Below are 144,179 nucleotides of genomic sequence, written 5' to 3' on the forward strand. Positions count from 1 at the left end.
GCGCAAGAGAAAAACGAGCTGTAGGGTGAAATATGTCCACTTGATGTTGCCAAAGCCAGGTGCCTCTCACAAAGACGGTGGACTTGTATTTCTCTCTCTCTCTCTCTCTTTTTTTCCCTTCCCTTTTTCTCTCTCTCGCTGTCTCTCTCTTTCACTTTCTGTGTCTCTCTTTGTCTCTTTCTTTGTTTCTCTTTGTCTCCTTCTCTCTCTCTCTTTGTCTTTTTACCTTATTTTGCTCTCTCTTCCATTCTTCCTTCTCTCTCTCTCTTGTCTCTCTTTCTCTCTCTCTTGCTTTCCCATTCTCTCCTTCTCCCATTCTCTCTTTCTCTCCTTCTTTTTTCTCTCCTCTCTTTCTATTTCTCTTTGGATATTTTTATTTCTCTCTCTTTCTTTCCCCCTCTCTCATTATTTGTCTTTATCTCTTGTTTCTCACGTTTCACGTTCTCTCTCTCTCTTTTTTCTTTTTTTCTCTCTCTCTCTCCCTTTCTCTCTTTCTTTGTCCCACCCTATTTTTCTCTCTTTCGCTTTGTCTTATTTCTTTCTCTCTTTCTTTCTCTCTAATCTACTAGTCCGGCCCCCGAGGGAATGTTTGTTCTATCCTGTGGCTCCCGAGGTAAATTGAGTTTGACACCCCTGCCTTAAAGGGAAACTGTGTAATATTTGAACGCTGACTCTTTTTCTTTCTGTCGTTTCACTTCTCTTATTCTTTTTATCTTTCTCTTTTTGCACTTTCCCTCCCTCCTTTTCTGTCTTTTTCTCCCTCTCTCTTTCTCTTAAACTTACTAGTCCGGCCCCCGTGAGATGTTCTCATAGCATTTGTGGCCCCCAGCTAAAACGAGTTTGACACCCCTGTTCTAAGGGATGGGCAGGGCACCTGTATGCTGCGGCAGGGGTAAACCAGTGAAAGCTTTCAGGCCCTGCTGTTGAGGGATATGACCAAGGTAGATAGATAGTTCAAAGGCTATGGAGGCAAAATGTGTCAGGACGTTGCTATGTTCATGTGGAAGCACTTTGAAGACCTTTTTTTTTAATGTTTTTGTTCCTCAAAAGCTTACGGTACCTCTTAAGATGTGACGTCTCGGCAAAAACTAGAACCTCACACAGTGACTCGAATAAATGCTGAATGTCTGTCAATGCTGTAGAAAGGGCCCCATGACAGAGCTACTCAGTAGCTACTCAAGGGCCCCATGAGTTACTCCTCTGTTTTCTTACTCACGTTGAATGTAGTCAATGCAGTCGACGGGCTCGCCCGGGAAGAAGCCTTCTTAAAGGGATAGTGACGATAATCAACTTTTTGGCTGACTGCTAGTACCTCGACTTGGCAAATACCGTATTTTCTGCACCATAAGGCGCACCTAAAAGTCTTAATTTTTTTTAAAAGCTGACCATGCGCCTTATAATACAGTGCGCCTAATATATGGATCAATATTAAGTCGCAAAGTCTTGCAACTAAGGCAAGCAGCCGCCGACTCGATTTTCCCCCAAAGGGGAAGTCGTCCGCGGTGTATGCTGGGATTTATTTACCGGCGTTTCATTGGCTAACCAATGTGTCAATCATCATTTTAAACGATCACTATTGGCTAAAGTTATTCGGAGGTCAAGGTGCGGATCCTTTTTATCATTTACAGGCTGGCATTGGCTGAAGCGGCAAAACAAAGCCTGCAATTGGCCGAAAAAGATGAATGCGTATAGCACACGTTTGACGGCATACAGAAAGCATTTTTTTTACTATTCTGTATTTGTAAATATTTTATTCTCCTGGATTTACTACACTCACGGATATAAGAGGACCATGGTTGCACATTATTATTGAACACAACGACTTCGGTGAGCTACTCCGGCTATATATTTTCCCTGTATCTTGTTTCAGACTGAACTCGATGTTTCTGTGATAAGCGGTGCAGATAATGGATGGAATGGAGTGTCTATTTTTAAATTCAACTCAATTCCAAGTGTTTATTGTCATATGCACAGTAAAGTTGCGAGCGAAAAAGAAAATAGAAACTAAGGAATGGTTGGCATTTCTTGAATCCCAAGACTTTAACCTTCCGAATGATGGAACGATGCATTTGAGTGACATCGTACGGACACCGCATCCGCACGTGTCTACGACACGTATTTGCTTCCTTGCAAGCTTTCGGAATGTTAAGGGGGTAATAAGTTGGACTGAACTATCTGACTGTTTTGTCCACGTTCCCACTGTAGCGCCTTATAATCCGGTGCGTCTTATGTATGTCAAAAATAGGACCAAAAACTATTTTTTCGGGGTGCGCCCTATAACCCGGTGCGCCTTATAGTGCGGAAAATACGGTACTGTGTCTGAAAACACTAATTGTTCAATGATGACCCAGTTAACTCTGTAACCTGCTTCTACGTCCAATAAAACGGGTTCCATTAAACTGTTTTTGTCTCGTGTTGGAGTCTAAGCAAAGTGGAACAGTTATGAAAGCTAAATAAGGCTTTGGCAGCCGGTTTTGGGGTGGAATGTGGATTGTTTTAATTGCTATCGAGATGGTTGCAAGTCAAGTCATGTTTATTTATAATAGCCCTTAATTACAAAGAGTCTCCAACACTTTTTAAGCGCAATTTGCGTTACTAGTCTCCTGGATTCTGTTCCGCCCGTAGTCGTTTTTGCCGTATTATCAAGTGACAGATCACTAAATCGGGAAAAAAATCCTTGGACGGCTACCATGTTGCGCATCTATACATTTCAGCCCTTTAATATGTGATGTACAGTGGAACCTGGGTTCTCGACCATAATCCGTTCCAGAACCCTGTTCGAAAACCGATTTGTTCGATTACTGAAATCATTTTTCCCATTAAAAATAATGTAAATCGTTTTAATCCGTTCCAACACCCCGAATGTTTACCTTGAATGTTTAACATAAACATAAAGCTAACCCAGGCTAATCGTACGTCTGCGTTATGGTAATCTTCCGTACGAAAGATGACGCTAACATGAACGTGTAAAAATAAAAAAATTAGGTCGTTTACAAGTCATTTAGCACCCGGGTCTCCACAACAAGTGGTGAGCGGTTCATTGGAAAGGGGGCTCCGTTCCAACACCCTGAAAGTTGGGCGCCGTTCCAACACCCACATAAAGCTAACCCAGGCTAATCGTACGTCCGCGTTAGCGTAATCTTCCCTACGAAAGATTACGCTAACATGAACGTGTAAGAATTAAAAAAAAGGATAAAGAAAAGAATTATGGATAGGATTTCTTACCTTTGTGGTGGTCAGCAGAAGGCGCAGGTGGACGGCCGTTGCTTGATTATAGCACTCACTCTCTTAGCCACATCACTAGATTTCACAGCCTCCTTATTCTTTAGTATCGTACTGATTGTAGAGCTAGCCTTGCTGTATTCCCTAGCAAGATCAGACACTCGCACACCTCCTTCATATTTTGCTATTATTTCTTCCTTAAATGCAATAGTTGTACACACTACTTTTCTTTTTTCACCTGTAGCAACTTTGCTGCTTGCACTGACTTTCTTCGGAGGCATAATAAGAGGCTAAAACACCCGTACGCCGCTCAGCATCGCACCCTAGCGTACGCACTCACGCATTACCGGCGTTCGAAATCCGATTTTTTGACCGAACAGCGAAGCAAGAATTTCTCAATTTTTGGTCGCACTCCGATTTGTTCGAACTGAGAGGCGTTCGAAAACCGAGGTTCCACTGTATTAACAATGCCTTTAGAAATTTCTTCCCGCATGCGTTGAATCTTGGAAGTCATGGGCCGAATGGGTAGAACTATCTGGGATAATCTGTTACTTTGTTAGCATTGCTACAGTGTCAAAAAGGATTTTGGGGTTATTCTTTTGTGCCGCAATCACCTTCGAAAAATAGGCTGATTTTGCAGATTCTTTCAGATTTCCTGCAGTCTTGTTTAAGCGATCTAGATTCATCAGTAAACCAAGGCGTGCGTCTTTCAGGTCCTGATTTAAGGCGTAGGGGCGCTACGGAATCCAGAACACTAGTCAAAAAAAAGCAAAGTTTTGGTTGTTTTGTGAAATATTAATGCCTGACCCACCATCCAGCCCATTCCTTTGCACTTTTTTCCAGAGTTTGCGAGGACGGAATCAGGTATCAGACTTCTATATCTTCACCTCTGCTGGTTTCCTGACTACTTGAGCCAGCTAAAAGTCAAAAATACGAAATAATTGCTAAAGTTCTATGAAGTTTCATAGTGAAAAGCATAAATACCAGCACAAATACATAAAAAAGGAGTAATGGTCCTATGATAAATAATTTTGTATCAGAGACACTGAACGCCTAAAAAATACAAATGTTTTTGTTTGATAATGATTCAAATGCACCATCAATGCTTTATTTAAAGAGTTATTTAAGGATTAATCGTTTCCTAAATTTGTCAATATTAGATGTATGGTGTAAAAAAATGATCCAAAATGCTTTTTTTTAAAGAATACAAGTGTTTTTTTCAACCCTGTAAAAAAAAATGTAGGAGTTAAGTTTGTCACAGTTATAATATAAAAAATAGAAGCGATACATATGATCTATCAAACGAAATACCAAATTAGTCGACAATGTTCTTTATGAATATTATTGTAGATTGTTTGCATAACTTTTGTGTTAGACCCTGTCTGAATTCACAGAATTTCAGTTGAACTGTAAATTTCAGTCAATTTTGATTTAAAAAAAACATGGATCGGAAGCAAGTCGGGTGGCCGGGACAGGAGAACGAAGCGTGGTCGTGGATCGGAAGCAAGTCAGGTAAGCCGGGGACAGAGGATCGATACAGGAAACAGGGGACGGAAACAGGTAGGATGCAGGAACAGGTTGGAATCAAAACGGGAGCCAGAGTCAAAAAGTGCTTGCCTTGCATGTGCGGAGGTTCGCTGACGGACTGACAAAGAGTGACAGAGAATGAAGTGCTTAAATAGGGAGAGGGATAATTAGGAAACGAGTGGCAGCTGGGGCTGAAAGAGTGAGTGCAGGTGAGGCCAATTACTGGGCAGATGACAGAATCGTGACAACCAGTTTGGTAAATTCATTTTTAGCTGTATTTGTCGGACCCAATTTTTTTTTTTTTTCCCCACGAATTACAAACTGCTCAGTTTTTCTTCATGTATTTGGAAAATAATGATCAACATTTTTTCTATTATGTATAAAAAAGGGAAATCAGATTCTGTCAATTTTATTTTAGCTGTTAAATCGAGAGCTTACATTTTAAAATGATACAAACTATTTAGGGTTTTTCTTTGCATGCATTTTGGAAAATAATCAACATTCTTGTCCATTATTTATAAGCAAGCCAAATCAGTCTCCGACTATTTTATTCTAATAAATATTTGGGTTTTTTGCATTTGTTATAGAAAGAAATGTACAAAAAATTGATTACTAATTATTTATTAGCAAACTAAATCCGTTTTCTGCAATGTTATCCTGATTAATCAATAAATTAATCACCCCATCTAAAAGGATCAGTTGTAAGACATCACATTTTTTTAAATGACACAAAATTACAACAGTTTAGTTTTTTTTGCATGTATTTTCTGCAATTTTATTCTGATTCATCACTTTCTCAAAGGATCAATTTTCGGATCACGCATTTTTAAAAACTACAAACTATTTTTTTTTACATGTATTTCGGAAAATAATGATGAACCTTATTGTATATTCAACTCAAGTCCTCTTTATTTGTGTGGACCTTATTCACAAGGAGTCTCAAAGGGCTGCACAGACTGATGTTTATTAAACCAACCCCTGATCTAAAACCTACATGAGGGCAAGGAAAAACTCAAAAACCTTAAGATGAGGAAAATGTAGAAACCCTGAGAAGGGACCGCACATGAGGTTATCCCCTTTACAGGATGACCAGGTTGCAATAGATTTTGTAATAACAAATAATACACAGATATTGTCAACAGGAATTGTGTATCGGCAAGCCAAAATCAGTTTTTTTTGCAATTATATTCTTTTTTTTCTTACAAATTACAAACTGTTTTTTTGGCGGCAGTGGCTCAGGAGGTAGATCGCCCGTCTTGGGATCAAGAGATCGTAGTTCGAATCCCGGCTCCTCCGTGTTACATGTCGAAGTGTCCTTGGGTAAGACACTGAACCCCTAATACCCCCAATAAGCAGGTTAGCGCTGGCTGCACGGCCGCTATTGGGAAATGTGAAGCACAATGTAAATCATTTCATTGTATGTATTTTGTGTCATGGTCCCCGTGGCGACCGGTCTGCCCCGCCCCCTGGGCACCAGCTGAAGCAGATCAGCTAATTGCGTGGCTGCTATTTAAGGTTGGGTGGTGGGTATTGCGGGTGTTGGCTCATTACACCTTTTCTGTTCTGTTATGCCTTGTCCTGTTTAGTTTAAGTCGGAGGAAACCTGTACCTGACCATTCTGAGTGTAAGAATGTTTTCGTTCTGTTTTATCCCGGAGTTTTTGGACAACTTTTATTTTGTTAAATAAAAGCTTTGATCGTACGCAATTGAGTTCTCCCTTCCTGCCTCCTGCCTCCGTTCTGGTCCGGTCACCCCTTCCATCCCGTGACATTTTGGAGAATAAATATCACTATTTTTTGTCTTATATTTTAAAGACGTATCAGTTTTCTTTATTGTTATTTTATCTGATTAATCGACAGATTAATAACATTTTTAAAGTACCAATAGTTGCAGCTCTGATAATTTTTTAAAATTCCTTTTTGGGTGATTTAGAGTTAGGAAAAAATCTGAAGCTTTACCCCTATCACAGTGGGATCTCCCACTTAAGCCCTCTAATCTTTTTAAGAATCTGTATCTGGCGCTGTGAAATGTGAGCTCACTTAATGCAGTAAATCATTTCCAATGCAAGGAGAAAGCGGAACAAAAGCTTTAAGACCATTTGTTCTTTACATAAACATAAAGGTGTTACGATCAAAAAAGACAAAGAACCTCCTGTAGATTACACCAGTTCTTTTGCCTATACAACTGAAGAAATTGTGCTGCACCTGCGGGTGCTAAACTTACAAATGAAATTAGAGGAACAAAAACAACTTGGCAGCAGACACACTACTGGCATGTAATCTCCTCCCATTTACCGACATGCTTTGGAGAACAGTTACGCGAAAATTGCGGGACTTTCTTGGGGAAAAAATGTGACGAGCGGGGTGTGTGAATGGATCACAACAAGGCCCGTTGGATATTTTATTTCCGGGTATGTTAAAAAGAGGAAGTTTCTTGCTCGTTTATATCAAAAGTTGGGATTTTTGTTAATAAATACAAACCAAATGCTCCTCCCACCACTAGAGGGCAGGAATGGTAGAAAGGCGCCGACTTCTAGTCTGGTTTTATGTTGAAGACAAATAATAGTGTGTAGTTTTTTTCTCAGCTTCAGTGGGCCCAGCCTAGTACCGTATTTTCCACACTACAAGGCGCACCGGATTATAAGGCGCTACAATGGGAACGTCGACAAAACAGTCAGATGGTTCAGTCCAACTTATTACCCCCTTAACATTCCCAAAGCTTGCAAAGAAGCAAATACGTGTCGTAGACACGTGCGGATGCGGTGTCCGTACGATGTCACTCAAATGCATCGTTCCATCATTCGGAAGGTTCAAGTATTGGGATTCAAGAAATGCCAACCATTCCTTAGTTTCTATTTTCTTTTTCGCTTGCAACTTTACTGCGCATATGACAATAAACACTTGGAATTGAGTTGAATTTAAAAATAGACACTCCATTCCATCCATTATCTGCACCGCTTATCACAGAAACATCGAGTTCAGTCTGAAACAAGATACAGGGAAAATATATAGCCGGAGTAGCTCACCGAAGTCGTTGTGTTCAATAATAATGTGCAGCCATGGTCCTCTTATATCCGTGAGTGTAGTAAATCCAGGAGAATAAAGTATTTACAAATACACAATAGTAAAAAATGCTTTTTCTATGCCGTCAACCCAACGTGTGATTCACATTCATCTTTTTCGGCCAATTGCAGGCTTTGTTTTGCCACTTCAGCCTATGCCAGCCTGTAAATGATAAAAAGGATCCGCCCCTTTACCTCCGAATAACTTTAGCCAATAGTGATCGTTTCAAATGATGATTGACACATTGGTTAGCCAATGAAACGCCGGTAAATAAATCCCAGCATACACCGCGGACTACCTTGCCTTCGGGGGAAAATCTAGTCGGCGGCTGCTTGCCTTAGTTGCAAGACTTTGCAATATTGATCCATATATAAGGCGCACTGTATTATAAGGCGCATGGTCAGCTTTTGAAAAAAATAATGGCTTTTAGGTGCGCCTTATAGTGCGGAAAATACGGTAATACAAATCAAATGCTCCTTCCCACCACTAGAGGGCAGGAATGGTATAGAGGCGCCGACTTCTAGTTTGGTTTTGTGTTGAAGACAAATAATATTGTGTAGTTTTTTCTCAGCTTCAGTGGGCCCAACCTAGTCGTTTGATCGGAGGCCAGCAGCAATGAAATAATCTGAAATTTATATAGCGCTTTTCAAGTCAATAACTTCCCAAAGCGCTTTACAGTGTGCTTCACATTTCCCAATAGCAACCTTGTATTGCAGCCATGTAAGACGCTAACCTGCTTATTGGGGGTATTAGGGGTTCAGTGTCTTACCCAGGGACACTTCGACATGTAACACGGACGAGCCGGGATTCGAACTGGGATCCCTTGATCCCAAGACGAGCGCTCTACCTCCTGAGCTACTGCCGCCCCGCAGCTTCCTATGCTTAGGTTTTTCCTTTTGCGGACTGTCAGGAACTTTAAGGCAGTGTACTTGGGTGGCAGTAGCTAGTCGTGGGATCAAAAGGTGGCAGGTTCGATTCCTGGCTCCATCCATTATCTGCACCGCTTACCTTCAGTAGGGCCCCGAGGGTGCTGAAGCCCATCCCAGCTATCTTCAGGCAGTGGGCAGGGGAGACCCTGAATTGGGTGCCAGCCAGTTGCAGGGCAAGCAGGGACAGACAATTGACTCGCTCATTCACACCTAGGGACAATTTGGACCGGCCAATTAACCTGACATTCATGTTTTTGGAATGCCCGGAGGAAACCAACGCACACTGGTTGAAAAACACTGCCTTGGTTCTGTGAATCAATTTTCTTAATTTTCTTATTAATTCATATCAGAACTCAAAGAACTCAAAGTAATAATGTAATCTTATTTCTTTACCAGTGTAGGAAATTCTAGCATCCTTCAGAGAGAAAAACAAGATTTATGGTGGAGCACATGCAACACCTGGAGACAAATTTGTTTACTGATTGCAGTAAAGAATAATTTGATTCAATCTTAACAATTGTCATAATTAGAGCTAGAAAAATAGTAGTTTTTTAACATGATATACTTATACATTTACTAGTTTCCTTTGGTGGTCGTAGTTTGCCCATACCCGCCCTAGTGGGTTGTTAGTCATATAATAAAAGTACTAATGTATTAGCACTTGGTATCTGTGAGTACTGACAAAGTATTCATATTGTTATAAGTCTACATAATGCTGCGAAGGAATCACAAACTCAAGTTAAATTCAAACGTTCCCATGTGTGACTGCCAGGAAAGATCAAATGTACTGAATGTTAATTGCGGCACCTCCCCGTGAGAGTGTTGAGTTGTGAGAAAGCCAATACCGTTAACATTTTCACCTGTCGCTTTTGTATGGCAGACGATCTTGTGGTTTTTATTCAGTGGCGTGTATTTAGGCCGTGCCTCACCTGTCATCTTCGAAATAACAAATTGGAAATCTATCAAATGCTGAGTTTTTCTTTGCCCTTATATAGGTTTCAAATCACAAGATCCTCAAGTCAGGCCCGAATGTTTCAGAAAGTGGGCCAGATATTTTAAACTCATTGCCTGTGAGGGCCAATGTCGTGTCCAGCATGGTCGCCGTGGCAACCGGCCGGCCCCGCCCCCTGGGCAACAGCTGAAGCAGATCGCCTAATTTGCGCGTTTGCTTCTTAAGGGGGGTTTTGCGGGGGCGGGCTCATTGCATTTTCTGCTTGCATTTTCTGTCTGCATCTCCCGTTCTGTTTTGCTCTGTCCTGTTTTGTTTGAGTCGGAAAAAACCTGTTTGTACGTTTTTAGTTAAAGCCTGTTTGTTCTGTCTTGTCCCTGAGTTTTGGATGACTTTTATTTTGGTAAATAAAAGTTTTGATCGTCAACGCAATTGAGTTCCCCATTCCTGCCTCCGTTCTGGTCCGATCTCCCTCGTGACAGCCGACGATTCAACCTGGGATTCTTTGAACAGTCTTAAATAAATCGCTAGGACCTCGTAGCTCGCCTTTGTAGCATTTTCATTTGACTCGCAGGGTCTCGTATTAGCAAGCTAACAGCAAATAAGCACAGCTACCAGTTGCTTCACCTTTTCACAGTGCTCGTTTCCAGTTAGCTTGTCGTAGTCAGCACGTTTCGTCTGGCAGTGCCTCTGGATATTATAAAGTTTGAAAACAGCCACAGTAAATTGGAAAATTAGGTAGACCGGTTGTTTCGGATTTCGGTGAAAAAATGCTCCAATTTCCACTTGTACTGAAATTGGCGGCCCTCACAGTCAACTTTCCTTTTTTATTTACAGTCGCCATGTCGGAAATGGGGTGGACATTTTGTTATTAATGTGACCTGACTTAAATGCGTCTACTTATAGAGTGTAAAAGGTCTTCTTTCTCAAAATTGCTGAATTTCCGCATTATAAGTCTGATTAATGCAATTAGTTTGTAAAGTGCTGAGCGTCAGCAATGAGGCATGCAATTCTTTCGCCTCATGGCAGAGGGCGATAGTAAAACCAAGGATTCTGATTCGATAAACATCTTAGCCCCATACAATAGAATTAATCATAGTATAAGTAAGCTAACAGCATGTCAAGCTATACAGTACATGTTGTCATTGCATGAACTTTTTTATGATAATTTAGGAGTACCTATCGATGCTTTTATACAAATGAGGCGTGCAATTCTCTTGCCTCATGGTAGAGGGCGAGAGTGAGACAAAGGATTCTGAATTGGCGCCCAACTCAGCCCCAAACTATAGAATAAGAAAAAGTATTAGCAAGCTAACAGCAAATAAATCAATCAATTATTTTCTTAGCAAATTTTTTGCATAATGGAGAATCTATTAATGCTGTTATTCAAAAGGAGAGGCGCATATACTTCTATATAAGTTAGGCTAAGACAGTAAAAAGATGTAGGTCCATTTACAGTGGAAGCTCGGTTTTCGAACGCTTCTCAGTTCGAACAAATCGGAGTCCGACCAAAAATTTCCAGAAATTCTTCTGCTTCGCTGTTCGGTCAAAAAATCGGAGTTCGATCGCCGGTAATGCGTGAGTGCGTACGCTAGGGTGCGATGCTGAGCGGCGTACGGGTGGAGATCGCTCTTTTCCTGACTGTTATCGCGTGCGGACGTGCTTCCTTTTGCTTTCGCTTTTAATATAGGTGTAGGAAGTCTTTTAGCCCCTAATTATGCCTCCGAAGAAAGTCAGTGCAAGCAGCAAAGTTGCTACAGGTGAAAAAAAGAAAAGTAGTGCGTACAACTATTGCATTTAAGAAAGAAAAAATAGCACCACCGTCCACCTGCGCCTTCTGCTGACCACCACAAAGGTAAGAAATCCTATTCATAATTCTTTTCTTTATCCTTTTTTTTATTTTTACACGTTCATGTTAGTGTAATCTTTCGTACGTAAGATTGCGATAACGCGAACGTACGATTAGCCTGGGTTAGCTTTATGTTAACGTAAAACATTCAAGGTAAACATTCAGGGTGTTGGAACGGAGCCCAACATTTAGGGTGTTGGAACAGAGCCCCCTTTCCAATGAACCGCTCACCACTTGTTGTGGAGACCCGGGTGCTAAATGACTTGTAAACGACCTGATTTTTTTATTTTTACACGTTCATGTTAGCGTCATCTTTCGTACGGAAGATTACGATAACGCGGACGTACGATTGGCCTGGGTTAACTTTATGTTAACGTTAAACATTCAAGGTAAACATTCAGGGTGTTGGAACGGATTAAAACGATTGACATTATTTTTAATGGGAAAAATGATTTCAGCGATCGAACAAATCGGTTTTCGAACAGGGTTCTGGAACGGATTATGGTCGAAAACCGAGGTTCCACTGTATTTGGAAACGTGACTATGCTACACCAGACACAAACCTCACCGGAGTCATTATAGAATCCGAGTCTGACTTAGTAAAGTTCAAATCTCTTGCTCCATAAATTTCATTCAACGGTCAAGTCGAGAAATCTGACCACTGCTTCAGAAAAAAATGGCATTACAGAAAAGCTCTTACTAAAATACAAGCTGTGCCAAAAGAAACAGCCGCACCCACATGATGTCAGGTTTGTTGTCTCTAGGGTAACTATTTGGTGAAAAAACAATCACAGTCTCGGGGTGCAAAGTGCATTAACAGCTTACACACATTTCTGGACCGGTTATGATTTTATAACCTATTACGTAATAGGTTTACGTAAACCTCAAGTACTAACATGGCAGGACTACGTCTATACGGTAAAATAAACCTCGAGAAGGAATAATCGTCGCACTGAAACGATTGGACACTGAAGACCTTATTCAAATACAAGTCCAAAAAATATTGCATTTATTTACAAAACACATAAGACTTTTAATTGCTAATGTGCAAATATTTAGTCTGGACAAATAATATCCTGTTCTGTATAAAGCATTTTATAATATACACAAAGGACAATTCCTTTACCCAAAACACAGTTAAGAAAATAAACATTTCAAAATGGAATATTAAACATTCTTCTTCAACAGTGAAGTTATAGCTTAGCAGCAGAAAAACACGTAGACTTAAAAGGCCCTGCATGGCAAAATGAAAATCCTATTCCACTAAGTTGCGTGTTTACAGTTCCAGACATAAAAATATGAACATGTAGAACAGGGGTCGGGAACCTGTGGCTGGCGAGCCGTATATGGCTCTTTCTGTGAGTACCTTTGGCTCAGAGACATATTTGATTGCGAGCAAATTTTCTCCATCTCGTTCAAAACCCAACCAAAGCTGAATTAAAATGCAGTACTTCGCAGAATATATCGGGCACGTTTTGCACTACAATCAAGGTGTCACACCCAAAAACAAAAAAAAACACAAAAAAAACCTAGTTTTGGCTGTACAACGCTAAAAAATCCTTTATATAAAACTCACTAATTAAATTTGGGTTCAGTGTTCATATACCTTATGATGAAATCCACAGAACAAACTGTAAATACCCAGCACGGCGGCGCAGTGATTAGCGTGTGTGCGGCACAGTTCTAAGGTCTTGGGAACCTCCTGTGTGGGTTCAAATCCGGCTACCGGACTTCCTGTGCGGAGTTTGTATGTTCTCCCCGTGCTTGCGTGGGTTTCCTCCGGGCACTCTGGTTTCCTCCCACATTTCAAAGACATGCATTTCAAGTGGATTGGCCGGTCCAAATTGTCCCTAGGTGTAAATGAGCGAGCGAGTTGTCTGTCCCTGTGTGCCCTGCGATTGGCTGGCAACCAGTTCAGGGTGTCCCCTGCCCACTGCCCGATGATTGCTGGGATGGGCTCCAGCACCCCCGCGACCGTACTGAGGATAATAATGAGATGAGATGATTGGGTGAGTGGGAGGGATGGGTGGAGCTATGCAAAAGGCGCAAGCACTCCCTTCCATCTCTCGCCCTACGCCGTCTGCGCCAAAGGTAAGCACATCAGGCTCCTTGTTTGCAGAATGTTGTGACGTTTTCACAAAATAACTGCTTGCATCTGCTTTTGAAACCAATATGTTTAAAAAAAAAGGGTCGAGCGATCTTGAGTCATTGCAAGAAAGAGACAAGTTTAAAGTGGTATGTTTGTTGATTTTGGGCTCTGGCACTATTCTCTTTTCATCTTTTTGATCAAATCATTCAAAATAAATGTGCTGAAGTCTAAGCTTTTGTCTGGGGCGCGGGTTTAGCAATTTGTCTCATAATATATGGTGTGGCTCTTTCCCAAAATAAAATTAATATATTTTGTTTGATGGCTCTTTGAATCAAAAAGGTTCCCGACCCCTGATTTAGAACAATAGTTTGATCTTAAGAACCTGACTGATAACTGTCAGGTTTTCAATGTAAATCGCTTGAGTTTCTGTCTCAAGGTAATTAGCTTGTTTTTATATTACTAAATATAAAAACAATGTTTCTCACACACACACACACATAAAGTAACGTTTCAACAATAAGTATATTATATCTCTTGTACGTTTATCAATCTTGTATTCTTTTATTTTGAAGTCGTGTTCTTGTCTGTACTGATTTCTCTGACGCAAAATAAACCACGCCCTCTCTGTTTGGGACCTCAGCCAGGAAGGACGTAAGTTCTTTGCTTCCACCATCATGTAGAATGAAACTATATACATGTATTTAACGTCAATTTCGAGGATTAATTCGACTGTAAGTCCGTAAAGCCATGCAATTTGGCAAAATGTGTGCTAAGCGTATGTTAATCATATTTAGCATACGTACATTCAAACATCGCTTTACAGTGTATACCCTCATTTTCTCGCAGTAGTCAATACCCAGGACCTCGATGCCAGTACTGATCTCTTTTTTCAAAGATATTTTTAATATATAATAGAAGAAGAAAGAAGACATGTTTGTGGGGTCCCTCATTGGACCCATTGCGAGTATGTCTGGTACATATCCACCATAAAAACGGGCTTTTACCTTAAATAGTTTTCAATACCTTGCTCCCACACTCAACATCATTGTGACCAATGTTCCCTCTAATTTTTTTCGGGTCTGAGCGTTCACACAAAGTCGGTGAGCAACGCTTGAAACAACAGTGAGCAACGGCAATCCCAAGTGTGGCAACTCAATCATTATCAAGCATGTCCAAAACTTGACATCACGTTATATTTTGCTGAGTTTCCGGCAATGCAAAAAAAGTTTTCACTTTTGAATGAATTGACTCATGTACTATTGCAAAGGTTTTACGGCCTACAAATCTTTTTCTTTCACAAGATTTCCATTTTTTTTTCCTGGTATCTTTTGACACATAATACTAACATTTTTGGGGGATTATTTAGTTGGTTGCAAGATACAGAACTGTACTTAATCACATTTTTTTAGTGGAAGTACAATGTTGGCAACGAGATTGACTTGGTATAATTGGAAATGATTTGAATGCAACACTAACATTTTCTTCTTTTTTTCTATTTTTTAAATTCCTTTAAAAAAATCTCATCGTGTTTATTTTTTCTTTTTGTTCTCTGTTTACTTTTTTTCCTTTGTTTCTTTCTTTTCTTTTTTTCTGGCTTTTTTTCTGAATTTTTTTCTTCTTTTTTCTCTTCCTTTTGTTTCTTTTTTTCTCAGCTTTTCACTACTTTTTCATTTTGGTATTTTTTTCTTTTTTATTCTAATTCACCCCCTTCCTTTAAGTCATTTTGTGCACAATTTTAGATAATATTTGGTCGTGTAGGGATTAAAGAAGCAAAAACAACCTGAAGAGCCGTTTGGGACCCGAAAGAGCCGGTTCTCTTTAGTGAGCCGAGCCGAAGAAGCCGGTTCTCGAAAAACTCTACTGACCTTACTCAACTTCGCTCTCCTTCGACATTGACTTCAAAATACCGCATTTAGAACACAGCGTCAGGGGAACCCTTGTATTTTGACCTTCATGCACTGTAACTTTGACTTAATTGGCTTCTTAATTAGCAATTTTGAGCCCTGATTTTTGTGAGCTGGCTAGATTTTCTTGTGCGCTGAGAATGTGCAGCCAGTGCACGCGCGCAGCTTAGAGGGAACATTGATTGTGACACCACACTCACGCCATGACTTTCGGCCTACGTACTCATCTTTCTTTTCACTGTTCTATCGCATGTCACTCCGGAAGTTCTGGGTCATAAAACTGTAAGAGAAACTACTTTTACAGTTCCGTCTCCTTTTCTTCATCGTCACTTTCCTCTAAATAATATTCATCATCTGTCGTTGTATCCGAGCTGCTGCCCGAGGACTCTTCGAACGTGCTAAGGCTGGAGATGTAACCTCGAGAGGGTAGATGACCCCTGGGGGACTGGTTCTCTGGTGGTTCTCCGGTCGCGCTGGGAAAATTCGGCGACGGAAGGCTAGGAGGTTTGGACATACGCCTGGGTTGAGGGGACATAGGAGGCGTGGGAGGAGGGGTCGGGGGGCTCACTGTATCCCAGTCGAAACGACAAGTGTTCATCTTGGTGTTCCAAAGATGGGGTGACGTTGACTCGGTGGTGTCTGACGGGGGACAGACGGGGACACCGGAGCTCCACTGGGCCAGACAACGAGTCAGCGAACGAGGGAGGGATCTTGATCTTACTTTTCCGGCGTCACTGGGGAAGAGCGCCTGCATCTGGCTGATGGGTCTATTATTACTATTGGTCTCCAACCACTGATTAAAACCATCTCTGTCAGTTGGAACCGATTCTGAGAGGTCGTCCACACTCATGAATTTAGGGCCAGTGGAGATCCTCCCTGGTCCAGACGGCCGACTGGAGAGTACAGAGCTCACAGAAACAGACCTCCCTGGCTCGATGCCATACTTTAAATCGGCATAGCTTGATGCTTCTTTCTGTACTGGACCTGTACTTGGTGGACCCGCGGATGCCCGGCTTCTCCGTGAGCTTCCTGAGCTGATCCCTTCCGCCGGATCGCAAGGGGATGAGCTCTTCTTTCTGTTCTGCAACTTCGGGCTGTAGAAGACACTATCGTCAACCGCGTCCGGAGAAGAAAACGGGGTGTTGGTGGAAAGAGAGGAAAAGGGGGAGAATGGACTTTTGGAACTTGAGGTAGATTTCCTGAGCTTAGTACAATGACCTGCGTGTTCAGGGCTTCTACTAAGATTGGGATCTACACAAAGAAGATGCTGTTTCTCTGATCTATTATCAGATGGTTCTGACGGAATGAAGCTTATTTTGTCTCGGTCTTTGGGAATGGACCTGTCAGGCCAAATGAAAAACGTATTTTCTGTCATGGGTTTTTGTACAGACAAGGTTGGTATGAGGGGGTATGGGTTTTGTGTTCTCTGTTCACCGTGTTTTGCCCTTTTGTCATCCTTTGGCGCAGGGTCTTGTTCTTCACGCTCTGCAGTCTTGGTGCTCTCAACCGTGGCATCGCTCAGTTCACTGAAAGAAGGTGTTTCGGAGGCTCGCCTCTGTTGAAGTTGCTCGTCGTCTGCACGTTTACTGCTGAATGTTTGTCTCAGTTTGTTGAAAACCTGATCCATTTTATTCGAGGTCTTATTGACCTTCTCGGTTTCCGGGTTTGGCACGCTCACGCTTTTTTTCATCACGAACCGACGTTTCTTCGGGCTTTGCTCGTTGCTTTCTACAGAGAAAAGTTTGAATTTACCCATCAGGCTCTCTTTCATACTTTTCCCGCTGACTTCTTCACCTACGGAGCGACTCTCGGTTGAGCTGCTGCCACTTGAGCTTTGATTTGAGTGACTCAGAAGTGCGTTCTCTGTTGCCACAGGAGAGAGTGTTGTAAAAAGCTGTGATGATTCAGGTTTTGTGTTCTCTGAAGCAGAAGTCCTTTCGTCCACTTTGGAATTTTGTGAAGTATGCGGGATGATATTACCTCTACTCTCGACGGTAAGTATGCGGCCAGTTTGTTGGTTCCGGTAAATACTCTTGTCGTTGTTGTTGATGTCGTCTGCTTGTGTCAGATTACGCAAAACATTTTCGTGTGACAATATTTTGTTTTGCAAAGGAGAGGGCGATTTGGTTGAATTTATAAATAACGATTGTGAGTTTGGTGACGTTGTATCAGCGTGAGAATGTAAAGGATGATTTGGTGTGTAGTTGGAGTTAAAATTTGGAATGAGGGGTCTCCTAGGTGTTACCTTTTTGGGTTCACCACGGTTGGAGATGAGAGTGGTGTAGGGTGGGGGGCTATAACGGATCTTGTATCCACTTGAAAAGTCCGGAAGAGCGGTTGTATGATACAGGAATTCATCGGCCTGCAATGACCGAGACCTCTGAAGTCTGTACGGGGTGCGTTCTCTTCCCTCTTGGTCAAAGTTTATTGCTTCCTTAGGCTTTTGTTGGGATTTTTCTACCTCTTCTATAGGCGGATCAGTACAGTCAGAGGACAACGATCGATATTTCTCTCCTTTCCCTACCCCCAAGTTGGTGATCTTGCGTTGTGTAGTGCAAAGGGGCGTGTTTTTATTGTTTTGACTGCTTAATCTCAGAAAAGAGAAGATGGACGGGGCTTTGATGAGTCGCTGGGACCTTGAGCGAGATAGTGGACTCGGTACTTCAGATGGCTCCGGACTATTAGTAGGTTCAAAATTCTCAGAGTCTTCCCACATGACATGTTTCACTCTTTTGCAATGTCCCTGGGACGATTTTTTACCGTCCTTTTCGGCTTGGTTGGTTAATATTCCTGCTTTTCGGTTGGGACTGGTAGCACGTGGTGGATGGACGGGCGAGGTTACGGCAGGAGCGCTTGTCCAAATAACCTGGGAAGGAGTTGTTGTGGGTTTAGATGCGAAGCTTAGGTTTTGCTTGGAAGTCTGATTTGATACATGACAGGATACATCCTTTGGTTTTGAGGCGGGGGCATAACTTCCAATAAAATCAATAGATGTGGTGGTAGTGGTTGTTGTACTCGGGACTTTTGACGACTGGGATGTAGAATCAAACGATGCGGACGTGTTAACTTTGGTCAGAGACGAATCTGATGTGGAGTGAAATGGAGAAATGGCATTTGGATTCTGTGAGAACCCAGGGACATGTTTAGAAGGTACAGCTGCAGACCTGAGAGTATTGGTAGCTGCAGACTTGAGAGTATTGGTGCTATCAAGCGGTGCAAGATGTTCCATTGTCTTGCTTTTTTGAAGGGTATTTGTCGTCAGTGGACTCTGATAATTTCTGTATTTGTTGTCAGGAGGCACAGAGCTTTTAGGATTTAACAAAGAGGGTGCCGTATCACTCGTCTGCGCTTTAAATGAGACATTTCTTGGTTGACTCAGAGTAGGACGTGCATCAGACACACTTTGAGACTTAAGCGTGTCTAGTTTTTTTAAACTGGACTCGTGGAGTTGTTTGGCAAACCTTATTCTGTCAAGTGAATAGGCGGAATGATTTTCTTTGACTTCCCCAGCATTTCCTTTCTGTGGCTTCGTCGTAGGACTGGTGCTTCTGTTGCAAACCAGCTCCGTTTTGGCAGCATAGGAGCTTTGGTAGTTAATGATTTTGTTTTTAGTAAGACTTGGAGCTTGCGTGTCACAATTATTGTTACATAGAGGTATTAAGGGTGCGTTCGGCTTGTTTATGATGTTGGGTGTGTCGGTGTGAACTCGAGTCGGGCTGCCAGTCTGACTGTTTTGTTGCCACCTGGAAGAAGATGATCCTAGTGTGTTTCTGGAAGGAACACCAGTTCCTGCCAGCACACCATAGTCATAGTGTGAGTGTTTAAAGTTGGATACAGTGGGGTCGGAAAGTAAGGTCGAGCCTCCGATTGAATCTCTCAAATTCTGTATATTTTCCGTTTGGGACTGACTGAGAAAGGATTGTCTGGAGCTTGAAAGTCTCGGCTGTCCTCTTGTCATTGTTTGTGGTTGTTTGGGTGTGTCAGTTGTGTCTTTGTTTACAGGTGGAGAGAATAACAAACTTGTTTTCAAGGTGCTTATTTGACTGTGATTGTTCACAGAGGGAGAACTAACTGGTCGAGTCTCTGGCGTCACAGTAGGAATGGACAAAGGAGAAGGGAGTGGTTTAAACTTTTCCCTTTCAAGTGTTTTGGTGAACGACTGATGCACCTGGGTTGGGAAAGGTTTTGCATCATGACCATTATTCAAAGACATTTGATTGACCTCAGATGGAGAAGGATGATTTGTGTTTATGGATTGACTGTTTATTTTTCTTAGTGACAGAAGAAGACTGCTTGTTGTTGGTTTTGAACTAAAAGAAGAGCGTCTCACTTGGTGGCCATCTTGTGGAGTCCTTTTTTGTCCATATACGTCCCAGGTAGCGCTTGGATGCGATTTCTTGACTTCTGTCACCTTAGAGCTTCCATCCAATGAGACGGCTTGAGCTACCTTACTCTTTAATTCATAGCCCAAGTTTTGGGGAACACTTTTATTGGACCAACCCGTTGTGTTCTGCCTAGTGCTCAGAAATGGCGCTCTTGGTTGGGCGTGCAGACTGTCAAACATTCTCCCCTCGTTTTGAGAGCAATTCTGTGGACGACTTGCCTTGAAGTTGCCCACCCCTGGACCATACTCCAAAGTTTCCACACCCCCTTCCGCCTCAAACCTTTTGGACCGTCGAAGTCGGCCACTCCACGAAGGGGCAAGAACTGTCACCATAGCAGAAGACAACATGACTTTGCCCGGATCGTGCAACACCTCAACATCAGTTTGTTGCCCAACTAGTACACCGTCGTTAGTGTGTTCTAATTTTGTAGGTACACAATCAGTTGTTCTTGGTTTTAATCCAGGCCAAAGTCTACTTCTGGAGTTGGGACTATTACAGATAAATGTGATGATTTCTGTGTCGTTCTCAGCAAAAAAGGGTATCTTCTGCGGTAGCGGAGACTCGCTGGTTACTCTGGAAGTGTCTGGTAGTGAAGTTGGTTTAGTCACCTGTCAAAACAAGCATAACTCAATGGTTACAAAGAGTTATTTCTGCAAAGAAATATCAAACATTTTAAAATAATACAGTTTTCCGGCGTTTTCAGGTGAATTGGACGGTCCAAATTGTCCCTAGGTGCGAATGAGCGAGCGAGTTGTCTGTCCCCGTGTGCCCTGCGATTGGCTGGCAACCAGTTCAGGGTGTCCCCTGCCCACTGCCCGATGATTGCTGGGATGGGCTCCAACACCCCCGCGACCCTACTGAGGATAAGCGGTGTAGCTAATGAGATGAGATGAGATAATGAGACAGTTTTCCGGTAAGATTGGTTGCAACACTTAGGAAATATTAGCTTCCCGTATAAAACATATGAAATGTTTGAATGAACTCGAGATTACTATTAAACCCCCCCCCTCAGTTTTGCATTTATATATAATATCTGTATGACAGATGCATTAAACAGATGACAATATCCTATTTTGGCGCTGTGAGTTTTTTAAATTGGGATGAAATTGTTGCTAAAGATAAACTACTTGTCACGATTACTGATACGAGGCACCTGAGTCAGCTCCTTTGGCGCGGCCTGCTTCGGACGCTGATTGGCTGCTCATCTCCTTTTTAACCCCCATCTTCCTATCACCCGTTGTCAGTCCGTCTGCGAACCTCTGACCACGCTAGGCAAGCCCTTTCGACCCTGACTCTATCCTGTCCCGATTCCTGTTTGATTCCCGGCACCGACCCCTTTTCTGAACTCGATTTCGTTTCTGATCCACCGCCCCGGCCATCGACCCGTTCTTCCCCCGCTCTACACACTGCCTTCGCTCGCCACCGAAGTCCCAGTTCCGCGTTCCGAGCGACCTGCTACGCGTGACCGCCGATCACCGGATCGTGGGTGCAAGCCCTTTCCTCCTTCTAAATAAAGTTGTGAAAAATGAACGCAAGAGTCTCTGACACTCCTATGGATATGGGTAATAATAAATACAAATTCACTATATACATATATAAATACAAATGGTAGATGTTTATCAAAAAAGGCGTAATAATAAATACAAATACACTAGGTACATAAAAATGGCAAATATCTATCAAAAATGTGAAGAGAACAATAACATAAAACATAAAATGGAAATATTATGACATTTACTTATATTATTATACAGCAAATCACACAATCACACACGTAGAGAAAATGTAGTTGTATAATGAAAAGACAACACTAACTAAAACCAGACCTTTCTGGGTACAAAAACTGAGTGGCTTTATGAAAACTAGAAAAAATATATGAATTGAAAGAAAAATCAATCAAACAAAGCTGCATACTGTCATGACTACAGATGTGAATCGCTGCCTCGGACTCTGATTGGCTCCCTGTCCCTATTTAAACTCACTCCTATCTGTCGCCTTTTGTCAGTCCGTCTGCTAACCTCAGTGTAAGGCAAGCTTTTTCCACCCTGACTCCCACCTGTTTTTGCTCCCGTCTGTTTCCCGGCTTCGGCTCATTTTGTTTATCCTGACCACGTCTTCTCTACTCTCCTCGCCTGGCTTTCGACTTGTTTCCGATCTCGATCACGTTTTTTGCTCTCCTGTCCCGGCTACTGACCCGTTTTTTTCCCCTTCCCGTCACCGCCATCGCTCGCCATGGAAGTCCCACTTCCGCGTTCAGAGCGACCTGCTTCCCGCGTACAGCTATCACCAGATGGTGGGCGCAACCCTTTCCTTTCTTCCAATAAAACTGAGAGAAACGTAACGCAAGTGGGTCCTGTCTCCGTTCTGGTTCTCACACATACAAAGCTGAAGCTCCACTATATTTGTTTTTTCCACCATAATAATAAAGTGTGGTACGTCTATTCCCAAGGTTTAGTGAAGTAAAATATTAAAGCTTAGACAATAGGGCTAATTAAAAATACAATACATACACACACTGTCCTTTCTTGTTTTAATCTGATCATTTGAAGAATACAGCGTTACTATATGTGTTACAGTCAGATGGTAAAAAAAGTAACTTCGGAATTGAAATATTTTGGAGTTGTTTGAACATAGCTACTTTCATGTCTGTCTGGAACTAAATAACATCTTATTTTATTAAAGTAACTGACCCTTACCTTGGAGCTGCTGCAGACAATTTCAGTTGAACTAGAGGGGGAAAGAAAACATTTGATTTACTATCGGACTCATATAACAAAATGTCAGCCATTGAATTTCATCACGGCACATTTTTTGTCATCCGGTGACAAACCCAACGTTTCAGAAGACATCGGTGCAAAAACTGCCTGTGTTTTAGTCCGACCCGTCGGAAAACGGTAAGCCAGGGATGTTAAACTCAATCACACTTAAACTGAATGTTTTTGGAACATAAATATGAATAAAAACAGAAAAGAATATTCAATTAAAACCTTAAATCACTTATACAGTATTCATTATTTTGCTGTAAATAAAAAGATCTTAAATTATACAACTTAGAACTTGACTTAAACAACTTAACATTAAAATAACATTCAAATTCCTTTGCTCCTATGTCAATGTATATATTTAAAAAAACTTAAATATCCCAAAAGATTTTGCTCTCCTGACGTGCTTACCTTTGGCGCAGACGGAGTAGGGCGAGAGATGGGAGGGAGTGCTTGCACTTTTTGCATAGCTCCACCCATCCCTCACACTCACCTAATCAAATAACTTAAAGTTCTCTTCCGGTGTTTTGACGTATTTACAGTTTGTTCTGTGGATTTCATCGTAAGGTATCTGAACACTGATTATATAGTGAGCTTTTATATAGAGGATTCTTCATGCAATTAAATTTGTCTCTGAGCCATAGGTACTCATAGAAAGAGCCATATCTGGCTCGCGAACCATAGGTTCCCGACCCCTGGTATATAGTATAGCACATGTGTCAAACAGGCGGCCCGCGGGCCAAATCAGGCCCCTAAGGGATTGAATCCGGCCCGCGAGACAACACTCAGAGAAGCGCAAGAGAAAAACAAGCTCCAGGTTGAAATATGTCAACTTGATGTTGCCAAAGCTAGGTGCCTCTCATAAAGACACTTTACTTGTATTTATTTCTCTCTCTCTCTCCCTCTTTTTCTTTTCACCCCTTTTCCCCCACTCTGTCTCTGTCTCTTTCACTCTCTGTGTCTCCTTTTCTCTTCCTTTGTTGCTCTTTGTCTCTTTCTCTCTCTTTGTCTTTTAACCTTTTTTGGTCTAACTTCCTTTTTTCCTTTTCTCTCTTTTCTCTTTCTCTCTTCATACCCTTTGCGCTTTCTTTTCTCTTTTCTCTCCTCCTGTCAGACAGGACGAAAGGAAGACTGAGATCACTTGCGCTCGTTTCTTGGTTTTATTGAAAGGAAGGAAATGACAAGGTGGGATTCTTCGATCCGTTGGTTGGCGGATTGACGGAATTTGACAGGCGGGTGAAGGCTTGGCGGGTATGGTCGCGGACAGGCGTAATCGTAGTGTTGTTGGCCGGGGCTGGAGAAGAAGGGCGACGTAGTATTCGGAAAAGAGTTCAGGAGTCAGACGGGCAGGACAGATTACAGAAACGGGTCGGCAACGGAGATCAATCAGAAGAAAACAGGGAGCAGGCAAAGAGTCAGAGGTACGGGCTTACTGAGCTGAAGGCAACAGGTAGCGTGAGTACAATCAGACAACTTGATTCCAGAAGCTGAGGAATTAAATGGACAGGATGCGCCAATCAGCTGTCCTGGCTGTTGGCGCCAAAACCTGAGCACAGGTGTTCCCAATCCAGGTAATTGTGACACATTCTGTCTTTCTATTTCTCTTTGGATTTCTTTCTTCCTCTCCCTTTCTTTTCCCCTTCTCTCACAACTTTTTATCTTTTGTTCCTCACGCTCTCTCCCTCTCTCTTTTTCTGTCTTTGTCCCGCCCTCTCTCCTTTTTCCTCCCTCTTTCTCTTATTTCTTTATCTCTTTTTCTTTGTCTTTAATCTACTAGTCCGTCATATATGAAGGAATAGGTACAGTGACTAAAACGTCAGAATATGATGTCCAGGGATGTGACGGCGTTGTTCATATTGACGGGCCATTCATAACAATAATGTAGAATGATAAATAGATAGATACTTTATTCATCCCCGTAGGGAAATTCACACTTCCAGCAGTCTACCCCGTTGTTTATTAACAGATTAACATGATGCCCTAGAGGCTTGTAGCGGAGTGGATGACGTCACGCCAGTCCAAAAGTTCGACATCCCTGCGGCAGATGGAAAACTTTTCTTTGTGAAAATCCAGGGATACACCACCTCGTGTTAGCAAGTCCGCCTCCTCTCCGATTCCCCCCGGCTTTCGTGTCTCTGTTTAGCGGCGTTGAAGCCGGATAGCTCCGGGTAGCTCCGGGTAGCTCCGGGTGGCTACACGTTAGCGTCCGGAATGCTAAACGTGAGCCACGTTTCCGCAAAACACAGCAACTGCGCTCCCTGTGCGCTTCGATGTTTTCTACCAGCACTCGATGATCTTATTTGGTCGTGAGTTCGCATTAACCATGATTACGGATGGTACCGAAGACTTATAACGCCGCTAGCCGCTTCGCTAGCTCCGGCTCTTCTTCCACGATAGGCCCCTTCATCACGCCGGCACGAGAATTCTTCAGGGCAAGGAGTTGAAATTCCTTGAATACACGCATTTTTGTGCGCTAAAACCCATGTCCCATAGGATAGAAGTAATCCATAGTGTAGGGAAGAAAAAACACCGAAGATAGGAGCAGACAATAAAACAATAGGGCAGCTGCTGGAAAAGGCAGCCGCTCGTGGCAGTGCCGCTTTGATAAGAATGGTCTCACAGGCCCGGATATGATTACACGACGGGACGGACATGGCCCGCGGGCCGGGAGTTTGACACATGTGCGTTAAACGCAGCAATGCGGAGCAACACGATGGTCGGCATTCCTTTCTACTGTCCTCCTTCGTTCACTTAACAATTTTCACACACTGGAGTCACACCCGCATCCATTTATGGAAGCACGAAAAGGAATGCGGAGTTCTAAGAGTCGAAGAGATCACACGTAAGGGTTGTCGCAAACATAAAAATACAGACGCTTGGATTATATTCGCCGAGGTTGTGGTTGAGAATTCAGTTGGAGGGTGCGTCGCTCGGTCATGTGCTGCGAATAGAAATGACCGCAGATGATGTCGCCTTTCCGTGAGACGGTAACAGGGACTTTCTCGTTAAGGGTGTTGCACGATCTCATTATAGTCGGGTGATGGATGAGTTATGCTAGCCCGAGGTTGCAATATATCAGGAGCAATGTTCCCTGTCATTTTGCAGGGGGCTGAGCGTTTACGCAAAGTCGGTGAGCAACGCTTGAAACAACAGTGGGCAATGGCGATCCCAAGTGTGGCAACTGAGTCGTTATCAAACATGGCCAGAACTTGACATCAAGTTACATTTTGCTGAGTTTCACTTTTGAATGAATTGACTCATGTACTATTGCAAAGGTTGTACGGCCTACAAACGTCATTTGTTTTTACAACAATTCTTTCACAAGATTTCCATTTCTTTTTTTTCCTGGTACCTTTTGTCGCATAATACTAACATTTTTGGGGGCTTATTGAGTCGGTTGCGAGATACACAACTGTACTTAATCACATTTTTGAGTGGAAGTACAATGTTGGCAACAAGATTGACTTGGTATCGTTGGAAATTATTTGAATGCAACACAAACTTTTTCTTCTTTTTTTCTATTTTTTTTATTCCTTTAAAAAAATCTCATTGTGTTTATTTTTCCTAGCTGCTCCTTTTTTCTTTTTGTTCTTTCCTCACTTTTTTTCCTTTGTTACTTTCTTTTCTTTTTCCTGTGTTTTTTTCTGATTTTTTCCTTCTTTTTCTCTTCCTTTTGTTTCTTTTTTTCTCAGCTTTTCACTTTGGTATTTTTTTCTTTTTTGTTCTATTCCCCCCTTCCTTTAAGTCATTTTGTGCATTATTTTACATAATATTTGGTCATATAGGGATAAAAGAAGCAAAAACAACCTGAAGAGCCGTTTGGGACTCGAAAGAGCCGGTTCCTTTTAGTGAGCCGAGCCGAAGAAGTCGGTTCTCGAAAAACTCTACTGACTTTACTCAACTTTGTTCGACTTCGACCTTGACTTCAAAATACCGCATTTAAAACACAACGTCAGGGGAACTCTTGTATTTTTACCTTCATGCACTGTAACTTTGACTTAATTGGCTTCTTAAATAGCAATTTCGAGCCCTGATTTTTGTGAGCTGGCTAGATTTTCTTGTGCGTGGAGAAAAGCTCTGGGTAGTGTGCAATTGCGCACACACGCAGCTTAGAGGGAACATTGATCAGGACTATATGGCAGTCCTTTAGTACGGCAATGCGGCCACCTCTCGAACTAGAATATTTCAGGACCACGCTTCATGATACACCTGAGCCTCAATCGCTCAAGCCATAGGCAACTGTGAGTCAATTTCAGTCGTCAGAACATAACAATAAATTGCCGAAATTACCTTCCCAAAAAAATCCTAATATTACCCAAGCCATTAAAATGATTTTTAATGCAAAAAGACCAACAGATGTTACATAGATGGATAGATAGATACTTTATTCATCACCGTAGGGAAATTCATACTTCCAGCAGTATCCTTTTGTTGTTTATTAACAGATCAACAGGATGGCTTCAGGGTGCTGTGTTGTAGTTTAGCCACAGCAGAGTGGATAACGCCACACGCTAGGCCAAAAGTTCGACGTCCCTGCAGCAGATGGAAATCTTTGTGCCCAGGGTTACACCGCCTTGGGTCCACTTAAATAGCAAGTCCGCCTGCTCTTCGCTTCCCGCAGTCTTTTGTGTCTCTGTCTCCCCTAACAGCGCTAGTAGCTCCAGATTAGCGTCCGGGATGCAAACTGCTCTCCCTGTACTCTTTGATGTTTTTCACCAGCACAGCCAGTTCGTCGGTCTTATTTGGTAGAGTTCATTTCCCATGATTACGGACGGTACCGAAGGCTTATATCGGCGCTAACCGCTTAGCCTTCACCTTAGCTCCGGCTCTGCAGCCACGATAGGGCCCCCTCATCACGCCGGCACGAGAATTCTTCAAGGCAAGGAGTTGATACCTCGAAAAACCATTGGATCGAAAGTAATCCAAAGTGTAGTTGTCAAACGTGACGAAAAACACCGAAGATAGAAGCAGACAATAAAAACTATAAATCACAAAAAGAGCGAAATAACACGGAACTGCTGGAAAGGCTGCCGCTCGCGGCGGTGCCTATGATGTTGTATGCAGGGTTGGGTAGGGTTACTTTAACTGGATTACTTTCAATGACTTTTGGATTACTCCAATACCAAATATGCTAATAAAAGACAAACGAAACTAAATATGAATAAAATTACTAAATTTTGCGCAGGCTTGGGGAGTAACGGAACACATGGAACGGCAAAAATGATGTTGGCAAGCTGTTTGGTTTTTATTTTCATTTTGTTTCTGTGGCATTTGATGTTCGTTTTGCCGGAGATCAAAGAGATCAAAGCCAGGAGAGAAAGCTTACCGCGTGTTGTGAGTCATCATTTTATTAATATTTAGTTTATTTTGTCTTTTATGAGCATATTTGCTATTGGAGTCATCCAAAAGTCATTGAAAGTAATCCAGTTAAAGTAACCCGACCCAACCCTGGTTATATGTATGTTGTTTGTAAAGGTCCAAATAAGTTCTCTAACGTCAGCATTTCTTTGACTTTTTTTGCGCCTGTCTGTGTGGAGCATCCTTGGAATTCTTCAAATACTACTTTGGCTTCTGAAATGTTGAGTGCCATACCGAAATGACGTCAAGCTTTTCTCTGCTTACCTACTTACACAGGAGTCTTTCTTCCTCTCGAGGCTGATCTCGGATTTCCCCTGGTCAAGGTTGTTGGAGAGTCTTAAAACAACGCAGCTGGAGTATCTGGTCCCGGGGTCGACATCTACCTCGGGTTTTTCTGCTTGAGGCGTTAGTACTGTAATGCATTTAGAGTAATAGATTAGATTCTGATCATAAAATGATCAATAACCTGTGAAGTCAAGAAACAATGCAAATCTGTTGAAAACCAGAGACACAACAGATTTTTCCCTTTCCTCCTTTTCTTGACTTTAAGCTAGGCTACTGAGTTTTCCAAATGTGATGGTACAGGACTGAGATACGAATGGGGCTCAAGTTAGTCAGTCAGTGCCCCTCTTTTTCAGGATAACAAGCAATGTTCCCTGTCATTTTCCAGGGGTCTGAGCGTTCACATAAAGTCGGTGAGCAACGCTTGAAACAACAGTGAGCAACGGCAATCCCAAGTGTGGCAACTAATCCATTATCAAACATGTCCAAAACTTGACATCAAGTTACATTTTGCTGAGCAATGCAAAATTATTTTTCTCTTTTGAATGAATTGACTCATGTGCGATTGTCTACAAACGTCGTTTGTTCTTACAATTCTTTCACAAGATATCCATTTCTTTTTATTTCCTGATATATTTTGTCGCATAATATTAACATTTTTGGGGGCTTATTGAGTCGGTTGCAAGATACAGAACTGTACTTAATCATATATTTTTAGTGGAAGTACAATGTTCACTTGGTATAATTGGAAATTATTTGAATGCAACACAAATTTTTCTTCTTTTTCCCTGTTTTTTTTCTATTTTTTTAAATTCCTTTAAAAAAATCTCATTGTGTTTATTTTTTCCTAGCTGTTACTTTTTTCTTTTTGTTCTCAAGATTCACTTGATATAATTGGAAATTATTTGAATGCAACACAAACTTTTTCATCTTTTTTCCGTGTTTTTTTTCTACTTTATTAAAAATTCCTTTAAAAAAAATCTCATTGTGTTTAGTTTTTTCGAGCTGTTACTTTTTTCTTTTTGTTCTCCATTTACTTTTTTCCTACATTTCTTTCTTTTCTTTTTTTCTGGCTTTTTTCTAAATGTTTCCTTCTTTTTTCTCTTCCTTTTGTTTCTTTTTTCTCAGCTTTTCACTACTTTTTCATGTTGGTATTTTTGTCTTTTTTGTTCTATTCCCCCCATCCTTTAAGTCATTTTGTACATAATTTTACATAATATTTGGTCATGCTGGGATGAAAGAAGCAAAAACAACCTGAAGTGCCGTTTAGGACCCGAAAGAGTCCTTTTCCTTTTAGTGAGCCAAGCTGAAGAAGCGGGTTCTCGACTAACTTTACTCAACTTCGTTCTACTTCGACTCGACTTTAAAAAACCGCATTTAGGACACAGCGTCAGGGGAAGCCGTGTATTTTTACCTTCATGCACTGTAACTTTGACTTAAGTCGCTTCTTAATTAGTCATTTTGAGCCCTGATTTTTGTGCGCCGGCTAGATTTTCTTGTGCGCTGAGAATGTGCGAGCCGTGTGCAATTGCACACACGCGCAGCTTAGAGGGAACACTGATAACAAGTCTATTTTATTCTGGGCAGTATGTTGTGGTGTAGATAGCACTAGTTTAAGGTACAGTGTTCTGGTTTGCCCGCGTCCCTGCGTCCTAGACGCATGATTTTTGCTGGGGACGCATAGTCTCAAATCAACGTGCGTCCCCGGGACGCAACTTTTTTGACAAAAAATTGTCATTATTAACCTGATTACATTTGTTTTAAACAAAGATTTACCGCACTCCAAACTTTTCGTCAGGCAGATCCGGCAGATGTTGTTTTGGTCTCGCAGTTCGAGTATTCGCCTGCACGCCGATCTCGAGTTGTGTAGTGAAAAGTCCGTTTCTTTTTAGAGAACTGGCTTTTTCGGCTCAATTCATTCAAGGGAGCCGGCTCTCAAACGGCTCACTTGCTTTGATGCATTATATTACGAATGATTATTGTTGTATAAAGAAGTTAAGAAAAAAAGGAAGTATAAAAGGAGAAAATGAAAAAAAGATCTCTGTTGGGACCCATAGATTTTTGAGCATGCGAGTCCCCGGGACTCATTGTCAGATTAATTTGGGATATTAATCTCTGGCTGATATGAGAGTCAAGGAAGATGCAGATTTGATACTAACAGGAGGCCTCCAGTTACCGCGGGGAGAAAAACGGACCCACTCCTCTGAATGACTCCTCTTTCTCACCGTGGCCCGGTGACGCGATTCTTTTTATTAGAAGAAGTCAAGCAGTTGTAAAAACATACCATGATGAGTTTCCTGTACCCTTCAAAATAAAGACTGAAAGTATGCGTGTTTTAGAGAGAAGAAAAAATAGAGAACAGAGAATAAAAAACGGTATGAAAGCAAGTATATTCCATCAGGGCCATTTGTAACGTGAGTAACTGAGAAAATTACAAATAACTAAATGTAATATACCTTACACTCATCACTTTTCAGAGGTCAAATGAACACTGAAGGTACACTAAATTCTTAGCTCCAAGGTTTTAACAGTCCGTTGTTGATCCTGGGTTCCTTTGTTTTTGCATTCCTCGGGTGTGAAATCTTTCAGTAAACCGAAGCACTGATAGCCATCATGAAACTTTTCAAAACGTTTTTCGAGGATTCCAGGTGTCATCCATCCATCATGATCTGGTTGACAGTTACAAACATCTATGTCAATTGCCGAAATTCCAAGCAATTGGGTCACCCGACTAGCTATCTTTTTGAAAATATTCACTAAGAGTAAGCAGGGTTGGGTAGGGTTACTTTAACTGGATTACTTTCAAATACTTTTGGATTACTCCAATACCAAATATGCTAATAAAAGAGAAAAGAAACTAAATATGAATAAAATGATGACTCACAACACGTGGTAAGCTTTCTCTCCTGGCTTTGATCTCTTTAATCTCCGGCAAAACGAAAATCAAATGCGACAGAAACAAAATGAAAATAAATCCAAACATCATTTTTCCATGTGTTCCATTACTCCCCAAGCCTGCACAAAATGTAGTCATTTTATTCATATTGAGTTTCTTTTGTCTTTTATTAGCATATTTGGTATTGGAGTCATCCAAAAGTCATTGAAAGTAATCCAGTTAAAGTAACCCTACCCAACCCTGAAGTAAGGTTATCTTGTCAAGGTCATTCAGTCTTGACATCGTTTACCCAATAATTCCACGATCAAGATCCGAGAATACAATTAGAGCGTTTTTGTTTTTGTTTTTTTTAAGACAGCATTCGATATTAACATGAAAAGTTTCACCTCTTGGCGCTCTTTCGTGTGTGATGGAACGGCGTCTAAGATTCTGCAGATGTGGGGTTTCAGACACGTCTTCTTGGCTGTGAATCAAAATAATAGTTCATCATATAGACGTGCAGGGGAGGCAGGTAAAATATATTAAATAATCACACTTATTCAGTGTTAAATTTATTTCTCATTTAACTTCACGATTTTTGGATTTTGACAAGACATGTTTATTCACAAGAAGTCTCAAAGGGCTGCACAGACCACAGATTATTGCAAACCACAGACTATTATGACACCATCCCCTGATCCAAGACCTACATGAGGGCAAGGAAAAACTCAAAAAGGGACCGCACATGAGGTAAACCCCTTGCATGATCAGTGTTCTGGTTTGCCCGCGTCCCTGCGTCCTAGACGCATTATTTTTGCTGGGGACGCATAGTCTCAAATCAACGTGCTGCCTACACAGATATCATCAACGGGAAATATAGGTATACAACACCGGGGCCCGAATGGAGAACGCTCTCGGTTCTCTTCTTGGCTCTCGGGATCACTTTTCAACCAGTCCCTGTCACAGGCTACCATTCCATCCTGCCTCAAAACTGCCACCAACATCCAAATCCCCAAGACGTCATCAATGGTCAGCCTCAATGACTACAGGCCTTTCACACGGAGGCCTGATATGCTTTGAGAGATTAATGTTCCAGCACATCAAAGACTCCTTACCCCCCACACTAGACCCTCATCAGTTTGGCTAGCCGACAAACTCCTCTACTAATTTTTCCATAAACAACACATTTAGTATTGTATCTTGGGGAACAGAGAAACTATAGTCAGGATACTCATCCTGGACTTTGTTTTGGGGGAAAATCACAACATTTTAACACATGTTGCATGCCAATTGTGTTAATATACGATTCGTACTGTGCTGAATGTCTGTAGATCTCTTGCCTCATGACAGTGGGCGATAGTGAGACCAAGGATTTGGTGCACACCTCGGCTCTATTTACTTTTTTTCCTTTGTTTCTTTCTTTTCTTTTTTTCAGTTTTTTTTCCGATTTTTTTTCTTCTTTTTTCTCTTCCTTTTGTTTCTTTTTTTTTTAGCTTTTCACACAATTTTTTCATTTTGGTAGTTTTTGTTCTATTCCCCCTTCCTTTAAGTCATTATGTGCACAATTTTACATAATATTTGGTCGTATAGGAATGAAAGAAGCAAAAACAAGCTGAAGAGCCGTTTGGGACCCGAAAGAGCCGGTTTCATTTTAGTGAGCCGAGCCGAAGAAGCCGGTTCTCGAAAAACTCTACTGACTTGACTCAACTTCGTTCTACTTCGACTTTGACTTCAAAATACGGCATTTCGAACACAGCGTCAGGGGAACCCTTGTATTTTTACCCTCATGCACTGTAATTTTGAATAACCGTAAATTCCGGACTATAAGCCGGTACTTTTTTCCCTAACTTTCAACCCTGCGGCTTATTCAGTGATGCTGCCAATTTATGTAATTTTTCTAACGGCCGCTAGCGGCGCTCGAGTGTTGCTACCGTTAACTGCCATGTCAAAGCTATATTATTATTATTAAAGCTTTGAAAACTCTCTCGGTGTACCGTCTTTCTTTGTAAATATGTGTAACCCATGTATAATATGTATTTGCAACTGTATATTTTTGTAATGTATTTATTTTAGACACTTATTGTGATATGTTTTGCACGGGTGAACGAAAAATGAGGGGCGGAATGAAGGCGGGGTGCCGAGTTTAAGTGGGGACCGCTAAAGGTGAGGGACAGACAAGGAAAGAAGAAGGGGTAAAAAGTTGGTTAAAGAAAAAGGAGTTTCATGAGTAAATGTGTGTGTGATATATTTTTCCCACCCTTACCTTTAGAAATATACACTTTTTTCCTTGGATTACTTTCAACGGGACCCGGATTCTGCAGGTCTGCATCAAACCTTAAGTACCGGTATCATTTACCATTCATATTGCCGGCTGTGATTTTTGGACTGTGAACTTTAATGAAGGACATTTAGTTTCAATCGCGGGACTTGAAGTCGGGTTTGGGTTCGTTTTGTGTTTGTGTTACATGTTTAAATGTGGGTGCATGCGGCTTATATACAGGTGCGGCTTGCGTATGTACAAAATCGGTTTTCCTCTCAAAATGTGGTGGGTGCGGCTTATAATCAGGTGCGCTCTATAGTCCGGAATTTATGGTAATTCGCTTTTTAATGAGCAATTTCGAGCCCTGATTTTTGTGAGCCGGCTCGATTTACTTGTGGACGGAAAAGCTCTGGGTAGTGCGCAATCGCGCACACACGCAGCTTACAGGGAACATTGGCTGGAGACCCACTTTCAGTTTTACAACCCCTGATCTATAAATGTGACTCTTTCAAGAACTTTGGTCAACTCGTCCCAAAAACTCGACGACGCACTCTGCTAAATGGCAAAGCTACAGTACATCCTCCGCAGCCCATGAATTGGACTTCTCACACAAAGGCCGTCCTTACACTAAGCAGCCCCGTGTCGAGAAGAACAAACAAGCACTGGATTTCTTCCATCTTTGGCTTTTGTTTAGCGCGCCAAGTTCCTGTTCATTGTCGGAACGTGTTGGCGGGTTTCAACAGGAATTAAGGCAGGGGTGTCAAACTCATTTTAACTCGGGGGCCACATGATCGAACAAACATTCTCTCGTGGGCCTGACTAGTAAATTAGAGAAAATGGAAAAAAAAGAGAAAGAAATAAGAGAAAGAGAGGGAGAAAAAAAGACAGAGGGTGGCACAAAGAAAAATGAAAGGAAGAAAGAGCGAAAGGGGAGAAAAGACGGAGAGAAAGACAGAATAGAGAGAAAGAGAGGGGGAAGAAAGACAGGTAGAAAGAAACAAATCCAAAGACAAAAAAAAGGAGAGAAAAAAAGAGAAGGAGAAAAAGAGAGAAGGGGAAAGCAAGAGAGAGGGAAAGAACGAGAAAAGGAAAAAAGGAAGAGAGAGCAAAAGAAGGTAAAAAGACACAGAGAGACAAAGAGGAACAAAGAAAGAGAAAAGGAGAGACAGAGGGTGAAAGAGTGAGACAGAGAGTGAGAGGAAAAGGAAAAGGGAGAGAGAGAGAGAGAGAGAGAGAGAGAGAGAGAGAGAGAGAGAGAGAGAGAGAGAGAGAGAGAGAGAGAGAGAGAGAGAGAGAGAGAGAGAGAGAGAGAGAGAGAAAAAATACAAGTACAGGGGCACCTGGCTTTGGCAACATCAAGTGGACATATTTCAAACTGCAGCTTGTTTTTATCTTGCACTTCCCTCACGTTGTCTCGCGGGCCGGATTCAATGTGTTAGCGGGCCTGATCCGGCCCGCGGGCCGCCTGTTAGACACCTCTGAATTAAGGTCAAGTCATTGAAACAGCTTTTCCTTGTACGCAGAGGAAATAACTCTTTGACAGAGTCAATCCAAGCCGTGGGATTTTAAATCCTTCCTCTTACGTTATCGAATGAGTCGTATCAGAGTTATCTGCTTCGATACGGATCTTCTTTCCTTTATATCTCAGCGGATCAGTTTCCTCGTGAGACGGCTGAGTGAAAAGCGTCCGGTTGGTTACGCAATCTGCCGCACTTTCATTTGCACGCTGATAACGCGCAGAAAACACCCACTTACACCGCTGCCAAGGCGTGTGTATGCTGATCTCGCATATAAGCAATGTTCCCTGTCATTTTGCACGGGGTCTGAGTTTTCACACAAAGTCGGTGAGCAACGCTTGAAACAACAGTGAGCAACGGCAATCCCAAGTGTGGCAACTAATCCATTATCAAACATGTCCAAAACTTGACATCAAGTTACATTTTTCTGAGTTTCCGGCAATGCAAAAACATTTTTCTCTTTTGAATGAATTGTCTCATGTACGATTGCCTACAAACGTCATTTGTTTTTACAATTCTTTCACAAGATTTCCATTTCTTTTTTTTCCTGGTATCTTTTGTCGCATAATACTAACATTTTGGGGGGCTTATTGAGTCGGTTGCACGGTACACAACTGTATCTAATCACATTTTTGAGTGGAAGTACAATGTTGGCAACAAGATTGACTTGGTATCATTGGAAATTATTTTAAGGTGGAGCGCTCGTCTTGGGATCAAGAGATCGCAGTTCGAATCCCGGCTCGTCCGTGTTACATGTCGAAGTGTTCTTGGGTAAGACACTGAACCCCTAATAACCCCAATAAGCAGATCATTTAATTTCATTTTTCTTCTTTTTGCCATTTTTTTTCTATTTTTTTTGTAATTTCTTTAGAAAAATGCATTATGTTTATTTTTTCCTAGCTGTTACTTTTTTCTTTTTGTTCTCTATTTACTTTTTTTCCTACATATCTTTCTTTTCTTTTTTTTTGGCTTTTTTTCTAAATTTTGCCTTCATTTTTTCTCTTCCTTTTGTTTCTTTTTTTCTCAGTTTTTCACTTTTTCATTTTGGTATTTTTTTTTTTTGTTCTATTCCCCCCTTCCTTTAAGTCATTTTGTCCACAATTTTACATAATATTTGGTCGTGTAGGGATGAAAGAAGCAAAAACAACCTGAAGAGCCGTTTAGGACCCAAAAGAGCCGGTTCCTTTTAGGGAGCCGAGCCGAAGAAGCCGGTTCTCGAAAAACTCTACTGACTTTACTCAACTTCGTTCTACTTCGACCTTGATTTCAAAATACCGCATTTAGAACACAGCATCAGGGGAACCTGTGTATTTTTACCTTCATGCACTGTAACTTTGACTTAATTGGCTTCTTAATTATCAATTTCGAGCCCTGATTTTTGTGAGCTGGCTCGATTTTCTTGTGCGCTGAGAATGTGCGGGCAGAGCGCGATCGCTTAGAGGGAAGATTGCATATAACTCTTCAAAGTGAGCATGACAACAAAACAAAGATTACACATTCACATGAATGCGAACTTGCATCGGCCGCACGAATTGATTTGATGATGATTTAAGGCCCGGCATGCATTTGCGGTTGAATAATGAGCACATCAAATGACTTTCTCATCAAGAATCGGGAATGGTTTATGACCGAGTACAGCTGCTCTTTACCCTCCCGCATCATTGTATAACGTTAGGCTCATAAAATAAAGACTTGCATGACCTGACAGGAGCGAAAGATAAAAAGAAAGCAGGAACATCTTCATACGGTATTTGTGCCAAGCAAAACACTCCTTTCACGCGAATGTCTTTGGTCCCGACACGACAAGAAAAACCAAAACACAAAACAAAACACATCACCAAAATATTACTGAAAAGGAGATCTTTTTTGATTTAAGCATACCTGTCAACCTCTAGGGCACAGGTGTCAAACAGGCGGCCCGCGGGCCAGATCAGGCCCGCTAAGGGATTGAATCCGGCCCGCGAGACAACACTCAGAAAAGCGCAAGAGAAAAACAAGCTGCAGGTTGAAATATGTCAACTTGATGTTGCCAAAGCCGGGTGCCTCGAACAAAGACACTGTATTTGTATTTCTCTCTCTCCCTCTCTCTCTCTTGATTTTCCACTCCTTTTCTCCCACTCTGTCTCTCTTACTCTCTGTGTCTCTCTTTTTCTCTTCCTTAGTTGCTCTTTGTCTCTTTCTCTCTCTGTGTCTTTTAACCTCTTTTGCTCAAACTTCCTTTTCTCTCTTTTCTCTTTCTTTCTTCATACCCTTTGCGCTTTCTTTTTTCTTTTCTCTCCTTCTGTCTTTCTATTTCTCTTTGGATTTCTTTCTTCCTCTTCCTTTCTTTTCCCCCTCTCTCACAACTTTTTATCTTTTGTTTCTCTCGCTCTCTCCCTCTCTCTCTTTTTCTTTTTTTGTCCCGTCCTCTCTCCTTTTCCCTCCCTCTTTCTCTTATTTCTTTATCTCTCTTTTTCTTTCTCTTTAATCTACTAGTCCGGCCCCCGACAGAATGTTTATTCTATCGTGTGGCCCCCCGAGTTAAAATGAGTTTGACACCCCTGCTCTAGGGCTCCATGCCCTTACGAAATGTAGTATTTTCCCTTACAAAATACAAAATAATCTTACACCATATTTGTTTTCAAACGTGTTTATTTATGTAGTTTAACATGTTATATTGTACATGTGTTTTGTGATATCATATTGTTAATTAATATTTTGTTGTAAGATACTGAGTTGCTCGACATGAATGAGGTTTATTATAAAAAAAGTTTAAAAATGAAGTCGCTTGGACGTTCACTGTAGAAGGAAAAAATACATGTAAATATAATTAAGTAGAATAATACATTTTGAAATAAAATGAAATGATCTGCATTTCTATAGCGCTTTTCAAGTCAATGACTTCCCAAAGCGCTTTACAATGTGCTTCACATTTCCCAATAGCGGCCTTGCAGCCATGTAAGGCGCTAACCTGCTTATTGGGGTTATTAGGGGTTCAGTGTCTTACCCGAGGACACTTCGACATGTAACACGGACGAGCCGGGATTCGAACTGCGATCCCTTGATCCCAAGACGAGCGCTCTACCTCCTGAGCTACTGCCGCCTCTTTTTCAAATTATGAATTCATTTTCTGCATTAAATTATTGTTGGTAATATACTGATTAAAGGGATAAGCACAAACCTGTCTTTTTTCATTTTCTCCTTTTATACTTCCTTTTTTTCTTAACTTCTTTATACAACAATAATGATTCGTAATATAATGCGTCGAAGCAAGTGAGCCGTTTGAGCGCCGGCTCTCTATGATGAGTTGAGCCGAAAAAGCCGGTTCTCTAAAAAGAGACGGACTTCCTTTCACTACATAATTACCACATGAAATCCGAGGCGGCATATGCTTGAGCACAGTAGCATCAAACCGCTTGTTTCGTTTGCAACGGAAAAAAAAACGATACCGAGATAGAGGCTACCGCGGCAAACTCGTTTGACTCGATTGATTTGCCGTTTCGTCATAGTCGGTGTATACCCATCATTGACAAATTTGCGTTTTTCCGTACAGATTTTCTTGTACGTCGTACACGTCTTAAAATGCATACTAAACGTACTTTGTAAGGCAAAAACATACGGGTTGTTTAAGTCTCACATTGTCTAGGAAATTTGAGATTTATGGAAAGTGTTTTACATAGGTAGTATATGTTTTATGTCCATTATTTGCACCGCTTATCCTCAGTAGGGTGGCGGGGGTGCTGGAGCCCATCCCAGCTTTCTTCAGGCAGTGGGCAGGGGACACCAGACTTAGGGCCAATTTGGACCAGCCAAGTCAACTGAAATGCAAGTTTTTGGAATGTGGGAGGAAACCGGAGTGCCCGGAGGAAACCCACGCAAGCACGGGGAGAACATGCAAACTCCGCACAGGAGGGTTTGATCCCTTGACCTCAGAACTGTTCCGCGGACGCGCTAACCGCTCAGCCACTGTGCTCCATATGTTTTTATAGCTGACACAATTTAAAAGCGTATATTCACATCCATGATTACTTCCGAAAAGGACATTGTGTATCATCTAGTGCTTCTTAATAGAAAAAAAACAATATTGATTTAAAAACGAGAAAAAAAAACATGAACAATCATATAAATGGGCATTTTTAAAAATTTAAACTCATAGGTCAAGAAATTCGTATTTATTTTACATAACATGAGGCTCATCTCGAGGGAGCTGACATCATTGCCTACCATCCTGCTGCTACGGGTACCCCAAAATAGATAAAAGGAAAAAAATGAGTTGCAAAAAGTTTAAAGTGTGGTCACTTCAAATCTCTGTAGTTTGTATTCTTCAGCGTGCTTTGTAGCACTCGTTATTTGTTGCACTACACAATAGAGTGGTGTCTACTGGTCAAATATTGCACAGTGTCCCTTTAATAAAATCTGAATATATATATATTTTTTTTCAATTAGCCTATCAATTATATATGCAAGGGCGTAGTTTGGGAATGGATGGCAGGGACATGTCCCCACCAATATCAAGTAATCATTGTTTTGTCCCCACCAATAGTTACTTTAAAAGGTAACAAGTTATAATGTACTAACTACTTCTTCCAGAAAGTAACTGAGTAATTGAATTTCTCTATAGTAAAAGTAATTAGTAACCAGGGAAAGTAACAATTTACGTTACTTAAAAAAAAGTCGTTGTACGTGAAATAAATTGAAAATTTTCTGAGCAGCATTCGACTCAATTGAACAGACATACCTTGTGATATTAATTCCAACTCAACAGCAAAAGATTTATCCTGCACTTGAAACGCAACAACAATAAACAGTAAACAAGAAAATAAAATCATAATCATCATTAATAAATTAAATCGAATTCTCGCAACTCGAGACAACTGGTCAAGTAGACATATGCTACTCTACTTCAAGTATTTTCACACAACAATAGGTAACAGTGCAACAGTAATAAGTGTGTGTAACACTGCAGTGTTAATCAAACCATCAAACTTTAAACAACCTGAGACAAATGGTCAAGTAGAACTAGGCTACTGCACTTCATATATTTTGTTCACAACAAAAGTCGACAGTAGAACAATATGAAGCGGCTATCCAATCCCTCTCTCTCCCCTTCTCTCTACCTCTCTCACTCCCTCTGTTTTGGCGTTATTCCCAACACTACAAATAAGTACAACCAAATCGTAATAACATTGTAACAACATAGTAATAACATAAGTTTTTTTAGAAATGCATTTCAAACGGAAATCACTTTTCACTTATCAGTTCATAGTTTAGAAGACACTCAACATAAGGGCAAGATAGCGATGAAATCTAAATAAAACAAGAAGAATTCTACAAAAAACTTCAAAATGCAGTAATCCAATCGAATCGGCCCTAAATAGTGTGAAAATCAAAGAACCGCAACACGATTTGCCAATAGTGAAAAATGAAGTACACCGTGCATAATAGTCAAAATAAGCTACAACTCTGGCATCCTATGCAATCACCTTTGCAGGTGTCCAATTGTAAGTAAGCAAATTTATCGAGTAACAGAGCAGTAGCACTCAGCTTAAAACTTTTTGGAGACCCTTGATTTTTTTAAACTACAATGAATTTGTCATGGTTATTTTTATTCTTTTTCCTAGTATATAACCCACTCCTTTCTGTCACCTGTTGTCAGTCCGTCTGCAAACCTCAGTTTACTCTAGGCAAGCTTTCGACCCTGACTTATTCCTGTTTTTGGCTCCCGTCTTCGACCCGTTTTTTGATCTTGACCACGTCTACTCTTCTCTCCTGGCTTTCGACTCGTTGCTGATCTTGACCACGTTTTTTGCTTTCCTGTCCCGGCTCCTGACCTGTTTTTTCCGCTCTCGACACTGCCATCGCTCGCCACGGAAGAGCCACTTCCACATTCAGAGTGACCGTGATCATGGTGTGTGCAAGCCTTTCCCTTCTTCCCAATAAAACTGAGAGAAACGTACGCAAGTGGGTCCTGTTCCCGTTCTCATCCTGATACTCACTTTGATCCTTTTTTTAAAAATATTGATTTTCATTGGCTTCTATTCCTCACATGGTGTCACTTAACCTTCGATCGCTTTGTTTAGTCATTTATTAATTTGCTTGCAGCCGCCTCACACAGTATTATAAAGATTTCTTTTTTTTCTTCCCAGAAATGCATTGAATAGAAACGACAACTTATTGTAAAAAAAAAAAACATTGTTGCAAAGTATTAAGGACTCATAATCAGAATATATAACAGAACAACACTACATTTGTTTTCCATCTGCCATCAGTATGTACCTGTATTGACTCATCTTCATTCATGCAATGTAGGTTTACGTTTTGTAGCGTCATGAATTTTGTTCGCTTCTTTTGAATCTTGGCTGAGGTTTTGGCTTGATTCCAAACCACTCCTCCATTTTTCTTGTATTCTTTGTGCGTCTACTTATGGAAAATGATATGCAAATGCAGGACCTTATAAGGCTCGGGAAAGTCAGGAAACACCAAGTTATTCGATGCAGGCTTCTGATTGGCTGCCGAGTATGCAAATTCTCAAATGAACCGAAATTCTGAAATTTCCAAACCGAGCGAAGATTTTAAAACCGGAACAAAGCAAACGTTTGATTTGAAAAAAAAAAACAACAAAAAAACCGAAAGATTTTGTTTTTTTTTCTTTAAAAAGTTGTCGGCCACCCGGGCAGAGACATTGTGGCATCCGGGCAGTTGTTATTGGGCGGTAGTGGCTCAGGAGGTAGAGCGCTCGTCTTGGGATCAAGAGATCGCAGTTCGAATCCTGGCTTTTCCGTGTTACATGTCGAAGTGTCCTTGGGTAAGACACTGAACCCCTTATGCCCCCAATAAGCAGGTTAGCGTCTTACATGGCTGCAATACAAGGCCGCTATTGGGAAATGTGGAGCACATTGTAAAGCGCTTTGGGAAGTCATTGACTTGAAAAGCGCTATATAAATTGGAGCGGCAGTAGCTCAGGAGGTAGAGCGCTCGTCTTGGGATCAAGGGATCCCAGTTCGAATCCTGGCTCGTACATGTTACATGTCGAAGTGTCCATGGGTAAGACACTGAACCCCTAATACCCCCAATAAGCAGGTTAGCGCCTTACATGGCTGCAAGGCCACTATTAGGAAATGTAGAGCCACTTGACTCGTTATATGTTGTATGTTGTGTGGTCTATAGAGTCAGACTGTTGAGAAACATGGCAACAATTTCAAGCATTTACAAACACTTCCCCCGAAATTCAAACCTGAGTATTTTTTAAGGATTTCAAGCACCCGTACGGACCCTGTGTTATGCCCGCCTGAGCTTGAACTGACACCAAACATGAATCAACAACAGTTCTCAGTACCGATGAACTATTTCATGCACGTAATAACGACCGTACACTCGTTTTTATGACTTTCGGGTGGACGGCAAATTGTTTTCTTTGACGAGCTTGTGAGCCCGAGACGTTGCGTGCGAGGTATGTCGGGTTTGAGGGCCCCAATGACTTGTAGGAGTGTGCGAGCGGCCTTTACGTAACCACCGAGGTCCCGGCAGAACGAAGGTGTGTACAAATACGGAACGGAGATGTCCCGACTGCGAATTCGAACGCCCTGAGTGGATCCTGAATGACCTTGCTGTGCAGAACCAGACTTGTTTTTGTAGAAACACACACCTTTTGCTCTGCCACACTTGAGGCAACCTGCAAAGCCTGTGAATAGTGGCCGGTGGGTGCCCAATGTTCCCTCTAATTTTCTACGGTTCTGAGCGTTCACACAAAGTCTGTGAGCAACACTTGAAACAACAGTGAGCAACGGCAATCCCAAGTGTGGCAATTAAGTCATTATCAAACATGTCCAAAACTTGACATCACGTTACATTTTGCTGAGTTTCCGGCAATTCAAAATTATTTGTCACTTTTGAATGAATTGACTCATGTATTATTGCAAAGGTTGTACGGCCTATAAACAATTCTTTCACAAGATTTCCATTTCTTTTTTTCCTGGTATCTTTTGTAGCATAATACTAACATTTTTGGGGGCTTATTGAGTCGGTTGTAAGATGCAGAACTGTACTTAATCACATTTTTGAGTGGAAGTACAATGTTGGCAACAAGATTCACTTGATATCATTGGAAATGATTTGAATGCAACACAACTTTTTCTTCTTTTTCCCCTGTTTTTTTCTATTTTTAAAAAGAATCTCATTGTGTTTATTTTTTTCCTAGCTGTTACTTTTTCCTTTTTGTTCTCTATTAACTTTTTTCCCATTGTTTCTTTCTTTTCTTTTTTTCTGGCTTTTTTCTGAATTTTTCCTTCTTTTTTCTCTTCCTTTTGTTTCCTTATTTCTCAGCTTTTCACTACTTTTTCATTTTGGTATTTTTTTCTTTTTTGTTCTATTCCACCCTTCCTTTAAGTCATTTTGTGCATAATTTTACATAATATTTGGTTGTGTAGGGATTAAAGAAGCAAAAACAACCTGAAGAGCCGTTTGGGACCCGAAAGAGCCGGTTCTTTTTAGTGAGCCGAGCAAGCCGGTTCTCAAAAAACTCTGCTGACTTTACTCAACTTCGTTCTACTTCGACCTTGACTTCCAAATACCGCATTTAGAACACAGCGTCAGGGGAACCCTTGTATTTTTACCTTCATGCACTGTAACTTTGACTTAATTCACTTCTTAATTATCAATTTCGAGCCCTGATTTTTGTGAGCCGGCTCGATTTTCTTGTGCGCGGAAAAGCTCTGGGTAGTGCACAATTACGCACACACGCAGCTTAGAGGGAACATTGCCAGTGCCTTTTTTGTATCCGTGGTGATCGCCCTGTTGCAGAACTGGATGCGTGTCGAGTGCTACCCACAAGTCAACAAATTGGTTTTAAAGCAAATACTGTAGAAAATGGATTGGTAAATATTTGTAAAAAAATATTTGAAAAAAAGCAGGCGTGCACTTCCGCAGAATTACATGAAAAATAGCCATGTTTGCTCTCAGGTATGCTTAGAGTATTTTGTGACGTAGACTACTTAAAAAACTAAAGAAAGAAACACCTTCCATGCGCTTGCTCAAAAGTGGTTGAAAATCTCTGTTCGCTCTCAGATAGTGCCATCAGGTAGCCTGATGCACTCATCAGTAACAACAACGTATCTTTTTGTTTGTTTAAAAAAAAAATTGATAATGGAAAAATATATGGTTTCTGTAGGACACAAACAACCCTAACGTTTTCCCATATGCATAAATCGATGCAGTTTGTTTTTTTTCTCCTTCAAAGAAAAAGTCGGCGAGAGAAAAGCTGTAAGTACAAAAAGGAAAGTTGACTGTGAGGGCTGGCACTTCCAAGACAAGTGGAAATCAGAGAAATAAGCAGGTAGGCGCCTTGCATGGCGGACTCCCTATTGGTGTGTGAGTGTGTGTGTGAATAGGTAAGTGCAATGCAAGCGCTTTGGGAGGTCTTCATTGACTTGAAAAGCGCTATATAAATACAGACCATTTACCATCAAGTATAAATACGTTTTCAGAAGCATTATCCCTGAGTACCAAAACTTAAAACACATTTTAGCTTTCTTTTGGTTTAAAAAACTATTCCTAAAAGGCTTTGAGGCTGCTGATCAGTAACCATCACAACTCTGCGGTGGATCCCAGTAAGATATATCACCACTAGATGGCAGGAATGGCTGCGATCAGATCTTTGTCCACTCATTGAGGAACCCCCACTTCCTCGTGTCGCTTTGCTTCCTCTATCCAGCGATTGAGAGTGTGTGGACGGAGTAACCGAATTCATGTGACTGGAATCATTAGGTGCTGAAAATTCTTGAATAGTTCACGCATAAGCTCAGTGTTCCTGCAATAAAATGTTGTTTTGTGGACAAAGTGCCCTGGTGGTACTTGAAAGCATCATTTAGATATCGGAGGTATGGCAAATGAAACAAAAAAGCACTGAAGTTCTGCTTGTTTTCTTGGAAACGAGTATTTTTGAGAAATCAACTGATGTTTACTCAACATTAGTAAATACATATTTCTTTTCATTTGAAAGATGAGGGTTCAAGCTTTATTTTGAAATGTCCTATGCCTTTATAGCTACAACTGAATTTTTTGTCTGCCTTAGAAAATGAGCAAAAATGGCAAAAATGCAAAAACCTACTTTAATAATCACTAAATATTTTATTTTATCATATTTACCAAATTATTTTTCATACATTAATCCCTCAGACTCTGCAGCTCCATACCACTAAAAGTCATATTTAAAATAAATGGGGGGAAAAAATGAAAATAAACCAGTTTATTAAAAATAAAGTAAATATGAACATCAAACTTAACTGAGCGAAGTAGTATCTTATGACATCGACAAATTAAATGGCCCAAACTTGCCTTTAAAATACCCAGATTAAAATGCATGTATTTATAAAAAATGTTAGTCGATTTTTCTTGATCTAGTGGCAGATAATTTGGCTCTATTTATTTACATTTTTTTTATTTCATCATATTTTGGTAACTAGTTACTGTCACTAAAGAATAATAACTTTTTGGAAGAAGTAATTGGTAACCATAAATAATTACTTTTTAAAGTAACGTACCCAACACTGAACACAATGCTCGACACCTTGATATCAATGACAATAAAGAAAATTCAATTAAAAATTTGCGAAGTAGTGAACCGAAGCGCAAAGTATCTTCTAGGTATAAGTACTTACAAAACATAAAAGTGCTTTTACTGAGGGTACACATCAAATCACAGAGTTCATAGCACAGCACGAAATGAAGCCAGTCTTCAATCTATGGATTTCTTCTTGGCTCTTTGAGACTATTTGTGATTAAAGATTATACAAATAAACTTGATTATTTTTCCACGTTATATTCCTTACATTTACCACCAATCACTGCAATCCATAAGGTCCAAAGTTGACTTTTTTAAATAATACAAAAATTAGATATTTAAAAAAAAATACACAGCAAATAAGAATAACAAATCTTAATATTGTGTCTGACATTTTATTCTTAACTTTCCACATTTTTTTTCACGTTCATCCTGCAAAAAAGTCGATTATTTTCAAATACGATGGTAAAACAATATTAGAAACAACACAGTTTCAAATAAAAAGGGAAATTAAAATAAATAAAAAGTGTATTTTATTTTATCGCTTTTACTAAAAATATAGGTCATCAAAAATAAACTCACCTTATAAAAACAAATAAAAATATAAAATTGCTTGATTAAAACGCCGAACGACTTGGAATCATTTTGTAGTCAATTACAACGAATTTTAATTAAGCTAAACTCAATTTAAACGGGCTTAAATCTAAGTTTAATGTTAAAGTACGCAATTTGCGAACGGAGTTCAGCGCGTGCGACGGCGCTAGGCAACACAAAGGGGCGTGTGCAAAAAAAACACAAAAAAAGAAGAAAAGAACTTTAATAATCCACCTAAAACTATTTAAAAGTAAATAATAATTCACGCAAATGATAAATATTAAAACACAGAATAGATTTGGACTTACCGTAAAGTGTAAATCCGTGCTACGAGTGCCTCGCCTTGCGTCCCTCTTGGAAGTGTGAGCTCGGAGTAATGTGCGTCACTTGTTGACATTCTATTCGAACCGGTTCCGAGATCCGAGACGTTCACACGCGGGCATCTTCCAAACGACGCGACACGTTTGCGTTCCTGGTTCGAAACCATCAAGAGTCGAACACGCGCGTCGACGGCATGCCTTAGGTAAGGGTGGGTGGATCGATGCAAATGTCGATATTGTCGATACCATACCTGTAACGCTCCAGGGATCCATGCCCTTAAGAAATGTTGTATTTTCCCTTACAAAATACAAAATATTCTTTTTTTTCAAACCTGTTTATTTATGTAGTTTAACATGTTATATTGTACATGTGTTTCATCTCATCTCATCTCATTAGCCATACCGCTTATCCTCATTAGCACAGGTGTCAAACAGGCGGCCCGCGGGCCAGATCAGGCCCGCTGAGGGATTGAATCCGGCCCGCGAGACAACACTCAGAGAAGCGCAAGAGAAAAACGAGCTGCATTTTGAAATAGGTCCACTTGATGTTGCCAAAGCCTCTGACAAAGACAATGTACTTGTATTTATTTCTCTCTCTCTCTCTCTCTCTCTCTCTCTCTCTCTCTCTCTCTCTCTCTCTCTCTCTCTCTCTCTCTCACTCTCTTTTCCAGCCCTTATCTCCCACTCTGTCTCTTTCACTCTCTTTGTCGCTCTTTTTCTCTTCCTTTGTTGCTCTTTGTCTCTTTCTCTCTCTTTCTCTCTCTTTCTCTCTCTTTCTTTTCCACCCCTTTTCTCCCACTCTCTGTCTCCTTTACTCTCTTTGTCTCTTTCTGTGTTGCTCTTTGTCTCTCTCTCTCTTGCTCTCTCTCTCTTACTCTCTCTCTCTCTCTCTTTCTTTTCCACCCCTTTTCTCCGACTCTGTGTCTCTGTCTCTTTCACTCTCTTTGTCTCTCTTTTTCTCTTCCTTTGTTGCTCTTTGTCTCGTTCTCTCTCTCTCTCTCTCTTTCTTTCTTTTCCACCCCTTTTCTCCCACTTTGTCTCCGTTTCTTTCACTCTCTGTGTTTCTCTTTTTCTCGTCCTTTGTTGCTCTTTCTCTCTCTGTCTTTTTAACTTCCTTTGCTCTAACTTCCTTTTTTCCTTTTCTCTCATTTCTCTTTCTCTCTTCCTACCCTTTCCGCTTTCTTTTCTCTTTTCTCTCCTTCTGTCTTTCTATTTCTCTTTGGACTTCTTTCTTCCTCTCCCTTTCTTTTTCCCCCTCTCTCACGACTTTTTATCTTTTGTTTCTCACGCTCTCTCCCTCTCTCTCTTTTCCTTTCTTTGTCCTGTCACTCTCTCCTTTTTCCTCCGTCTCTCTCTTTTTCTTTCTCTTGAATCTATTCGTCCGGCCACCGACAGAACGTTTGTTCTATCGTGTGGCCCCCGACTTCAAATGAGTTTGACACCCCTGCTCATTAGTGTCGCGGGGGGGCTGGAGCCCATCCCAGCCATCTTCGGGCAGTGGGCAGGGGACACCCTGAACTGGTTGCCAGCCAATCGCAGGGCACACAGGGACAGACAACTCATTTGCTCATTCACACCTAGGGACAATTTGGACCGGCCAATTCACCTGAAATGCATGTTTTTGGAATGTGGGAGGAAACCGGAGTGCCCGGAGGAAACCCACGCAAGCACGGGGAGAACATACAAACTCCGCACAGGAAGTCCGGTAGCTGGATTTGAACCCACGACAGGTTCCCATGACATGAACTGTGCCGCACAATCGCTAACCACTGCGCCGCCGAGCTGCCTACATCTGTTTCCTTATATCATATATATTGTCCATTAACATTTTGTGGTGGGATACTGAGTGGCTCGACATGAATGAGGTTTATTATAAAAAAGGTTCAAAAAGGAAGTAGCTTGCGCGTTCACCGTAGAAGGAAAAAATACATGCAATTATACATGAACTTTCATACCAATGTTAATTTTTATGAAAAAAAAAAAAAAAACATCACAGGTCCTGGCCTACGACTCGCTTCCGACCCGACCACGTTTTTGCTCTCCTGTCCCGGCAACTGACCCGTTTGTCCGTTCCTGACACCGCCATCGCTCGCCACTTCCGCGTTCAGAGCGACCTGCTTCCCGCGCCCAGAGATCACCGGATTGTGGGGGCAATCCTTTCCTTCCTTCCAATAAAACTGAGAGAAACGTAACACAAGTGGGTCCTGTCTCCGTTCTGGTCCTGACATTATGTTTATCTTTCATACTGTAAAGCAGGGGTGTCAAACTCATTTGAACTCTTGGGCCACACGATAGAACAAACATTCTGCCGGCAGCCGGACTAGTAGATTAAAGAGAAAGAAAAAGAGGGATAAAGAAATAAGAGAAAGAGGGAGGAAAAAGAAGAGAGAGAGAGCGGGACAAAGAAAGAGAGAGAGGGAGAGAGCGTGGGAAACAAAAGAGATAAAAAAGAGAAGTCATGGGAGAGGGGGAAAAAAGGGAGCGGAAGAAAGAAATCCAAAGAGAAATAGAAAGACAGAAGGAGAGAAAAGAGATAAAGAAATAAGAGAAAGAGGGAGGGAAAGGAGAGAGGGCCGGACAAAGAAAGAGAGAGAGGGAGAGAGCGTGAGAAACAAAAGATAAAAAGTCATGAGAGAGGGGGAAAAGGAGAAACAGGAATAAAGAAATCCAAAGAGAAATAGAAAGATAGAAGGAGAGAAAAGAGAAAAGAAAGCGCAAATGGTAGGAAGAGAGAAAGGGAAAAGAGAGAAAAGGAAAAAATGAAAGAGAAAAAAAAGTTAAAAAGACAGAGAGAGAAAGAGACAAAAAGCAACAAAGGAAGAGAAAAAGAGAGACACAGAGAGTGAAAGAGACAGATAATGGGAGAAAAGGTGTGGAAGAGAGAGAGAGAGAGAGACAGAGAGAGAGAGAAATAAATATAAATACAGTGTCTTTGTTGGAGGCACCTGGCTTTGGCAACATCAAGTTAACATATTTCAACCTGGAGCTTGTTTTTCTCTTGCGCTTCTCTGAGTGTTGTCTCGCAAGCCGGATACAATCCCTTAGCGGGCCTGATCTAGCCCGCGGGCTGTCTGTTTGACACCTGTGCTGAAAAGTCTGCAATAATAAAAATGTATCATTTTTAGTGCCCAGAATCTTCGTGCTGTGTTTATCTTAGATATTAACTCACTCAATAGGGAGAGGGTTAAATAATACAAGGCGAGCGAAAAGTATTGATATCGGATCGCTATCGAACAATACCACACTACATTTCCTTTGAGTGGATCGATATCAAAACATCTAGTATCGCCCGTCCCTATCGTGCGCGCAAGAGGAGGTCGAAGTACGAATTTTCTTGCCGGTCGAGTCAACCTAACACACTTTCACATACAATAAATGATTACAAAAGTCACTGTCCTTGAAAAAAATTCATGATAAATGTGCAAAAAAATGGAAAAAAAGAAAGATAAATGCATTTTTCCGGTCAAAATGAAACGTTTGGCACAATAAGTATTGTAAAAATGATTTAAACAAATACGTATTTGTGCGAAGAGTGAGTCAGCGTTGGCTCAATTTGTATTCTATTCAACTTCCCGAAAGCGTACTATAAACCACAAGTGTCAAGCAGGCGGCCCGCGGGCCGGATCGGGACCGCTAAGGGATTGAATCCAGCCCGCGAGACAACACTCAAAGAAGCGCAAGAGAAAAACAAGCTGCAGGTTGAAATATGTCAACTTGATGTTGCCAAAGAAAGGTGCCTCGAACAAAGACACTGTACTTGTATTTCTCTCTCTCTCTCTCTCTCTCTCTCTCTCTCTCTCTCTCTCTCTCTCTCTCTTTCTCTCTCTCTCTCTCTTCCACACCTTTTCTCCCACTCTCTGTCTCTTTCACTCTCTCTGTCTCTCTTTTTCTCTTCCTTTGTTGCTTTTTGTCTCTTTCTCTCTCTGTGTCTTTTTAACTCTTTTTCTCTGCCCTCTCTCTTCTTTTCCCTCCCTCTTTCTCTTATTTCTTTATCTCTTTTTTTCTTTCTCTTTAATCTTCTAGTCCGGCCCCCGACAGAATGTTTGTTCTATCGTGTGGCCCCCGAGTTCAAATGACTTTGACACCCCTGCTACAAACAGTGAAGTGTCTGGTGGGCGGTGTTGGCATCGTTACAGTTAATCATTACTTCTTCCAAAATCTAAGTGCGTTAATAAATTAATCGCCCTATAATAAAAGTAACTAAGAAAGTAACTATTTACGTTAAAAAGAACTTGTATGTCGAAGAATTTCAAATATTCTGAGCAGTGAACAGTGAAGACAATATGTTATTTTGTTTTATCTCCCACTTAGAAATCTCAAATGGGTTTGAAATTTTCATCGTAGGTGCATGCCCACTGTGAGGGAGATAAACTAAAAAGAAAAATCCAGAAATCACAATGCATGATTTTTTTAACAATTCGTTTGTGTGATACAGCTTTGAACACCTGTGTATCAATATATATGTCAGGACCAGAACGGAGAAAGAACCCACTCGCGTAACAATTCTGACAAATTTTATTGGGAGGAAGGGAAAGGATTGCACAAACGATCCGGATATCGCTGGTCACGAGTAGCCGGTTTCTCCGGAAGTGGTATTTCCGTGGCGAGCGATGGCGGTGTCGGGAGCAGGAAAAAACAGGTCAGTAGCCGGGACGGGAGAGCAACAAACGCGGTCGAGATCAGAAAACGGGTCCAAGGCGGGAAACAGGAGTGAGTCTGGGTCGAAAAGCTTGCCTAGCGGGAACTGAGGTTTGCAGACGGACTGACAAAAGGTGATAGAAAGCGGGGGTTGGAATAGTGAAAGGGAGCCAATCAGAGTCCGAGGCAGTTGGCGCCATATATATAGATGGGCTCCAGCACCCCCGCGACCCTAATGAGGATAAGCGGTGCAGATAATGGATATATATATATATATATATATACATATATATATATATATATATATATATATATATATATATATATATATATATATATATATATATATATATACCTGTTGAGAAAAATACACCAAAAAAAAACATATATTTCTAGAAACATAACATAGTATAAACATTTCAAATGATTGCCATAACTTGGTGTTTTTGATCTACTTTTTAAAGAAATATAGTGTTGAAACGGAAAGAAATAGTGAGAAATGGACCCCAAAAAGGGAGATAATGTGTATTTATTTGTTGTTTGTAAATAAGTATGACTTGCAATAAAATATAAACACAAATATGATCGAGAGGATTTTGAAAGATAACGTGATAATTAATATAGCACAAAAAGATAATTGCAAGTACGTGCGCTTAGAGTCCTTAGACAGTGCTCTCTAGTGGAGCGATAAGAAATTACAAGCAAGGTTGTCACGTGATTTTGTTTAGTTCCTGATTTTCTTAACCTTTTTGGTGCCAAAGCACACTTTTTTAAAATAATTCAAAATGCTTAAATAGTAATTAATGAGTTCCATGTTCTTATATGTATAAAAAAAAACTTAAATGAGCTTGTTGCTAGCTGAATTGTTACAGTTTGTTTAAACATACTTTTGTGGTCAATGTGGCTCAGGAGGTAATACCGGTTATTTTATTTTTCTGGAATTATGGATTTGACTATATTTTTTTTTTTACCAGTTTTTAAACTTTTACTACGAATTATTATTTCTTTTCCCTCAAAAAGTATTTTAAAAATACCTGAAATGGGCACCTAATGACTCACAAAAGAGCGATTTCTTTACTACGTTCTCACATTATAGAAGTAAAAATCTATCCATCTATCTATCTATCTATCTATCTATCTATCTATCTATCTATCTGTGTTTATTTTTCTATCTATCTATCTATCCGTGTTTATTTTTCTATCCATCTATCTATCTATCTATCTATCTATCTATCTATCTATCTGTGTTTATTTTTCTATCCATCTATCTATCTATCTATCTATGTTTATTTTTCTATCTGTGTTTATCCATCTCTCTATCTATCTATGTTTATTTTTCTATCTCTTCCCTTATCTATCTATCTATTTATCTATCTCTCTCTTCCCTTATCTATCTATCTATCTATCTATCTATCTATCTATCTATCTATCTATCTATCTATCTATCTACCTACCTACCTAGACTGTTCATTGAACTCAAACATAATGTAGTAATTGTATGTATATTTAGTTTATGATGTCTTTTACTAGCCTATATGGAATTGGAGTAATCCAAAAGTAATCGAAAGTAATGAAGTAACGGTATACATATAAAGTATTATAGTAGTCAGATTACGTTACTGATTCCATGTTTCAACAGGTAATTAGTAACCCTGCCAACCCTCCTAAATACTGTAACGAACTACTTTTATCAGTAACGCACGCAACACTGTCCTCAGGTATGGAAACAGTGTCCAAAACTGACCACTAAGGGGCGCTCTAACTGCATGAACGCAGAACATGCCGTTTTTTTTCTCTCCTTTTTTGAGAGAGGGTAGAACTCCGGCTTTCATGGAGCTCCTCCTCTTGTTCCTCCCTCTTCTCACTCGGCGGGATGCTGACCTGGTGCTGAGCTGACTCCGAATCCTCACTCCAAGCGAGTCTCGATCCCCATCACCAGGACTCTCAGGGACCCCGCACAGGAACCGTCACTCCCTTTTTTTCCCGAGGGACTCCCTTTCGAACTCTTTTGCTAGCAGCATGACGGAGTTTGGTCTTATCTTTTGGGGATAAAAATGGAGCGCTTCAAATTTTTAGCGAGCTGAAGCTGAGCTGTCATTCGGAGCGGGATGGATACAAATGGGATTGCGGTGCTGCAACTTTTTGTTCTATGGGTTTTGGGTGAGTAGTGTCTTTCTATATTTTTACCAAACGATCCCTTTCTGGATCGCGGTTTCGCTATTTTGCGGATACTCATTGTGCATTGTGTTCTGCATTCTGATTGGCTAAACAGAGGAAAATGTCAAGAAACGGAACAGGATCAGGACCCAAATGCGTGACGTTCTCACGCAAGCTTTTATTTTACGGGAAAATGGGAAGTCTAGATGTTAGGCAGCAGTCTGGCGTGGAAAGACGGGAAGCCAGAGACCGACGAGATCGATACCAATTGCCCGAGCAGATATCGGACGGACGGGGTCGATACCGGACAGGACGGGACAGACAGGATTGATATAGAAACAGGATATCGAAATTAAACAGGACAAACTAGACGGGAACGAAACTGGAAACCGTTATTAAACAACGGGACTGACAGGATTGATATAGAAACAGGATATTTAAATTAAACAGGAAAAACTAGACGGGAACGAAACTGGAAACCGATATCAAACAACGGGACAGACAGGATGTATATAGAAACAGGATATCGAAATTAAACAGGACAAACTAGACGGGAACGAAACTGGAAACCGTTATTAAACAACGGGACTGACAGGATTGATATAGAAACAGGATATCGAAATTAAACAGGACAAACTAGACGGGAACGAAACTGGAAACCGATATTAAACAACGGGACTGACAGGATTGATATAGAAACAGGATATCGAAATTAAACAGGACAAACTAGACGGGAACGAAACTGGAAACTGATATGAAACAACAGGACAGACAAGATTGATATGGAAACAGGATAGGAACATGATTGAAATTAAACAGGACAAACTGGACGGGGACAAAAACTGGAGAGAATAATAAACAGGACAAAAATAGACAGGAATGAAACTGGAAACCGATATTAAACAGGACAAAATAAACGGGAACAATACCGGACAGGAAAAGCCAACAGGAAACAGAACCCACGTCTTGCGGGGCAGGGGTTCGTTGACGGACTGACCCATGGAGACTGAGAACACTGAACTTACATAGAAGGAAAGCCAATCTGTCAATGATCTGCAGCTGGCGCCACACGGGCGGGCCAATTGGGCGCCATGGCAACCATGACAGAAAATGCTTTCTATTGCCAACAAAGTTGGACTCTTGGACTAGCTAATCTTGCGCTGGAGCCACTACAGGTCTTTGGCGTGCCCTAGCGGCTCCCTGGCAGTTTTTCAAAAAAAGTTTGATAATGGAAAAATATTTAATTTCCATAGGACAGAAAGAGACAGTAAATGCAGTTTCCCACAATGTCCACATGTTGGCAGCAATGTAACATATAGATAAAGTGGACCACGTCTTTAATCAATACAGTTGTTCTGCTGCGTGCAGCTCTTTGAGACTTTTTTTGTGATTAAGGGCGTCACAAATAAATATGACTTGACATAATAGTTTATCAAAAATTCAAGTTCTATTTATTCGTGATGCCCTTAATCACAAAATACCTCCAAGAACTGCCCAGTTACACCAGTTACACCAGTTACACCATACCCTGATCTTAAACTAATATGCTCTAACGGTTGCCATGGCGCCCAATTGGCCCGCCCATGTGGCGCCACCTGCGTCTCGTTGACAGATTGCCATTCCTTCTATTTAGGTTCAGTGCTCCCACTCTCCCCTTGTCAGTCCGTCAATGAACCTCTGCCCCGCAAGACGTGGGTTTTGACTCTGTTCGGTTTCCTGCCTGTGTTTCCTGTCTGGTATCACGTCTATTTCTGTCCTGTTTATTATCCTCTCCAGTTTTTATTCCCGTCTAGTTTGTCCTGTTTATTTTCAATATCCTGTTTTAATATCAATCCTGTCCGTCCCGTCCCGTCCGGTATGGACCCCATCTGTCCGATATCTGCTCGGGCAATCGGTATCGATCTCGTTGGCCTCATTCCTAATGTTTTGACACCTTTTAAATGAGCCGGAATAAACGCAGGGTCAGTTTTTCCGATCGAACTTGTGCGTTGATGTTACGTGAGAATCCAATCACTGGTACCATGAGTCATAAACAAGCCCCTCTATGATCGCCGTCCAAGGGGGACTATACCAGAGCACGCACCAATGGACAGAACTGACCTAAATCGGGTCTCGTTAGCTAGTCCTCAGAGGATTAAATCAAAAATGAAAGCACGTGCTAGAAATGTCACTTTTGACTCTAAGGATAAGGTTTATTCTGTCATTGAGTTTATTTGAAAGTATTTTTCATTTCGATACGATATTTTGACACGAACGTTTTGATTGGGTGCTGTTTTCTCTTTCCGGGCAATGAGTTTATAATCACTATCACGTAGCATTTTGATGGTAATGAGCTCAGAAGTGTCCAAAGTATGGCCTCGGGGTCCTTTGGAAGCCTGCCAATTATTTTGGGTGGTACTGTGAAGTAGAATTTATAACAGTAATAATCAGGGTTGGGTAGGGTTACTTTAACTGGATTACTTTCAATGACTTTTGGATGACTCCAATACCAAATATGCTCATAAAAGACAAAAGAAACTCAATATGAATAAAATGATGACTCACAACACGTGGTAAGCTTTCTCTCCTGGCTTTGATCTCTTTAAATGTAATATTTGTAGTATATTTGTACTATTATGTAGTTGTATTTTAGTGGTATCATATTATGTAGTACAACTTTTGTATTAGAGTATTACTGTAGTAATATTTAAATAAAAATATAATCTACATTTTTGTCATATTTTTTGTGGTATTTCAATAAGTGGTATTTTTGTAGTACTTCTTAAGTATTATTGTAATCAGGGTTGGGTAGGGTTACTTTTACTGGATTACTTTCAATGACTTTTGGATGACTCCAATACCAAATATGCTCATAAAAGACAAAAGAAACTCAATATGAATCAAATGATGACTCACAACACGTGGTAAGCTTTCTCTCCTGGCTTTGATCTCTTTGATCTCCGGCAAAACGAACATCAAATACGACAGAAACAAAATGTTCCATGTGCTCCGTTACTCCCCAAGCCTGCACAAAATTGAGTAATTTTATTTCTATTTAGTTTCTTTTGTCTTTTATGAGCATATTTGGTATTGGAGTAATCCAAAAGTAATTGAAAGTAATCCAGTTAAAGTAACCCTACCCAACCCATATGTTAAAGTGATTTGAAAATGGAAATTTAGACACTAGCGACAGTTTAGAGCACAGATCTGGAGTCACGGGTTCAAATCCAGCTGCCAGCCTTCCTGTGCGGAGTTTGCATGTTCTCCCTGTGCCAGCGTGGCTTTCACCTCCACATTGCTAAAATGTATTTAAGGGTAATCGTCCGTTTCAAATGATCAATGAACGGGTAAATGGAAATGAATGTGAATGGTCTGCATTTCTATTAAGCTTTTCGAGTTACTGAAGACCTCCCAAAGTGCTTTACAATTCGGCCTTCATTAGAGCGGAGTTGCCGACTTATTGACTGAGAGAGAGAGAGAGGGGGAGAGGGGGAGAAAGAGAGTCTGAGGGAGAGAAGGAGAGAGAGAGAGAAAGCAGAGGGAGAGAGAGAGTGTAGAGAGAGAGAGAGAGAGAGAGAAGGTGTGAGTGACATTGAGAGAGAGAGAGAGACAGAGAGAGAGAGAGAGAGAGAGAAGGAGAAAAAGAGTAAGAGAACCAGAGTAAAGAGAGCGAGCGAGAGAGTGAGAGAGAGTAAGAGAACAAGAGTAAAGAGAGCAAGCAAGAGAGCGAGAGAGAGGGGGAGAGAGTGTGGAAGAGGGACAGCGATAGAAAGAGTGAGAGAGGGAAAGTTTGAGTGACATTGAGAGAAAGAGAGAGGGAGAGAGAGAGAAGGAGAGGAAGAGTAAGAGAACAAAGAGTAAAGAGAGCAAGCGAGAGAGTGAGAGAGAGGGTGAGGGAGAGGGAGAGGGCGAGGGAATGGTAGAGGGAGAGAGTGGGGGGAGAGTGGGAAAGAGAGGGTGAGTGACATTGAGAGAGAGAGAGAAGGAGAGAGAGAAAAAGAGAACAAGAGTAAAAGGAGTGAGCAAGAGGGTGGGAGAGAGCAAGAGGGAGAGGGAGAGTGAGAGCGAGAGCGAGAGGAAGAGGGGGGGAAGGGATGAGGGAAGGGGACAGAGAGAGAAAGAGAGAGTGAGAGAGAGCAAAAGAGAGAAACAGAGAAAGAGAGAGAGGGAGAGAAAGAGAATAGAGAGAGATTAAGAAAGAAAGAGAGAGATACGAGAGAGTTGAGAAGAAAGAGAGAAAGGGAGAGACAGAGGAAGAGAAAAAAGAGAGGGAGTAAAGTGACAAAGAGAGAAAAGAGAGAGGAGAGAGAAGATGATACTAGAGAAGAGAGGGAAAGAGAGAGAGAAAAATGAGAAAGAGAGAGAGTTGGAGAGGGACAGAAAACCCTTGTAGGTCATAGAACCTTTGCAATAATACATTAATAATGCAAATTTTTTTTTTTGCAATGCCGGAAACTCAGCAAAATGTAACGTGATGTCAAGTTTTGGACATGTTTGATAATGACTTAGTTGCCACACTTAGGATTGCCGTTGCTCACTGTTGTTTCAAGCGTTGCTCACCCACTTTGTGTGAACGCTCAGACCAACTGGAAAATTACAGGGAACATTAAATTGGGGACGTTTGCCTCCCCATCACAACATGGTGTGACTAACAGAAGCCGATTGGCTTCACAGAAATCAGCCAACCACCGACATTACATACTTGACAATTTCCACCCCAAATTCCAATTTCACCCCCTTTGAAAGAATCAGCTGTTTTGAAAAACTGGATTTGAGGATCACAAATAGTAACAGCTGCAACCCTTACGGCAACCCTCTGGAACTAAAGCTGAGAGTTTCTTTTGTCTTTTATGAGCATATTTGGTATTGGAGTCATCCAAAAGTCATTGAAAGTAATCCAGTTCAAGTAACCCTACCCAACCTTGACTATACAGCAATGATCCTGTCAACATCAATTACACCGAAATTTCTAAATTCCGGGAACATTTTAGCATAAATACAGTGAATAATTATTATATTACGATATATTATAGTCAAGTCGAGTCATGTTTATTTGTATAGTCTGTCAAGACCAGAACGGAGACAGGACCCAATCGCGTAACGTTTCTCACAGTTTTATTGGGAAGAGCGGAAAGGAGTGCACACACGGTCCGGAGATCACTGGTCACGGGGAGCAGGTTTCTCTGAACGCGGAAGTGGGACTTCCGTGGCGAGCGATGGCGGTGTCGGGAACGGAAAAAAGTTGAAAGCCAGGAGAGGAGATCAGTAGCCTAGATGGTAAGGCGCCCGCTTTGAGACTGGGAGGTCGGTGGTTCGCGCCCCGGCCGAGTCATTCCTAAGACTTAAAAAGTGGTCGGCGGCGCCCTCTGTTGGCTGCGGCTGCATCGGCTCGCTACAACGGGTCAGGTGCAATCGACATTTCGTTCTGTGTACATTGTTACACAGAATGACAATACAAGGAAATTATTATTATTATTATTATTATTATTAGAGGTGGTCGAGAACAAAAACGGATCGTTATTCGGGACGGGAGAACAGATGTGGTCGAGATCAAAACAGGTCGTCATTCGGGACAGGAGAGTAGACGTGGTCGAAATCAAAACAGATCGTAACGGGAGACAAACAGGAGCAAAAAACAGGTGAAAAAGGACTTGCCGTGTAAAAACAGAGATTCCCAGACAGACCGACAAAAGGGGACTGAAAGGAAAGAGTTTAAATACTGCCAGGGAGCCAATCTGTCAAAAAGCTGCAGCTGGCGCCACACAGGCGGGGCCAATTGGGCGCCATGGCAACCATGACATAGTCCTTAATCACAAAAATTCTCAAAGGGCTGCACAGACTACAGACTTTTATACACCATCCCCTGATCTAAAGCGTGCATGAGGGCAAGGAAATACTAAAAAATGAAAGGTAGTGAGAAGTACTGTCATTTACAAAAAACATACTGGAAAGCGCACACAGTATGAACAAATCACAAAAAGTACTGAAAAGTGTATAAAAAAATTCTAAAACGTTGTTGGTTGGTTGGATCCCTTAACCACTAGGGTTGTAGGGGCCCCATTTCATGTGGTGTGTCTGGGGCAAGTACAGACTGGTGGCACCTGTCCCACTCCAAATACAAAGACAAGGTTTGCAAAGAAGACTTTGTATAGCATGGAAGTACCTGAATCCAGTGTTCTGGTTTGCCCGCGTCCCTGCGTCCTGGACGCATGATTTTTGCTGGGGACGCATAGTCTCAAATCAACATGCGTCCCCAGAACGCAACTTTTTTGACACCAAATGGTCATTATTATTACCCGATTACATTTTATTTAAACAATAATTTACCGCACTCCAAACTTTTCGTCAGGCAGATTCGCCATTGTTGTTTCGGTCTCGCGGTTCAAGTTTTCGTCCGCACGCCGATCTCGGCCAACGAGATCTCGTTGCTTCGAGATGACGTCATTGTTGTGGTGCTTGTCGTCGAGGGAAGGTGGAAATCAACACAAAATCGGTAATTTCTTCAGTCTCAGTAATAAATCGAAACATAATGCAGAAAGTGATAACAACGGCAATAATTCCGACACGAAAAAACGGCGGAGAAATTCTTCGGAAGATCGCGGAGGCAAGGAAAACACATGTGTTCAAGCGAACGATTCGACGAAATGAAATAAACAAAAGAATACTCCTAGCAAGAAAAGGACTTTTCTGTCAAAACGGACTAAATTATATTCCTGGTTACGCTATGAGGAGGATGATAATGGATTGGACCTTGAGAAGGCATTACAACTGTGGTGGGACAGCAAACCACGAAGAATATATGAACTGAAAAATCTGAAGTGATAACTGCTTTGTATTACCAATTAACTGTGATGATTAAAACTGAATGAAAATATTGATTAATATAATTATTTGTACAATGTACAATATTGTTGTGAACTGAAAAATCTTCAAGTGATAACGGATTTGTATTACCAATAAACTGTGATGATTAAAACTGAATGAATATATAGATTTATATGATATATTACAATTTCAACCGCGATAAGACTAAATTTTGGGGACCCTTAGATCTCTGTTGGGACCCAAAGATTTTTGAGCATGCGAGTCCCCGGGACCCATCACTGATCACAGGTCAAATGAACACTGTGGATCCAGCACCAACTTTAAGAGAGTTGAATGAAACAGAGTCTGACTCGCCTCGGTAAAATTCAAGAAACATTCAAGCCAATACGCCTTTGATGACGTACATTGTACATTTTTTAACCGTCTATTTCGCTAGAAAGGAGAACACAAGCATTATTCAAAACTGTGGCTGACAAACGTCAGTTGTTAAAACCGTTTTTTTTTGTTTTGTTTTAGGCAAAACAACCCCAAAAAAGGTAAACGTTGTGTACTATTTAGCACCCTATGAAAGAGAACAACGTAATTCATTGAAAAAAAACAATATTGATTTGAATATTAAGCAGAAATACATGAACTACCATCTAAAAATGCATTTCTTAAAAATAGGTCGACCAAACTAACTTACTTTTGGAAGGTGGGCTTCAAGAGGTCCTCCTCCGTGGTTAAAAAGTGTCCGGAAAATATCGATGCAACCATGGTTTCAACCGCATCAAGCTTTCTTATTCCACTTTCATTTCAAATGAAACGGTTCACCTCTTCTTTATACTTTACACCAACCATATTACAATAAATTATTAATTTTTGCACCAAATGCATATTGCACAAACCCTTACGATACTAAACTGTATGTGACATCCTATATGCCGACATTTCTTGTTTAAATATTGTGTAAATTTTAACTATAACCTTATCCTCCTTATTCTATAACCTTATCTTCTCTGTTCCTTTATCTTCTTGTTTTTTTTACCTCACTGTGAATGTGTGAAACTGGAGTGTCAAGCCCAATTTCGTTGTCACAATATGTTAACCCATTTTGTAACAATGACAATAAAGGTATCTCATTAGCTGCACCGCTTATCCTCAGTAGGGTCGCGGGGGTGCTGGAGCGCATCTATATATATATGGCGCCAACTGCCTCGGCCTCTGATTGGCTCCCTGTCACTATTTAAACCCCTGCTTTCTGTCACCTTTTGTCAGTCCGTCTGCAAACCTCAGTTCCCGCTAGGCAAGCTTTTCGACCCAGACTCACTCCTGTTTCCCGCCTTGGACCCGTTTTCTGATCTCGACCACGTTTGTTGCTCTCCCGTTCCGGCTACTGACCTGTTTTTTCCTGTTCCCGACACCGCCATCGATGGCCACGGAAATACCAATTCCGGAGAAACCGGATACTCGTGACCAGCGATATCCGGATCGTTTGTGCAATCCTTTCCCTTCCTCCCAATAAAATTTGTGAGAATTGTTACGCGAGTGGGTTCTTTCTCCGTTCTGGTCCTGACATATATATTGATACACAGGTGGTGCTGGAGCCCATCCCAGCAATCATCGGGCAGTGGGCAGGGGACACCCTGAACTGGTTGCCAGCCAATCGCAGGGCACACAGGGACAGACAACTCGCTCGCTCATTCCCACCTAGGGACAATTTGGACCGGCCAATTCACCTGAAATGCATGTCTTTGGAAAGTGGGAGGAAACCGGATTGCCCGGAGGAAACCCACGCAAGCACGGGGAGAACATACAAACTCCGCACACTAAGTCCGGTAGCTGGATTTGAACCCACACAGGAGGTTCCCAAGACGTCCGTAAGGGAAAATGAAAACTAGCGCTGGAAAGAAACATAAATCGAAGTCAAAATTTTGGGAAAACAGACAACGTGACGTAAGCCTCGCCCCTAAGTTGAAAATTGACGCGGTGTCTTTGATTCAAAAGACCTTTGGAGGACAAATTTACGAGCGCACAGCTGCTTTTTTTCGAGCTGTGGTGCCACAAAAGCCTTTCCACTGTCAGGTGCGTTTAGAACGATATGCTTGATTCATGTCCATCGTGATGTATTGCCTAACAAACAATTCTTGATAGCTCGGAGTGTTCTGTCCCGGCTTTTATGCTTTTTTTTTCTCTTTTTTATTCCCTTTCCATCAAAGAGACGATAGAAGTGAGCCGCTCCCGCAGAGAGCGTTTTCCTGCCGTACCAGAAAAATTAACTCAAGGCTTTTGGGCATTGTAACAATTTATTTTTAATCATTACTCTCATCCATTATTATCTGCACTGGTTATCCTCAGTAGGGCCGCGGGGGTGCTGGAGCCCCAAATATCCTCGGGCAGTGGGGCAGGGGACACCCTGAACTGGTTGCCAGCCAATCACAGGGCACACAGAGACAGACAACTCACTCTCTCATTCACACCTGGGGACAATTTGGACCGGCCATCTCATCTCATTAGCCGTACCGCTTATCCTCAGTAGGGTCGCGGGGGGCTGGAGCCCATCCCAGCAATCATCGGGCAGTGGGCAGGGGACACCCTGAACTGGTTGCCAGCCAATCGCAGGGCACACAGGGACAGACAACTCATTCGCTCATTCACACCTAGGGACAATTTGGACCGGCCAATTCACCTGAAATGCATGTCTTTGGAATGTGGGAGGAAACCGGAGTGCCCGGAGGAAACCCACGCAAGCACGGGGAGAACATACAAACTCCGCACAGAAAGTCTGGAGCTGGATTTGAACCCACGACAGGTTCCCATGACATGAACTGTGCCGCACAAGCGCTAACCACTGCGCTGCCGTGCTGCCCTGGACCGGCCAATTAACCTGAATAGGTAAAATGATAAAAGGGAGCTAGCTAAAAAAATAAAAAGCTAACTAAATACAAAGCTATAAAAAGTTAGTGGGCTAGCTAGAAAGGAGGCCAAAATTTAGCTTGAGAACTAGCAAAATGTCAAGACCAGAACGGAGGCAGGACCCACTTGCGTTGTGATTCCTACAAGTTTAATTGGAAGAAAGAGAAACGGTTGCGTCCACGATTCCGGTGATTGCTGGACGCAGGAAGCAGGTCGCTCTGATACTTGGATTGTGCTCCGAACGCGGAAGTGGCGAACGGTGGCGGTGGCGGGGACGGAAAACGGGTCAGTAACCAGGACAGGAAGGCAAAAACGTGGATGGGGTTGAAAGTGAGTTGTAAGCCAGAGTGAAAGAAGACGTGGTCGGGACGAAAAGAGGTCAAAAGCCTGGACAGGAGAGTAGACGTGGTCAGGATAAAAAACGGGTCGAAGCCGGGGAACAGACGGGAGCAAAAAACGGGACAGGTAGGAGTCAGGGTCGAAAAAGGCTTGCCTAGTGTGAACTGAGGTTCACAGACGGACTGACAAAAGGGGTCAGACATGACTGGGTACAAATACTGATCGGCAGCCAATCAGAACCCGCGGCACTTGGCACCAAAGGAGCGGGCACAGCTGAGTCACATCAGTAATCATGACACAAAAAAGATAAAATATTAGCTGGATAGCATGCAGAAAATGTAAAAAGCTAGCTGGATAGCTTAGCTAAAATGTAGCTTGATAGTTCGCTAAAAAACTCAAAAGGACCTAGCTACGCAATAAAAAGCTAAAAAAAATACAAAGCTAAAAAGGTTAGCTAGCTAGCTAGAAAGCAGGCCAAATATAGCTTGAGAACAAGCAAAAAAAGGTAAAATGTTAGCTAGATCGCATGCAGAAAATGTAAAATGCTAGCTGATAGCTTGCTAAATAGCTAAAATGTAGCTTGATAGTTCGCTAAAAAACTAAAAGGGACCTAGCTATACAATATAAAGCTAACTAAATACAAAGCTATAAAAAGTTAGCAAGCTAGCTAGAAAGGAGGCCAAAATGTAGCTTGGGAACTAGCAAAAAAAAAAAGAAAATGTTAGCTAGATCGCATGCACAAAATGTAAAATGATAGCTGGATAGCTTGCTAAATACCTAAAATGTAGCTTGATAGTTGGCTAAAAAAACTAAAAGGGATCTAGCTATACAATAAAAAGCTAACTAAATACAAAGCTATAAAAAGTTAGCGAGCTAGCGAGAAAGGAGGCCAAAATTTAGCTTGAAAACTAGCAAAATGTCAAGACCAGAACGGAGACAGGACCCACTTGCGTTGCGTTTCTCAAAAGTTTTTTTGGAAGAAAGAGAAAGGGTTGCGTCCACGATCCGGTGATTGCTGGACGCAGGAAGCAGGTCGCAAAACTGGAGAAACTAACCAACAGTACAAAAATAAACGGGAACAATACCGGACTGGAGATATCACAGGAAAACAGGACCCAGTCAGAACCCACGTCTTGTGGGGCAGAAGTTCGTTTGGGAGAAAATAATAAACAGGACAAAAACAGACAAAAACCTAAAATGGAACCCGAAATTAAACACGACAACAATAAACGTGAACAATACCGGACTGGAGCTATCACAGGAAAACAGGACCAAGTAAGAACCCACGTCTAGTTTGTTTGACGGGCTCACACTGAAGCAAGAGAGCGCTGAGCTTTATATAAACAGAAAGTCAATCTCTCAACAAGCCGCAGCTGGCCACACACGGGCGGGGCCAATTGGGCACCATGGCAACCGTGACACACATGTGCGGGGCCAATTGGGCACCACGGCAACTGTGACACACACAGGCGCTGCCAATTGGGCACCATGGCAACCGTGACACACACGGGCGGGGCCAATTGGGCACCATGGCAACCGTGACAAAAACGGTCTCAACCTGCGGATTTCTTCTTGGCTCTTGGGATCACGAGTAGACCAGCATTTTCAGAGTGAAGGCTCCGGACCGGAACATAGGGGGAAATTAAATTTGAAAGACTTAAGGGAGCAAGTCCATGCATGATTTGGTATACCAACAGAACCTTAAAATCACATCTTAAGCTAACCGGGAGCCAATGCAGGTTAGCTAAAATCAGGGTCATGTGATCAAATTTCCCTGTCTGCAGCATTTGGCTCTTGATTTTGGCCCTAAGGACAGTTTAGGTGCCCTCGGACACCACGTTGGAGACCCCTGCCATGATAGGTTTACATTAGCCTTGAACTATTCGTTGGCTGGAGAAAAGGAATGGTGAGATTCTATTGGATATTCTAAAGCTGTTGTTCCATTCCATTATCCACACAAACAATAAACGAGTGTCAAAACTCCTTTGTCAGAAAATAGGCTTTGTCATTAATTATGCTGCTGTGACTTATCCATTATCCACAGCCTGCTTTGATAAACGCCGAAAAAAGCAAAGTTCTTATGGAGGATAATGGATTTAAAACCTTTTACCTATTTCGGCAGTTTTCGTTACCAGGTTTTACTGTCGTGGGCGGCACGGCGGAGGAGTGGTTAGCGTGTCCGCAGCACAGTTCTGAGGTCAAGGGATTGAATCCAGCCACTAGTCTACCTGTGTGGAGTTTGCATGTTCTCCCCCTGCTTGTGTCGGCTTCTTCCGGCCACTCCGGTATCCTCCCACATTCCCAAAAACATGCATGCCCGTCCAAATTGTCCCTAGGTGTGAATAAGTGAGTTGTCTGTCTCTGGCTGGTGTCCCCTGCCTACTGCCCCTAGATAGCTTGGATGGGCTCCAGCACCCCCGCGACCCTACTCTGGATAAGCGGTGCCGATAATGGATGGGTTTACTGTCATAAAATGAACAACTGCTGATTTTTGGGGTTAACGATATTACTTTCTCATAGAAATTACCCAGAAATTTTTATACGGACACTGCCCTACTTATGAACAAGGTTTCAGACGATCGTTTGTAAGTTGAATTTGTTCGTAAGTTGCTTCAGTGCTAATTTTTGTGTGTTTAAGGTTTATAAAAGTATGTTTAAGGGCTATATAAGTAACTTGTATTGTTTTGTATTAAAAATAAACATTTCATACTATAATATGCTCGATAAAGATAAATAAAGTTCAGTTTAACTTACTTTTGGAAGATGGGCTTCAAGGCGGTCCGACCATTTTCTCAACCGCATCAAGCTTTCTTATTCCACTTTCAATTCAAACGAAACGGCTCGCCTCTTCTTTACACTTGACACCAACCATATCGAATGGATGCACGGGATATTAAACAATAAAACTGTCAAAGTTCTTAGCGTGCTAGAGATACAGTGCAGTGTGTATACACACAAACCAGGAAGTAGAAGCTGGATTTCTCCTTCAGGGTGGATGCTGGGTGACCTCTCACAGCGCCACACCCCGGCAGTGGTGGAAAGAAGCACTACAGTTATGTCCTGTACTCGGAAAAATTCGCACACAATCCGAAATCTAACAGAAATGTTCAGATATTTTTCCACACCCCCAAAAAATGTTCGTATTTACCGTTTTTCGTAAGTCAAATGGTCGTGAGTAGGGGAGCGTCTGTAGTTCTATTTTTTCTTCTTGATAAAAGCCAAATACTCCGAATTTATAGCTTTGTTTTTCAGTATTATACTTTATCATTCAGCCTATTATAGAAATAAAGGATCTTTTCTAAGCACAACAAATTAATTCACAAAAAATGGGGAGAAAGATTTTCATGTATTAACTGGTTTATTTTAACCGTTGAGTGAATGCAGCTTTACACCTGAAACAACTCACCGCGCTATACTAACTCAACACTACCCTCTGGTGGCTGGAGAGAGCTTTTGTCTTGGATTTATTCGAAAACATCAGAACTTTTGATAGAAATGACCTAGAGCATGATGTCAAACAGGCGGCCTGTGGGCCGATTTAGGCCCGCCAAGGGTTTTATTCAGGCACGCAAGACGTAACAGAGAGAAGTGCGAGAGAAAAATGAGTTGCAGTGTTAAATATGTCCACTTGATGTCAGGCAAGCGAGGCACCACTTACAGTATTTCTTTCTCCTTCTCTCCCTCTATCTCCCTCTCTCTCACCCTCTTTCTCTTTTTTCTTTCTCTTTCTCTTTCCCTCTTTCTCTTTCCTTTTCTATCAATCTCTTGCTCTCTTTCTTTATCTCTCTAACTATTATTCTATCCTTTTTTTTCTCTTCCTTCCTCACCCCCCTCCATCTCTCTTTCTCCCTTTTAAGCATCAGCTCTATTATCTTTTTATGATCACGAAGATCTTTTTAGAACTTTTTCGGTGAAAATAATAAATCAAATCACCAAAACTATGTGTAATAGTTTTACTTTATTCGCTAGAACTTAAACAGCTTCATAAAAATGTGCAGTTTAGTTCTGTCTATCAAAGGAAACAAAAAAGTAATCCGCTGCCACAGACTGATATAGATAAACAGCCAACTGTTCATTGAGATAAAGCAAAAATACTTGACAATGGGCCCTGCGATTGGCTGGCAACCAGTCCAGGGTGTCCCCTGCCCACTGCCCGATGATTGCTGGGATGGGCTCCAGCACCCCCGCGACCCTACTGAGGATAAGCGGTGCAGCTAATGAGATGAGATGAGATGAGACTTGACAATGGTATTTCTTATTTTAGGGATCGTGCGGCTGCTTGAAATCCTTAAAAATGCTTGTGTTTTCAACGATCGAAAGGTGTTTGAAAATGTTTGAAATTCTCGCCATGTTTCTTAACAAGTCTGCTTGAAAATGACACTGTTCTCTGGTGGCTCCTCTTTGCCATTGTATTTATTCTTCCTTCGAGACTAACAGCAGCCGGCATTAGTTTGTATGGCATTGCCCTTCGAAACGTCATCGTCCCCTATGAGTCATGCCCAAGAGGACAAGTGCCTGCTGCACCTAAACTGGGCACTATGAAATTTGAATCAATGCAAAGATTATGTAATCGAGTATTTGTTTCACCAGTGGTAAATTCTAATGGGAAGAACTTCCTGCAACTGAAAATGTAAGCTAAATATTACTGTTATTGGGAGAGATTTGTTGCCAAAACAAAAATATTCAATATGTAAAACGTATATGTCTTGATAAATGTTAAAGCAATATTTAAATTCCAAATACATTCGTGGCTCTGAAAAATACATGATTCTCATGTTTTTGTTTTAATGATACTGGAAAAATGTCAGGACCAGAACGGAGACAGGACACACTTGCGTGCGTTTCTCTTAGTTTTATTAGGAAGAAGCAATAGGATAGTACACACGATCTGTAGATCACTGGTCGCGGGGAGCAGGTTGTTCGGACGCGGAAGTGGTATTTACGAGCGATGGCGGTGTCGAGAGCGGGAAAAACAGGTCGGTAGCCGGGACGGGGGAGTAAAAAAATCGTGGTCGAGATCAGAAAAAGGCATGGAGGCGGGAAACAGACGGGAATAAGAACAGGAGAGAGTCAGGGTCGGAAGGCTTGCCTAGCGTGAGGTTTGCAGACGGACTGACAACTGGTAACAGGAAGAAGGGGGTTTAAAAAGTGACGGAGCGTATTTGGAAGTCAAGGTCGAAGTAGAACGAAGTTGAGTAAAATCAGTCGAGTTTTTCCAAAACCGGCTTCTTCGGCTCGGCTCTGTCAAGAGACCGGGCCAGAACGGAGGCAGGAAGGAGGAACTCATTCGCGTTAACGATCCGTACTTTTATTTAGCAAAATAAAAGTCGTCCAACACTCAGGGACAAAACAAACAAAAACAGGCTCTACAGGCAAACAGAACCTCAGACTAAAAATACTCACAAAACAGGTTTTACTCAAAACGTGCAAACACTGGTTTCCTCCAGACAGACAGAACAGAATAATGCAGAACAGAAAACGCAATGAAACAGCAACCCGCTATACCCAAAAAAACACTGTCATGAAGTACAGTCGGCATAATTGCTTATTACTCTTATCGTAACGATTGTGTTTACACTCCTGGTGCTTGTAATTATTCTCAAATTTAGATAAAGGCTTTATTATCTCTCGGTCGGAATATTCGCCGAAGCGAGGATTACTTTTGTTGTCCAGGAAGTCTGGCGAGCTTTTGTCTTCCTTCCCAATTAGCCAATTAGATCGGAGACACGGCAGACAAAATGGCCTGGGGTGTCAATACACACTTGGACTTAATATCCTGCACAGGATGCATTTATGTGTATTTTTTTTTATTTTTTTTTACTTTAACAGTACCAGTTTTTTTTTTGTTTTGTTTTTACCAAAATGCATAAAAGGGTCATCAAAAGTAGAACTGAAGCTCTATTTGAACCATTTGGAGTATTAGTGTCACGACCGGAATAAGCAGTGGACCCAAACGCGTAACCTTCACAGGATGCATTTATGTGTGTTTTATTTATTTTATTTTTTTACTTTTTTAACAGTACCAGTTGTTTTTTTCAGCAAAATGCCTAAAAAGGTGCATCAAAAGTAGAACTGAAGCTCTATTTGAACCATTTTGAGTATTAGTGTCGCGACCGGAATAAGCAGTGGACCCAAATGCGTAACCTATTTTTCTTAACTTTTTTAACAGTACCTGTTTTTATTTTTTTTACCAAAATGCATAATAGGTGCATTAAAAGTAGCACTGAAGCTATATTTGAACCATTTGGAGTATCAGTGTCATGACCGGAACAAGCAGTGGACCCAAATGCGTAACGTTTTACACAATGCTTTATTAAGGGATCGGGGAAGTCAGGGTGGGACGAAAAGACAGGGATCTGGTGCTCGCCGGGCAGCAGGAACAGGAAGCCCCGCGGCTGACGACAGATGGCGAGGCAGACAGGCGGGGCCAGGGAGCAGAGCGTGATCGTGGATCAGAACAAGTCGGGTAGCCGGGACAGGAGAACGAAGCGTGGTCAAAGATCGGAACAAGTAGGGTAGCCAGGACAGGAGAAAAGAGCGTGAACATGGATCAGAGCAAGTCGGGTAGCTGGGAGAGGAGAACAAAGCGTGGTCGGAGATCGGAACAAGTCGGCTGGCCGGGACAGGAGAACGAAGCGTGGTCGGAGATCGGAACAGGTAGGGTAGCCAGGGACAGGAGAACAAAGCGTGGTCGGAGATCGGAACAAGTAGGGTAGCCAGGACAGGGGAAAAGAGCGTGAACATGGATCGGAGCAAGTCAGGTAGCTGGGAGAGGAGAACGAAGCGTGGTCGGAGATCGATACAAGTCGAGTAGCCGGGACAGTAGAAAAAAGCATGATTGTGCATCGGAGCAAGTCGGGTAGCTGGAAGAGGAGATTGAAGCGTGGTCGGAGATCGGAACAAATGGGGTGGCCGGGACAGGAGAACGAAGCGTGGTCGGAGATCGGAACAAATGGGGTGGCCGGGACAGGAGAACGAAGCGTGGTCGGAGATCGGAACAAGTAGGGTAGCCAGGACAGGAGAAAAGAGCGTGAACATGGATCGGAGCAAGTCAGGTAGCTGGGAGAGGAGAACGAAGCGTGGTCGGAGATTGGAACAAGTCGGGTGGCCGGGACAGGAGAACGAAGCGTAGTTGGGGACCGATACAAGTCGGGTAGCCGGGACAGGAGAAAAGAGCGTGATTGTGCATCGGAGCAAGTCGGGTAGCTGGAAGAGGAGATTGAAGCGTGGTCGGAGATCAGAACAAATGGGGTAGCCGGGACAGGAGAACGAAGCGTGGTCGGAGATCGGAACAAGTAGGGTAGCCAGGAGAGGAGAAAAGAGCGTGAACATGGATCGGAGCAAGTCGGGTAGCCGGGACGGAAGAACAGTGCATGGTTGGAGATCGAAGCAAGTCGGGTAGCGGGGACAGGAGAACGAAGCGTGGTCGGTGATCGCTACAGGAAACAGCGGCTATTTAAATGACTACTAAACTAACACAGACGGTACCAAGTTAATCTAATGAACAAGCAGGACCATTTTAGTTTAATTAAATTAAGAGGCAATTAGCATGCTAATTCGTCTTCCGTTTCCTGGCTTCGCTTCCCCCGGCGAAGAAATGTTTACATTCGGCCGATCCAGCAGACGATTATTCATCCTTAACTTAAACAAGTTCTGTTTTCAAGGTTATTTAATAACGGCCGTACTTAAGGGGCTTGAGGGATGTTGGAAATCGAAGCCTGTTAGCATCGGAAACCTTGAAAAGAGGATGATTGTTGCTTTGCCTCAAAGGCCTTTCACTAGTCTTGGTTATTTCTTTTAGAATTTGTGAAAATACTTCCATATATATATATATATATATATATATATATATATATATATATATATATATACATGGAATTTAATTTAATTAATTCCTTTAAAAAAATATCCCATTGTGTTTATTTTTTCCTAGCTGTTACTTTTTTCTTTTTGTTCTCTGTTTACTTTTTTTCCTTTTTTTCTTTCTTTTTTTTTTGTCTTTTTTCAGAAATTTTCCTTCTTTTTTCTCTTCCTTTTGTTTCATTTTTCTCAGCTTTTCACTACTTTTTCATTTTGGTATTTTTTTCTCTTTTGTTCTATTTTCTTTTTTGTCATATTGCCCCGCCCTTCCTTTAAGTCATTTTCTGCACAATTTTACATAATATTTGGTCGTGTAGGGATTAAAGAAGCAAAAACAACCTGAAGAGCCGTTTGGGACCCGAAAGAGCCGGTTCTCTTCAGTGAGCCGAGCTGAAGAAGCCGGTTCTCGAAAAACTCTACTGACTTTACTCAATTTCGTTTTACTTCGAGCTTAGAGGGAACTTTGATCATGAACAAAAAAATATAGAAAAATATTAATTTTATTATAAATAATCATAAAAGAGCTACGAGAAAGCAGCCCTTGGTGTTGGCGACATTCGGGATTAACAATGTACAAACTGTAATACTCATCCATATCAGTAGGTGGAAGTAGATTTCTATATACTTTTTATGTACTAATTATCTGCTCTTGAGGTAGCACAATACATTTAATAACTTAATTTGTTTAACAAAGCGGTTCAAGATTGTACTGTGGTCCCTTCTCAAGGTTTCTTCATTTTCCTCATGTTGGGGTTTTTGAGTTTTTCCTTGCCCTCATGTTGGTTTCAGATCAGGGGATGATGTAATAATAGTCTGAAATAATAGTCTGTACAATAACCTGTGCAGCCCTTTGAGACTTGACTTGACTTGAATTCTTTTTTATTTTAAGTATTATTTTCTTCTTTTTATGTACTAATTATCTGCTTATGAGGTAGTACCGTGAAATATTTGACATAACTTTTCAAACATTTTCGACGGAAGGTGTGCCTCGGAACCTTTTTTATAAATAAAAGTGTACCTTGGTTCAAAAGGGGTTGAAAAACAGTGAGCTATACGATTAAAATGTATATCCATGTTGTATATTTGGACTTGTGTAAAATTACAGCTCAGTTGGTTTTACGTCTGGTGCGGTTGCCATGGCGCCCAGTTGGTCCCGCCCATGGACACCGGCTGAGGCGTATTGACTGATTGCTATTTTGGAGTATTTAAACACGTTCCTTCTAACTGTGCTTTGCTGGAGCGTTCATTAAACCTGGTTAAACTCTGTGAAACTTATGTGACACTTCTGTTAAATCCTGTTAAATGCCTAGCTCTGTGAATCTGCCCGTATTTGATCCTGTTTTGTTTTTGGTCTGGGCTATATGTCAAGACCAGAACAGGAAACAGGACCCATTCGCGTAACGTAACAGTTTTTTTGGGAAGAAGGGAAAGGAGTGCACACACGATCCGGAGATCGATGGTCGCGGGGAGTCGGTTGCTCAGACGCGGAAGTGGGACTTCCGTGGCGAGCGGTGTTGAGAGCGGAAAAACGGGTCAGTAGCCGGGATAGAAGAGCAAAAACGGGATCGGGATCGGTAACGAGTTGAAAGCCAGGAGAGGAGAGTAGACGTGGTCGAGAATAAAAACGTATTGTTATTCGGGACGGGAGAGCAGATGTGGTTGAGATCAAAACAGGTCGTAACGGGAGACTAACTGGAGAAAAAAACAGGCGAAAAAGGACTTGCCTTTTAAAAACGGAGATTCACAGACGGACCGACAAAAGGGGACTGACAGGACCGAGTTTAAACACTGACAGGGAGCCAATCCGTCAACAAGCTGCAGCTGGCGCCAGATGGACGGGTCCAATTGCGCGCCATGGCTACCGTGACAGAAGCTGGTGCCATACAAGCGGGGCCAATTGGGCGCCATGGCAACTGTGACACGATACAAAGAAATATGACTTGACCTGACTAACAAAAATGAGTGCACAGTATTAGTTCTACACAATTCTTTTCCGAAAATCACTTCTTTTAAGATTATTCAGTAGCAGCCGTTGTAGCAGTTTGTGATAAAAGCTGCTTGAACATATAGAGGAGTGCAATTTCTCTTTAAAAGCTTTACGTTATTCTAAGTGGTTTTCTTATCAACAACCGACATGAGGGATATTTGTTTAGACTGATTGGCGCTGTGGGAGCGATATGTATTTATATGAAGGGCTTTGTATAGTAGTTTCTATTTTGGCGCTCGGCTCTAAGAGGATTTTTGTTTGTAGAAAGGAAAGACGTACTGTGGCGATGGCAGGAATCCAAGTTAATCTGCATGGAGCATATTGAAGATTTAACCAGTGTTTTCAGAAGTTTCCATTCTTAATAGATTTGCTCTATCGATTTAGAGCAGGGGTGTCAAACTCATTTGAACTCGGGGGCCACACGATAGAACAAACATTCTGTCGGGGGCCGGACTAATGAGGATGGAAGAATGAAATGGAGAGATGGACGGAAAGAAAGTAAAAAAGAAAAATGAAAAGGAAAGATGGGGGAAAGAAAGAATGAAATAACAAAAGAAAGAAAAAGGAAGAATGAAAAGGAAAGATGGAGAGAAAAAAAGAAACAAAGAAAGAACGAAAGAAAGAAAGAAAAAAGACATGAAAAGGAACAATGGAGAGAAAGAAAGAAACAAAGAAAGAAAGACTAGTAGATTGAGGAGATAGAAAAAGAGAGAAAGAGGGAGAGAAAAAGAGACAGGGTGGGACAAAGCAAGACAGAAAGAAAGAGAGATAAAAGAGAGTAAGAGAGAGAGAATATGAGAAACAAAAGATAAAAAGACAAATAGTGAGAGAGGGGGAAAAAAGAGAGAGAAAAAGAAATCCAAACGGAAATAGATAGAGAGAAAGAGGAAAGGAATGAAAGAGAAAAGGGGAGAAAGAGGAAGGGGACACAAGAGAGAGAGAGAAAATACAAAGAAAAGGAAAAACGGAAGAGAGAGCAAAAGAAGGTAAAAAGACACAGATAGAGAACGAGACAAAAAGGAACAAAGAAAGAAAAAGAGAGACAGAGCGAGTGGAAGAGAGGGATAGAAAGTGAAAGAAAAATGGAGGAAGAGAGAGAGAGATGGAGAAAGAGAGAGAAAGGAAGAAAGAAATACAGTACAGTGTCACTGTGAGAGGCGCCTGGCTTTGGCGAAATCAAGTGGACATATTTCTCACTGCAGCTCGTTTTTCTCTTGCGCTTCCTTCAGCGTTGTCTCGCGGGCCGGATTCAATCCCTTAGCGGGCCTGATCCGGCCCGCGGGCCGCCTGTTTGACACCTGTGATTTAGAGGAAAGGACTGGATCAAACGTTTGAGTTGTGGCCAATGTTCCCTGTCATTTTCCTTACGGGTCTGAGCGTTTACTCAAAGTCGGTGAGCCACGCTTGAAACAGCAGTGAGCAACGGCATTCCCAAGTGTGGCAACTTAGTCATTATCAAACAGGTGCAAAACTTGACATCAAGTTATATTTTGCTGAGTTTCTAGCAATGCAAAAAAAAATTTCACTTTCGAATGAATTGACTCATGTACGATTGCTAAGGTTTCCATTTCTTTATCTGTCTTTTTCTTTCTCTTTCATCTACTAGTCCGGCCCCCGACAGAACGTTTGTTCTATCGCAGGGGTGTCAAACTGGTTTTAGCTGGGGGGCCACAAATGCTCTAAAAAAATCTCACGGGGGCCGGACTAGTAAGTTTAAGAGAAAGAGAGAGGGAGAAAAAGAGAGGGAGGGAAAGAGAGCGATAAATAGATAGGGAGAACAACAGTGAGAGAAAAAGAGAGAGCAGAATAGAGATATGAATGGAGGAGAAGGGGGAAATGAAGATAGAGAGAAGAAGAAAGTGAAAAAAGAGAACGATAAAAAGAATAAGAGCAGTGAAAGGACAGAAAAAAAAGTCAGCAGGAGAAAAAGAGACAAAGTGAGGTGAGGGAGAGAGAGAGAGAGAGAGAGAGAAATAGAGAGAAAGAGAGAAATAGAGAGAGAGAGAGAGAGAGAGAGAGAGAGAGGTCAAAAAGGGAAAGAAAGAGGGAGAGAAAGAAAGAGAAAAATAAAAAGAAAGAGAATTAAAGTATAAATTAGAGAGAGAAAATAGAAAGAGAGCAAGACAGAGATAAAGAAAGAGTTAGAGAGTGAGAGAGAAATAGAGAAAAGAAAGAATGAGAGAAAGAGAGAGTGAACAGGAGAAAGAAAAAGAGGGAGGAATAAATAAAGAAGTGAAATGGAGAAATACGACCACAATTGTTTTGCAAGTGTTAACTGTCTTTGCTGACATCTGGTGGAAATATTTCAAACCACAGCTCATTTTCCTCTTGCGCTTCTCTCACTGTTGTCTTGCGGGCCTGATTTAAACCATTGGTGGGCCTGATCTGGCCCGCGGGCCGCCTGTCTGACACCTGTGTTCTATCGTGTGGCCCCCATGTTAAAATTAGTTTGACACCCCTGGTCTAGACACTTTCTGAATCGAGAGAGCTGAAAAAAATCTACAAATACAATGGAGAAATCACAAAAGAAATCATGGAGGTAATGCTGCATTCGACGAAAATGGGAAATCAGCCTTTTTTCCTTCTTCATACCAAAAAGTGAGCATGGCAAACCCCCTTTGACTTTAAAGCTGGAAATTAAAGTAGCCTGACTTCTGGATAGGATCTGAGCTCTTCAGAATTTCGAAGATAATCATCACCGCAGTTCCAGACTGCAGAGTGTCAAATAGCATAAATATTCCGTCCATTTCCTCATGTTCACCAGTCTCAAATCGGGCCCATTCTGCTTGACCGACCTGAGCAACTTATCTCCAGAAACGGTGCAGAACTCATTTTTTTGCTAAACTCCAGTTGCTCGGAACTTGTTATCTAAAATATACAGAGGCCCCTCCACACCCGAGATTAATTCGTCCCTGGATCGAGCTTATATTTAGAATTGTTCGTATCTTGAGTGAAATCTCTCCATAAGAAATGACTGAAAACAAATTAATCCGTTCCCCGTCTCTCTAAAATCTTCCAAGTTAATGCGAGCTAACTAAAAAACACAATTTCCTTCTGGTAGCAAAGAAAATGATCACAGTGTCCTGGCTGAAACCACAACCTCCTGACATAAAACAATGGAGAGACAAATTAAAGCAAATGTACATTATGGAAAAAATCACTGCAAGACTTCAACTGAAACTTGACCAATTCGAGAAAAGATGGAAGCCTATCACACAAATTTTACTTGATGTCTAAACACCTCCCCCTATTTATTATGTTTTTTTTTTTTTTTTTTTTTGGGTGTATATTTCTATTTATTATTTTTTTATATATATATATTTATTTTTGTATGGATGTATTGTATGAACATTTATTCTTCTTTTCTATTAATAGTATTTTTTTCTTCTTTGTTGTTCCTTCTGTTATTTATGAGTGTGTCAAGTGTATATATTTTGTGTTCATGTAAGATGGTGGAATCAAACCTCTGTCAAAATTGGTGTGAGAAATAAAAAGTTAAAAAAAAACAAAACAAAAAAACACAATTTCCTGATCGCTAAAAATATATTTAAAAAATAGTTGAACATAAAAATACAGTAATAAGATAAATAAGATGATTTTAACAAAATTGTTTATGTGCAAGCACTTACCATAGGGGGGTCGGCGGTTGCTGAAACAAGATTTATGCTTGTTGGTGGAGGAGAGAAGAAGCACGAGAGACTGTGTATAATGCATAATGGTCTGGCCGTACATTTAAAATTAAAGGGACAGTAACTATAAAATATCACCTTCCAGTTGTAAAAAACTTTATACATTTAGAAAAACAACATATTTGATTTGAATAATAAGCTAAAAGAGATTAACTGAGATATAAACTTGCTTTCATTTGACATACATGACATACTTTAACTGGATTACTTTCAATGACTTTTGTATTACTCCAATACCAAATATGCTCATAAAAGACAAAAGAAACTAAATGTGAATAAAATGACTCCATTTTGTGCAGGCTTGGGAGTAACGGAACACATGAAACGGCAAAAATGATGTTGGCAAGCTGTTTGGATTCATTTTCATTTTGTTTCTGTCGCATTTTATGTTCGTTTTGCCGGAGATCAAAATGATCAAAGCCAGGAGAGAAAGCTTACCACGTGTTGTGAGTCATCATTTTATTCCTATTTGTCACAAGGAGGACCGGACCAGAACAGAGGCAGGAAGGGAGAACTCATTTGCAATGGCGATCAAAACTTTTATTTACCAAAATAAAAGTCGTCCAAAACTCAGGGACAAGACAGAACAAACAGGCTTTAACAAAAAAACGTGCAAACACAGGTTTCTTCCGACTCAAACAAAACAGGACAGGGCAAAACAGAACGGGAGATGCAGACAGAAAATGCAATGAGCCAGCACCTGCAAAACCCACAACCCACCCTTAAGTAGCACACAGGCAAATTAGCTGATCTACTGCAGCCGTGCCCAGGGGGCGGGGCCAGCCGGTCGCCATGGCGACCATGCTGGACACGACACTATTTAGTTTCTTTTGTCTTTAATTAGCATATTTGGTATTGGAGTCATCCAAAAGTCATTGAAAGTAATCAAGTTAAAGTAACCCTACCCAACCCTGCTTGTGATTAAGGGCTATACAAATAACCCTGATTTGACTTTTCCTTTAAAAAGAAGACACCTTTGCCTTGATTTCCTCCCCCTTGTCTTTGCAGAAATCTTGTCTTTTTTTGGCACGAGATGGGTGTCGCTCGATAGAACGAACATTAGCTCACCGGCAGTTTGGATTCAGCAAGCAGGAATGTTCGGCATGTTTGGGAGCAACGCCTCCACGTAACACACGAGACTGTTCTCGTGGGAATTTTATCAGACGTCATGCAGACACACAAAGTCGGGCACATGTTTTCCAGATTACCGTTTTTTTTTTTTTTTTGGGGATCACGCCGATATTTCACGGCAAAATAAAAGATTTTATAGTGGTTTTAACAGCTGCACATCAGAGCGGGTTCAAACGATGAATCGACGGCGATGCAGGCGGGATGAGGGTAATGATGCAACGGGATGAGGGGATGAAAACATTTCGGGCTAAAGGTCGGGTAGACAGATGTGCATGCCGAAAAAAAAAGAAAAGAAAATAAGCTGTTTGTGGTTCATTTCCAATTACCGTATTTTCCGCACTATAAGGCGCACCTAAAAGTCTTCATTTTTTTCAAAAGCTGACCATGCGCCTTATAATACAGTGCGCCTTATTTATGGAACAAAATTAATTCGCAAAGTCTTGCAACTAACTTGCCGCCGCCGACTCGATTTTCCCCCGAACGCCAAGTAGTCCGCGGTGTATGCTGGGATTTATTTACCGGCGTTTCATTGGCTAACCAATGTGTCAATCATCATTTGAATCGATCACTATTGGCTAAAGTTATTCGGAGGTCAAGGGGGCGGATCCTTTTTATCATTTACAGGCTGGCATTGGCTTAAGCTGTAAAACAAAGCCTGCAATTGGCTGAAAAAGATGTGTCAATCATCAGTTGAATCGATCACTATTGGCTAAAGTTATTCGGAGGTCAAGGGGGCTGATCCTTTTTATCATTTACAGGCTGGCATTGGCTGAAGCGGCAAAACAAAGCCTGCAATTGGCCGAAAAAGATGAATGCGAATAGCACGTGGTTGACGGCATACAGAAAGCAATTTTTTACTATTCTGTATTTGTAAATATTTTATTCTCCTGGATTTACTAAACTCACGGATATAAGAGGACCATGGCTTCACATTATTATTGAACACAACGACTTCGGTGAGCTACCCCGGCTATATATTTTCCCAGTATCTTGTTTCAGACTGAACTCGATGTTTCTGTGATAAGCGGTGCAGATCATGGATGGAATGGAGTGTCTATTTTTAAATTCAACTCAATTCCAAGTGTTTATTGTCATATGCACAGTAAAGTTGCGAGCGAAAAAGAAAATAGAAACTAAGGAATGGTTGGCATTTCTTAAATCCCAAGACTTTAACCTTCCGAATGATGGAACGATGCATTTGAGTGACATCGTACGGACACCGCATCCGCATGTGTCTACGACACGTATTTGCTTCTTTGCAAGCTTTCGGAATATTAAGGGGGGAAGAAGTTGGACTGAACTATCTGACTGTTTTGTCGACGTTCCCATTGTAGCGCCTTATAATCCGGTGCGCCTTATGTATGGAAAATATTGGACCAAAAACTATTTTTTGGGGGTGCGCCCTATAACCCGGTGCGCCTTATAGTGCGGAAAATACGGTATATTCATATGCGGGAATCCTGTCTTTCTAACCGGAATGAATCTCTCTTTTGTGTCTTTGCAGTTAATGCCTGGTTGGTGGCTGGATTTTCAGGTAAGCGAAATAATCATTTGAATGAATATTAAGATACATGAATGTTCAAAAGTTGGGGGTCACGTAGAGATGTCCTTATTTTTTAAGAGAAACCACTTTTTTTCAATGAAGATGTGAGAGTTATACAAGATATAAACTCTCTGTTGGCAGAATTACTCAGATGAAAACACTCATTTAGGTTTTAACTTCCCTCGCGAATAGAGTGTGGACGACCGAGCAACCATCTTCCCACAATCCCCGGCCGTACCCCCCAAACGTTCAGGAGGCGTGGTTTATTTTTCTTGACACCTCAACAGGAAACGAAGTCACTCGTAAGCGCGACTTGACAAGGAAATGAAATAAAATTGAGAAACGTATTTACAAAGAAAATGGAATTAGACTGATCTTTGACACGTGACCATGTGTATGTGTGTGATGATGGTTTTTATATTCCTACATATAAAAACAGGTTAATTCCTTAGCATAGAAGTCTGAGAAATACACATCCAAAAACAGTCAACTTTACAGAAGATAACTTTAAACGAATTAAACATCTACGTTGAAGAGGCGACTCCGAGATGCTGGCCTTCAAGACGGTGGCAAAAGAAAAAGCCATTTCTGAGACTGGTCAATAAAAAGAAGAAACACAGACATCTATCCATCCAATTTCTGCACCGCTTATCCTCAGTAGGGTCACGGGGTTGCTGGAGCCCATCCCAGTCATCTTCAGGCAGTGGGCAGGGGCAGTGTTCCCTCTAAGCTGCGCGCGTATGCAATTGTGCACTGCTCGCACATTCTCAGTGCACAAGAAAATCTAGCCAGCGCACAAAAATCAGGGCTCAAAATTACTCATTAAGAAAAAATTAATGACGTTGTGTCCTAAATGCGGTATTTTGAAGTCGAGTCGAAGTAGCACGAAGTTGAGTAAAGTTAGTAGAGTTTGTCGAGAACCGGCTTCTTCGGCTCGGCTCACTAAAAAGAACCGGCTCTTTCGGGTCCTCAACGGCTCTTCGGGTTGTTTCTGCTTCTTTAATCCCAACATGACCAAATATTATGTAAAATGATGCACAAAATGACTTAAAAGAAGGGGGGAATAGAACAAAAAAGAAAAAAATACCAAAATGAAAAAGTAGTGAAAAGCTGAGAAAAAAAGAAACAAAAAGAAGAGAAAAAAGAAGGAAAAATTCAGAAAGAAATGTAAGAAAAAATTAAATAGAGAACAAAAAGAAAAAAGTAACAGCTTGGAAAAAATAAACACAACGAGATTTTTTTAAAAGGAATTTTAAAAAAAGTAGAAAAAAAACTTTGTGTTGCATTCAAATAATTATATCAAGTGAATCTTGTTGCCAACATTGTACTTCCACTAAAAAATGTGATTAAGGACAGTTCTGTATCTTACAACCGACTCAATAAGCCCCCAAAAATGTTAATATTATGCGACAAAATATATCAGGAAATAAAAAGAAATGGATATCTTGTGAAAGAATTGTGACGTTTGTTGGCCATACAACCTTTGCAATCGTACATGAGTCAATTCATTCAAAAGAGAAAAATAATTTTGCATTGCCGGAAACTCATCAAAATGTAACTTGATGTCAAATTTAGGACATGTTTGATAATGATTTAGTTGCCACACTTGGGATTGCCGTTGCTCACTGTTGTTTCAAGCGTTGCTCACCGACTTTGTGTGAACGCTCAGACCCCTGCAAAATTACAGGGAACATTGGGCAGAAGACACTCTGAACTGGTTGCTGGGGACAATTTGAACCGGCCAATTCACCTGACATGCATGTTTTTGGAATGTGGGAGGAAACCGGAGTGCTGGGACGAAACCCACGCAAGCCTGGGGAGAACATGCAAACTCCGCACAGGAACCCATGACCTAACTCTGTCGCGGACGCGCTAACCACCCACCGTGTGGCTTTTTCATGGAAGTGTCTGGGTGACCCCAAACTTCTGGCCGGCAGTGTCGGTTTTCAAATCTTCTATTTTCCTTTCAGCAACCGAGAGTTTGGATGTGGAGCCCACGTCCGCCCGGCCGAGGAGATCCTGCAACGAATCGCGCTTGGAGTGGGAGGTGGAGGTTTGCGGAGAAGACTTTAAGCGTGATATGGCTCACGTCGATCCACAGTATTGGTGTAACCTCACTCACTTCATCAGGTATTACATACTCTCCGCATACAGTATTTTTGTACAGCAGCTTGTAGCAGTGCCATGCAGTCAGGGGAGGCAAGCGAGGCAAAGCCTCACTTGTCATTATGGAAATATAAAATTTAAAATAAAGTCATACCCGACGTTCCCTCTAAGCTGCGTGTGTGCGCAATTGCGCACTACCCAGAGCTTTTCCGCGCACAAGAAAATCGAGCCAGCTCACAAAAATCAGGGCTCGAAATTGCCAATTAAGAAGCCAATTAAGTCAAAGTTACAGTGCATGAAGGTAAAAATACATAAGTTTCCCTGACGCTGTGTTTTAAATGCGGTATTTGGAAGTCAAGGTCGAAGTAGAGCCAAGTTGAGTAAAGTCAGTAGAGTTTGCCGAGAACCGGCTTCTTCGGCTCGGCTCACTAAAGAGAACCGGCTCTTTTGGGTCCCAAACGGCTCTTCAGGTTGTTTTTGCTTCTTGAATCCCTACACGACCAAACATTATCTAAAATTATGCACAAAATGACTTAAAAGAAAGGGGGAATAGAACAAAAAAAGAAAAAACAATTCAAAATGAAAAAGTAGTGAAGAGCTGGGAAAAAAAGAAACAAATGGAGAGAAAAAGAGAAAAAAAGAGCAGGAAAAATTCAGGAAAAAAGCCAGAAAAAAAAACAAAAATAAACAAATAGAAGGAAAAAGGAAACAAAAAAGCAAGAAAAAAGTAACAGCTGGGAAAAAAACACAATAAGATTTTTTTTTAAAGGAATTAAAAAAAAAGTAGTTGCATTTAAATCATTTCCAATGATATCAAGTCAAGTCTTGTTGCCAACATTGAACTTCCACTAAAAAAATGTAATTAAATACAGTTCTGTATCTTGCAACCGACTCAATAAGCCCCCAAAAATGTTAGTATTATTAGTATTATGAAACGTTACGCGATTGGGTCAACCATCTGTTTTGGTTCTGACCAAAGGTGCTGTATTTGAGTCAGATTCTGAGGCTTCTCCTCCATCTAGTAACCATGGAAAACAGAACCCTGTTTCATATAGAGGGGCAAACCCCTTCCCAAAATTTGGCCTTTAAAGGGATGGGTGCCGCCAGGATGTACTCGCCCAAGACACACCACCGGAAGTGGTAACCCTACCCTGGCGGTTATAAGTGATCTGTGAATGTATTTTTGCTTAGTATTCCAAAAAATTTTCAGTTACATTGAATACAGTTAATTTTAAAAGCCCCGTCTGCCTTCCCCCCGGAAGCGCTAATTGATACACACTGTCCCTTTAATTTCCTTGTCTAACGATCCGAGATGTTCGGGTAAAGGTGTAATAAATATTCGTGTTCTTTTACAAGCAGACGTTCACAAGATGAAATTGATGGAGAATGACAAAGGACAGTTGACAGGCTAAAATTAGCCTCTCCAGCTCTGCAAAGACAGATGTTTAACCCCAGGCATCTCAAAAGACGACGGGGGTTACATCGGGTGTGAAAGTTGTTCTAATTTCAGAATAAAAGTGACATGGACATAATTTGGAATACATTTAATGTGTTTTTCTTTGTTAGTTTACCTGCTTTATAAGTAGCGGGCCGCATTGGGTTAAAGAAATTGGCTGACGGGCCAGGCCGGAAGAAAAATTATTGCTTGATCTGATTTTTTTGTATCTGTCAATCCAGAGACTTGAATGAAGGGACACTGGGGACAAAAGTTGCACCAAAATAACAACAAAATTCTTATCTCATCTCATCTCATCTCATTAGCTGCACCGCTTATCCTCAGTAGGGTCGCGGGGGTGCTGGAGCCCATCCCAGCAATCATCGGGCAGTGGGCAGGGGACACCCTGAACTGGTTGCCAGCCAATCGCAGGGCACACAGGGACAGACAACTCGCTCATTCACACCTAGGGACAATTTGGACTGGCCAATCCACCTGAAGGAAACCGGAGTGCCCGGAGGAAAACCCACGCAAACACGGGGAGAACATACAAACTCCGCACAGGAAGGCTGGTAGCTGGGTTTTAACCCACACAGGAGGTTCCCAAGACCTTAGAACTGTGCCGCACACACGCCAACCAAAATTCTATTAGTCGTAATTTATTTACCATATGTCATTATATATTTTCACCATTTTTGTTGAGCAGGCCGGATTAATAAGCCTGAAGGGCCACATGTGGCCCGCGGGCCCTAATTTGCCCACCCCTGGTTTATTGTTTATTTGGCGGGTTCATTTGAAAGAAAATGCAAACATACACGTCTGATTTCTTGGGATGTGCTTATACTGCAATTATGTAGGAGACATCATGCCAGGCCACAAGACGTACTCATTGTACCGCAACTTACTGGAGTTACTTTGAAAACATGGAAGCTCATGCTTAGGAGAGTTTGTTTAAGAAGTAGCTTATACTAGCTCTCGCATGTAACATTGTACTCTCACACTTGTAGAGCTATACTCTCAGTCATACCCAAGCACAAACAGTTCTATACTCTTTCATACACACTACTATACTCGCACACATACTATTATACTCCCATATACTTTCTCACACATATTACTGTAGTCTCATATACACTTTACTGTACTTTCACTCACATATTACTTTAACTACACTCACATACTACTGTACTCCCACAAACACACGACTATGAGAGGCAGTTTCTCGTGATACTCACACATGCTCTCAAAGAGGCACAGTCATACCCTCGCACAAACACTTCTATACTCTCTCAAAAATACTACTATACTCTTGTACACACTATATTCTCACACATATTACTATGCTCTCATACACAGACTACTATACTCTCTTCAACATACCTCTATCCTCTCATGCGCATACTACTATACTCACACCAGACACCACTATGCTCTTATACACAGTACTATAACTCTCTTGCCCATATTGTTATACTGTAGTACACACACTACTGTGCTGTCACACACTTACTACTATATAATCTCACATGTACTACTATACGCTCTCACTCATATTACTATACTGGGAGCTACTCCATTTTGACGTCAAACTGGACAACATATATGGACTCATCAGTGTGCATCATCATGGTTACCAAAACTAAACAAAGTTTAAAAAAACCTTGAGAGTTGAGGTAATCATTACAATAGGTGTGAAAAAAACTCTATAGTAGTAGCAATTTTATTAGAGTGTGAGAAGAAATAGTAGTGTGTGTGAGAGTGTGTGCGTGAGAGTATAGTAGATGGGTGTGAGAGTCTATAGTAGTGTGTGTTTGGGCGGGATTATTGTAGTATCTTTGTGAAAGCATAGTAGTGTGTGTGTGAGAGTATACTAGTATATGTGAGAGAGTGTAGTAGTGTAGATGAGAAAGTATATGAGTGTCTGTACATGGGTATGACTGTCTTTATGAGAGTATACTAGTATGTGTGAGATAGTGTAGTAGTGTGACTGAGAGAGTATAGTAGTGTTTGTGCATGGGTATGACTGTGTCTGTATAAGGGTATACTAGTATGTGTGAGAGAGTGTAATAGTGTGCTTGAGAGAGTATAGTAGTGTTTGTACATAGGTATGACTGTGTCTTTATGAGAGTGTACTAGTATGTGTGAGAGTGAGTAGTAGTGTCTGTGCAGGTGTATGACAGTGTCTGAATGAGAGTATACTCATATGTGTGTGAGAGTGTAATATTGTGCATGAGAAAGTGTACTAGTGTTTGTACATGGGTATGACTCTCTGTATGAGAATATACTAGTACGTGTGAGTTAGTGTAGTAGTGTGTATGAAAGTGTATAGTAGGGTTTGTACATGGTTATGACTGTCTGTATGAGAGTATACTATACTAGTATGTGAGAGAGTGTAATTATGTGTATGAGAGCGTATAGTAGTGTTTGTACATGGGTATGACTCTATGAGAGTATACTAGTTTGTGTGAGAGAGTGTAATAGTGTGTATGAGAGGGGTATAGTCGTGTTTGTGCATGGGTATGACTGTGTCTTTATGAGAGTATACTAATATGTGTGAGAGAATGTAGTAGTGTGCATGAGAGAGTATAATAGTGTTTGTACATGGGTATGACTGTATGAGAGTATACTAGTATGTGTGAGAGAGTGTAGTAGTGTGTATGAGAAAGTATATGAGTGTTTGTACATGGGTATGACTATGAGAGTATAGTAGTATGTGTGAGAGAGTGTAGTAGATTATATGAGAAAGTATATGAGTGCTTGTACATAGGTATGACTGTCTTTATGAGAGTGTACTAGTATGTGTGAGAGAGTGTAGTAGTGTGACTGAGAGAGTATAGTAGTTTTTGTGCATTGGTATGACTGTGTCTGTATAAGGGTATACTAGTATGTGTAAGAGAGTGTAATATTGTGCATGAGAGAGTATAGTAGTGTTTGTACATGGGTTTGACTGTGTCTGTATGAGAGTATTCTAGTATGTGTGAGAGAGTGGAGTACTTGCTCATTGATCGGCTTTTACGCTTCAGGAGCAGGAAGCCTGTAGCGGTTGTGGTGCCGCCTTATCGGCTTTTGTAGATAATGTAAAGACGTCTGGCAACAGTCCTGGCTCCTTGCCCTCCTTCAGTCACTTTCCGGATAATTTGTGATAAAAAGGGTCACATAATCTTGCCTGGGGGCTAGTGGTTGTTTTAATACTACAACTAATGCTAAACGTTATCTTTGCTAATGGTTTTTAAGTCTTAAAATCACCATTATACTAACAGCTTTCCGCTGACTACATTTCCCAGGGGTCTTTGTCTATGAAAACAGGAAGTATTTCTAGTAAGTCAATCAAATGGAATTGTACTCTACTACAAAAGAAATATATTTACATGATCTGGCCTGGGGTTCAATAGTAGTTTTAATACTATAAATAATTTTAAAAATTATCTTGGTTGACGTTTTTTAGGCATTAAAATCACCGTTTTACAACCTTGTGGTTAAACAAATCCTGGCAAACTACATTTCCCAAGAGTCTTAGCTATGGAGATAGGAAGTAGTTCTAGTGAGTAAATAAAAATGAAACGTAAAGTATTACAACACAAATTTTCTTCTGCTGGCAGATTATTGTATTTTTTTTGTTATATATATTCTTATATATTGTCTTATTAAATTAAAAAAAAAATGTTTAAAGAGACATTATGTATTATTCAGCACCTCATAGTTGTAAAAGAAAGATCCTAAGAAAAAAATATATTTATTTCAATAATAAGCGAAAATACATGAATTACGATGTAAACATATATTTAATAGAAGTACTCAGAATATTTCAGAGTCAAGTGCATTTTTTTTAACAAAACATGCTGCTCATGCCAATGCTGACATAAGTGTCGGCCATCTTGCTGCTAAGGGTACTCCCTAGGACACATAAACCTGAAAAAATGATTAAAGTTATTGTTTGGTCGATATGAGTCTCGGTAGATTGTATTTTTTGTTGTACTACGCAAAACAGCGACATCTAGAGGTCAAATATTACACAGTTTCCCTTTAAAATTGACTGATTAGGATCACCTGTGGCCGCTCGTTTGGCGCCAGCCGCTGCCGGCTACCTGATTGGTTCCCTGTCCTTTTTAAGCCCAGTCCTTTCACTCACCTGTTGTCGGTCCGTCAGCGAACCTCTGTTCCTACAAGGCAAGCACTTTGACTCTGTCCCCTGCTTTTTGCACCTGTTTTTCCACCCGTCCGTTTCTGATTTCCCCGTTTGTCTCCGACTACAACCCGTTTTTTGACCCCGACCACGTTTTGAACTCCTGTCCCGGCTTACGACCCGTTTTCTGATCCCGACCACGTTTTGCTCTCTGTCCCGGCTATCGACCTGTTTTTTCGTCCTTGACACTGCCATCTCCCGCTCCGGAAGATCCACTTCCGAATTCGTAACACAATCCGATTGTGTGAGCGTCTTGCTTCCGCGTCCAGCAAGCACTGTATCGCGGGGGCTGCCCTTTTTCTATCAATAAACTTGTGGTTAACGTTACACATTTGGGTCCTGATTCAGTTCTGGTCGTGACAATATTATCCAATATGGAAGATGTTTACTAATTATAGAATGCATACTGAAAATGAGAAGTAATCTTTCATATTTTACCCAAAATAATTAATAAAATAGGATATGTAATATAAGAACATATTTAACATATTTAAAGCCAAATCATGCATTTATGTCACATTTTCTGTATAATTTTGGTATTTTTTTTCACATTTAAATAGGGTAACTATAAAAACTGCCATTACGGATAATTTTACTGTTTGACTCCCGTCGGTCCCACTTTTTTCACCTGTTGTTCCTTATCTCCCCGTTTGTCTCCGGCTACGACCTGTTTTTGACCCTGACCACGTTCTGATCTCCCGTCCTGGCTTCCGACTCGTTTCTTGATCCCGACCACGTTTTGTTCTGCTGTCCCGGCTATCGACCTGTTTTTCTGTTTACGACACTACGATCTCCCGCTCCGGAAGATCCACTTCTGCATTCGGAACACGTTCCGATTCTGTGAGCGGCTTGCTTCCCGCGTCCAGCGAGCACCTTTCCTCTTTATCTCAATAAACTTGTGGTTAACGTTACGCATCTGGGTCCTAACTCTGTTCTGGTCGTGACTGTTTAGCCAATCAGAAAACAGAACAAGATATAGTGTGAAATAGTGTGATTTATTTTAGCATTGGACTATAGTACTATGACATAATTTTATATATGTTGCTACATTTTCCCTCAATTTAGGAACTGAACTTATTGCAGTTTCAACCATTGAATTTGATGATGACGAATTAGCCTGCTAACCAGTGTTCCCTCTAAGCTGTGCGCATGCGCAATTGCGCACTGCTCGCACATTCTCAGTGCACAAGAAAATCTAGCTAGCGCACAAAAATCAGGGCTCGAAATTGCTGATTAAGAAGCAAATTAAGTCAAAGTTACAGTGCATGAAGGTCAAAATACACGGCTTCCCCTGACGTTGTGTCCTAAAGGCGGTATTTTCAAGTCGAGTCGAAGTAGAACAAAGTTGAGTCAAGTTAGTAGAGTTTGTTGAGAACCGGCTTCTTCGGCTCGGCTCACTAAAACGAACCGTCGTTTTCGGGGCCTAAACGGCTCTTCAGGTTGTTTTTGCTTCTTTCATCCCAACATGACCAAATATGATGTCAAATTATGCACAAAATGACTTGAAGAAAGGGGGGAATAGAACAAAAAAGAAAAAAATACCAAAATGAAAAAGTAGTGCGAAGCTGAGAAAAAAAGAAACAAAAAGAAGATGAAAAAAGAAGGAAAAATTTAGAAAAAAGCCAGAAAAAAAGAAAAGAAAGAAATGTAGGGAAAAAGTAAATAGAGAACAAAACGAAAAAAAGTAACAGCTAGGAAAAAAATAAACACAATGAGATTTTTTTTTAAAGGAATTTAAAATAAAGTAGAAAAAAACACGGAAAAAGGAAGAAAAAGTTTGTGTTTCATTCAAATAATTTCCAATGATATCAAGTGAATCTCATTGCCAACATTGTACTTCCACTCAAAAATGTGATTAAGTACAGTTCCGTATCTTACAACCGACTCAATAAGCCCCCAAAAATGTTAATATTATGTGACAAAATATATCAGGAAATAAAAAGAAATGGATATCTTGTGAAAGAATTGTAAGAACAAACGATGTTTGTAGGATGTACAACCTTTGCAATAGTACATGTGTCACGAGGAGACCGGACCAGAACGGAGGCAGGAGGCAGGAAGGGAGAACTCAATTGCGTTGACGATCAAAACTTTTATTTAGCAAAATAAAAGTCGTCCAAAACTCAGGGACAAAACAGATCAAAAACAGGCTTTTACTAAAAACGTGAAAACACAGGCTTCCTCCGAATCAAACAAAACAGGATAGAGCAAAACAGAACGGGAAATGCAGACAGAAAATGCAATGAGCCAGCCCCCGCAAAACCCAAAACCCCCCTTAAGAAGCAAACGTGCAAATTAGGCGATCTGCTTTTAGCTGTTGCCCAGGGGGCGGGGCCAGCCGGTTGCCACGGCGACTATGCTGGACACGACAACATGAGTCAATTCCTTCAAAAGAGAATTTTATTTTTGCATTGCCGGTAACTCAGCAAAATGTAACTTGATGTCAAGTTTTGGACATGTTTGATAATGACTTAGTTGCCACACTTGGGATTGCCGTTGCTCACTGTTGTTTCAAGCGTTGCTCACCGACTTTGCGTGAACGCTTAGACCCCTGCAAAATTAGAGGGAACATTGCTGCTAACCGAACCAAAAAAATGTATCAAAAAAGAACACGAGGAATAAATCCGTGAAAATTAGGAATGAGTAAAATCTGCTCGTAAAAACTCCCTTGATTCACACGATTGCTAATCGTCATTTTTCCTCTTTCCTCATCTCACGTTGAACTTTACTCAACCCCGACCATTCCACCGGCATTAGCCGTGTTTCATACTTGATGTTTCGAGAGAGAGCACGCGCCAAAAGGCAGAATAAATATTTTAAGCGGCAAATAGCAACTCGGGCTTTACGGGTGTCCTTTGGCATACTACATGAGCGGTTTTGCAACCAAACAAGAACGAGGTCAAGTGCTCTTCAGCTCTCCGAGTACAAGAAATACACATGTCACAGTTTTCAACAAGAATGTGATATTAAGCATTTATATTATCATCAGGGTTGGGTAGGGTTACCGTATTTTCCACACTATAAGGCGCACCTAAAAGTCTTAATTTTTTTCAAAAGCTGACCATGCGCCTTATAATACAGTGCGCCTTATATATGGCTCAATATTAAATCGCAAGGTCTCGCATCTTACGCAACAGCCGCCGACTCGATTTTCCCCCGAACGTGGAGTAGTCCGCGGTGTATGCTGGGATTTATATACCGGCGTTTCATTGGCTAACCAATGTGTCAATCATCATTTGAATCGATCGCTATTGGCTGAAGTTATTCTGAGCCTCGGATAGGCTAGAGGGCCGAAACCAACCCTGCAATTGGCCGAAAAAGATCTGTCAATCATCACTTAAATCGATCGCTATTGGCTGAAGTTATTCGGAGCCTCGGATAGGCTAGAGGGCCAAAACCAACCCTGCAATTGGCCGAAAAAGATGTGTCAATCATCCGTTAAATCGATCGCTATTGGCTGAAGTTATTCGGAGCCTCGGATAGGCTAGAGGGCCAAAACAAACCCTGTAATTGGCCGAAAAAGATGTGTCAATCATCCGTTAAGTCGATCGCTATTGGCTGAAGTTATTCGGAGCCTCGGATAGGCTAGAGGGCCGAAACAAACCCTGCAATTGGCCGAAAAAGATGTGTCAATCATCACTTAAATCGATCGCTATTGGCTGAAGTTATTCGGAGCCTCGGATAGGCTAAAGGGCCAAAACAAACCCTGTAATTGGCCGAAAAAGATGTGTCAATCATCCGTTAAATTGATCGCTATTGGCTGAAGTTATTCAGAGCCTCGGATAGGCTAGAGGGCCAAAACAAAGCCTGCAATTGGCCGAAAAAGATGACTGAATAGCAAGCTTGCTAAACTACGCCATAAAGAAACATGTTTCATTAGTCTGCATTTGTAAACATTTTACTCTCCTGGATTTACTACACTCACGGTTGTAAGAAGACCATGATTGCGTATCATTATTGAACGTGAGAACTTAGGTGAGCTATGCGGCTTTATATTTTCCCGGTATCTTGTTTTAGAACCATCTTGATGTTTCTGTGATGAGTCTATTTTGAAACTAAATTCAATTCCAAGTGTTTATTGTCATATGCACAGTAAAGTTGCGAGCGAAAAAGAAAATAGAAATTAAGGAATGGTTGGCATTTCTTGAATCCCAAGACTTTAACCTTCCGAATGATATTTGAAATGACGCATTTGAGTGACATCGTACGGACACCGCATCCGCACGTGTTCTCGACACGTATTTGCTTCTTTGCTAGCTTTGGGAATGTTAAGGGGGTAATCAGTTGGACTGAACCATCTGACTGTTTTGTCCACGTTCCCATTGTAGCGCCTTATAATCCGGTGCGCCTTATGTATGTCAAAAATAGGACCAAAAACTATTTTTGGGGGGTGCGCCCTATAACCCGGTGCGCCCTATAGTGCGGAAAATACGGTACTTTATTTTGATTACTTTCAATGACTTTTGGATGACTCCAATACCAAATATGCTAATAAAAGACAAAAGAAACTAAATATGAATAAAGGTATTTTCACTTCATGGTCTTGTGCACTTGTGTAAGTTGGTGATGGGGCAGAACCATAAGTTATAGTTTTGGAATTTCACACCAACATTCCATAAAATAGCTTTATTGAATAGTCTCATTGTAATTAACTCGAGTTAACTCAGATTTGACAGAAAGCAAAGCAACACCCTATTTGCTCTTATCTGTTGCCCCTTTCTCAAAGCAGTGCAGAATCATTTATGGACACCGATATCCCAGACCCAGCAGATACACAACAAATACATCAAATTGATCGGATTAGCGGTTAGCATCGCTAAAGCTAAGTAGGTTCAAAACAAAAGATACGTCTAGACATCATGAGGGACGCGGAGGGAAATGGGCTGTGATGGCTCATAAATTAAACCCTCTTCATAAATTAAATTACCAGTTACCGGCCAGCCCAGGTGCTGACAGCCTAACTAAGAAGTAAAAACCTTGTTTAGACAGCAGCTGTTTTTCCTCACATGGTCCCACTGAACCCCACCCATATGTTTTTAATTCAAATAAAGGGGTTTCTTTTGACTGTCTGGTGAGGCACAGTCCGATTTACAAATAAATGAACCTCCATCCATCCATTATCTGCATCTAGTCTGCGCAGCCCTTTGAGACTCCTTGTGATTAAGGGCTCTTCAAAGAGGACTTGACTTGAGATTTTTGAGTTTTTCCTTGCCCTCATGTAGGTTTTAGATCAGGGGATGGTGTCATAATAGTATTTAGTTTGCAATAGTCTGTGGTCTGTGCAGCCCTTTGAGACTCCTTGTGATTAAGGGCTCTTCAAAGAGGACTTGACTTGAGGTTTTTGAGTTTTTCCTTGCCCTCATGTAGGTTTTAGATCAGGGGATGATGTAATCGTGGTATCGAGTCTGTGCAGCCCTTAGAGACTCCTTTTGATTAAGGGCTCTTCAAATAGGACTTGACTTGAGGTTTTTGAGTTTTTCCTTGCCCTCATGTAGGTTTTAGATCAGGGGATGGTGTCATAATAGTATTTAGTTTGCAATAGTCTGTGGTCTGTGCAGCCCTTTGAGACTCCTTGTGATTAAGGGCTCTTCAAAGAGGACTTGACTTGAGGTTTTTGAGTTTTTCCTTGCCCTCATGTAGGTTTTAGATCAGGGGATGATGTAATCGTGGTATCGAGTCTGTGCAGCCCTTAGAGACTCCTTTTGATTAAGGGCTCTTCAAATAGGACTTGACTTGAGGTTTTTGAGTTTTTCCTTGCCCTCATGTAGGTCTTAGATCAGGGGATGATGTAATCGTAGTATGTAGTCTGCGCAGCCCTTTGAGACTCCTTGTGATTAAGGGCTCTTCAAACAGGACTTGACTTGAGGTTTTTGAGTTTTTCCTTGCCCACATGTAGGTCTTAGATCAGGGGATGATGTAATCGTAGTATGTAGTCTGCGCAGCCCTTGGAGACTCCTTGTGATTAAGGGCTCTTCAAAGAGGACTTGACTTGAGGTTTTTGAGTTTTTCCTTGCCCTCATGTAGGTTTTAGATCAGGGGATGGTGTAATCGTAGTATGTAGTCTGCGCAGCCCTTGGAGGCTCCTTGTGATTAAGGGCTCTTCAAATAGGACTTGACTTGAGGTTTTTGAGTTTTTCCTTGCCCTCATGTAGGTTTTAGATCAGGGGATGGTGTCATAATAGTCTTTAGTTTGCAATAGTCTGTGGTCTGTGCAGCCCTTTGAGACTCCTTGTGATTAAGGGCTCTTCAAAGAGGACTTGACTTGAGGTTTTTGAGTTTTTCCTTGCCCTCGTGTAGGTTTTAGATCAGGGGATGGTGTCATAATAGTCTTTAGTTTGCAATAGTCTGTGGTCTGTGCAGCCCTTTGAGACTCCTTGTGATTAAGGGCTCTTCAAAGAGGACTTGACTTGAGGTTTTTGAGTTTTTCCTTGCCCTCATGTAGGTTTTAGATCAGGGGATGGTGTAATCGTATTATGTAGTCTGCGCAGCCCTTGGAGGCTCCTTGTGATTAAGGGCTCTTCAAAGAGGACTTGACTTGAGGTTTTTGAGTTTTTCCTTGCCCTCATGTAGGTTTTAGATCAGGGGATGGTGTAATCGTAGTATGTAGTCTGCGCAGCCCTTGGAGGCTCCTTGTGATTAAGGGCTCTTCAAAGAGGACTTGACTTGAAGTTTTTGAGTTTTTCCTTGCCCTCATGTAGGTTTTAGATCAGGGGATGATGTAATCGTAGTATGTAGTCTGCGCAGCCCTTGGAGACTCCTTGTGATTGAGGGCTCTTTAAAGAGGACTTGACTTGAGATTTTTGAGTTTTTCCTTGCCCTCATGTAGGTTTTAGATCAGGGGATGGTGTCATAATAGTCTTTAGTTTGCAATAGTCTGTGGTCTGTGCAGCCCTTTGAGACTCCTTGTGATTAAGGGCTCTTCAAAGAGGACTTGACTTGAGGTTTTTGAGTTTTTCCTTGCCCTCATGTAGGTTTTAGATCAGGGGATGGTGTAATCGTATTATGTAGTCTGCGCAGCCCTTGGAGGCTCCTTGTGATTAAGGGCTCTTCAAAGAGGACTTGACTTGAGGTTTTTGAGTTTTTCCTTGCCCTCATGTAGGTTTTAGATCAGGGGATGGTGTAATCGTAGTATGTAGTCTGCGCAGCCCTTGGAGGCTCCTTGTGATTAAGGGCTCTTCAAAGAGGACTTGACTTGAGGTTTTTGAGTTTTTCCTTGCCCTCATGTAGGTTTTAGATCAGGGGATGATGTAATCGTAGTATGTAGTCTGCGCAGCCCTTGGAGACTCCTTGTGATTGAGGGCTCTTTAAAGAGGACTTGACTTGAGATTTTTGAGTTTTTCCTTGCCCTCATGTAGGTTTTAGATCAGGAGATGGTGTCATAATAGTCTTTAGTTTGCAATAGTCTGTGGTCTGTGCAGCACTTGCAGACTCCTTGTGATTAAGGGCTCTTCAAAGAGGACTTGACTTGAGGTTTTTGAGTTTTTCCTTGCCCTCATGTAGGTTTTAGATCAGGGGATGGTGTCATAATAGTCTTTAGTTTGCAATAGTCTGTGGTCTGTGCAGCCCTTTGAGACTCCTTGTGATTAAGGGCTCTTCAAAGAGGACTTGACTTGAGGTTTTTGAGTTTTTCCTTGCCCTCATGTAGGTTTTAGATCAGGGGATGGTGTAATCGTAGTATGTAGTCTGCGCAGCCCTTGGAGGCTCCTTGTGATTAAGGGCTCTTCAAAGAGGACTTGACTTGAGGTTTTTGAGTTTTTCCTTGCCCTCATGTAGGTTTTAGATCAGGGGATGATGTAATCGTAGTATGTAGTCCGCGCAGCCCTTGGAGACTCCTTGTGATTGAGGGCTCTTTAAAGAGGACTTGACTTGAGGTTTTTGAGTTTTTCCTTGCCCTCATGTAGGTTTTAGATCAGGGGATGGTGTCATAATAGTCTTTAGTTTGCAATAGTCTGTGGTCTGTGCAGCACTTGCAGACTCCTTGTGATTAAGGGCTCTTCAAATAGGACTTGACTTGAGGTTTTTGAGTTTTTCCTTGCCCTCATGTAGGTCTTAGATCAGGGGATGATGTCATCGTAGTATGTAGTCTGCGCAGCCCTTTGAGACTCCTTGTGATTAAGGGCTCTTCAAATAGGACTTGACTTGGGGTTTTTGAGTTTTTACTTGCCCTCATGTAGGTCTTAGATCAGGGGATGATGTCATCGTCACAAATAAACATGACTTGACTTAAATAGGTGTAACTCTGGCCTCTTAAGAGCAGTGTGAAAAGGTCTTTGAAGGCTTTTCAGTAGTTTTTTTCCTTGAATCAAAAACAAAGACACATTTTTACACCGCTAACTCCATTCATGTCTGTTTGCGATTGCACAAATTTCCAGTAAGCTCGCCTAATAACTTCATTATGGAGACGTCACTGTGATTTGTTGATTTATTTTATGAAAACAATTCGGAGCTACTAGCTGTAAAAAGACACTTTGAGTGGCTAAATTCACTCAAGATTAAGACAATTGGTTCTTTTGAACAAAGGAAAGACGGATGAATCGGTTTGAATGGATTTCTTCTGCTGTGTGGATTCTGAAAATTGTTGCGACAAAAGGGGACCGGAGGGCCAAAAAGGGAGTCGAAGGCAAACACATTCCATGTCACCGTGATGGATTATTTGCTGAAAGTCTGATGCTCTCGATGCCAGGAACTCCAATGTTTGCTTCATGTCTAAGTCATTGTTTGTCTCTTACACTTTAAAAGGACTTGGGTCTAAAATAGCCGGAATGATGTCATTTCCATACATGGTTATTCTGGGCATTTTCTGACGACGACAGTTTTTTGGGGGGATGCGATAAACAAACGAACTGATTTTGAGGAGGTGTTTTTAAGTGAAACTATGCGTTATGGGGCTCAGGAGGTCTTGAGACCAAGGGGTCGCATGTTCGATTCTCGGCTCCTCTGTGTTTTATGTCGAAGTGTCCTAATGCCCCCGATAAGCATGCATGGCCGACGCTGCTATCGGTGTGTGAGTGTGTGTGAATGGGAAAGTGTGAAGCACATTTTAAAGCGCTTTATGAGGTCTTCATTGACTTGAAAAGCGCTATAAAAGTGCAGACCATTTACATTTGTGTGATTTTAAACTGTTTAGATAGATAGATAGATGGATAGATAAACACAGATAGAAATATAAACACAGATAGATAGATAAACACAGATAGATAGATAAACACAGATAGAAAAATACACATAGATGGATAGATAGATAGATAGATACATGGATGGATGGATAGATAGATGGATGGATGAATAGATGGATAGATAGAAATAGATGGATAGATATAGATAGATAGATAGATAGATAGATAGATAGATAAACACAGATAGAAAAGTAAACACAGGTAGAAAAATAAACACAGATAGATAGATAGATTGATACATGGATGGATGGATGGATAGAAATAGATAGATAGATAGATAGATAGATAGATAAACACAGAAAGAAAAATAAACATGGATGGATAGATAGATAGATAGATAGATAGATAGATAGATAAATACAGATAGATAGATAAATACAGATAGAAAAATAAACACAGAATGATAGATAGATAGATAAACATAGATAGAAAAATAAACATAGATAGATAGATAGATAGACAATTCCAGCAGTATCCTTGCAGCAGTATCCTGCAGTGGTCAATTTATTATAAAACTATAATAAATTAAAAGGAATAGAATACAGAAATACACATTGATGACTTTGCACCAAATGCAATATTGCACAACCCTTACGATACCAACGGTATCACGATAACACTGTATGTAACATCCCACATGCCGACATTTCTTGTGTAAATACCATGTAAATTATAACTATAGCCTTATCCCCCTTGTTTTATAACCTTATGTTCTCTGTTCCTTTATCTTCTTGGCTCATACCTCACTGTGAATGTGTAAAACTGGAGTGTCATGCCCAATTTCGTTGTCACAATATGTTAACCCATTTTGTAACAATGACAATAAAGGTATATTCTATTCTATTCTATTCTATTCTATTCTATTCTATTCTATTCTATTCTATTCTATTCTATAATAAAGATAGGGTAATATGCGATCTGGGGATGGGGTTTAATGTGGGCTTTAACTCCCCCGGGTGGAGTTAAAAAGCCTCATGGCATGAGGAAGAAATTACCTCCTCAGTCTGTCTGTGGAACGAGACTGTGACAGCAGTCTGTCGCTGAAGCTGCTCTTCTGTTTGGAGATGATGGGTGTTTACTCTTTTAGCTAGCTATCTAGCTCCCTTTTAGTTTTTTCACCAGTTTGCCTTTCTAGCTAACTATCAAGCTAACCTTTTTAGCTATTTAGCAAGCCCTCTAGCTAGCTTTTTTATTTTTTTGCATGCTATCCAACATTTCTTTTCACTAGTTATCTGGCTCAATTTTGGCCTCCTTTCTAGCTAGCTATCTAGCTTTGTTTTTAGCTCTCGATCTGATTGTTTAGATTGTTTCTTTTATGCTTTTAGCTAGCTAGCTAGCTCCCTTTAAGTTTTTTACCAAATTAGCTTTCAAGCTTACTATAAAGCTACCCTTTTTAGCTATTTAGCAAGCCCTCTATCTAGCTTTTTACATTTTTTGTATGCTATCTAACATTTCTTTTTCACTAGTTTTCTGGCTCAATGTTGGCATCCTTTCTAGCTAGCTATCAAGCTTTGTTTTTAGCTCTCGATCTGATTGTTTAGATTGTTTCTTTTATTCTTTTAGCTAGCTAGCTAGCTCCATTTAAGTTTTTTTTTTACCAAATTAGCTTTCAAGCTTACTATAAAGCTACCCTTTTTAGCCATTTAGCAAGCCCTCTAGCTAGCTTTTTACATTTTTTGCATGCTATCTAACATATCTTTTCACTAGTTATCCGGCTCAATTCTGGCCTTCTTTCTAGCTAGCTATCTAGCTTTGTTTTTAGCTTTCCGTCTGGCTGTTTAGATGTTATTTTATTCTTTTAGCTAGCTTGCTAGCTCCCTTTTTTTACCAAATTAGCTTCTAAGCTAACTATCAAGCTACCCTTTTAGCTATTTAGCAAGCCATTTAGCTCGGTTTCTAATTCTGAAATGTATTTTAAACCTTTGGGCTAATGATTAACAAAAAGAAAAAGGTTGGAGACCCCTTTTCTAACGCGTCTTTCTTCTTTGCTCCCGCAGCGAATACTACATGTTTACACTCTGCACCGAGACCAAATCTCTGGTTGTGGACTGCTACTGGCCCAACCCTCTGGTGGAGAGCTACATCATCCGCATACACAAGCACTTTTTCTCCAACTGCACTTTGGAGCAAGTGGTCTGGGTGGACCCCCCCGACAACACCTTGACCATCCTCATCCTGGTCCCGGTCTCCCTCACCTTGGCCATGATCATTTTGGTCGTTTGGTGCAGCAAAAGGAGCGATAACATGGCTTGAAAGGACACAAGGGAAGACGATCCATGATCTCCATTCGTTCCGTGCCACTGACGGAAAAAGACGTCTTTTGTTTTGAGTTAAAGCTTTAACTGTGACAACACTACCTGGGAATGGACCCGGACCGGAGTGGTGGGTGGGTTTGAAGAGACCAAATGAACCCGTCTGGAAATTTTACTCACCTCAAACACCAGGGTTGGGTAGGGTTACTTTAACTGGATTACTTTTAAGTACTTTTGGATGACTCCAATACCAAATATGCTCATAAAAGACAAAAGAAACTAAATATGAATCAAATGAGTAAATTTTGTGCAGGCTTTTGTAACGGAATACATGGAACGGCAAAAATGATGTTGGCAAGCTGGATTTCTTTTCATTTTGTTTCTGTGGCATTTGATGTTCGTTTTGCCGGAGATCAAAGAGATCAAAGCCAGGAGAGAAAGCTTACCACGTGTTGTGAGTCATCATTTTATTCACATTTAGTTTTTTTTGTCTTTAATTAGCATATTTGGTATTGGAGTACCGTATTTTCCGCACCATAAGGCGCACCTAAAAGCCTTTATTTTTTTCAAAAGCTGACCATGCGCCTTATAATACAGTGCGGCTTATTTATGGATCAACATTAATTTGCAAAGTCTTGCAACTAACTTGCAGCCGCCGACTAGATTTTCCCCCGAAGGTGGAGTAGTACGCGGTGTATGCTGGGATTTATTTACCGGCGTTTCATTGGCTAACCAATGTGTCAATCATCATTTGAATCGATCACTATTGGCTAAAGTTATTCGGAGGTCAAGGGGCGGATCCTTTTGATCATTTACAGGCTGGCATTGGCTTAAACGGCAAAACAAAGCCTGCAATTGGCCGAAAAAGATGAATGTGTATAGCACGTTGGGTTGACGGCATAGAGAGCATTTTTTACTATTCTGTATTTGTAAATATTTTATTCTTCTGGATTTACTACACTCACGGATATAAGAGGACATTGGCTGCACATTATTATGAACACAACGACTTCGGTGAGCTACTCCGGGTTTTATATTATCCCTGTATCTTGTTTCAGACTGAACTCGATGTTTTTGTGGTAAGCGGCGCAGATAATGGATGGAATGGAGTGTCTATTTTTAGATTAAACTCAATTCCAAGTGTTTATTGTCACATGCACAGTAAAGTTGCGAGCGAAAAAGAAAATAGAAACTAAGGAATGGTTGGCATTTCTTGAATCCCAAGACTTTAACCTTCCGAATGATGGAATGATGCATTTGAGTGACATCGTACGGACACCGCATCCGCACGTGTTCTCGACACGTATTTGCGTCTTTGCAAGCTTTGGGAATGTTAAGGGGGTAATCAGTTTGACTGAGCTATCTGACTGTTTTGTCCAAGTTCCCATTGTAGCGCCTTATCATCCGGTGCGTCTTATGTATGTCAAATATAGGACCAAAAACTATTTTTTGGGGGTGCGCCCTATAACCCGGTGCGCCTTATAGTGCGGAAAATACGGTAATCCAAAAGTAATTGAAAGTAATCCAGTTAAAGTAACCCTACCCAACCCTGCTCAACACCATTATTGACCATGATCCAATCCCAATGACAGATACTGAAAACGATCTGTACCTTTCCTGTTTAGCATGCTAGCAGTTTTGCATGTTGGACAGCGAGCGGTTTATCGTTGCCCGGAATATTTTGTGTTAAATTGTGCTTTTTCACGTTTTCAAATGTACACCAAATATTTCATTTTCAAGTTATGTTGTATTATGTTTCTAATTTATTTGTTTTTAAACTGCAACCCATTTTTTTTAGTCTACCTTTCTCTGGAATCATAAAATGAAATGAAATGAAAAATGAAATGATCTGCATTTATATAGCCCTTTTCAAGTCAAGACTTCCCAAAGCGCTTTACAGTGTGCTTCACATTTCCCAATAGCGTCCGTGCAGCCATGTAAGGCGCTAACCTGCTTATTGGGGGTATTAGGGGTTCAGTGTCTTACCCAAGGACACTTCCACATGTAACATGGAGGAGCCGGGATTTGAACTGCGTTCTCTTGATCCCAAGACGAGCGCTCTACCTCCTGAGTCACATTTCCCAATAGCGGCCGTGCAGCCATGTAAGGCGCTAACCTACTTATTGGGGGTATTAGGGGTTCAGTGTCTTACCCAAGGACACTTCCACATGTAACATGGAGGAGCCGGGATTCGAACTGCGTTCTCTTGATCCCAAGACGAGCGCTCTACTTCCTCAGCCACATTTCCCAATAGCAGCTATGCAGCCATGTAAGGCGCTAACCTGCTTATTGGGGGTATTAGGGGTTCAGTGTCTTACCCAAGGACACTTCCACATGTAACATGGAGGAGCCGGGATTCGAACTGCGTTCTCTTGATCCCAAGACGAGCGCTCTACCTCCTGAGTCACATTTCCCAATAGCGGCCGTGCAGCCATGTAAGGCGCTAACCTACTTATTGGGGGTATTAGGGGTTCAGTGTCTTACCCAAGGACACTTCCACATGTAACATGGAGGAGCCGGGATTCGAACTGCGATCTCTTGATCCCAAGACGAGCGCTCTACCCTATGGGCTTTGACTAATGGAATAATGATCAATAAGCCTGTCGGTACCCACTTTCAGCAATCCGAAATCAGGGGTCTCAAACTTACACGGGGGCCGCCCAAGCTGGGGCCGAGTTGGGTTTTCCACAACAAATTTTCCTTTGGAACCAATCCACAGTTTCCAAACATCATTTTTTTATGAAATTCCCTACACAAAATAAGATCTAAAAATAATAATATGAACATAAATAAATCAACAGGTAATACATTGTTCTGCATTTAAAGCAAAAGGATAGAGTGTACTATTCAGTGCCTCCTAGTGGTGAAGAAAATGTCATTTAGTACAAAAAAATTGGCAAAACTATATGAACTGATATAAAAATGCGCATTTTTTTAAATGACTTACACAGCGCTGTTCAAAATTATAGCAGTGCAATGTGACTAACCAGAAAATCCCTGTCACGGTTGACATGGCGCCCAATGGGCCCCGCCCATGTGGCGCCAGCTTCTGTCACGGTTGCCATGGCGCCCAATTGGCCCCGCCTGCGTGGCGCCAGGTGCAGCTTGTTGACAGATTGGCTCCCTGTCAGTATTTAAACTCTGTCCTGTCAGTCCCCTTTTGTCGGTCCGTCTGCGAATCTCTGTTTTTCCTCGGCAAGCCCTTTTTCGCCTGTCCTGTTTTTTTGCTCCTGTCAGTGTCCCGTTACGACCTGTTGTGATATCGACCACGTCTGTTCTCCCGCTCCGAATAACGATTCGTTTTTTGATTCCGATTACGTTTTTGCTCTTCCAACCTGGCTACTGACCCGTTTTTTCCGTTCCCGACACCGGGATCGATACCAAGCCCTGGAGACTGGAGTCAGATATCAAACAGGGCAAGATGGACGGGATCTATACCGGACAGGATACACAAGCAAGATACCGGACAGAGTCAAAACACACGTCTTGCGGGTGCAGAGGTTCGTGGACGGACTGACAAAGAGTGAGTGAGAGCACTGAGCTTAAATAGGAGAGAAGCCAATCAGTCAACGAGCTGCAGCTGGCGCCAAATGGGCGGGGCCAAGTGAGCGCAATGGGCAACCATGACACTTTTTGTTTTATTTTTTTTTTTTCTTTGTTTCTCTTTTCTTTTTGATCCTTTTTTTAAATTTATTTTTTCTTCTTTTTTTGTTTTCTAATTTCTCTTCTTTTCAATAGTGATATATTGCGTTTTGTTCACTTTGAGTCTTCGGATTTTGTCTTCTTGCGTTGCGCTTTTAGAACAACAGAATACAGTGACTTCTAGTGGTAAAACAATCTAGCACTGTCCCTTTAACTTTCATGTCAAGGCAGAGCGCCTCAAACTATTATCATGCGGGCTGTGAGTTTGAGACCCCTGATTTGAAAGCACTGGTCGTACATTTGCCAAAACTGTCGCGCTATTTATTGGATTCGCCTTAGAGCACAGGTGTCCAACGGGCGGCCCGCGGGCCGGATCGGGACCGCTAAGGGATTGAATCCGGCCCGCGAGACAACACTCAGAGAAGCACAAGAGAAAAGCAAGCTGCAGGTTGAAATATGTAAACTTGATGTTGCCAAAGGCAGGTGCCTCGAACAAAGACACTGTACTTCTCTCTCTCTGTCTCCCTGTGTCTCTCTCACTCTCTCTCTCTCTCTTCCATCCATCTTCTCCCACTCTGTCTCTATCACTTTCACTCTCTGTGTCTCTCTTTTTCTCTTCCGTTGTTGCTCTTTGTTTTTTTCTCTCTCTGTGTATTTTTGTCTTCTTTTGCTCTCATTTTATTTTTCCTTTTCTCTCTTTTCTCTTTCTCTTGTTCACAAAGACACTGTACTTGTATTTATTTATCTCTCTCTCTCTCTCTTTCTCTCTCTCTCTTTCTCTCTCTCTCTCTCTCTCTTCCACCCTTTTTCTCCCACTCGCTGTCTCTGTCTCTTTCTCTGTGTCTCTCTTTTTCTCTTCCTTTGTTGCTTTTTCTCTTTCTCTTTCTGTGTCTTTTAACTTCTTTTGCTCTAACTTCCTTTTTTCCTTTTCTTTCTTTTCTCATTCTCTCTTCCTACCCTTCGCGCTTTCTTTTCTCTTTTCTCTCCTTCTGTCTTTCTATTTCTCTTTGGATTTCTTTCTTCCTATCTCTCCTTTTCCCCCTCTCTCATGACTTTTTATCTTTTGTTTCTCACGCTCTCTCCCTCTCTTTTTCTTTCTTTGTCCCACCCTCTCTTCTTTTCCCTCCCTCTTACTCTTATTTCTTTATCTCTCTTTTTCTTTCTCTTTCATCTCCTAGTCCGGCCCCCGACAGAATGTTTGTTCTATTTGTGTGGCCCCAGAGTTAAAATGAGTATGACGTGCATATGCAGTGCAAAACCACGTGGAACAGTTCTACGGATTGTGTAGACTGGCCAGACCGAGAACCGCCGACCTTGGACATTCTTCATTCAGTCAGAGTCACTGTATCATAGGCCAAAGCATCCGGCGGAAGAACTCTCGGAACTCCTGGGAAACCAGATTCCCGGCGGACCACGCTGTCGACATGAAAACGTTAAAAAAAACAACGAAATGGGATAGCGGACTTAAAGGGATTCTGCAAGTTTCCATTGACTGCTGAGTGACTCAAGGGACAGACATCACTGGAAAGGGAAAACCAGACAACGGGAAGACTCAAGCATTTTGAGTCTCTTGGGGACATTTGTAAGAGTGTCGTTTATCAGATACTAATAAAATGTTGTTGAGACACTGAGACTTGGCTATCGAATTTTGCTTTTTGGGTAGGTGCTAGCCACACTTTGGATCAGGGGTGTCAAACTCATTTGAACTCAGGGGCCACACGATAGAACAAACGTTCTGTCGGGGGCCCGACTAGTAGATTAAAGAGAAAGAAAAAGAGAGATAAAGAAATAAGAGAAAGAAGGAAGGAAAAGGAGAGAGGGCGGGACAAAGAAAGAAAGAGAGGGAGAGGGAGAGAGCGTGAGAAACAAGAGATAAAAAGTCGTGAGAGAGGGGGAAAAGAAAGGGAGAGGAAGAAAGAAATCCAAAGAGAAATAGAAAGACAGAAGGAGAAAAAAGAAAAGAAAGCATGAAGGGTAGGAAGAGAGAAAGAGAAAAGAGAGAAAAGGAAAAAAGGAAGTTAGAGCAAAAGAAGTTAAAAAGACACAGAGAGAGAAAGAGACAAAGAGCAACAAAGCAAGAGAAAAAGAGAGACCCAAAGAGTGAAAGAGACAGAGACAGAGAGTGGGAGAAAAGGGGTGGAAAAGAGGTAGAGAGAGAGAGAGAGAGATAGAGAGAGAGAAAGAGAGAATTACAAGTACAGTGTCTTTCTTCGAAGCACCTTTCTTTGGCAACATCAAGTTGCCATATTTCAACCTGCAGCTCGTTTTTCTCTTGCGCTTCCCTCAGCGTTGTCTCGCGGGCCGGATTCAATCCCTTAGCGGGCCTGATCCGGCCCGCGGGCCGCCTGCTTGACACCCGTGTCTTAAAACAAAACCTAAAGACACTCGCAGAAACCTAAAGTACAACAGTAAAAAAATATCACAAAAACTGCCTCAAAATGAACTAGACACCCCTGGTTTGGATCATTTCAGTTTAACAGGTACACAACCAGGACGGAGAAACCCCACAGGGACGTGGACTGGCACCCTCGTACTTCCTGTGCCGCTTTTGATAGATATTAAAAACCGCCGGGTCAACCCATTTCCCTGTATTCTTCTGTGGACTCTGGGAAAAAAGCTTCAATATCCTTCCTGCCGCCAAGCGGAGTCCTTGCAGAAAACCAGGCAACCCAGAACCTGCCCGGACTCTCGTAAACCCGAGTTCTTTTTGTCTATAAACAAGAAGCCAAAGCCTTCTCTGCTTCTTTCCTGGAGTTCCGTTGGAACAAATAGCGCCCGTGTGTTTGTTTGGATAATAACTTATGATACTGGCGTTGTATTGTGCTGGCTGAGTTGGCGGTTTCCGGTTCTGTCCTACGGGTCCACTCATTGTGGACTGGAGTGGGTGTCTTCCACCAGCAGGGTTGGGTAGGGTTACTTGAACTGGATTACTTTCAATGACTTTTGGATGACTCCAATAACAAATATGCGAATAAAAGACAAAAGAAACTCAATAGGAATAAAATGATGACTTACAACATGTGGTAAGCTTTCTCTCCTGGCTTTGATCTCGGCAAAACGAACATCAAATGCGACAGAAACAAAATGAAAATCAATCCAAACAGCCTGCCGACATCATTTTTGCCGTTCCGTGTATTCCGTTACTCCCCAAGCCTCCACAAAATGGAGTCATTTTATTCCTATTGAGTTTCTTTTGTCTTTTATTACCATATAGCTTGTTGACAGATTGGCTTCTCCACCCTGTCCTGTCGATCCCCGGTTGTCGGTCCGTCTGCGAATTCCTGTTTTTACACGGCAAGCCCTTTTTCGACCCAGACTCACGCCTGTCCCGGTTTTGCTCCTGTTTGTCTCCCGCTACAACCTGTTTTGATATCGACCACGTCTGCTCTCCCGTCCCAAATAACGATCCGTTTTTGATCTCGACCACGTCTGCTCTGCCGTCCCGGCTTACGACTCGTGTCCCACCCTGGAAGGTCTTGCTCTCCCAGTCCCAGCTACCGACCAGTTTTCCACCCCTGACACCGAAAAAAATGATGACTCACAACAGGTGGCAAGCTTTCTCTCCTGGCTTTGATCTCTTTGATCTCTTTGATCTCCGGCAAAACGAACATAAAATGCGACAGAAACAAAATGAAAAGAAATCCAAACAGCCTGCCGACATCATTTTTGCCGTTCCGTGTATTCCGTTACTCCCCAAGCCTGCACAAAATGTAGTCATTTTATTCATATTGAGTCTCTTCTGTCTCTTATTACCATATTTGGTATTGGAGTAATCCAAAAGTACTTGAAAGTAATCCAGTTAAAGTAACCCTACCCAACCCTGTCCACCAGTGACCACTACATTGTTCGTCTCAGTATTTACTTACTAAAAACTCTTCTCATTGTTTAAAATACGTTTAGGTAGGGTCATTTTTTGGTCTATGAGTTCCCGAAGAAATCAAAGCACCATGTTCCCGTCACTTTGAGTAAACAGAGAGCCCAAAAGTTGATTCCAGACAATGAGTCAAGAAGAAATTCCCTGGAGGTTGGAACAATCCAGCCACTCACAAATCTAAGACCTGTTGTTAAGAAGAGTGTGCGATTAGGGGCAGCGTGATCGAAATATAACATTTCAAACATATTAAATGGTTGATGATGTAGTCCAGGGCAGTGTGGAGTTTGCATGTTCTCCCCGTGCATGCCTGGGATTCCTCTGGGGACTCCTCCCACATTCCGAAAACATGCATGTCAGGTGAATTAGCCGGTCCAAATTGTCACTAGGTGTGAATGAGCGACTGAGTTGTCCGTCTCTGTGTGCCTTGGCCAAAGCCTGAAGATTGGATGGGCTCCAGCACCCCCGCGACCCTACTGAGGATAAGCAGTGCAGATAATGGATGGATGGATGATCTAGTCCAGGGGTGTCAAACTCCTTTTAACTCGGGGGCCACACGATAGAACAAACATTCTGTCGGGGGCCGGACTGGTAGATTAATCAGAAAGAAAAAGAGAGATAGAAAAATTAGAGAAAGAGGAAGGGAAAAGAAGAGAGGGCGGGACAAAGAAAGAAAAAGAGAGAGAGAGGGAGAGAGCGTGAGAAACAAAAGATATAAAGTCGTGAGAGAGGAAGAAAAGAAAGGGGGAGGTAGAAAGAAATCCATAGAGATATAGAAAGACAGACGGAGAGAAAAGAGAAAAGAAAGTGCGAAGGGTAGGAAGAAAGAGAAAAGAGAGAAAAGGAAAAAAGGAAGTTAGAGCAAAAGAAGTTAAAAAGACACAGAGAGAGAAAGATACAGAGTTGGAGAAAAGGGATGGAAAAGAAAAAAAAAGAGAGAGAGAGAGAGAGAGAGAGAGATAAACACAAGTACAGTGTCTTTGTTCAAGGCACCTGCCTTTGGCAACATCAAGTGGACATATTTCAACCTGCAGCTTATTTTTCTCTTGTGCTTCTCTGAGTGTTGTCTCGCGGGCCGGATTAAATCCCTTAGCGGGCCTGATCTTGCCCGCGGGCCGCCCGCTTGACACCTGTGATCTAGTCCATGAGCATAACAAGCACCCCAGAAAATTCTCTTTTCCATATCAAAGGACAGGATAAAAAATGTGACGGAATTGATGGAAATAATGCAGTGCTTTGAAATGGTTCAGTCCATTTGATTCCTCGTACTGCTTTCGGCCCCTTCCCTGCTCCTCTTTCCCTCGGCTGTTGTCACTTGCGGCCTAGCGGCGGAGTCTGTGGAGACCACCGTGTATGACGGTGAGAGTTTGTTATGATGGAAGCCCAAGAGGGCCATAATTCAATTGATAAAGGGAACATTTTATTGATAAAAACGGCCTAAAATTACAATTATTTTTTAAAACCCTTTTAAAATATGAAATATATTGCGGACGAGTTGAATTTGTTCGTAAGTTGCTTCAGTGCTATATTTTGTATGTTTAAGGTTTTTATAAGTATGTTTAAGGCTTAAATAGGTAACCTGCATTGTTTTGTTCAAAAAAAAAAACATTTAATAAAACAATATGCTCTATAAAGATAAATCAAGTGAAGTTTAACTTACTTTTGGAAGATGAGCTTCAAGAGTTAGCACCTCCTCGGTGGTAAAAAGTGGCCGAAAAAAAGTGTTCCGACGATTTTCTCAACCGCATCACTGCTTTCTTATTCCTTTCATTTTCATTGCACGCCTCTTCTTTACACTTTACACCAACCATATTGAATGGATGCTCAAGAACTCAAGTAAACACACACTTACATGAACGCGCCCTCACTCAAACACACAAAAACTCACACGAACATGCACTCTCACACACAAACTCACATAACACACACTCATCCGCACAAAACACACAAAAAACACATAACACAGTAGAACTCAAACTAACACTTACCCACACAAACATATTCTCACACAAACACTTTAAAATTCACACAAACACACAAAAACTCACATAAACACACAAAAACTTACATTAACACTTACCCGCATAAACACACACTCACAAAAACATACCAAAACTCACACAACACGAACGCGAACATGCACTCTCACAAACAGACACGAACTCACATAAACACACACTCACACACACAAAACACTCAAAAAAACACACAACACAGTAAAACTCTAACTAACACTTACTCACATAAACACACTCTCACAGAAACACACCAAAACTCACACAAACACGAACAAGCACTATCACAAACTCACATAAACACTCTCACAAGCACACAAAAACTCACATAAACACACACTCACGCGCACAAAACACTCAAAAAAACACAGTAAAAGTCAATCTGACACTTGCCCACACTAACACACACTCACACAAACACTCGAAAACTCACACAAACACACCAAAACTCACATAAACTCGCACTCTTGCGCACAAAACACATGAAAACTAGAGTAAACACACACTTACATGAAACCGCCCTCACACAAACACACAAAAACTCACACAAACACGAACATGCATTCTCACACGCAAACTCACATAAACACACACTCATGCGCAAAAAAAAACACAAAAAAATCACAACACAGAAAAACTCAAACTAACACTTACACACACTCACACAAAGACTTGAAAACTCACAAAAACTCACATAAACCCACACAAACTTACATTAACACTTACTCGCATAAACACACGCTTACACAAACACACGAAAACTCAAGTAAACACACACTTACATGAACGCGCTCTCACAAAAACACACAATGACTCACACGAACACGAACATGCACTCTCACAAACACACGAGAACTCCCACAAACACACTCACATACACAAAACACACAAAAAACACAGAAAAACTCAAACAAACACTAACCCACACTAACACACATTCACACACAAACACTCGAAAACTCACACAAACACACAAAAACTTACATTAACACTTACCCGCATAAACACAAGCTCACACAAACACGTGAAAACTCACACGTACACAACAAACCTCACATAAACTCGCACTCTTGCGCACAAAACACACGAAAATTCAAGTAAACACACACAAAAACTTACATTAACACTTACTCACATAAACACACGTTCACAAAAAACATATGAAAACTCACACATACACACCAAAACTCACACAACAAGAACGCGAACATGCACTCACACAAACACACAAAATCTCACATAACACACACAAAAACTTACATTAACATTTACTCGCATAAACACACGCTCACACAAACACACGAAAACTCCCACATACGCACCAAAACTCACACAACACGCACTCTCACAAAACACACAAACTCACATAACACACTCATGCACTCAAAACACACGAAAACTCAAGTAAACACACACTTACATGAACCCGCCCTCACACAAACACACTAAAACTCACACAAACACAAACAAGCATTCTTACAAACTCACATAAACACAGCCTCTCACAAACACACAAAATCTCACATAAACACACACAAAAACTTACATTAACATTTACTCGCATAAACACACGCTCACACAAACACACGAAAACTCCCACATACGCACCAGAACTCACACAATACGCACTCTCACAAAACACACAAACTCACATAAACACACTCATGCACACAAAACACACGAAAACTCAAGTAAACACACACTTACATGAACCCGCCCTCACACAAACACGCCAAAACTCACACAAACACGAACAAGCACTCTCACAAACTCACATAAACACACACTCTCACAAACACACGAAAACTCACATTACACACACAAAAACTTACATTAACATTTACTCGCATAAACACACGCTCACACAAACACACGAAAACTCACACGTACACACTAAAACTCACATAAACTCGCACAAACCACACGAAAACTCAAGTAAACACACACTAACATGAACCCGCCCTCACACAAACACACCAAAACTCACACAAACACGAACAAGCACTCTCACATACTCACATAAACACACACTCACACACACAAAACACACAAAAAAAAACGCACAACACAGAAAAACTCAAACCAACACTTACCCACACTAACACACACTCACACGAACACTCGAAAACTCACACAAACACGAACAAGCACTCTCACACACTCACATAAACACACTCATGCGCTCAAAACACACGAAAACTCAAGTAAACACACGCTAACATGAACCCGCCCTCACACAAACACACCAAAACTCACACAAACACAAACCAGCACTCTCACACACTCACATAAACACACTCTCACAAACACACGAAAACTCACATAAACACACACATAAACAGTTTGTTTCCCACAGTCCAACTGCTCTGAAGCGCTTGACCTAAACAGGACATCCTCCTCAATCTTTCACCCGCTTCAGTTCTGTCTCTCACCCTGGCGCTCACCCCGTCCTCGTCTGCTTTTCACCCTTTCGCCTCATTTTTTGCGACCCCGTCTCGCAAAAATGAAAAAATCGTCCTCCGTGTTGACGACATTTACCGTATTTACTGCGCTGTGAGGTGCGCTGGTTTAAAGGGCGCGCCCCCTAAATGTAGCCTTCATGTATAAGCCGCACTGCTGCGAGTTTTTATATTTTTTGACATTTTTCTTCCTTTCCTCCCATTTTCGGAGCGCCTTTGGTTCGTCCCTGATGCTGTCATGATTGCTGATTCGGGGCAACTGCGAATGCCCAGTTGTTGCCAACAGCCTTGAGCGCTGATTGGTTCATGGACTCATTTTAAACCCCCGGCTTCCAAGAGCTGTCAGACCGTCCTGCGAACCTACGCTTTTGCTAGGCAAGCTCCGTACCTCCGACAATCTCCTGCCCTGTTTTTTTGCCCGTTCCTTTGGCGATAAAAAGAGAAGTCGTGAGAGAGGGGGAAAGAAAGGGAGAGGAAGAAAGAAATCCAAAGAGAAATAGAAAGACAGAAGGAGAGAAAAGAGAAAAGAAAGCCTGAAGGGTAGGAAGAGAGAAAGAGAAAAGAGAAAAAAGGAAAAAAGAAAGTTAGGGCAAAAGAAGTTAAAAAGACAGAGAGAGAGAAAGAGACAAAGAGCAACAAAGGAAGATTAAAAAGAGAGACACAGAGAGTGAAAGAGACAGAGACAGAGTGTTTGAGAAAAGGGGTGGAAAAGAGAGAGAGAGAGAGAGAGAGAGAGAGAGAGAGAGAGAAGAGAGAGAGAGAAAAAAAGGGAGCAGAAAGAGACAAAGAGCAACAAAGGAAGATTAAAAAGAGAGACACAGAGAGTGAAAGAGACAGAGGCAGAGAGTGGGAGAAAAGGGGTGGAAAAGAGAGAGAGAGAGAGAGAGAGAGAGAGAGAGAGAGAGAGAGAAAGGGAGCGGAAGAAAGAAATCCAAAGAGAAATAGAAAGACAGAAGGAGAGAAAAGAGAAAAGAAAGTGCGAAGGGTAGGAAGAGAGAAAGACAAAAGAGAGAAAAGGAAAAAAGGAAGTTAGAGCAAAACAAGTTAAAAAGACAGAGAGAGAGAAAGAGACAAAGAGCAACAAAGGAAGAGAAAAAGAGAGACACAGAGAGAGAAAGATACAGAGACAGAGTGGGAGAAAAGGGGTAGAAAAGAGGGAGAGAGCGAGAGAGAGAGAGAGAGAAAAGAGAAAAGGGGAGCGTAAGAAAGAAATCCAAAGAGAAATAGAAAGACAGAAGAAGAGAAAAGAAAGTGCGAAGGGTAGGAAGAGAGAAAGACAAAAGAGATAAAAGGAAAAAAGAAAGTTAGAGCAAAAGAAGTTAAAAAGACAGAGAGAGAGAAAGAGACAAAGAGCAACAAAGGAAGAGAAAACGAGAGACACAGTGAGTGAAAGAGACAGAGACAGAGTGGGAGAAAAGGGGTGAAAAAAAAAAAAAAGAGAGAGAGAGAGAGAGAGAGAGAGAGAGAGAGAGAGAGAGAGAGAGAGAGAGAGAGAGAGAGAGAATACAAGTACCGTGTCTTTGTTCGAGGCACCTTTCTTTGGCAACATCAAGTTGACATAATTCAACCTGCAGCTTGTTTTTCTCCTGCACTTCTCTGACTGTTGTCTCGCGGGCCGGATTCAATCCCTTAGCGGGCCTGATCTGGCCCGCGGGCCGCCTGTTTGTCACTTGTGGTCTACCCGGATGTTTTTGAAGTCTGCTTAGTTTGAAAAAGTGAAATGTTATAATGTTATACCTTTTTTTTTTCTGTTTCATCATTCCTCTAACATTTGTATTTGGTACCATGACTAAGAATACTTTGACAACCAGGTAAGATTTATTGCCTTTTCCTACGTCTTTTTACCTTATGGTTAGTATTTAGCACTCTTACCGTCACTATTTCGTTCTGTGTACATTGTTACACAGAATGACAATACAAGGAAATTATTATTATTATTATTATTATTGCAATTTTCTCAGTACATAAGAAACACCTATTATAAGAATTACAGTATAACTATTTTAACATTATAACAGTTTTTGGGTGCGCATCGTATGGAAAATACGGTAATTGGGATCCTGGTGTGCTCTTCTCATATTTGTCTTTCTTCCCTGGCCCCCCGCCCCCTCGCTCGTCCTTTCCCCCAGTGACCCCAGGGGCCCTCGCTGTCGTACTCCCCCCCGTCGGCATCACAGCTGGAGTCGGTCCTCACGCGACTTGCTGCTTCACCTCTCGGACCCAAACGCTAGAAGCAATGTTCCCTGTCATTTTCCTGACGGGTCTGAGCGTTCACACAAAGTCGGTGAGCAAGGCTTGAAACAACAGTGAGCAACCATAATCCCAAGTGTGGCAAGATAATTCATTATCAATCATGTCCAAAACTTGACATTTTGCTGAGTTTCCGGCAATGCAAAATTATTTTTCTCTTTTGAATGAATGGACTCATGTACGATTGCCTACAAACGTTATTTGTTTTTACAATTCTTTCACAAGATTTCCATTTCTTTTTTTTTTCTGGTATATTTTGTCGCATAATACTAACATTTTTGGGGGACTATTGAGTCGGTTGCACGATACAGAACTGTATTTAATCACAGTTTTTAGTGGAAGTACAATGTTGGCAACAAGATTGACTTGGTATCATTGGAAATTATTTAAATGCAACACAAACTTTTTCTTCTTTTTTCCGTGTTTTTTTCTACTTTTTAAAATTCCTTTAAAAAAAATCTCATTGTGTTTATTTTTTCTTTTTGTTCTCTATTTACTTTTTTCCTTTGTTTCTTTTCTTTTTTTCTGGCTTTTTTCTCAATTTTTCCTTCCTTTTTCTCTTCCTTTTGTTTCTTTTTTTCTCAGCTTTTCACTACTTTTTCATTTTGGTATTTTTTTCTTTTTTGTTCTATTCCCCCCCTTTCTTTGATTCATTTTGTGCATAATTTCACATCATATTTGGTCATGTTGGGATGAAAGAAACAAAAACAACCTGAAGAGCCGTTTAGGCCCCGAAAGAGACGGTTCGTTTTAGTGAGCCGAGCCGAAGAAGCTGGTTCTCAACAAACTCTACTAACTTGACTCAACTTTGTTCTACTTCGACTCGACTTGAAAATACCGCCTTTAGGACACAACGTCAGGGGAAGCCGTGTATTTTGACCTTCATGCACTGTAACTTTCTCAGCTTTTCACTACTTTTTTATTTTGGTATTTTTTTTCTTTTTTTGTTTTATTTCCCCCTTCCTTTAAGTCATTTTATGCATAATTTTACATAATATTTGGTCATATAGGGATGAAAGAAGCAAAAACAACCTGAAGAGCCACTTAGGACCCGGAAGAGCCGGTTCCTTTTAGTGAGCCGAGCCGAAGAAGCCGCTTCTCGAAAAACTCTACTGACTTGACTCAACTTCGTTCTACTTCGACATTGACTTCAAAATACCGCATTTAGAACACAGCGTCAGGGGAACCCGTGTATTTTGACCTTTATGCACTGTAACTTTGACTTAATTGGCTTCTTATTTAGCAATTTTGAGCCCTGATTTTATGTGAGCGGAAAAGCTCTGGGTAGTGCGCAATTGCGCACATACGCAGCTTAGAGGGAACATTGGCTAGAAGCTATGTTTGTCACGCAACAAACATCTTACATGATCTGAATGTCACTCAGAGTGTTGCTCGATGCAAATACACAAACTGAAACGGTGCTGCAACAGTGTCGGGAGCACCAGCGGGAACGGTCGTGGTCCAAGAGGCTGGAGAGGGGTCGGTGTTCCAGTAAAACCAAGCAGTAAAGGCCAATGTCCAAGAGTTCATCATCATCGCGATCCAAAAAAAAAAAAAGCCAGGCTTCGGTATACTGGAAATAACAAACAGCCGAGGCGAGAGTTTTTAGAACGTAACGAGAAGGACAACGAACTAGCAAGGGAACAAAGGGGACACTCTACTAATGAAGGGAAGAAAGCTACTTGGGATAAAAAGGAAAATCAAGGCAAGTGACGATAGCTCTGGGGTGGAAAATAAAAGGTGTTGGAAATTGAGAGAGAGAGAAAGTGAGAGAGAGGAGGGGGCAGGGTGAGTGAGAGAGAGAGGGAGAGAGAGGAGGGGGCAGGGTGAGTGAGAGAGAGAGGGAGAGAGAAGGAGAGAGATGAGAGAGAGAGAGAGAGATGGAAGGACAGAGAGACAAAGAGACAGAGAGGAAGATAGAGAGGGGGAGAGAGAAATGGAAAGAGTGATTGAGAGAGAGGCAAAGAAAAAGAGAGAGAGAAGGAAAGAAAGAAAGAGAGAGACAGAGAAAGAGAGAGTGAGGCATAGATAGAGAGAAAGATAGATAGACAGAGAAAGAGAGGGAGACGGAGAGAGAGAGAGAGAAAAAAAAATGAAGGATACCCAAACAGTGAGAGAAGACAGAGAAAAAGTAAAGAGGGAGAGAGGGGGGAAGGGGGTTAGGGGGAGAGAGCAAGAGAGAAATGAGAAAGTGAGAAGGAGAGAGAGAAAGAAAGGGATAGAGAGAGAGAAAGAAAGAACGAAAGAATGAGAGAGAGAGAGAGTGAGATGGTTTGGAAGAGAGAGAGATAGATAGAGAGAGAGAGAGAGAGAGAGACAAAGAGAGTGTTTTCATGCTTTCATAGCTTGAAAGTCATCAGGGCCAACCCAAGAATGCCAAAGCTTAAATCCCGTCGGCGATCACTTTATTTGACATCCTCCTTTAAAAGCCTTCATTGAACACCTGTTGCTAAGCAACCAGACACAACCTAAAGCACGCCAGCAATAATGATGACGTGCACTGTACTCGGCAATCACATCCGGAGAGATGTACGGAATGTGTACCTTGCGTAAAGGACATTATTTGCTCAGAGGACAATCAATGGAGAGTACACGCTCGCTGTACGGGTGTCGAACTCGCGGCCCGCGGGCCACATCCGGCCCGGCGTACAATCATACCCGACCCGAGAAATAGTTTTATATACATTGAAGGATTTTATACATTGGACTATAAAGGATTTTATACGATTGAACACAAATTACATTTAATGCAAAAGATATTCACTGACTGTGCTGTGGTGCGAGGTCAGGGCACCCTGGTGGGAAATGTTCTTTACAGGAACGGCGGGAACGGGACGTACGGCTAATAGGATAATCAGCACATCCAGACGCTGTTGACGCAGAAAGGCCCTGATGACGTAGAAACGCTCTGTGTTGTTTTGAGTACCCCACACATCGGGACGCTCTTCTACGAGATGGTGAAGCCCAGGGGGCTTCCTTGGCACGCCCATGGGAGGAGTCGGCACACCATTATGCGGGGAAAAGATGGCCAATAGGAGAAAGCTAAAGGACTTGAGAAGAAGGCGTCCCCCTTACTATCACAAAAGACTCCCTATTAATGCAATTAATTAGTCCCACTTCCGCGTCCTGACAGTCCCCTTTTGTCGGTCCGTCTGCGAATCTCTGTTTTTACACAGCAAGTCCTTTTTCGCCTGTTTTTTGCTCCTGTTTGTCCCCCGTTACGACCTGTTTTGATCTCGACCACGTCTGCTCTCCCGTCCCGAATGACGACCTGTTTCCACATCGACCACATCTGTTCTCCCGTCCCGAATAACGATCCGTTTTTGTTCTCGACCACGTCTACTCTCCTCGCCTGGCTTTCGACTTGTTTCCAATCCCGACCACGTTTTTGCTCCTCTGACCCATTTTTTCTGTTCCCGATACAGCCTTCGCTCGCCACGGTCCCACTTCCGCGTCCTGACAGTCCCCTTTTGTCGGTCCGTCTGCCAATCTCTGTTTTTACACGGCAAGTCCTTTTTCGCCTGTTTTTTGCTCCTGTTTGTCCCCCGTTACGACCTGTTTTGATCTCGACCACGTCTGCTCTCCCGTCCCGAATGACGACCTGTTTCCACATCGACCACATCTGTTCTCCCGTCCCGAATAACGATCCGTTTTTGTTCTCGACCACGTCTACTCTCCTCGCCTGGCTTTCGACTTGTTTCCAATCCCGACCACATTTTTGCTCTTCTGACCCATTTTTTCCGTTCCCGACACAGCCATCGCTCGCCACGGAAGTCCTACTTCCGCGTCCTGACAGTCCCCTTTTGTCGGTCCGTCTGCGAATCTCTGTTTTTACACAGCAAGTCCCTTTTCTCCTGTTTTTGGCTCCTGTTTGTCCCCCGATACGACCCGTTTTGATCTCGACCACGTCTGCTCTCACGTCCCGAATGACGACCTGTTTCGACATCGACCACGTCTGTTCCCCCGTCCCGAATAACGACCCATTTTCTGATACCGACCACGTTTTTGCTCTTCCACCCCGGCTACTGACCCGTTTTTTCCGTTCCCGACACCGCCATCGCTCGCCACTTCCGCGTCTGAGCAACCTACACCCCGCGACCAGCGATCTCCGGATCGTTTGTGCGCTCCTTTCCCTTCTTCCCAATAAAACTGTGAGAAACGTTACGCGAGTGGGTTCCGTCTCCGTTCTGGTCCTGACAGACAGGAGGTATTTGAACGGAGAGCAACGTTGTGTTTAATGTATTTGACGTTTCAGTTTGTTTATTCGGATTCATTGAGTTTGCTGTACTTGCTTGCTACATGATGATTGGTTATGCTTGACATTTCCAAGCTGCTATTACGGAGTCGATGAAATTCGGACGTCGATTCATTGAGTTCTATAAAATAGGGCACATGGGCTATTATTTGAGCTTTCCGGCTGAATAAAAACTGACAGCTAAATGGATGTGCTGTGTGCACAACAGAGGTAGAGCAGCGGTTGGACACCGCTTGTTAATTATTGAGCAGTAAGGACGGAATTACTGTTCCTAAGCAGAGTAGCCAAACATTTTACACTCGAGTAAAAGTACTCTTACTTTTACAGAATAATATTACTCTAGTAGAAGTAGTCATACGAATTCTTACTTGAGTAAAGTAGAAAAGTACATGGTAAAAAAACAACTCAAGCACCGAGTTGTCCGAACCCGAACAGACGGAGGACCCAGACGCGTAACGTTTTCACGCAAGCTTTATCTTACGGGAATGGGGGAGTCATAAACAGCCAGGGATGCGGTGATCGCTGGGCGGAAGAAGTGAGACAGAGAAGTCAGAGGCAGACAAGATCGAGCAGACAGAAGGGATGGGATCGATACGGGTAGACACTGGACGGGACAGACGGGACCAATACCGGACACTGGAGCAAGACACCGGAAAAGACGGGAAATAGGGATTGATACCGGATACCGAAGACGGGAGCAAGATACCGGACAAGAGAAGACAGGCGGGATCGATGTTGGATACTGCAGACTGGAGCAAGATACCGGGCAGGAGGATACAGACGAGATTTATATCGGATACTGGAGACTGGAGCAAGATACTGGACAGGAGGAGACAGCAGGGATCGATACCGGATTCTGGAGACGGAAGAAAGATACCGGACAGCACGAGACAGACAGGGTATCGATCCAAGTCTGTCTCGTCCTGTCCGGTATCTTGCTCCAGTCTCCAGTCTCCATTATCTGGTATTGATCCCGCCTGTCTCGTCCAGTCTGGTATTTTGCTCCTGTATCCGGTATTGATTCTGCCTGTCCTGTCTGGTATCTTGCTCCAGTATCCAGTGTCCGGTATTGATTCTGTCTGCCCTGCCCGGTATCTTGCTCGTGTATCCAGTATCCGGTATCGATCCCATCGGTCCCGTCCTGTCCGGTATCTTGCTCCAGTACCTGGTATTAATCTCGTCTGTCCCGACTTGTCCGGTATCTGCTCACGTATCCTGTATCTGGTGTCTGCCTCGTCCTGTCCGGTATCTGCTCGTGTATCCTCTATCTGGTATCGATCCAGGCTGTCCTGTACGGTTTTGATCTCTTCTGCCCGGCAATTGTTTTTATTCGATTAATAATATGAAAACAAAATATTTTGAAGGCCTGCTTTTTGTGTTTGTCTCATCTAATTTAAAGGGACATTATTTTGTGCACGGGCAGCACGGCGGCGCAGTGATTAGCGCGTGTGCGGCACAGGTCTAAGGTCTCGGGAACCTCCTGTGTGGGTTCGAATCCAGCTACCGGACTTCCTGTGCGGAGTTTGCATGTTCTCCCCGTGCTTGCGTGGGTTTCCTCCGGGCACTCCGGTTTCCTCCCACATTCCAAAGACATGCATTTCAGGCGGATTGGCCGGTCCAAATTGTCCCTAGGTGTGAATGAGCGAGCGAGTTGTCTGTCCCCGTGTGCCCTGCGATTGGCTGGCAACCAGTTCAGGGTGTCCCATGCCCACTGCCCGATGATTGCTGGGATGGGCTCCAGCACCCCCGCGACCCTACTGAGGATAAGCGGTGCAGCTAATGAGATGAGATTATTTTGTGCCTCCTCGTGGGAAAAATAAAGTATTCGGAAAAAACACAAAACAATATCGATTTGAATAATAAGGAAAAATTCATGAAGGAACTTCTATCTATCTACGACGTAATGGAAGGCTAAATGGATAAAAACAGGGTGACATTTTTGTATACAGTATATTCATACAAATAAAAATATTTTCAATCGGGTGTATAATAGTCTTCAAGTGACTTAGCACATTCCACATGTGTGTTTTGGAAAATTTTGATCGCATTTTCACTCCAGAGACAATAAACACACAATCATTCAGACTGTACGTGTTCATTTTTATGACAGAGGGAAGTGTGGAAACGTGAAATCTACCGACCATTAAAAGTACTTTCGGATAAACAAAATATCTTCCCTCTGATGACGTCTAACTCATGTTAATGACCTCTTGTAAGTGACATACAAGAATGTTGTTTATATTGTGCCCTTGTTTATTTAGCATTCGAAGCACTCAATGAATAATGAATGTACTCTTTGGCAGGAAGGGCTGTGTCAATGGTGGAGGGCGGCACACTAATTCTTCAGTGATACCCAGGGGGGCCCTTGGTCCTCACCAGGATTCCCATCAAGATTTATGACAAAATGCTATACAAGCAAAATAAGTTGTGTTGTATTTCGATCTTTTCAATGTACCGTATTTTCCGCACTATAAGGCGCACCTAAAAGCCTTTATTTTTTTCAAAAGCTGACCATGCGCCTTATAATACAGTGCGCCTTATTCATGGATCAACATTAAGTCGCAAAGTCTTCCAACTAACTTGCAGCCGCCGACTAGATTTCCCCCCGAACGCCAAGTAGTCCGCGGTGTATGCTGGGATTTATTTACCGGCGTTTCATTGGCTAACCAGTGTCAATCATCATTTGAATGGATCACTATTGGCTAGTTATTCGGAGGTCAAGGGGGCGTATCCTTTTTATCATTTACCGGCTGGCATTGGCTTAAACGGCAAAACAAAGCCTGCAATTGGCCGGAAAAGATGAATGCGTATAGCACGTGGCTGACGGCATACAGAAAGCATTTTTTTACTATTTTGTATTTGTAAATATTTTATTCTCCTGGATTTACTAAACTCACGGATATAAGAGGACCACGGCTGCACATTATTATGAACACAACGACTTCGGTGAGCTACTCCGGCTATATATATTATCCCTGTATCTTGTTTCAGACTGAACTCGATGTTTCTGTGATAAGCGGTGCAGATAATGGATGGAATGGAGTGTCTATTTTTAAATTCAACTCAATTCCAAGTGTTTATTTTCATATATACAGTAAAGTTGCGAGTGAAAAAGAAAATAGAAACTAAGGAATGGTTGGCATTTCCTGAATCCCAAGACTTTAACCTTACGAATGATATTTGGAACGATGCATTTGAGTGACATCGTACGGACACTGCACATGTGGTAATCCCCCTTTCAGGATGACCAGGCTGCAATTGATGTTGCAATTACAAATAATACACAAATATTGTCAACAAAAAAATATAGGTTATTCATATACCATAGAGAAGAAGTGTGTTTTAAGCTTAGTGTCACAGACCAGAACGGACACAGGACTCAATTGCATGCGCTTCTCAGATTTTATTCAAAGAGAATGAGATTTTAGGCTTGCTTGATTGCTTGATCCGAGGACTGGCAAAGAGCGGAATCGAGCAGGCGGGGATGACACTTCCGTGTCGGAAGAAGGCAGGCGGGAAGGGCACGTCGTTTGACCAGGGCTGGAGATCGGAGACGATGTCGAGTTCGTAATAGTGGTCGTAGGCAAGCGGCAGGCAGAACAGGCGTAGTCAGGTTCAGAAATGGGTCGAAAACGGGGATCAGGCAGAAAACAGGTTTTACAGGGATGGAACTCTTCTTGGCTCTTGGGATCACCAGTAGACCAGCGCTTTCAGAACGAAGGCTCCGGACCGGAACATAGGGGGAAATCAAATCTGAAAGATATGAGGGAGCAAGTCCATGCATCATTTTGTATACTACCAACAGAACCTTGAAATCACATCTTAGGCTAACAGGGAGCCAATGCAGGTTGGCTAAAATCAGCGTAGTCCTCAAACACTTCATCTCAAAAACATTGAATTTCCTTCTCAAATCTGCGTTCAGGCTCCAAGTCTCTGCACCATACAACACAGTCGGCACAATCACACTCTCATACAGTCCCCTCTTAACATCCATACTCATACTCTCCTTAGAACACCCAAAACCTTGCTTCATCGATTCACTCTGTGCATACCTCACACTCCATTCCAACAACTGCAGCCACATCACAACCCAAGTACCTAAAGCTTTCAACTGCTTCCAGGACCTGCCCATGCAACCTTATCTCCAACGCCATCACTCCATCACGTGAACACTTAATTCGTCATAGATCCGATGTTTTTCAAGTTTTTCTTTGAAAATAATGAGAAAAACTTGTGCAAAATAGGCTAGGAAACAAAGTTGAACAAAGCCCCATACCATCAAGAAATTCCATCAGATCACTGACCTCTATCAGACCTAGTGTACTATCTGGCTCTGCGTGTTGCTACTGCAAATTAAAACCCTGTCGGTTGGGGCCCTTGTGAGTTGACTATGCTGTTTGAGGCAAAGCTTGAGCAAGAAAAAAAAAGAAATCCCAACCGTGTCGATGGTTGGTATTCTCGGTGGCTTGCTAGTATAATTCCTCACGTCGTTGCTGCGGATTGTTGCAAACGAAGGTGAGAACTAAAATCATTCGCGCTTGATAAGAAAGCGGTGCTTCTATGAAAGATTTTGCCGTGATAGAACAACAAGCCGTGTTGGGAGTATCACATTACATTGGAACGGGTTCCTGGAATACAATTACTTTACTTGGTAACGAGTATTGTAACGCGTTATAAATAACATTTTGTAACTCAACACAGTGCGTTACTCTGCTACTTCTTAAAAACCAGGTAACGATTTAGATTTTGTTCGAATTAGTTATTTGACTCCATTAACCAAACACAACCTACATTCCCTCAACAATTTATGCGCGCTCGTTTCTTGAGGGAAAAGATGAACAGGAAGCCGACATTTTCACACGGGGACAGATTTAATTTCATTAACAATTTAACTAAGTGTACTCCATCGAAGACAGCCGAATTAGTGACGTTGGCGTCTGTGTTGGAAGCCTTTTTCTGAAGTCCTATAGCTTTTCTTCTTGGCCCACCTCTCCCTGCAAGAAGGCGTGTCGGCTCCTCCCATAGGCGTGCCAAGGAAGCCCCCTGGGCTTCACCATCTTGTAGACGAGCGTCCCGATGTCTAGGGTACTCAAAACAGCACCGAGCCTTTTTGCGTCACCAGCGTCTAGATGTGCTGGTTATCTTATCAGTCGTACGTCCCATTCCCGCCGTTCCTGTAAACAACATTTTCCACCAGGGTGCCCTGACCTCGCACCACAGCCCAGTCAGTGAATATCTTTTGCATTAGACGTAATTTTTTATTCAATCGAATAGAATCCTTTATAGTCCAATGTATAAAATCATTCAATAGCTAGATAGCTACATAGCTAGATAGCTCGATAGCTAGCTCGTTAGATAGCTACATAGCTAGATAGATAGATAGATAGATAGCTAGATAGCTACATAGCTAGATAGATAGATAGATAGATAGATAGCTAGATAGCTACATAGCTAGAGAGAGAGATGGATAGATAGCTAGATAGCTACATAGCGAGAGAGAGAGATGGATAGATAGCTAGATAGCTAGATAGCTAGATAGATAGCTAGATAGATAGCTAGATAGATAGATAGCTAGCTAGCTAGCTAGCTAGCTAGATAGATAGATAGATAGATAGATAGATAGATAGATAGATAGATAGATAGATAGACAGACAGACAGACAGACAGACAGACAGACAGACAGACAGACAGACAGATAGATAGCGGACGAAAACACGGAGAGCACTCACTAGAGGGAAGGGTAGGTTTTGGATTTAATTCATATTTGAGGGGACAACTCTGTTCTGCTTCCGGTAGCACAATAACTTTCCAATTGTTAGATATGCTATGGCGTTAGCATCATGAGCACTTCCGCTAACAATGCATTGCGTGTGGCATCACGCGTCCTCTTCCGCACAAGCGTGATATGATGGCAATCAAACAAGAGACACTTAAAAAACGTTGGATTTCAGCCCCAAAAAGTCTTGAACCTGTGACCTCCCAGTCTTGGGAGTGGGTGCTCAACGCTAAAGCCACCGAACTGATCTACCTCCACTGCTTATCATGAAAATCTGAGATTTATGCGCTCCTTATTGTCGTTAAAATATGGTACCTTCGTATAATGTCAATGAAGACCATGCATTTAACTCCAATTCTGTGTTCTGTGTTTTTATTGGTAGATCTACATTGGTTATTTTGTCACAGTCGTATACTCTCAGTCAGTAAGGACGTCATCACGAGATAAGTTTGACCCATGGGTGTCACGGACCAGGAATGGAGACGGGACCCAATTGCGTTCGTTTACTCAGTTTTATTTAGAAGAGAAAAGAGGACCTGCATCCACGATCCGATGATTGACGGTCACGGGTAGCATATAGCAGGAATTGGAACTTCCGTGTCGAGCGCAGGCAGTCGTTGACAACAAGAAAATAGGTCGATAGCCAGGGCGGAGGAGCAAAAACATAAACGGGTCCAGAAAAGAGGTCGGCAACAGGTATCAGACCTGAAACAGGGCAGAATATAGTCGGAGAGCACAAAAGCTTGCCTAGCTGGGAGCATAGGTTTGCAGACGATCTGACGGGTTATTTTCGGAAGACGGGAGTTTAAAAAGAGTCTAACAGCCAATCAGGGTCCGTGGCTGTTGGCACCAACGAGGCAGCCACAGCTGCCTCACATCAGTAATCCTGACAATGGGAGCTTATATGAAAAGGTGTCGCTACTTGATTGATATTCACATTTCGGGGGTTCCACTCCCCATTAACCTCGATAACCGAGGGATTATTGTACACATTCCCTGGAGAAACAAAGAAAACAACTTCAACAGTACCCAGAAGTGGAAAAGGAAATTTTGAAATAATTTGAAGACAAAATGGATATGGACTGCCTCAGCTAAGTGTTTTTTCTTTTTTCCCAAAGAAAATATGAAGGGTTCACTGCTTCAGGTTGGTGTCTGCGTTGTCTTCTATTTCTTTTGTTATGTGGCTATTCTTAGGGAGTTTTAAGGGTCAACTTCAATACACGGTAATTAGTAACTTGATAGCTACTTTCAGAGTAATGCACTACTTCTGAGCAGTGTTCCCTCTAAGCTGCGCGTGAGCGCAATTGCGCACAGCTCGCACATTCTCTGCGCACAAGAAAATCTAGCCAGCGCACAAAAATGAGGGCTCAAAATTACTCATTAAGAAGCGACTTAAGTCAAAGTTATAGTGCATGAAGGTCAAAATGCACGGGTTCCCCTGACGTTGTGTCCTAAATGCGGTATTTTGAAGTCAAGGTCGAACGAAGTTAAAAAGTGAAGTCAGTAGAGTTTTTTGAGAACCGGCTTCTTCGGCTCGGCTCACTAAAAGGAACCGGCTCTTTCGGGTCCTAAACGGCTCTTCAGGTTGTTTTTGCTTCTTTCATCCCAACATCACCAAATATTATGTAAAATTATGCACAACATGACTTAAAGGAAGGGGGGAATAGAGAACAAAAAAGAAAAAAAATACCCAAATGAAAAAGTAGTGAAAAGCTGAGAAAAAAACGAAACAAAAGGAAAAGAAAAAAGAAGGAAAAATTTAGAAAAAAATCCAGAAAAAAAAGAAAAGAAATAAATGTAGGAAAGAAGTAAATAATGAAATGAAATGAAATGATCTGCATTTCTATTGCGCTTTTCAAGTCAATGACTTCCCAAAGCGCTTTACAATGTGCTCCACATTTCCCAATAGCGGCCTTGCAGCCATGTAAGGCGCTAACCTGCTTATTGGGGGTATTAGGGGTTCAGTGTCCTACCCAAGGACACTTCGACATGTAACACGGACGAGCCGGGATTCGAACTGGGATCCCTTGATCCCAAGACGAGCGCTCTACCTCCTGAGCTACTGCCGCCCAATAGAGAACAAAAAGAAAAAAGTAACAAAAAAGAAGAAAAAGTTTGAGTTGCATTTAAATAATTTCAAATTATATCAAGTGAATCTAATTGCCAACATTGTACTTCCACTAAAAAATGTGATTAAGTACGGTTCTGTATCTTGCAAGCGACTCAATAAGCCCCCCAAAATGTTAATATTATGCGACAAAATATGTCAGGAGATAAAAATAAATGGATATCTTGTGAAAGAATTGTAAGAAAAAACGAGTTTTGGACAAGTTTGATAATGACTCAGTTGCCACACTTGGGATTTCCATTGCTCACTGTTGTTTCAAGCGTTGCTCACCGACTTTGTGTGAACGCTCAGACCCCTGCAAAATGACAGGGAACATTGCTTCTGAGTGCCAGTAATTTGGGTTAGTACACAATTACTTTTGAAATAAAGTAACAGGTAACTCTAAACTTCATCTTTGCAGAAGAGTCTATAAAAGCAAATTATTCGTCCTGCCAACAAACACTTGACCTCACTTGCTCCTTGGAACAAATTCGTTTTGCTCGCACAATTAGAGCGTGTACGGAAACAAAGGCAGGAACTTAACGAAGCATAATGTCTTACTCACCGTACTGTTGTTTCACAAAACACTGCTGCGCTCAGTGGGAAACAGGACGCTGTTTCGAAGCTAGCAGCTCGGGTTGTTTTATGGTCTATAACAGGGGTGTCAAACTCATTTGAGCTCGGGGGCCACACGATTGAACAAACATTCTGTCGGGGGCCGGACTAGTAGATTTAAGAGAAAGAAAAAGACAGATAAAGAAATAAGAGAAAGAGAGAGGGAAAAGGATAGAGGGCGGGACAAAGAAAGAAAAAGAGAGAGAGGGAAGGAGCGTGAGAAACAAAAGATAAAAAGAGAAGTAATGAGAGAGGGGGAAAGAAAAGGGAGAGGAAGAAAGAAGTCCAAAGAGAAAATAGAAAGACAGAAGAAAAGAAAGGAGAAAAGAAAGCGCGAAGAGTAGGAAGAGAGAAAGAGAAAAGAGAGAAAAGGAGAAAATGAAGTTAGAGCAAAAGAAGTTAAAAAGACACAGAGAGAGAAAGAGACAAAGAGCAACAAAGGAAGAGAAAAAGAGAGACACAGAGAGTGAAAGAGACAGAGAGTGGGAGAAAAGGGGTGGAAAAGAGAGAGAGAGAGAGAGCGAGAGAGAGAGAAGTACAGTGTCTTTGTGCGAGGCACCTGGCTTTGGCAACATCAAGTTGACATATTTCAACCTGCAGCTTGTTTTTCTCTTGCGCTTCTCTGAGTCTTGTCTCGCGGGCCGGATTCAATCCCTTAGCGGGCCTGATTTGGCCCGCGGGCCGCCTGTTTGACACCTGTGGTCTATAATGTAGGATAAGCAGGGTTGGGTAGGGTTACTTTAACTGGATTACTTTCAATTACTTTTGGATTACTCTAATACCAAATATGCTCATAAAAGACAAAAGAAACTAAATACGAATACAATGATGACTCACAACACGCGGTAAGCTTTCTCTCCTGGCTTTGATCTCTTTGATCTCCGGCAAAACGAACATAAAATGCCACAGAAACAAAATGAAAATAAATCATCAATAAATAAATCATTAAACAGCTTGCCAACATCATTTTTGCCGTTCCATGTATTCTGTTACTCCCCAAGCCTGCACAAAATTTGTGGTTTTCATTTTCCTTGTGCCGATCCAATATGCTTTTCTGAAAGTTCGTAAATGATTTATGCAATCCAGTTTTTTTGTCACGCTGGGTACACGCATCACAGAACATGTAGCCTCCATTATCATCCTCCTCATAGTATAACCAGGAATATAATTTAGTCTATTTTGGCAGAAAAGTCCTTTTCTTGCTAGTATTCTTTTATTTTCTTTAGTCAAATCGTTGGCTTCAACACACGTGTTTTCCTTGCCTTCGCGATATTATGAAGAATCCCTCCACCGTTTTTTCGTGCCGGAATTATTGTCGTTGTTATCACTTTCTGCATTATGTTTCGACTTATTACTGACACCGGAGGAATTACCATTTTTGTGTTGATTTTCACCTTAAATCGACAACAAGCACCACAACAATGACGTCATCTCAAAGCAACGAGATCTCGTTTGATCTCTTTGATCTCCGGCAAAACTAAGATAAAATGCGACAGAAACAAAATGAAAAGAAATCCAAACAGCTTGCCAACATCATTTTTGCCGTTCCATGTATTCCGTTACTCCCCAAGCCTGCACAAAATTTAGTAATTTTATTCATATTTACTTTTTTTTGTCTTTTATCAGCATATTTAGTATTGGAGTAATCCAAAAGTAACTGAAAGTAATCAAGTTACCGTAACCTACCCAACCCTGGGGATAAAGGTTGCGAAATAAGAAATTGAACTAAAGCAACTGATAGCGTTGAATGTTGGGAATGTTTTATATGACACACATAGTCTTGAGAACCTACTTTATTTTCCACTCTATAATGTTGTGAACCGGAACAGGATCAGGACCCAAATGCGTGACGTTTCTCTCACAAGCTTTTTATTTTACGGGAAATGGGGAGTCATGCACGTTAGATAGCAGTCTTGACACCCCTGATTTATTAAAGGGAAAGGAAAAGAGAGATCAAAAAATAAGAGAAAGAGGGAGGGAAAAGGAGAGAGGGCGGGACACAGAAAGAAAAAGAGAGAGAGGGAGAGAGCGTGAGAAACAGAAGATAAAAAGTCATGAGAGAGGGGGAAAAGAAAGGGAGAGGAAGAAAGAAATCCCAAGAGAAATAGAAGGACGGAAGGAGAGAAAAGAGAAGAGAAAGCGCGAAGGGTATGAAGAGAGAAAGAGAAAAGAGAGAAAAGGAAAAAAGGAAGAATGTTTGTTCTATGGTGTGGCCCCCGAGTTCAAATGAGTTTGACACCCCTGGAATAGAGCCACCCCTTTAAACTAATATATCGCCTTCCCCTCGGGACAAAAAGTCTTATGAAAGACATCAATCATAACAGCGCAGAGATACCTTGACACCAAATAACATTACCTACCATGTTATAAATGCAAATTTCTCCATTTTCTGTATGCAGGTCAGCATATTGCTATATTCCATCATCAAACTGATTTAAGCAGATCCTTTTTCTCGACCTTGAACGCAGCAGGCTTTGCAGCAAGGCTTTATAAATAAATACCAACACGAAACGATTCAAGAAATTCAAAAGCAGTAGTGATGGAAACAGTGGTGACTGTTGAGTCCGGTGAGGCACAGTTCGAATTACAAATAAAGGAAGCTACATGTTATTCTTTTTTTTTGTAGAGCAAGAAAGTAGTCATTAAACTGTAGCATAGGAAACAAATCATTGTCTTGCTTAAAGGGAGTCCGTGTTCTGTCATGATTACCGATTTGAATTACCTCTGATTGGCTCCCTGTCCCGACTTAAACCCGGTCCTGTCAATCCCCTGTGGTCAGTCCGTCTGCGAACCTCTGTTTATACAAGGCAAGCCTTTTTCGACACTGACTCCCACCTGTCCCGTTTTTGTTCCAGTTTGTCTCCGGCTACGACCTTTTCTCATCACGACCCAATTGGGACTGCCCACGTAGCAATAGTTGCAGCTTGTTGACGGATTGGCTTCCCCACTATTTAATCCCTGTCCTGTTAATCCCCGGTTGTCGGTCCGTCTGGGAATCTCTGTTTTTACACGGCAAGCCCTTTTTCGACCCTGACTCCCATCAACTTACATTTTGCTGAGTTTCCGGCAATGCAAAATGATTTTTCTCTTTTGGATGAATTGACTCTTGTACTATTGCAAAGGTTGTACGGCATACAAACGCCGTTTTTTACAATTCTTTCACAAGATATCCATTTCTTTTAATTTCCTGAAATATTTTGTCGCATAATATTAACATTTTGGGGGGCTTATTGAGTCGGTTGTAAGATACAGAACTGTATTTAATCACATTTTTGAGTGGAAGTACAATGTTGGCAACAAGATTCACTTGATGTAATTGGAAATTATTTGAATGCAACACAAACTTTTTCTTCTTTTTTCCGTGTTTTTTCTACGTTTTTGTTACATTTTTCTTTTTGTTCTCTATTTCCTTTTTTTCCTACATTTCTTTCTTTTCTTTTTTTCTGGCTTTTTTTCAAAATGTTTCCTTCTTTTTTTCTCTTCCTTTTGTTTCTTTTTTCCTCAGCTTTTCACTACTTTTTCATTTTGGTATTTTTTTCTTTTTCGTTCTATTCCCCTGCCCTTCCTTTAAGTCATGTTGTGCATAATTTTACATAATATTTGGTCATGTTGGGATGAAAGAAGCAAAAACAACCCGAAGAGCCGTTTAGGACCCGAAAGAGCCGGTTCCTTTTAGTGAGCCGAGCCGAAGAAGCCGGTTCTCGACAAACTCTACTAACTTGACTCAACTTCGTTCTACTTCGACTCGACTTCAAAATACCGCATTTAGGACACAACGTCAGGGGAACCCGTGTATTTTGACCTTCATGCACTGTAACTTTGACTTAATTCGCTTCTTAATTAATCATTCTGAGCCCTCATTTTTCTGAGCTGGCTCGATTTTCTTGTGCGCTGAGAATGTGCGAGCAGTTTAGAGGGACCACTGCTCCCGGCCCCGACTGTCCAATTTGCTATACGCTTTCCACAAACCAATGGCGCAAGCCGGTGACCTACCATAGATAACAACAACCACCGGGTTTTATTTTTTTCATTCCCGGTCAAATGTGCGCCGATAGGAGAGCCCAGTAATGAGACGGTTTATACTGGCTGAAGCTGTGCTCGCCTGTTCCCGCTGTTAAGGCATCGTGTCAGATTTTGTCGAAAACGTGTGAATGTGTGCGTGGATGGATGCAAAATAATGAGTCAAAAACGAACCTGCTGGGTTCAGGTGACCTCTGCACGACAAGCCGGCATGGCTAAGTGAATTGTTGCGTGCAGTGGACATTCAGTGCCGTCAAAAAGTATTTGCCCCCTCCCTGATTTCTGTCACGGTCACCGTGGCAACCAGTCTGCCGCGCCCCCGAACTCAAGCTGTAGCAGATCAGCTGATTGCTGGTCTGCTACTTAAGGCTGGGTTGTGGGTTTGGCGGGCGCTGGCTCATTACACATTCCCCGGTCTGCTATGCCTTGTCCTGTTTTAGTTTTACACATTTTCCGTCTGTTATGCCCTGTCCTGTTGAGTTCGTGCCGGAGGAACTCTGTACCGTTCTGTTCTGAGTGTAAGAATGTTTTTGTTTGTCTTGTCCCGGAGTTTTGGACAACTTTTATTTTGTTAAATAAAACTTATGGATCGTCACGCAATTGAGTTCTCTCAGTTCCTGCCTCCTGCCTCCGTTCTGGTCCGGTCACCCCTTCCACTCCACCACGCCTCGTGACAGCCCCCTTCCACTCCATTTCCGTGACAATTTCTGTGTTTTTTTTGCATATTTATCACTCACAAAAGGTTTCAGATCGTCAATATCACGCAGAGACAATCCAAGGAAATACAAAAAGCAGTTTTGAAAGGTTGGTTCGGTTTATTAAGATTCAGATTCAGATTCAGATCTACTTTATTGTCATTCTTGTCCACGTGTATACAGAACGAAATGTCGATACATCTGACCCGCACAGTTTCCTTGAATGTACAGATATAAATAAAATGTTGTATTGAGTTGGAGTATTGAGTACTAATAATATACTAAATAATTATGGCTATGTATAGTATTTTACAGTAGTGCAAAGAGTGCAAGAGGAGCAGCTAACCAGATGTGCAAAATGGGCAGTCAGGTAAACAAGTCAGGTTGTCATGGTCGCCTTGGCGACCGGTCTGCCCCGCCCCTTGGGCACCAGCTGAAGCAGTTCAACTAATTGCGTGTCTGCTATTTAAGGCTGGATTGTGGGTTTTGCGGGTGCTGGCTCATTATACCTTTTCTGTTCTGTCATGCCTTGTCCTGTTTAGTTGAGTTGGAAGAAACCTGTGTTTGCACGTTTTTGTTAAAGCCTGTTTGTTCTGTCTTGTCCCTGAGTTTTGGACAACTTTTATTTTGGTAAATACAAGTTTTTGGTCGTCACGCAATTGAGTTCTCCCTTCCTGCCTCCGTTCTGGTCCAGTCCCCTCATCCACCTCGTGACACAGGTAAACAGTAACAATAACACTGTAGTACGATAAGGCACCAAAAATCAAAAATTATCTGAGCTTGTGTAAAATGTTTGCTCCAAAAAACACGATAATGCCGAGAGATTAAAAAAATATGCCTAAAAGCATTCCTGCATTATTTCACCCCAAAAAAAAATTTTTTTTATTTTATATCATACTTTAATTATTTACTATTTTATGTACATATTTTTTTTTTCTAAATGCAGTTTGTATTTACCAGTGAATATATTTTAATATCGTTTTATTGTATTATTGTCGTGTCCAGCATGGTTGCCGTGGCGACTGACTGGCCCCGCCCCCTGGGCACCGGCTGTAGTAGATCAGCTAATTTGCGTGTGCGCTTCTTAAGGGTGGGTTGTGGGTATTGCGGGTGCTGGTTCATTGCGTTTTCTGTTCTGCATTATTCTGTTCTGTCTGTCCGGAGGAAACCTGTGTTTGCACGTTTTGAGTAAAACCTGTTTTGTGAGTATTTTTAGTCTGAGTTCCTGTTTGCCTGTAAAGCCTGTTTTTCTTTGTTTTGTCCCTGAGTGTTGGACGACTTTCATTTTGCTAAATAAAAGTACGGATCGTTAACGCGAATGAGTTCATCTTTCCTGCCTCCGTTCTGTTCCGGTCCCCTGACAATTATTGTAGTGTGAGTATTGTATTTCCATAGTAGTATTTTTTTAGTAATTCTTTCATAATATGTCTGTAGTCGTGTTTTGTATCATAGTATTATAGTAGTGGTATTTTTGTCGTATTTCCGTAGTATATTTGTAGTACTTCTTTAGTAAGTTTATTATATTCTATAGTAGTATTTTTTCTATTATAATATGACTGTAGTAGTGTTTTTGTACTTTTTCTTTAGTATTTTTTCCTTTTTTGTGTCATGAATATTTTCATTGATGGTGTAACAGTCCGTAGTCTGTACAGCCCTTTGAGACTTCTTGTGATTAAGGACTATACAAATAATCATGACTTGATTTGACTGTTTTATTTTTAATTTTATTGTTTGGTAATGCAACTTGGAGCTTGGTCATCCTGGAAGGTGGATTATGTGCGGTCCCTTATCAAGGTTTCTTCAACCCAAGGAAATACAAAATGCAGTTTTGAAATGTTGGTTCCGTTTAATAAGGCACCCAAAATTATAAAAAATTTCTGAACTTGTCTAAAATATTTGCTCCAAAAAACACGATAATGCCGATAGATTAAAAAAAATATGCCTAAAAGCATCCCTGCATTATTTCACGATCCTTGTTGTGATCAGTTTATTTTGCCCCATAATAACCTTTTTAAAAGGAAACAATGTTTAAATCTAGGTTTAAAACACACTTTTATTCAATATCTTATGAATGACCTCCATTTCATGTTGACAATATTTGTGTATTATTTGTTATTGCAACATCCATTTGTCATGATTACCAATGTGAATCGCCTGTGCCTGCTCATTTGGCGCCAACCGCCGCAGGTTCTGATTGGCTCCCGGTCACTATTTGTATCCAGTCCTGTCAATCCCCTGTGGTCAGTCCGTCTGCGTATCTCCGTGTATGCTAGGCTAGCCTTTTTTGACCCTGATATTCGTCTGTCCCGTTTTTGCTCCTGTTTGTCTCCGGCCAGGACCTGCTTGGATCCTAACCACGTCTGTTTTCCCGTCCTGGCTCACGACCCCCTTTTTGTTCCCGACTATGTCTACTCTCCCGTTCAGGCTTACGACTCGTTTTTCGACCCCAAACACGTCTTGCTCTCCCAGTCCCGGCTACCGACAAGTTTTCCGCCCCTGACGCCGCCATCGCTCGCAACGGAAGATCCACTTCCGTGTTCGGATCACAATCCGAGTACGAGAGCGACTTGCATCCCGCGTCCAGCGAACACCGGATCGTGGGCGCAGCCATTCCTCTTTCCTTCAATAAAAACTTGTGAGAAACGTAACGCAATTGGGTCCTGTTTCCGTTCCAGACCTGACATGGGCAGCACAGCGGCTGAGTGGTTAGCGCATCCGCAGCACAGTTCGGAGGTCATGAAATCGAACCTCCTGTGTGGAGTTTGCATGTTCTCCCCGTGCTTGGGTGGGATTCCTCCGGGCACTCCGGTTTCGTCCCACATTCCAAAAACATGCATGTCAGGTTGATTGGCTGGCCCAAATTGTCCCTAAGTGTGAACAAGCAAGTATGTTGTCTGTCCCCGTGTGTACTGAGACTAGCTGGCAACCAGTTCTGGGTGTCCCCTGCCCACTGCCTGATGATAGCTGTGATGGGCTCCAGCACCCCGTGGCCCTACTGTGGATATGCAATGCAGATAATGAATGGATGGATACAATACATGGACAGAACATGGAAAATGAATATGTTACATTTTGTACAAATCTCGAATAAATATAGTAAAAATTAGATTTTATGATATATATCGAGGGCTGCACAGCGGCGCAGTGGTTAGCGCATGTGCGGCACAGTTCATGTCTTGGGAACCTCCTGCGTGGGTTCAAATCCAGCTCCAGACTTCCTGTGCGGAGTTTGTATGTTCTCCCCGTGCTTGCGTGGGTTTCCTCCGGGCACTCCCACATTCCAAAGACATGCATTTCAGGTGAATTGGCCGGTCCAAATTGTCCCTAGGTGTGAATGAGCGAGTGCGTTGTCTGTCCCCGTGTGCCCTGCGATTGGCTGGCAACCAGTTCAGGGTGTCCCTTGCCCACTGCCCGATGATTGCTGGGATGGGTTCCAGCACCCCCGCGACCCTACTGAGGATAAGCGGTGCAGCTAATGAGATGAGATGAGATATATATTGAGCCAATTAACAGAAATGACCTAGAAAAGTGTCCTCCAAAGTTGTAGCGGGTTCGATTTTGACCTCGTCTTATGACGAAAACCAGCCCCCAACCGCTTTCGAGCACATTAATTAATTGTATCAGCCTAACTGCCAAATCTCCCACAGGGACTCATATCTGCTGTTGAAGAAGCTTCTACAACAAAAAACAACCTTGGAGTGCATTGAAACGAGAAGATACAGCCATTCTGAAGGAAGATGAAGAACAGTGTCAGAAAAGACACGCTCTGTGCTTTAAATAAAGTGGAAATAAGAAGTGCTGCTTAAAAATTGTGACTGGGACTTTTATTTAGATGAATTAACCCCTTAACGTTCCTGGAAAATTTGCCTCAAATTCCAATCTAAGACGTGCACAAAGTACCGTATTTTCCGCACTATAAGGAGCACCTAAAAGTCTTAATTTTTTTTCAAAAGCTGACCATGCGCCTTATAATCCAGTGCGCCTTATATATGGCTCAATATTAAGTCGCAAGGTCTCGCAACTTACGCAACAGCCGCCGACTCGATTTCCCCCCGAACGTGGAGTAGTCCGCGGTGTATGCTGGGATTTATATACCGGCGTTTCATTGGCTAACTAATGTGTCAATCATCAGTTAAATCGATCGCTATTGGCTGAAGTTATTCGGAGCCTCGGATAGGCTAGAGGGCCGGAACAAACCCTGCAATTGGTCGAAAAAGATTACAATACAAGCTTGCTAAAGTACGCCATAAAGAAACATGTTTCATTAGTCTGTATTTGTAAATATTTGACTCTCCTGGATTTACTTCACTCACGGTTGTAAGAAGACCATCATTATTGAACGTGAGAACTTAGGTGAGCTATGCGGCTTTATATTTTCCCGGTATCTTGTTTTAGAACGATCTTGATGTTGCTATGATGAGTTGAGAGAATTAAACTCAATTCCAAGTGTTTATTGTCATATGCACAGTTAAGTTGCGAGCGAAAAAGAAAAGAGAAACTAAGGAATGGTTGGCATTTCTTGAATCCCAAGACTTTAACCTTCCGAATGATCGTACGGACACCGCATCCGCACGTGTCTACGACACGTATTTGCTTCTTTGCAGGCTTTGGGAATGTTAAGGGGGTAATCAGTTGGACTGAACCATCTGACTGTTTTGTCGACGTTCCCATTGTAGCGCCTTACAATCCGGTGCGCCTTATTTATGGAAGATATAGGATCAAAAACTATTTTTTGGGGGTGCGCCCTATAACCTGGTGCGCCCTATAGTGCGGAAAATATGGTAAATTGAATGCTGTTTTAGAACCGTTTGGAGAGTATGGTTTTAGTCTGCCTATATTTCATGTTGACAATATCTGTGTATTTATTTGTTAATGCAACATCCAATGTGGCCTGGTCATCCTGGAAGGGGGATCATGTGCCGTCCCTTCTCAAAGTTTCTTCATTTTCCTCATGGTGAGGTTTTTGAGTTTTTCCTTGCCATCATGTAGGTTTTAGATCAGGGGATGATGTCATAATAGTCTGTGGTTTGCAATATGTCAAGACCAAAATGGACACAGGACCCACTTGTATTAGGGTTAGGGTCCTTTGGCGCCAACTGCCTCGGACTCTGATTGGCTCTCTGTCCCTATTTAAACCCACTCCTATCTGTCCCCTTATCCGTCTGCGAACCTCAGTTTACTCTACTCGACCCTGACTCCCGCCTGTTTTTTGCTCCCGTCTGTTCGTCGGCTTCGACCCGTTTTTTGATCCTGACCACGTCTACTCTCCTCTCCTGGCTTTCGACTCGTTTCCTACCCGGACCCTGTTTTTGCTCTACCGTCCCGGCTACTGACCCGTTTTTCCCCGTTCCCGACACCGCCGTCGCTCGCGTTCACTTCCGCGTTCAGAGCAACCTGCTCCCCACGACCAGCGATCACCGGATCGTGTGTGCAATCCTTTCCCTTCTTCCCAATAAAACTGAGAGAAACATATTCAAGTGGGTCCTGTCTTTGTTCTGGTCTTGACAGGAGTTATTTATTTTCAATTAAATGCTTTAATAGAATACATCCTCTGTTTTTTTGCTTTTAAATGAAATCTCAGTGAGCCGGGATGCCTGATTTAGGTAACTCAACAAAATCAAACACCCTGGCGTTCGCATTTCAGGTAAATACATTATAACTAATGTTCCCTCTAAACTGCACTCTTGCGCAATCGCGCACTACCTGCACATTCTCAGTGCACAAGAAAATCTAGCCAGCTCACAAAAATCAGGGCTTGAAATTGCTAATTAAGAAGCAAATTAAGTCAAAGTTACAGCGCATGAAGGTAAAAATACACGGGTTCCCCTGATGCTGTTTTCTAAATGCGGTATTTTGAAGTCAATGTCGAACGAAGTTGAGTCAAGTCAGTAGAGTTTTTCGAGAACCGGCTTCTTCGGCTCGGCTCCCTAAAAAGAATCGGCTCTTTCGGGTCCCAAACGGCTCTTCAGGTTGTTTTTGCTTCTTTAATCCCAACATGACCAAATATGATGTAAAATTGTGCACAAAATGACTGAAAGGAAGGGGAGGAAATAGAGCAAAACAGAAAAATACCAAAATGAAAAAGTAGTGAAAAGCTGAGAAAAAAGAAACAAAAGAGAAAAAAGAAGGATAAATTCAGAAAAATAGCTAGAAAAAAGAAAAGAAAGAAACAAAAGGAAAAATGTAAACAGAGAACAAAAGAAAAAAAATAACAGCTAGGAATTTGAAGTCGAGTCGAAGTAGCACGAAGTTGAGTAAAGTTAGTAGACTTTTTTGAGAACCGGCTTCTTTGGCTCGGCTCACTAAAAGGAACCGGCTCTTTTGGGTCCCAAATGGCTCTTCAGGTTGATTTTGCTTCTTTATTCCCAACATGACCAATTATTATGTAACATTATGCACAAAATGACTTAAAGGAAGGGGGGAATAGAACAAAAAAGAAAAAAATACCAAAATGAAAAAGTAGTGAAAAGCTGAGAAAAAACAAAACAAAAGGAAGAGAAAAAAAGAAGGAAAACATTTTTTTAAAAAGCCAGAAAAAAAGAAAAGAAAGAAATGTAGGAAAAAAGTAAATAGAGAACAAAAAGAAAAAGTAACAGCTCGGAAAAAATAAACACATTGAGATTTCTTTAAAGGAATTAAAAAAAATATAGAAAAAAAACAGGGAAAAAGAAGAAAAAGTTTGTGTTGCATTCAAATAATTTCCAATTATATCAAGTGAATCTTGTTGCCAACATTGTACTTCCACTCAAAAATGTAAATAAATATGTTTTTGTCTCGTGCAACCGGGTCAATAAGCCCCCAAAAATGTTAATATTATGCGACAAAAGATATCAGGAAAAAAAAATGAAAATCTTGTAAAAGAATTGTTGTAAAAACAAATGACTTTTGTAGGCCGTACAACCTTTGCAATAATACATTAGTCAATTCATTCAAAAGTGATTTTTTTTTTATTGCATTGCCGGAAACTCATCAAAATGTAACGTAATGTCAAGTTTTGGACATGTTTGATAATTAATTATCTTGCCACACTTGGGATTGCCGTTGCCCACTGTTGTTTCAAGCGTTGCTCACCGACTTTGTGTGAACCCTCAGACCCGTAAGGAAAATGACAGGGAACATTGCTTATAACATTATAAAAATGGAATTGTGGAGCCCTCCCCTGCATAATCGCTGGCACATCATATTATTCCCTCAGATTAGTGGTTTGCAATATCACAATGTGGAGTGGTCTCCATCCATTAACCTACAATGATGTAATCCGTCCGTGTCCTCCATTATCCCACATTGTTGTGTGACAGCTAAGAGATTACATTATCACTTATATGAAAGGTATATTATGAATGCTATTTCTTGGCGCTTTAAGGATTTTGGCTATATCAGCGTTTTTGTGAGCGGGCTGTGCAACGAGAGCATGCAAGCCTATACAAAGCCTGAAATAGCAAAACTGCTAAGCTCTGTTTGACATTCGAAAAGTGTGCTAAAAAGAAGTATAGCATTTCTATGTAGATCACAGGTGTCAAACAGGCGGCCCGCGGGCCAGATCAAGCCCGCTAAGGGATTGATTCTGGCCCGCGAGACAACACTCAGAGAAGCGCAAGAGAAAAACAAGCTGCAGGTTGAAATTGTCGTGTCCAGCATGGTCGCCGTGGCGACCGGCTGGCCCAGCCCCCTGGGCACCAGCTGAAGCAGATCTCCTAATTTGCGCGTTTGCTTCTTAAGGGGGGTTTTGGGTATTGGGGGTGCTGGTTCATTTGCATTTTCTGTCTGCATTTTCCGTTCTGTTTTGCTCTGTCCTGTTTTGTTTGATTCGGAGGAAACCTGTGTTGTCAAGTTTTGAGTAAAAGCCTGTTTTTGTTCTGTTTTGTCCCGGAGTTTTGGACGACTTTTATTTTGGTAAATAAAAGTTTTGATCGTCAATGCAGTCGAGTTCTCCCTTCCTGCCTCCTGCCTCCGTTCTGGTCCGGTCCCTCGTGACAGAAATATGTCAACTGGATGATGCCAAAGAAAGGTGCCTCGAACAAAGACACTGTACTTGTATTTCTTTTTCTCTCTCTCTCTCTCTCTCTATCTTTCTCCCTCTTTTCCACCCCTTTTCTCCCACTCTCTGTCTCTGTCTCTTTCACTCGCTGTGTCTCTCTTTTTCTCTTCCTTTGTTACTCTTTGTCTCTTTCTTTCTCTGTGTCTTTTTAACATCTTTTGCTATAACTTCCTTTTTTCCTTTTCTCTCTTTTCTCTTTCTCTCTTGCTACCCTTCGCTCTTTCTTTTCTCTCCTTCTGTCTTTCTATTTCTCTTTGGATTTCTTTCTTCCGCTCCCCCTCTCTAACGACTTCTCTTTTGATCTCTTTTGTTTCTCGCACTCTCTCCCTCTCTCTCTTTTTCTTTCTTTGTCCCGCCCTCTCTTTTTTTCCTCCCTCTTTCTCTTATTTCTTTATCTCTCTTTTTCTTTCTCTTTAATCGACTAGTCCGGCCCCCGACGGAATGTTTGTTCTATCGTGTGGCCCCCGAGTTAAAATGAGTTTGACACTCCTGATGTAGATAATCAAGCCATGTTTATTTGTATAGCCCTTAATGGCAAGGAGTCTTAATGGGCTGCACAGACCACAGAATATTGCAAACTACAGACTATTATGACACCATCCCCTGATCTAAAACCTACACGAGGGCCAGGAAAGACTCAAAAACATCAACATGATAAAAATGAAGAAAGCCTTAGAAGGACCGCACAACACCATGACCAGGCAGCAAAGGATGTTGCAATAACAAATTATACACAGACAGTGTTCTTGTTTGCCCGCGTCCCTGCGTCCTAGACGCATCATTTTTGCTGGGGACGCATAGTCTCAAATCAACTTTTTTGCCACAAAATTGTCATTATTACCCGATTACTATTTTTTTTTAACACAGATTTACCGCACTCCAAACTTTTGGTCAGGCAGATCCGCCATTGTTGTTTTGGTCTCGCGGTTCGAGTTTTCGTCCGCACGCCGATCCCGGCCAACGAGATCTCGTTGCTTTGAGATGACGTCATTGTTGTGGTGCTTGTTGTCGATTTAAGGTGAAAATCAACACAAAATTGGTAATTCCTTCGGTGTCAGTACAAGTCGAAACGTAATGCAGAAAGTGATAACAACGACAATAATTCCGGCACGAAAAAACGGTGGAGGGATTCTTCAGAATATCGCGAAGGCAAGGAAAACACGTGTGTTGAAGCGAACGATTCGACTAAAGAAAATAAAAGAATACTAGCAAGAAAAGGACTTTTCTGACAAAAAGGACTAAATTATATTCCTGGTTATGCTATGAGGAAAATGATAATGGAGGCTACATGTTTTGTGATGCGTGTACCCAGCGTGACAAAAAAACTGGATTGCATAAATCATTTACGAACTTTCAGAAAAGCATATTGGATCGGCACAAGGACAATGAAAACCACAAATTTTGTGCAGGCTTGGGGAGTAACGGAATACATGGAACGGCAAAAATGATGTTGGCAAGCTGTTTAGATTTAATTTCATTTTTTTCTGTCGCATTTGATGTTCCTTTTGCCGGAGATCAAAGAGATCAAAGCCAGGAGAGAAAGCTTACCACGTGTTGTGAGTCATCATTTTTTTCATATTTAGTTTATTTTGTTTTTTATTAGCATATTTGGTATTGGAGTCATCCAAAAGTCATTGAAAGTAATCAAGTTAAAGTAACCCTACCCAACCTTGCTCCCCAGACACGTCTAATATCTAAAAACACTCTAAAAAGACAATAATAAGACATTATCTACTTCCAGGTGTTTTTTTTCAACCCTAATTTTATGACTACTCGATCCAGACACAAACTACTTCTACTATTTCAATCATCGGGCTTTTAAAACAATGAAGGAAGCCGTGACTCAGCCTACTAAAAATAGCAGACGTGAGCTACACTGATAAATAAAAATATGAAGTCATTCGGCTGAAGTTGGTGACCCGTGCAGAAGTACGACAAAAAGTAGGAAGCACCTGATATTGCCTTCAAAATAACCGGCATGCACAAATCACCGCATGAACGCGCAAAGCCAACCACTCTGCACCTGCGCTTTATTTTGGTCACACTTTCACGATAGAATCATATATATATACACGGATTCCTCTCGGTCTTACCCGCATATCGACGCATTCTACTTTACTTTATATTCATCTAGGTCAGGGGTGTCAAAGTCATTTTAACTAGGGGGCCACAAGATGGAACAAACATTCTCTCAGGGGCCGGACTAATGAGGAAGGAAGAATGAAATGGAGAGATGGACAGAAAGAAACAAAGAAAGAAAGAATGAAATGGAGAGATGGACAGAAAGAAACCCAGAAACAAAGAAAGAAACAAACAAAGAAACAAACAGAAAGAAACAAGCAGAGAAAGAAAGAAACAAACAGAGAAAGAAAGAAAGAAAGAAACAAACAGAGAAAGAAAGAAAGAAACAAACGGAGAAAGAAAGAAAGAAACAAACAAACAGAGAAAGAAAGAAAGAAACAAACAAACAAACAAAGACTAGTAGATTGAGGAGAAAGAAAAGAGAGAGAATGAAATAAGAGAGGGAGAGCAAAAGAAAGAGGGTGGGCCAAAGAAAAAGAGAAAGGGAGAAAGAAAGAGAGATAATATGAGAAACAAAAGAGAAAAAAGAGAAATTGTGAAAGAGGGGGAAAGAAAGAGAGAGAAAAAGAAATCCAAACAGAAATAGAAAGAGAGAAAGAGAATGAGAAAAAGAGAGAAGGGGAAAAAGAGGAGGGGGATGCAAGAGAGAGAGAGAGAAAAAACTGAGAAAAGGAAAAAAGGAAGAGAGAGCAAAAGAAGGTAAAAAAAACACAGAGAGAGAAAGAGAAGAAGAAGAAAGAAAGAAAAAGAGAGACAGAGCGGGTGAAAGAGAGAGATATAGAAGGTGAGAGAAAAAGGGAGCATGAGAGAGAGAGAGTAAGAAAGAAATACAAGTACAGCGTTTGTGAGAGGCGCCTGGCTTTGGCAAAATCAAGTGGACATATTTCAACCTGCAGCTCGTTTTTCTCTTGCGCTTCCCTCAGCTTTGTCTCGCGGGCCAGATTCAATCCCTTAGCAGGCCTGATCCGGCCCGCTGGCCAGCAGTTTGACACCTGTGATCTAGGTAAACATCAAAGTTCATTTTGGTGTTTTGGCTAGTTGACCTGAACTAGCTAATTTTGCCAACACGGTGCACAAACGAAGTAAATTAAATGGTCAAATAAATTAAGAACAACCCCAAAATTTGCGCAGGTTTAATATCAATTATTAATGAACTATTATTTTCGGCGTTACCCAAAAAACACTACGATGTAATACAAAATCAATCTCGAAAGATAATGTAATGTCCCGAAACGGAGCGGGGAACAGGAAATAAGAACTCATTTGCGTAGACTTACTCACACAATTTATTGGGGAAAGATGACGAGGGTGCGCACACTCGATCCGGGGATCGATGGTCGCCGAGTGGATTAGAAATCCAAACAAAAGAAAAGTTGTCCAAAACACAAACGGACCAGACCAAAAACAAAGCAGGGTCAATTGCAGGCAAAATTACAAACAAGGCACTTCTCAGAATAAAACAGAACTTGCAGGAATCTCCCCAAAGTTTAACAGGTATAACAAGGTTTAACAAACGATCCGGCAAAGCACATTTCAAAAGAGCAAGTTTAAGTACCCAAAAAAGTAATCGGTCAATAAAAGTCAGCCGGTGTCAATGGGCGGGGCCAGCTGGGCGCCATGGCAACTGTGCAAGACATGACAGAATCCCCCCCTTCAAGGGACAGCCCCTGAGGTCCCAAAAAAAAACAAAATACCTCGCCCCCCAGAATGGGTCGACAATCCCGAAAAGGGCAACCCCATTCCATCCCCCTTGAACGCAGGAACAGGGAGAGGCAGGGGCGGCAGGCGGACGAATCGGAGCGGCGAGCAGACGAGTCGGACTCAGACAGGTCGGGCGTTGCAGGAGAGTCGAACGGGCGAGTCGAAGAGTCGGAATGTCAGGCAGACAAATCGGTGTGGCGAGCAAACGAGTCGGACCGGTGGGTAGACGAATCAGACAGGCGGACGGGTGAATCAGGCAAGCAGGTGGGAACCTCAGACAGATTGGGCGTTGCAGGAGAGTCGAACGGGCGAGTCGAAGAGTCGGAATGGCAGGCAGAAGAATCGGAGTGGCGAGCAGACGAATCTGACGTGCGGACGGGTGAATCAGGCAGGCAGACAGGTCGACAAACAGGCATGGCAGGCGGACATCTGTACAGGGGGATGGGCGGACGTCGAGACAGGCAGAAGGACGGACCTCGAGACCGGTGGGAAGGCAGGTGGACGGACAGACGTCGAGAAAGGCGGACGGGCGGATCTCGAGACTGGTGGGAAGGCAGTCGAACGGGCGGACGTCGAGACAGGCGGAAGGACGGACCTCGAGACCGGTGGGAAGGCAGGTAGACAGACAGACGTCGAGACAGGCAGACGGGCGGATCTCGAGACTGGTGGGAAGGCAGGCGAACGGGCGGATGTCGAGACAGGCGGACGAGCGGACGTCGAGACAGGCTGGCGTTAAAGTCAACGGGGACCTCGGACAGCTCGGCGCCAAGTCTTTCCGAAAACCCCATTGGAGGCACAGCAATTGCCACGACGGGCGGGGCCGTGGTTCGAGTGGGCAGGAAAGGTGACGACGCTGCCGGAGAAGGAGCCCGACACTGTACACAAATGATGTAAACTGAATGAAAAAAAGGAATTGAGAATAACAATATGATAAACCCTAACATTTGCGCAGGATTAACATCAGTTATAATAGTTTATATATAGTTTTAATGCTGATTCTACTTTTTTTTGAGTAAAGTCGGGTTGAAAAAAAGGATTGTTTTTCCAATGTGCAAAGCAAAATACAGTGGCTATATACTATAATAATCAAATACTATCATATCATGGGCTTAGCAAATTCTTCAGGAAAGAAACTGTTCTCCAGCGCACTTCATGGACTGTTCTCATTTGCATTTCAGTCAGTAGTGAGCATTTTTCATCTAAGAGTTGCAAAAATGGACGCCGCTGGCTGGAATTCAAAGCTTCAGCCTGGACTCAGGCCACTCTAATCATCACATCACATGAGAGCAACCAAGAAGATTGGCAGAAAAGTGAGCATCGTGAGCAGTGTTCCCTCTAAGCTGCGCGCGTGCGCAATTGCGCACTGCTCGCACATTCTCAGCGCACAAGAAAATCGAGCCAGCGCACAAAAATCAGGGCTCAAAATTACTCATTGAGAAGCGACTCAAGTCAAAGTTACAGTGCATGAAGGTAAAAATACACGCGTTCCTCTGACGTTGTGTCCTAAATGCGGTATTTTGAAGTCGAGTCGAAGTAGCACGAAGTTGAGTCAAGTTAGTAGAGTTTGTCGGGGACCGGCTTCTTCGGCTCGGCTCACTAAAAGGAACCGGCTCTTTAGGGTCCCAAATGGCTCTTCGGGTTGATTTTGCTTCTTTAATCCCAACATGACCAATTATTATGTAAAATTATGCACAAAATGACTTAAAGGAAAGGGGGAATAGAACAAAAAGGAAAAAAAATACCAAAATGAAAAAGGAGTGAAAAGCTGAGGAAAAAGAAACAAAAGGAAGAGAGAAAAAGAAGGAAAATTTTAGAAAAAATCCAGAAAAAACGAAAAGAAAGAAATGTAGGAAAAAAAGTAAATAGAGAACAAAAAGAAAAAAGTAACAGCTCTGAAAAAATAAACACGGTGAGATTTTTTTTAAAGGAATTAAAAAAAAGTAGAAAAAAAAACACGGAAAAAAGAAGAAAAAGTATGTGTTGCATTCAAATAATTTCCAATGATACCAAGTCAATCTTGTTGCCAACATTGTACTT

The 144,179-nt window shown here is 41.7% G+C and overlaps 2 protein-coding genes across 2 annotated transcripts; one reads left to right on the top strand and one right to left on the bottom strand.

The window, feature by feature from the left end:
• Window positions 1-14,525: 14,525 nt before the first annotated feature.
• On the bottom strand, window positions 14,526-46,578 carry LOC148348751 (uncharacterized). The gene is made up of 4 exons (XM_088322871.1): window positions 46,410-46,578; window positions 31,601-31,677; window positions 28,309-28,448; window positions 14,526-20,524 (listed from the first exon to the last, which is right to left on the bottom strand). The coding sequence occupies exons 1-4, from the start codon at window positions 46,496-46,498 to the stop codon at window positions 15,830-15,832; spliced, it is 5,001 nt and encodes a 1,666-aa protein (XP_088178997.1). The 5' UTR covers window positions 46,499-46,578; the 3' UTR covers window positions 14,526-15,829.
• Window positions 46,579-52,940: 6,362 nt separating this feature from the next.
• LOC148348752 (receptor activity-modifying protein 3) lies at window positions 52,941-103,884 on the top strand. The gene is made up of 4 exons (XM_088322729.1): window positions 52,941-53,219; window positions 79,426-79,455; window positions 81,435-81,594; window positions 98,362-103,884. The coding sequence occupies exons 1-4, from the start codon at window positions 53,168-53,170 to the stop codon at window positions 98,615-98,617; spliced, it is 498 nt and encodes a 165-aa protein (XP_088178855.1). The 5' UTR covers window positions 52,941-53,167; the 3' UTR covers window positions 98,618-103,884.
• The last annotated feature ends 40,295 nt before the right edge of the window (window positions 103,885-144,179 follow it).

Source organism: Urocampus carinirostris, chromosome 18 (assembly GCF_059441175.1).
Source record: "Urocampus carinirostris isolate Australia breed hairy pipefish chromosome 18, RoL_Ucar_1.0, whole genome shotgun sequence".
NCBI lineage: Eukaryota > Metazoa > Chordata > Actinopteri > Syngnathiformes > Syngnathidae > Urocampus > Urocampus carinirostris.

Excerpts from the sequence above, each read along its gene's own strand:
- LOC148348752 (XM_088322729.1), top strand. The coding sequence starts at position 53,168 with ATGGATACAAATGGGATTGCGGTGCTGCAACTTTTTGTTCTATGGGTT. Across the intron at positions 53,220-79,425 it reads TTTTGTTCTATGGGTTTTGG|TTAATGCCTGGTTGGTGGCT; the intron begins GTGAGTAGTGTC and ends GTGTCTTTGCAG. Across the intron at positions 79,456-81,434 it reads GTTGGTGGCTGGATTTTCAG|CAACCGAGAGTTTGGATGTG; the intron begins GTAAGCGAAATA and ends TTTTCCTTTCAG.
- LOC148348751 (XM_088322871.1), bottom strand. The coding sequence starts at position 46,498 with ATGTCAACAAGTGACGCACATTACTCCGAGCTCACACTTCCAAGAGGG. Across the intron at positions 31,678-46,409 it reads GCACGGATTTACACTTTACG|CCAAGAAGACGTGTCTGAAA; the intron begins GTAAGTCCAAAT and ends TTTGATTCACAG. Across the intron at positions 28,449-31,600 it reads ACACGAAAGAGCGCCAAGAG|TACTAACGCCTCAAGCAGAA; the intron begins GTGAAACTTTTC and ends AATGCATTACAG.